This window comes from Salvelinus fontinalis, chromosome 17, assembly GCF_029448725.1.
Source record: "Salvelinus fontinalis isolate EN_2023a chromosome 17, ASM2944872v1, whole genome shotgun sequence".
In the NCBI taxonomy this organism is placed as follows: domain Eukaryota; kingdom Metazoa; phylum Chordata; class Actinopteri; order Salmoniformes; family Salmonidae; genus Salvelinus; species Salvelinus fontinalis.
Window position 1 is genome coordinate 30,684,293 of NC_074681.1, and position 144,179 is coordinate 30,828,471.

Genomic DNA, 144,179 nt, shown 5'->3' on the forward strand with positions numbered 1-144,179 from the left:
ATGCAGATGTTTCAGTCTAGCTCAGTGCTTTCTGTGGTGGTGGGGCATGTCAGCAGAAAATAGGAACATTGCGTCGTGATTGGCTTAGTGTTCTGTCACTCATGGGGACCTTACGCAATCGCCAAGCTTCAGTCCTTAGTAAGGGTAGACATTCAACATTTCTGCCCTTTGTGTCCTGCCATAGAGATATATTACAAGTGCCCTTCCAAGAAGGCTCAAGGTCATTGGCCACAGAAATGAGGTCAAATCACGTTATATGAACATTAGCTTTGACTGGACTGATCATGTCACATCTTACTTTCACAATCTAAGCTAGCAGTCATCATCATTAATCAAGTCTACTTGCAAATCCTTTTAATCCTTGTCATATGAAGAGAAATAATGAAGAGAAAATATAGATAAAACGTATCGGATTTCATCGGCAATTGGACATAAACATTACACAATGATTTGGAGATCACAAATTCAACAATGATTGGTTTGTTAGGAATCGGTGACAGTGGCTAACTGCAAACATTGCAACCAGGAGGTAGGGAATAAACAGCTCAAACTAGGAAGAGACGTTTTGAACGGTCATTCAACTCGGAATTGTATATCCGGCATCTTTCTCTTTGATGACAAAATCTGTCCTGTTCGAACACATCACAACAAGGTGAGTCTAAAAATGTCTTATGCTGCTTCATAAATTATGTAGGATGCCAGAGAGATAGGTAAACTGTATCTAAGAAAGTAATACTAAGTGTATGTTGTGTAGTATGCTGTTAGTAGCCCATGTGCTTCACACTAATAATTTATAGACCAAATTATTATATACACTGTCCAATATTCATTACAATATGGTATTATCATAATCAAGTGAAAATACACTTTGAAACACCAAGTGTGGATATACTGTACTCAAAGTGTATTTTCACTTGATTATGATAATACCATATTGTAATGAATATTGGACAGTGTATATTCTGCTAGTAAACATTCAGTTAATGGAGAGTTTATTCTTACCTACAAGTGCACACAAAAACAAGACTGAATAGAGCAGTATCATAGTCACTAGGTGTTAGACAGAGACTTCTCTATAAAATGATCTTCTCTTGGAACATTCACTCTCTGGGTGGATCAGTTCCACTCATTACATGTTATGTATAAAACTAAGCTCCTCCTCTTGACCCAATAGAATGGGTGCATGTTGACTACACTTGATGGCACTATTGTCAAATGAAACTTGGAACTACAGAGAAGAAATACTCTCTCAGGCGATGTTAGGTTTTTGTACAGTGTTTCTGAGTTTCCTGTCACTGTGGGCCTCAGAGCACAGTAGAACAGGGCAGAGTCTGTTACTTCAGCAGAGGAGATCTCCAGATACACACGGGTCTTCTCTTTGTTCAGTTTACCAGAGAAGCGAGAGTCAAGAGAATCAGCTCTATGTTCAGTCCCAGTGGAGTCCAGGATGAGCAGAAGGTATTGGGGAGCTGATCCTGGAGACTGTTTATACCATAGTAGACTGTAGGCTGAGGAGTAGTTGCAGGAAAGAAGAACATTACTATCCACTTCTGCATACACTTCATGTTGGTTTGGCTCGATAGTCTGCTCATAACTGCCCCCTGCAAATGGGAAGAGATGAACATTGAGTCATTTTTTTATATATTTTTTTATTTATTGTTGTAATTTTCAAACAGAAAACATGACACTATTTTTAAAGCCATAACTTACCTATTACTGAGAACATAATAATTGACCAGATGAACAACATGGCTGGGGTTGGAAGTCAAACTGACTAATATCACAACAGAAGCTGAATCTTCTAAACCAACTTCATCTGCAAGGTTTTCTGTTGATCATTTCTGCTAAGTTCACCTACAAGCTCCACCCCAAAGTGCAGTTGCTCTAAAGATGCTCAATGTCTCCTCTTTTCTCAACTTCTCTACCTCCTCTCATGTGTCCTCTCTTCAGCGATACTGCATCTCTGATTCCCTCTACTGGGTGGTGTAGAAGGTAGATTCCCTCCATTTTATTGTATGAATCCCATATGAAAGGATTTTGTACAGTGAATCTGGGGTTCCTGTCACTGTGGCTGTCATGGCGTAGTACTATAGTACAGAGCAGAGTCTGTCACTTCAGCAGAGGAGATGCCCAGATCCACACGGGTTCTCTCTTCATTCAGATTATTAACAGACAGTCAAGGGTTTTCAGGTTTAGCTCTAAATACAGAGGGGTCTTTGGTGACTGTAGTGAAGAGGACAAATTGCGGTGCTGGGATATTGACGATACCATTGAAGATAGTCTATTGAGCCAGAGTAGTTACAAGACAGTGTAACACTGCTTCCCTCCATGCCATGTTCTGTCTCTGAAGTTGGTTTTATGTCATTTTCATAACTGCCTACTGTAATAAAGTTACGTTTAGATAAACATTTTCATATCATGGGAATGTATTACATACTCTGTGTCATATTCAATACATGTGAAAAGATAATCAGTCATTTAATTTTTTTTGAGGAAGTGCTATTTTCAAATGACACTTGACAGTTACCTTGAATAAACTAAAAGTATGTAATGTAAGACTAATACTCACCAACAAGTGCAGAGAGGAGAAACACTGGGTAGAGAAACATGGTGATGGGTGTAACAGTGTGTTATCAGGAGGCAGAACTGAAGACATCCCACTGTTGCAGTTAGTTAGAGGAGAATCATCTCTCCACCTCTCATCTTAGCTCCTCCTATTCAGTAAATGGACCCACATTACATAAACATTATCATCTGTGATGAACAAATATGACTTAATTGATGGATTACCATGAACTTGATCTCTGATAATGTGTATGCAGATGCTTGCCTATTTAATGGTGTTTACTTGTAGGTGTTAGGCTCTAATTCTCAGAGTAAGACACTGAACGGACATCATGAAAGCTTGACCAAGTTTATTCTACCCTTTTGGTCAATACAGCAGAATTCAGACAAAACAATTTTATCACCACCACAAGTATATAGTATATACTTCAATTTAGGCACTCCTCCTCTCCAATCCTTACATATTTTATGGTTTGACTGGAAGACATAGTGGTAGGGTAATAAACCATTGTTTCTCCCTTAAGGGGATCAGACCCCATTGATGCCTAATCCAAACATCTCCACCCGTATCCCCTATAGCAATCCTGTGACTTCCTCCCGTCCACCCAACACATTCCAAAGCCATCTGGCTCCTACAGATAACCATTAACTTCTGATGTAAAAACTAGTCTCTTTCACTCCTCAGAAACTATACTGCTGAGTATAACAATGTTCCAAGTTTAATCCAGCATCTAACATAGGACTTTATTGCAGTCTGGATTTTGTGGTGTTTCTGGGTTTCCTGTCACTGTGGGCCTCAGAGAACGGTAGTACAGAGCAAAGTCTGTCACTTCAGCAGAGGAGATCTCCAGATACACACAGGTTCTCTCTTCATGCAGATTAACAGACAGTCTAAAGTCTTGTGGATCACCTCTCACCTTATTGTTAGTTGTTACGAGATAAAGGAATTAGAGACCTGATCCAGAGTACTGTCTGTACCACAGCAGACTATCTGCCTTCACTGTATAGTTACAGGAGATCTTAAATCTGCTACCCTCTAATAAATACTCCTCATGGCTGGTTGGAGTAATAACATCCTGTAAAGTATCACATGTGAAGGAGAAGAAAATAAGCATAAGACTAAACATGAAAACCTCTTATTTTCAATTTGAAACAGCCCAATATTTACGAATGAAATAATGCCAATCATTGTGGAAATTCCTTGACATAAAACCTTACTTACCAACAACTGCTGAAAAAAGCAAGATTGATGTGAGCAACATCATGGTGTGTGTGACAGAAAATGCAGCTACAGCACAGGGGTTAACTATAGATGTGTAGCTAGTGTTGGGTTCGTTCCTTGAAATGTCTGATATGCAGTGCACTGTGATATATGAAATGCAGTGTACTGTGATATATGATATGCAGTGTACTCTGATCTGCAGGATGTGATATGTGAAATGTAATGTATGGCTGCTGTCTGTTTGTCCTGCAACTACCTCCACTGTCAGGAGGAGCCACCTGCTCATCGAAATAGAGGTTAGTGTAGTGCTGAGGTGAGGTGACGCCCTCAATAGAAGATAGGGAGCTATGCTGTATATCTTGTTGATTGAAATTGTCACGATCGTCTTGATGAGGAAGAGTGTACCAAGGCGCAGCGTGATATAAATACATCCTCTTTAATAAAATGAAGACAAAACAAATACTTATACAAACGAACAAAACAACAAACATGACGCTATACAGACTAAGTGCTAACATGCAACATAGACATAGACAATTACCCACAAAATACCCAATGAATATGGCTGCCTAAATATAGATCTCAATCAGAGACAAATGAACAACCAATCTAGGCAGCCATAGACATACAAACACCTAACAAGACACTGCCCCATTAAACATACAAAACCCCTAGACAATACAAAAACACATATATTCCCCATGTCACACCCTGACCTAACTAAAATAAGAAAGAAAACAAAGATAACTAAGGCCAGGGCGTGACAGAAATGGTATTGATTGGGGTGAATAAGGACTGATAATGTGAACTTCTTTAAGTGTTAAGGTTTTGTAATCCTGAGTTGGAAAAGACAGATAACAATTAGATCTGAAACAGTTCACAATAAGGATTGTTATCCCCTGCTTCTGTACATTTGTTTTACAGTGTCTCTGGGTTTCCTGTCACTGTGGGCCTCAGAGCACAGTAGGACAGAGCAAAGTCTGTCACTTCAGCAGAGGAGATCTCCAGATCCACACTTTCAGCTACTTTGTCAACATGAACTGACAGTCGATGATACAATGGTTCCTCCTTTAAAAGTTGCAAGCTTGCACCGCGGGACTTAGAGGTACCAAGCGTCACAGCTTCAATGCTCCAGACCACCACAAGGGTGAGTTAGAGCAGTCATAATGAATTTGGGTCCCAACGTTTATATATGACCAGTCATATCGAGTGGTTCCAATAACAAATTTTGACCGAGCCACCCTTGTCTTGTGGCGTTCTTCAACAAAGATGGCGGACAAAATATTACGGTGGAACCAGATGTAATTGTTATAACGTCATAACGAGTCAAGCAAAAAAATTACAATTGAGAGGAATATGTTAGTTCATTTAGAGTATGTTAGTTCATTTATGCATATTTTTTTGTCATTAAGTTAATTTACGAAAATCGCTATTTAGCAAGTTATCGCTAGCTAGTGTTAGGAGAATACATTTTTTAATTTGTGTTGTTTAATGTTTTAGGGACTCCTGAGAAAACCAGGAGACCAGGCTGTCGTCTTGTGAAACAGTGGATGTAAAGAATCTAGCTTGCTGAAGCATTTACTGCAAATTGAATGTACAATTGTGTAAGCTTGCCTTGCAATGCAGCTGAAGTAACATAATTAGCTAACTATTTACTTGCTTATTGTGTAGTGGAGGATAAAAATAACTGTATGCCTATAGATGTGTAGCTAGTGTTGGGGTTCGTTCCTTGTTCCTTGTCAATCATTGGCTCATTGGTGAAATTAGTATTCAGACAATATCTTTAATTAAATCATTCAAAAACCTTTATTACTGCCTCCCGGGTGGCGCAGTGGTCTAGGGTACTGCATCACAGTGCTAGCTGCGCCACCAGAGTCTCTGGGTTCACGCCCAGGCTCTGTCGCAGCCGGCCGCGACCGGGAGGTCCGTGGGGCGACGCACAATTGGCCTAGCGTCGTCCGGGTTAGGGAGGGTTTGGCCAGTAGGGATATCCTTGTCTCATTGCGCTCCAGCGACTCCTGTGGCGGGCCAGGCGCAGTGCGCGCTAATCAAGGGGGCCAGGTGCACGGTTTTTCCTCTGACACATTGGTGCGGCTTGCTTCCGGGTTGGAGGCGCGCTGTGTTAAGAAGCAGTGCGGCTTGGTTGGGTTGTGCTTCGGAGGACGCATGACTTTCGACCTTCGTCTCTCCCGAGCCCGTACGGGAGTTATAGTGATGAGACAAGATAGTAATTACTAGAGATTGGACAAGATATTAATTACTAGCGATTGGATAGGGGAGAAACGGGGAGAAAAATAAAAAAATAAAACGATTTCAAAACAAAATAAAAAATAAAAACTTTATTAATGCAATTGCAGACAGAAGTTGACAACAGGAACGAATGTTTCCGAGTTAGTTCTGCAAAATATTAAAGGTCCCAAGTTATTTTATTAAACCCGAAGTCCAGCCCTTGTTATGTCACTGCCTACGTCATTGTCTTCTACTCATGAGACCATGCCTACTCAACACTAAAACCCTTGTTTATATAGCTATCTAAGCTTAGCAGTAAATGTCCAACTTGATTTATAGTGGAATGTCTGACTAATCTCTTATCTCTTACACTCCTCTGCAGAGTTCTGTCTCACAGTCACACATTTCTCAGACAGTTTCTTTATAAGAGGCAGAGACTAGAATAAAAACGTGGAACAATATTAAACCTTTGTAATGAATATATATATTGTTAATCTGTTGTCTAGGATTTATAACCCCTCCCCTTCTATTAATACATAAGCATAATCAATTATTATAATACATCAAACATTTGGTACTGCCCCTATCATGACCCCAAGGTGAACCCGACGTTTCCCCCTTTGAGACTAATTAGTCTCACAGCTTCAATCATAATATTCTCCTCTGAAATCAAATATATTAGGCAAATCTCCCAGATCCATTTGATCTCAGGGATGGCCTGCTAAAGGGAGAAACAACTTCTGAGGTTCCTGGAATGCTGGTGGGGTGAGTCTGTCTATACTCCCATTCCTCCTGAGTCCTGGGAAGAACCACATGAGTTGAATAAACAATGGGATTAAGAGAAACCAGAAATGTACCAGTCTCACCTTCAGCACGATTTGGATCAGCTTCCACCAACAACATCACTCCAGCATGTTCAAGAGCAGTTACAGTCATGTTCTTACAAATATAAACAGTAACCAAAATCACCAAACCTCCTACAAGTATAGGAGTAAACAATGAAAACATAGTCAACATAACTTTTCCCATCACATTTCCAAATTTACCATTAAACCAGTCACCAGTTTTGCCAAAAACAGATTTTTCAGATTTTGAGAGAGTTTTACAAAGATCAGCAATCTTATCAGTTATTGTAGCTCTCAGAGGAGTCAGGGAGGAGCATAACACAATATTTGGGATCATTAATACCAAGTACGTTACAGTACGTTCCTTCGCCAAAAGATCATCTAAAGCCAACTCATGGCGGCTGACGACTGCTTTCAGATTTTGGACATCTAATGAGAGTTGGCTAAATCCTCGGATGGTTAAATTCATATGGGCCTGTAAAGAGTAGGTTAAATTGTTTACCCACTTTCCGAGGACAGCCACGCCCCAGGAGGTTATGATTGACATACCAAAAATCCCACCCGGGTGTAGGACATGACCATAGGCTTCCTTATTGTCTGGGATGAATCATTTGGCAAGCTGCAGTTCCTCAGAGTTGGTTTTACTTGTCTCATTGAAAAGATTGGTGACCGGAATTCTTAACATGTACATTTCTGTTCTCCCCAAATAACAACATCCCCCCCATCCAGGAGATAAAGTGAGGTACCCCTTGTCACTGCTACCTACATCCATCCAAAAGGTGCTCCCATGCCTTAATCTATCCTGGAAATGTTTACACATGTCACCTGTTACTGTAAGTCTAACACACTAAAATCCCCTTTAGCATAGTTTCTCCTATCACTATACTCTTCTCTCAGTTGACCCATATATACACGACAAGCTCTGGTATCTCCCATTTATTCCTTTCCATTATTACAAAGACACAGGGCAGGGGTTAACTTTGGAAATAGGGAGGTCGGCTTGGGAATGATGCTCAAGCTTCCATTTCCTAACAATTCTATCCACGGGTGCCTGCTGGGATAATTACACCGCAGAGAGTGGGTAGTTCTTACCGTGAAGACTATCTCACCTCTCCTGAGGTGAGTTCTAGGCCATAGATGGATCTGCCTGCTTCCTTCTACCACATTAGGTAAGTTTTCTCCCTTCTTGTGACCACCCCAACATACATGTGCCCCATGATCCCCGGCTGACCTCTCAATTCTTTCCCCAAAGAACAGTCCTGTGGTCTCCCTTCTCATAGTAGGTTGTTTCTCATTACCTCTCTGCATGAAGTATAAAAACCCACAATCAAACTCTGTCCTTCTCATAGGCTCAACCTGACTCCCGAACAGCTCAGTGTTTGATGTAGGCTTTCTAAATACCCAAATCTGGGTTCCTGGCCTCTTAGTCTGATTTCCAATTTTTCTCACCATTTGTATCCATTTGTTGTTTTCCTCAGATCCCCCAGCGCATCCTGTGGCTGCGCCAACAAGGAGACACATGGAAAGGATGATGGGGAAAACAAACCACCAGAACCGGTGTATGATAGAACCTGAGTGTGAGTGTGAAATGATGTCTCCTTCTTTTGTTTTTTGGCTAGAGCCTTCTTTTTCATCTTTCTTTCCGGCCTTTTGGTCTGGGCCCTCTGCTTCTGTCCTTTGGCTCGGACCTTCTTCCTCCTTCAGATGTTCTCGGGGGCCTGCTCTCCCTCCCTGCAGTCGCTCATCCATGGCTTCCACTCTGGGAGATGCTTGCAGTGGGAGAGATGATGCCAGCCGGACCTCTCCGCTACCCGCAGTGCTGTTGGTGTTACCATGGTTTACCTGGAACAGACCCATCCATCGTGGCTAGCTCCATTTTCTTTTATGGACTCATAGTTTCACCCAGTCTCCTACGCAGATGGTAAGAGCATCTGGATCCTCACCTGGGATTGGTTCTGCTGCTTTCCTAGTGTGAGAGTGGAGAAAACTTACAACAGAAGTTAGTTCCTTCATGTACTTAAGATGGTCACACTGTGTCTCAGTTATGTCTATCTGTCGGTCAGTCATAGGTCTCACCCCTGGGGTGGTCGTCTTTTTAGCATTTGATAAGGTGTACACACAATACCTTTGTTACCTTCTTTGGGACAGGGGGGCAGTATTGAGTAGCTTGGATAAAAAGGTGACCAGAGTAAACTACCTGCTACTCTGTCCTAAAAGCTAGAATATGCATATAATTAGTAGATTTGGATAGAAAACACTCTGAAGTTTCTAAAACTGTTTGAATGATGTCTGTGAGTATAACAGAACTCACATGGCAGGCAAAAACCTGAGAAAAAATCCAACCAGGAAGTGGGAAATCTGAGGTTTGTAGTGTTTCAAGTCTTTGCCTATCCAAGATACAGTGGAAATGGGATCATGTTGCACTTCCTAAAGCTTCCACTAGATGTCATCAGTCTTTAGAACCTTGTTTGATGCTTCTACTATAAAGGAGGGGGGAATGAGATCGGATTGAGTCAGAGGTATGGTAGAGTGCCACGAGCTGGTCATGCGCATTCACATGAGAGATAGCTTGCGTTCCATCGCATTTCTGAAGACAAAGGAATTCTCCAGTTGGAACATTATTGAAGATTTATGATAAAAACATCCTAAGATTGATTCTATACTTAGTTTGACATGTTTCTACGAACTGTAATATGACTTTTCGCCTGGACCTGCCAGGGTGTCGTCAGTTTGGATTGTGTACTAAACGCGCGAACAAAAGGAGGTGTTTGGACATAAATGATGGACTTTATCGAACATGTATTGTGGAACTGGGATTCCTGGGAGTGCATTCTGATGAAGATCATCAAAGGTAAGTGAATATTTATAATGCTATTTCTGACTTTGTTGACTCCACAACATGGTGGATATATCTTTGGCTTGTTTGGGCTCTGAGCGCTGTACTCAGATTATTGCATGTTGTGCTTTTTCGGTAAAGCTTTTTTGAAATCTGACATAGCGGTTGCATTAAGGAGAAGTTTATCTAAAGTTCCATGCATAACACATGTATTTTCATCAACATTTATAATTGTCACGCCCTGACCGTAGATTTGCTTTGTATGTTTCTATTTTTTGTTTGGTCAGGGTGTGATGTGGGTGGGCATTCTATGTTTGTATGTCTATGTTTTCTATTTCTATTGTGTTTGGCCTGGTATGGTTCCCAATCAGAGGCAGCTGTCAATCGTTTTCTCTGATTGAGAACAGGTAGCCTGTTTTCCCACTTTCAGTTGTGGGTGGTCATTTTCTGTTTAGTGTTTTGTTGCACCTTGCAGAACTGTTTGTTTGTCGTTTTGTTGTTTTTGTTCAAGTGTTCATCTTTATTAAAAGTATTATGAATACGTACCACGCTGCACTTTGGTCCTCTTCTTCTCCCGACAACAATCGTTACAGAACCACCCACCAAAGAAGGACAAGGCAGCGTGGTAAGGAGGAGCAGTGATATCTGGAGAAATTGACATGGGAGGAGATATTGGACGGCAAGGGACCCTGGAGACAGGCTGGGGAATATCGCCACCCCAAAGAAGAACTGGAGGCAGCTAGAGCAATCGTGACAATAATGAGCATTTCCGTAAATTGATGTGGCTCTCTGCAAAATCACCGGATGTTTTGTAAGCAAAACATTACTGAACGTAACGCGCCAACGCGTGGCAAACTTTTGGATATTTTTGGATATAAATATGAACTTTATCGAAATATGAACTTTATCGAACTTTATCGAACAAAACATACATGTATTGTGTAACATGAAGTCCTATGAGTGGCATCTGATGAAGATCATCAAAGGTCAGTGATTCATTTTATCTCTATTTATGCTTTTTGTGACTCCTCTCTTTGGCTGGATAAATGTGTGTGTTTTTCTGTGGCTATGTAATGACCTAACATAATTGTGTGGTGTGCTTTCGTCGTAAAGCCTTTTTGAAATCTGACACGTTGGCTGGATTCACAACAAGTGTAGCGTTAAGTTGGTGTATTGCATGTGTGATTTCATGAAAGTGAAATTTTTATAGTAATTTATTTGAATTTGGCGCTCTGCATTTTCACTGGATGTTGGCCATGCGGGACACTAGTGTCCCACATATCCCAGAGAGTTTTTAAGGCTGCTGCGCATTTTCATGAGGACAAGAGGTAATCCCTCTACCCATGTCATTCCTGTGGAATGGCATAGTTTGGCAAGGGAGCCTTTCAGGGCATGATTAGCCCTCTCAGTAACTTCCATTACTCCGCGGTTGATAGATGGACACAAACTTCTGGTCAACACCCATCATTTTGGCCATTTGGGTAACCACATCTCCTATGAGATGGGTCCCATTGTTGCAGATAAACCTCAGGCACTCCGAACCTGAGTATAATTTCCCTAACTAGCAATTTTGCAACTGTTTGCGCAACGCAGTTGGTGGTGGAACTTCCCTGGTTGCAGTGGTTCCCTGGTTGCATGTATGTTATTTAACAAACATGTCGCGCAACGATAAATGAACTGTTTAGCATAATGATTCAAATATTTTCAAAACCATTGGGCTGAAATCTTCTCCTCCTAAATCTTCTCCTCCTAAATCTCCTCCTAAATCTTCACTCCATGAGCCAATCGGCAAATATTAAAGATCATGGTTGATGGTAAACAGGGCATGCAAGACAAAAGACATCGTCATAAGCCAGACCTAGGACAGAGAGCACACCCTCTCTCCCTCCACACCTGGTGATTGAGAATATCAACCTGCTGCTGTTTCTCAAGATAAGTAGTTTCAAATGACACAAACTACTAAAAATAGAATGCATGTGTGTGACAACGGGAAGCAACCAATGGTTAGTAGATGTTAATGCGAGTGTAGCGAAATGCTTGTGCTTCTAGTTCCGACCATGCAGTAATATCTAACAAGTAATCTAATCTAACAATTTCACAAAAATTGCCTTATACACACAAGTGTAAAGGAATGAATAAGAATATGTACATAAAAATATATGAATGAGCGATGGCCGAACGGCATAGGCAAGATGCAGTAGATGGTATAGAGTACAGTATATACATATGAGATGAGTAATGTAGGGAATGTAAACATTATATAAAGTGGCATTGTTTAAAGTGACTAGTAATATATTTATTACATCAATTTTTCCATTATTAAAGTGGCTACAGATGAGTCAGTATGTTGGCAGCAACCACTCAATGTTAGTGATAGCTGTTTAACAGTCTGATGGACTTGAGAAAGAAGCTGTTTTTCAGTCTCTCAGTCCTCACTTTGATGCACCTGTACTGACCTCGCCTTCTGGATGATAGCGGGGTGAACAGGCAATGGCTCATGTGGTTGTTGTCCTTGATGATCTTTTTGGCCTTCCTGTGACATCGGGTGGTGTAGGTGTCCTGGAGGGCAGGTAGTTTGCCCCCAGTGATGTGTTGTGCAGACTTCACTACCGTCTGGAGAGCCTTACGGTTGTGGGCATCGCAGTTGCCATACCAGGCGGTCATACAGCCCGACAGGATGCTCTCGATTGTGCATCTGTAAAGGTTTGTGAGTGTTTTTGGTGAAAAAACAAATTTCTTCAGCTGTCTGTGTGGGTGGACCATTTCAGTTTGTCCGTGATGTGTATGCCACCTTCTCCACTACTGTCCCGTCGATGTGGAAAGTGGGCTGCTCCCTCTGCTGTTTCCTGAAGTCCACAATCATCTCCTTTGTTTTGTTGACATTGAGTGTGAGGTAATTTTCCTGACCCCACACTCCGAGGGACCTCACCTGTAGGCCGTATCGTCGTTGTTGGTAATCAAGCCTACCACTGTAATGTCGTCTGCAAACTTGATGATTGAGTTGGAGGCGTGCATGGCCACACAGTCATGGGAGAACAGGGAGTACAGGAGAGGGCTGAGAACGCACCCTTGTGGGGCCCCAGTGTTGAGGATCAGCGGGGTGGAGATGTTGTTGCCTACCCTCACCACCTGGGGGTGGCCCGTCAGGAAGTCCAGGACACATTTTCACAGGGCGGGGTCGAGACCCAGGGTCTCGAGCTTAATGACGAGTTTGGAGGGTACTATGGTGTTATATACGGCTGTGATCCCGTTAACGGGATCGATATGACAACAGCCAGTGAAAGTGCAGGGCGCCAAATTCAAAACAACAGAAATCCCATAATTAAAATTCCACAAACATACAAGTATTTCACACCACTTACAGCGAAAGCACCACAAACGATTATGTTAGGTCAGAGCCAAGTCACAGAAAAACACAGCCATTTTTCCAGCCACAGAGAGGAGTCACAAAAAGCAGAAATATAGATAAAATGAATCACTAACCTTTGATGATCATCAGATGCCACTCATAGGACTTCATGTTACACAATACATGTATGTTTTGTTCGATAAAGTTCATATTTATATCCAAAAATCTCAGTTTACATTGGCGCGTTATGTTCAGTAATGTTTTGCCTCCAAAAGTTCCATAAAGCCCATCATTTTATGTCCAAATACCTCCTTTTTGTTTGCGCGTTCAGTACACAATCCAAACTCATGATGCGCGGGCAAGTCCATGCGAAAGTTCAGACAAAAAGTCATATTACATTTCGTAGAAACATGTCAAAGGAAGTATAGAATCAATCTTTAGGATGTTTTTAACATAAATCTTCAATAATGTTCCAACCTGAGAATTCCTTTGTCTTCAGAAATGCAATGGAACGCAAGCTAACTCTCTCACGTGAACGCGCCTGGTCAGCTCATGGCACTCTGCCAGACCCATGACTCAAAGAGCCCTCATTCCCCCCTCCTTCACAGTAGAAGCATCAAACACAGTTCTAAATACTCTTGACATCTAGTGGAAGCCTTAGGAAGTGCAATATGACCAATATCCCACTGTATATTCGATAGGCGATGAGTTGAAAACATACAAACCTTAGATTTCCCACTTCCTGGTTGGATTTTTTTCTCAGGTTTTTGCCCGCCATATGAGTTCTGTTATACTCACAGACATCATTCAAACAGTTTTAAAAAATTCAGAGTGTCTTTTATACAAATATACGAATAATATGCATATATTAGCAACTGGGCCTGAGTAGCAGGCAGTTTACTCTGGGCACCTTATTCATCCAACCTACTCAATACTGCCCCCAGCCATAAGAAGTTAAATGCTGAGCTGTAGTCGATGAACAGCATTCTTACATAGGTATTCCTCTTGTCCAGGGCAGGGCAGTGTGCAGTGTAATTGCGTCATTTGTGGACCTATTGGGGCGGTAAGTAAATTGGAGTGTGGGTGTCAGGTAGGGTGGAGGTGATATGGTCCTTTACTAGTCTCTCAAAGCACTTCATGATGACGGAAGTTGATTGAATATGTCCGTAAACAAACCAGCCAGCTGGTCTGCGCATACTGTGAGGATGCGGCTGGGGATGCCGTCTGGGCCGGCAGCCTTGCGAGGGTTAACATGTTTAAATGTTTTACTCACGTTGGCTGCAGTGAAGGAGAGCCCGCAGGTTTTGGTAGCGGGCCGTGTCAGTGGCACTGTGTTGTCCTCAAAGCGAGCAAAGAAGTTGTTTAGTTTGTCTGGGAACAAGACATCGTGGTCTGCGACGGGGCTGGTTTTCCTTTTGTAGTCCGTGATTGACTGTAGACCCTGCCACATACCTCTCGTGTGTGAGCCGTTGAACTGCGACTCTACTTTGTCTCTATACTGACGCTTAGCTTGTTTGATTGCCTTGCAGAGGGAATAGCTACACTGTTTGTATTCGGTCATGTTTCCGGTCACCTTGCCCTGATTAAAAGCAGTGGTTTGCGCTTTCAGTTTTGCGCAAATGCTGCCATCAATCCACAGTTTCTGGTTTGGGAATGTTTTAATAGACGCTGTGGGTACAACATTGCCGATGCACTTGCTAATAGACTCGCTCACCAAATCAGCGTATTCATCAATGTCATTGTCCAATGCTATGCAGAACATATCCCAGTCCACGTGATCAAAGCAATCTTGAAGCGTGGAATCCGATTGGTCAGACCAGCGTTGAACAGACCTGAGCATGGGCTCTTCCTGTTTTAGTTTATGTCTATAGACTGGGAGCAACAAAATAGAGTCATGGTCAGATTTTTCGAAAGGAGAGCGGGGAGGGCTTTATATGCTTTGCGGAAGTTAGAATAACAATGATCCAGGGTTTTGCCAGCCCGGGTCGCGCATTCGATATGCTGATAAAATTTAGGGAGCCTTGTTTTCAGATTAGCCTTGTAAAAATCCGCAGGTACAATAAATGCAGCCTCAGGATATGTGGTTTCCAGTTTACATAGAGTCAAATGTGTTAGGTTAGGGGTCTCAGACTCAGGTTCTCTGTGTTCATATTGTTAAGATCAGATTTTGTACAGTGTTTGAGGTTTCCTGTCACTATGTGCTTCAGAGCACGGTAGTACAGAGCAGAGTCTGTCACTTCAGCAGAGGAGATCTCCAGATCCACAAGGTTGTCCTCTTTTAATTTGTGAGGGTCCATTTTGTACTATCAGTGTTGGTTATGATCCCAGAGTAGTCCCGTATGAGGAACTGTGGAGAGGATCCAGGGTGCTGGAGGTACCGTAACATCCACTACATTTCTGTCTGGACAAATTATGTCTTCAACACTTGTACCTGTAAAAAATAAAACATGGATTACTGAGTCAATGTAGACAGCGTACAGTATATCCACACTTGGTGTTTCAAAGTGTTCTACCACTTCATATTGATAATACCATATTGTAATGAATACTGAACAGTGTACATTCTGTTAGTACACATTCAGTTAATGGAGAGTTTATTCTTACCTACAAGTGCACAAAAACAAGACTGAATAGAGCAGCATCATAGTCACTGGGTGTTAGACAGAGACTTCTCTGTAAAATGATCTTCTCTTGGAACATTCACTCTGAAACATTGCTTTCAACTCTAAAATGACTTGTTTACAGTATTTGAACATCCCCTCTGTGTGGTTGATGCGGTTTTTTTCCATTACTATGTACACAATACTGAATATTACTTTTTCTAAATTCATCTAAGTAACACTACTAGACCAACTCTAAAAATTAAACAATGGTCTGTTATCTAATCTGTGACATATTGTAATTGCATTTTAATGTCTCTTATGTCTACATTTACAACCTGGTCTCAGAGCATTTTGTATTATCCTGTAAGTAAAGCCGAGTCCATTTCGTATGATATGTTACATTTCAAATGCTTTTTACTCATTTGTGGATGTCAATTTGAAAACATACAAAATGTTATTCATTTGCAAATTGTACAATATGTTATGAATTTGCAAAATGAATGATATGTTACGAATTCCAATGTGTTGTGGCTGATGTTAGCTACAGGAGGTGACTAGGTGGCTAACACCAGCTAGCTGGATAATGTTGGCTAGATTAGGGGTTAGGGTTAGGAGTTAGGTTAAAGGATTAAGGTTAGGATTAGGGGAGTGGTTTTCTGAAAGGGTTAAGGATTTGGCTTAAGTAACTTTCTGTCTTAAGTAACCATAAAAAAACATTACATTTCATGCTAATTTGAGTGTCCCGGATTTAAATTTACTATGTTACTTCTAGTCTATGGGACTAAAATGACATTTAGAGCTGAATTGGAAGAGGTAACTTTATTGGCATAAAAAATTACTTACTCTACAATCATCATTATCATTGCAATGATTATCATCATCTGCTACCACTAGTCTTGGTAGTATCAGGAGGTAGTGAGAAAGTTACTGTGTCAATTTCAAAGTGGTGCTGTATACTGTACAAACAGGTGTATTGTCATTGTGTAGCTCAGTATGTTTTTGTAAAGGGGTTGTATATCCTGTTGTCACAGTGGGCTTCAGAGCACAGTAGTACACAGCAGAGTCAGACAGCTGCAACCTCTGGATCGTCAAGGGGACTGATTTGGAGTTGGCATCTAGATCGGCATGAAATCTCTCCTTGAAGTCAGCAGCATTGTCCCCAGTTCCAAATTTGTGCCGCATAAGCATATACTTGGGGAAGTCGTTTGCTCGCTGTTTGTACCAGAATAGATATGGACTTGAATCGTCTGTTTCATAATGACAGACAAGTGTTATTTGTCCTCCTTCAGTAGCCGTCACAACTCCTTTTGCCTGTAACACTCTGTCTCCTCTGCATTCTGGAGAGAAATTAAATAAGTTGAAAAGATAAAGGCTGTTTGATGATTAATACCCATTAAATCATTGGGAGCATATAAGGTGAGCAACTTTCTCCAGTTTTCATGACAACATAAAGGGATAATTAAAGCAATGGCAGTAAGCAAATCAAAAAACTGTATCATACCCCAACAAAATGCAGAAAGAACCAGAATATTCTTCAGCCAAGATTCCATGTCTACTGTGAGATATGTAGGTAAGGAGAGAGCAAACACACTTGTGTGTGTCAAAAGCTTTTGAAACCACTTCTTTAACTCTGTCTTAGGAAGTATTGAGGAGGAGCTTCCACTAGGCTCTCTAAGAGTCTTTTATCACACTGTCAAATAGTTTTTGTAATGAGGCTGTATATCCTGTTTTCACAGTGGGCCTCAGAGCACAGTAGTACACAGCAGAGTCAGACAGCTGCAACCTCTGGATCATCAAGGGGACTGACTTGGAGTCTGCATCGAGATGGGCATTAAATCTATCCTTGAACTCAGTGGCATTTTTACTTCCAAAAGAAAAACGTCCCAGCATGAACTTTGGGAAGCCATTTACTTCATGCGTGTACCAGAACAGGTTGAGATTTCTAGTATCATCTGCATCAAATTGACAGTCCAGTATGACCTGTTCTCCCTCAGTAGCGATCACATCTCCTGGTGGCTGAATGACCTGAGTCTTCTCCTCTGCATTCTGGAAAATAATGTAAGACACATTTGTATTAGGAGGAAAATAATCAAGCGGCATGATTGAGTGAATAAAAAAGTGTGAATCTAATACTGGTAGTATTGTACTGAAAAATTTGTTTGAAAAAAAGAAAGGGATTCGAGCAAAGGCCGTAAACAAATTAGAAAAATAGTATTATAATACCATAACAACATGCAGCAAGAATCAGTAAATTACTCAGCCAGGGTCCCATGTCTGCTACTATGAGATCAATGGGAGAAGAGTAAAACCACTCTGATGTAGCTAGGCCATGATGACACCATGAAATCCTTCTCCCCTCCTCTTTTTGCACATTGTCAAACATTGAGAATCCTGTGACAAGCACTTTACAGAGCAAGATGTGATATTCAGCATGGAAACAAACCTCCCCTGGAACTCAGTATTGCTCCCTTCTGAATAACGATCTCTTCTCAGGACATACTGAGGAGAGTTCCTAGTTAACTGGATGTACCAGAAGAGATCAGAAGATATACTACGAGTAGTGTGTTACCAGTCTTCCATCAAGGGCAGTAACATGTCCACTCTGCTGGTCAACCATGTCTTCACCTCTGGAATCTTAAAAAATATATTTTGTGGATTTATAATACATAATATGCAAAGGTTCATAGAATGAGAATGTGAAAGGAGAAACAAAATACCGTACCAAAATTACATGCAGCCAGGATAAGAAAAGTATTCCTAAGCCAATGTGCCATTATGATTCATGTGTAGAGGAAGAATAGACTGTTATAGACTTTATGGTCCATCCACTGTAGGAGTGCTGCAGTAGAGGAGAAGCTGATTGTATATTCAATTATTTAGTTAAACAGCAAGAGGGATTCCTTGTTAAATTTGATATATTTTGAAAAATGAAATATCTCATTTACATAATGTTGTCTTCTTATACAAGTCATTTGAAAGTTACATTTGAGGTCATCTGACAAATACAATAAAATTAAAATATAATATATTTGTTATATCCACTGAGGATTTGCAACAAAATCAGAAAGAAAGGCACAGTCTACAGTAGCATATGGATCAGTCCAATATAGACCTGGGCTATGCTGCCCAATGCCACAAATAGTTATCCTTACTATGCATTAATACCCTCTTCAGTCTAAGCCCTGTCTTATCTGAGGGAGGGGGGTTGTCCTAAGCTACATGGAATTATTTTAAGAAGGTCATAAGAAGCAACATTTAGCTATTTGATTTAGAATTTTAAGATCCCTTGAAGTATTAAAAACATATAAGACAAAAATATTTGAATGAAATGTTTTCTTTGGTCTTGCTGCAATTAGCCCACATAATGCATTGACTAACACTACATGGAACAAAATATACAGTAGTCTGTCAAAGAAATCAAAAGGAAGTTTGTTCTGAACTGTCTGTCCTATATCTGAGACATATAAGAAAGATCAAGATTTATGTTTTTTTTAATGTATTTTTTTGATACTAAAAAGTCTCCAAATATACTGTACTTCCATTTCTTTTTCAACTGGTACCGTGGGACCTTCAGATGAGTCTTGAGGCCCGTGGGCATCCTAGACCCAAACAACCGACATATACGTTTTCGTGAGTTTCACATTTGTTCGTGAGTCTCACCTTTCCACGAGGGGTTATATTAGTGTGTAGCCCAAACTGTTCTGACGCTACAGACAGAAGTTGGCAGATAGGCTGTACCGACTTCAGACGAGTCCCAAGACGCTTGTGTGGGCCATAGTGCAAAATGGACAACACCAGTGTGTTTTTCAGAGTCATCTCTTTCCATGGAGGGGTCATACTAGTTTGTAGGCCATTCGGACGCTACAGATGATTTTGTGAGAAGACCCATTAGTCTCATGGTCTGACAAACATTGTTCTAGCTCTGTAACCTTTCACTGCAGACACATCAAATATAGGGTTTTTTAAAACACTATTCAAGTCAACTGATGATTGGTTTTATGATTGAAACCAATGACTGACCCTGGATGCAACCATGATCATAATCCCTGTCTCTGCAGTGCATATTAACGTAAATGATGGGCAATGACATCACCATGCAGTGGTGTAAAGAATTTAAATATCTACTTAAGTCAATTTTTAGGGGTATCTGTACTCTATGATTTCTATTTTTGACAACATTTACTTCGCTACATTCCAAAAGAAATGAATGTACTTTTTAATCCATACTTTTTTCCTGACACCCAAAAGTACTCGTTACATTTTGAAGGCTAAACAGGACAGGAAAACGGTACAATTCACACACATCCCTGATCATCCCTACTGCCTCGGATCTGGCGGACTCACCCAACACAAATGCTTTGTTTGTACATTATGTCTGTGTGTTGGAGTGTGCCCCTGGCTATCTGTAAATTGAAAAAAATATTATAATTGTGCCGTCTGGTTTTCTTAATATGAGGAATCTGAAATTATTTAAACTTTTTTTTAAACTTTTGATACTTAAAGTATATATTAAAACCAAATACTTTTAGACTTTTACTCAAGTAGTTTTTTCACTTGAGTCTTTTCTATTAAGGTGTCTTTACTTTTACTCAAGAATGACAATTGGGTACTTTTTCCACCACTGCCACCATGTAGACTATGACGCCATTCAGTCTCTAGATTTGGTCCATAAAATATACACTACCGTTCAAAAGTTTGGGATCACTTAGAAATGTCCTTGTTTTTGAAAGAAAAGCATATTTTTTTGTCTATTAAAATAACATCAAATTGATCAGAAATACAGTGCAGACATTGTTAGTGTTGAAAATGACTATTGTAGCTGGAAATGGCTGATTTTTTATGACATATCTACATAGGCGTTGTTACGTTCCCCAGTTTCTGTGTTGTAGTTTGTGTATTTGAGTGTGTGTTTCAGGAGATGGCTTCCTGAATTCTCCCCAAGCAGCTGATTGGTCGACTCCATGGCTAATTGGAGCTGACCCCACCCCCTCGTCAAGATGCAGCTGTCTCCAATTACCCATTTCTTCTGAAGCTATATAAGCCAGTGTTCTGTTGCTCAGAAGAGAAAGTAGAGAGAGAATTCGATTGTGATAGAGAGAGAATTCAATTGCTGAGAGCGGTGTTGGTCGGTTTTCAGGGAGCTGAGGGTTATATAGTGTTGGTTGTTTCTCAAAGCGATTTGGTATGTACTATGTTAGTTGTTGCTGAGGGAGCTGATTGGTTATGTCTGTTGTGTTATAGGACGCACTGTTTTGATGATTGAAACTGTTTGTTATTCTGTTTCATTTGTTCCCAGGGGGTAAGGGGAAGGCACCTAGGGAGTGCTTAGGCAAGAGGCCCGCGGGCATACATATACCCGTAGTATATTCACTGTCTAAGCACACTAGGTAAGACTTGGGCGGACCACCCCCTGTATTTTGGTTAGGGCCCCAGGTGGTGTTAAATTAGGTAAGTAGTGGGTAGGTAGGAGAGGGGGCTTTCACATTTACTTTCTTTGCTTTGGTTCCGTCCAGCCCCTTTTCCCCATATTACCGTGTGACGGAATAAATTCCTTGTAAACGGTACCACTCTCTCTGCCTTTGTCATCCTTACTCGCACCTACAGTCCATACCTTTCACTTCACGGAGAGTTCAGTTGTAGCAGGGTGTTGCGTTCCCTCTTCATAGAGGCGTGCGTAACAGGCGTACAGAGGCCCATTGTCAGCAACAATCACTCCTGTGTTCCAATGGCACGTTGTGTTAGCTAATCCAAATTTATAATTTTAAAATGCTAATTTATCATTAGACAACTTTAAATCATGTTAGCACAGCTGAAAACTGTTCTGACTAAAGAAGCAATAAAACTGGCCTTCTGACTTTTTCTTTAGTATCTGGAGCATCAGCATTTGTGGGTTCGATTCGAGGTTCAACATGGCCAGAAAGGAATGCCTTCTTCTGAAACTCATCAGTCTATTCTTGTTCTGAGAAATGAAGGCTATTCCATGTGAGAAATTGCCAAGAAACTGAAGATCTCGTAAAACGCTGTGTACTACTCCCTTCACAGGATAGCGCAAACTGTCTCTAACCAGAATAGAAAGAGTGGGAGGCCCCGGTGCACAACTGAGCAAGAGGACAGGTACATTAGAGTGCATAGTTTGAGAAACAGACGCATTACAAGTCCTTACCTGGCAGCTTCATTAAATAGTACCCGCAAAACACCAATCTCAATGTTAACAGTGAAGAGGCGACTCCGGGATACTGGCCTTCTTGGCAGAGTTCCTCTGTCCAGTGTCTGTGTTCTTTTGCCCATCTTAATCTTTTCTTTTTATTGGCCAGTCTGAGACATGGTGTTTTCTTTGCAAGTCTGCCTGGAGTTAATCAAGTAGAAAACGGTCTGCCTCAATCCTGCTTCTTCTAATGTTTTACATTTGCGCCAACTGAAGCTAGGGTTAATTCTAGGGTTATGGTCAATTCAGTAGGTAGACAAGAATCCTGGTTTCATCTGACTGATTTCCTTATATGAACTGTAACTCAGTAAAAGCTTTGAAATAGTTGAATGTTGCATTTATATTTTTGTTCAGTGTATAAATGAATTGCAAATGGTGAATACAAGAAGCACAAACAGAATATGCAATTGTGACAAAGGGTAAAAACATAATGAATTCTGTTTGGTAGGGAAATTCTACAACACAGACACCTGTAGTGTTGACATGCTGCATGCATCATTTAAAGGAATAGGAGCAATTTGATGATTCTTTACCGACACCTATTGACTCTCACTAGAAACTTACCCTTGAAAACTTGCCCAAGCAATTTCTAGGTTTCACCTTGTTGGGCAGAATATTGAACACAAGATGGAACTATTGCGTCATTATTAGATATACATTTGCTTTTGAGTGTTCAGATATATAATTCTGTAGTTCTTCTGCATGGAAGTGAATAGAGTCTTCATAGGTGTAAGGAAACTTAGGAGTATGAAACTAGTGTATTTGATGCAGTGGTACTCCATTCATGTTATACTTCATTATGAAGAAAATTGTTTGAAATGAATGTCTGATCTTGACATGAAGTTGGGGTTATGGTTTTAGGACATATTCATTCTACTGCCTGTTAAAAACGTTCTCCCTGTAATCAGATGTTATAGGTTTTTGTACAGTGTCTCTGGGTTTCCTGTCACTGTGGGCCTCAGAGCACAGTAGTACACAGCAGAGTCAGACTGCTGTAACCTCTGGATCGTCAAGGGGAATGATTTTGATGCTGATTTAAATGTAGTTAAATTGAGATGGGCATCGAATCTCCTCTGGAATTCAATGGCATTATCTGATCCGAAAGTCGCCCGCCTCAGCATATACTTTGGGAAGTCATCAGCTCCCTGCTTGTACCAGAACAGGTATGAATTTGTATCTAGAGTATCAAATTGACAGTCCAGTGTGACCTGTTCTCCCTCAGTAACAATCACATCTCCTGGTGGCTGAATGACTGAGTCTTCTCCTCTGCATTCTGGAAAATAAAGTAATACACATTTGTATTAGGAGGAAAATAATGTAGCAACATGATTGAGGAAATAAAAAGTATGAACTGTGGTTGTATTGTAGTGAGAAATATATTTTTGATAAAAGAAAGGAATGAGAGCAAAGGCAGAAAACAAATCATTAAAATAATATTATAATACCATAACAAAATGCAGCAAGAATCAGTAAATGACTCAGCCAGTGTTCCATGCCTGTTACTGTGATATCAGTGGGAGAAGAGTAATACCACTCTGATGTAACTAGGCAAAGATGAGAGGATGAAATCCTTGTCTCCTCCTCTTTCTGTGTATCGTCAGCTTTTTAAATTGTCTTAACACTCTAACCTGAGTTGTTGTTCAGTGTCTGAATCTCTTGTTGCCACTGTGGGTATCAGAGCACAATAGTACACAGCAGTCAGACAGCTGCAACCTCTGTATCGTTAAGGGGACAGAGCTAGATGTGAAATTCTACCTGGAATCAAACTTTGAACGTATCACTATTGCTCACAGTAACATATCAACTGCTGGTCAACAGCCCATTCACCTTTGCAATCTGAAAAAGTAGTTATATCAGTTTACTAATATTTTTTTATAAAAATTAATAGGCCAAGATTCAGACAAAGAGAATAGGCACTATATGTCACGCCCTCCAGGTGTTGCCCATCTTCCCCACTTATCCTCTGGGTATTAACCTGTCTAGGATCAGCGTGGCGCTAGCGGCACCCCCCCCACCCCCCCCCCCCACTGAAAAACCAGTGCCGCGAAATTCAAAAAAAATATTCTTTTAAAATATTTAACTTTCACACATTAAAGTCCAATACAGCTAATGAAAGACACAGATCTTGTGAATCCAGTCAACATTTCCGATTTTTAAAATGTTTTACAGGGAAGACACAATATGTAAAGATGTACATCTATTACCTAAAAACACATTAGCATAATCCACCATCTTTTATTTGTCCACCAACACCAGTAGCCATCACCAATTCGGCTAAACTAAGATATTTATAGCCCCTAACCAACAAAAAAACTCATCAGATGACAGTCTGATAACATATTTATGGTATGGGATAGGTTTTGTTAGAAAAAAGTGCATATTTCAGGTAGATATCATAGTTTACAATTGCACCCACCGTCACAAATGGAATAGAAAAACTACTTAGAGCAACGTGTTTACCTACTTACTAATCATCAAACATTTCGTAAAAATACACAGCATACACGAATCGAAAGACACAGATCCTGTGAATACAGACAATATTTCAGATTTTCTAAGTGTCTTACAGCGAAAACACAATAAATCGTTATATTAGCTTAGCACATAGCAATTAGCAGCCCAGCATTGATTCTAGCCAAAGTGAGCGATAAAAGTCAACATCGCCAAAAGATATAAATTTTTTCACTAACCTTCTCAGAATTCTTCCGATGACACTCCTGTAACATCATATTACACATTCCATATAGAGTTTGATCGCAAATGTTTATATTTAGCCACCAAAATCATGGTTAGACAATGTGAAATGTAGACAAGCTGGTAAAGAAAATGTCCTTGCGCCACTTAGACAGTGATCTACTCTTATACATAAATACTCATAAACGTGACTAAAAAATATAGGGTGGACAGGGATTGATAGACAATTTAATTCTTAATACAATTGCGTTATTACCTTTTTTAATTTATCCTTACTTTTCAATACAGTTTGCGCCTAGCGAAGCTACGTCATAAAACATGGCGTTCTAAGCCACTAAAATGTTTCGACAGAAACACGATTTATCATAATAAAAATGTCCTACCTTGAGCTGTTCTTCCATCAGTATCTTGGGCAAAGGATCCTTTCTTGGGAGAAATCGTCTTTTGGTGGAAAGCTGTCCTCTTGCCATGTGGAAATGTCAACTGCGTTCGGGATGAACTGAAAAGCGTGCCCAACTTTTCACATCGTTGCAAAAATAAATGTCCCAAAATCGCACTAAACGGATATAAATTGCTATAAAACGCTTTAAATTAACTACCTTATGATGTTTTTAACTCCTATAACGAGTGAAAAGATGACCGGAGAAATATAACAGGCTAAACTAACGCTTGGAACAGGAGCGGGTCGGTGACCAGCACGCGCGTTACGCACCAAGGAAAGAATGACTAGCTTCAGGGTTTTTTCATTTGTAGGGCCTGTGAACGCGCAATCGACCCCATTGGAATCGTCATCACGTAAAGGCATCCAGGGGAAGACGTAAGAAGTGTCCGTATAGTCATAGCAACGACAGTGCCCTTTTAAATGACTTCAGAAGAGTGGCCAACATTTCTGAAATCTGAATCCATGTCAGGGAAATTGCTGTAGAATGGGCTCTGTTCCACTTAGAGACAAAATTTCAACTCCTATAGAAACTATAGACTGTTTTCTATCCAATAATAATAATAATATGCATATTGTACGATCAAGGATTTTGTGGGAAGCCGTTTAAAAAATTAGCCAAATTAGCATAAATAGTCTAAACAGCGCCCCCATCCCCAACAGGTTAACTTCTTTGTGATAGAGGGCAGCATTTTCACTTTTGGATGAATAGCGTGCCCATAGTGAACTGCCTCCTACTCTGTCCCAGATGCTAATATATGCATATTATTATTACTATTGGATATAAAACACAAGTTTCTAAAACTGTTTGAATGATGTTTGTGAGTATAACAGAACTCATATGGTAGGCAAAAACCTGAGAAAAAATCCAAACAGGAAGTGAGAATTCTGAGGCTGGTCGATGTTCAACTCATCACCTATTCAATTCCCTGTAAGATATGGATCTGTTTGCACTTCCCAAGCCTTCCACTAGATGTCAACAGTCTGTAGAACGTTGAATGAAGCCTCTACTGTGATGTTGAGCCGGATGGGAGGTGTTTCAGTCATTGGTCTGGCAGAATGCCAGTTCCTGGTCACGCGCATTCCAAATGATATCGCCTTGCTTTCCATTACTTCTAGAGACACAAAAGAATTCTCCGGTTTGAACGTTATTGGATAGGTTTGATAACAACATCCTGAAGATTGATTCTCTACTTAGTTTGACCAGTTTATTCGACCTGTAATATAACTTTTTGAAGTTTTCGTCTCGAGTTCGCCTGCATCTGCGCGAGCATTTTGACATGTGCAATAAACGTGCTAGCAAAAGTAGCTACTTAGACATAAGTAATGGACATCATCGAACAAAACAACGATTTATTGTGGAACTAGGATTCCTGGGAGTGCATTCTGATGACGATCATCAAAGGTAAGGGACTATTTTGTGATGTAATTTCGTATTTCTGTTGACTCCAACATGGCGGAGAAATGTTGTTATTTTTGAGCGCCGTCTCAGATTATTGCATGGTGTGCTTTTTACGTAAAGTTTTTTTTAAATCTGGCACAGCGGTTGCATTAAGAACAAGTGTATCTTTAATTCTATGTAAAACATGTATCTTTCATCAAAGTTTATGATGAGTATTTCTGTTATTTGACGTGGCTCTCTGTAATTACTCCGGATATTTTGGAGGCATTTCTGAACATGTCGCCAATGTAAACCGAGATTTGTGGATATAAATATGCACATTATCGAACAAAACATAAATGTATTGTGTAACATGATGTCCTATGAGTGTCATCTGATGAAGATCATCAAAGGTTAGTGATGAATTTTATCTCTATTTCTGCTTTTTGTGACTACTATCTTTTGCTGGGAAAATGGCTGTGTTTTTCTGTGGCTATGTACTGAGCTAACATAATCGTTTGGTGTGCTTTCGCCGTAAATCCTTTTTGAAATCGGACACTTTGGTTGGATTTACAACAAGTTTATCTTTAAAATGGAGTGAAATACTTGTATGTTTGAGGAATTTTAATTATGAGATTTCTGTTGTTTGAATTTGGCGCCCTGCACTTTCACTGGCTGTTGTCAAGTCAATCCCGTTAACGGGATCTCAGCCATAAGAAGTTTTAAAGCTACTCTAGAGTCCGTGAGCTATTTACTCTGAAAAATAAGAACCTAACACATGTATACAGGTAAAAATTTAACATTGAACCTATTTTGGTTAACTTTAGCTAGCTGTGACTTAAAAGTTGCTGTTAGGTAGCCAGGTGGAGTTTGATGGCTGGCTTGCTAACGTTACTCTATGGATTAGGATTTTAGTTCATTTTTTAGCTTGCTAATGTTAACATTACATGTTGAAACAAAATACCCTATTTTAAAGCTTGCTGTTAGCTAGCAAACGTTAGCGGAGGTTAGATGGCTGGCTTGCTAGCTAACATTAACTTACATGTATAACATTTGTATCTGGAATTTGTCTTTCAGCATCAGTAGAACACGCCTGACTCTCCTCCACCACTCTTACAAGGAGAATGGCCCAAAGCAAGCACATATTACACCCGAAGCATGACGACGTGCAGCGAGTGGTGAACTTCATCAACAACTACGCAGAGGACAATGCAATTGTATTACCAGGACGCCACCCAGGACACAAACACTTTGGTGGATAGCTGCTGCCATCCCATGTGACAAACGCAGCAGTGTGACGTCTCTACGAGGAATCTATGACAACACTTGGTATGTAAAGCATAAACACATTTTGATTATTTAATTGACCTCCAACATGATTGGCACTACTTTTATTGATCTCACATTTTTTTCTGTATTTTCCAGAGGTAAGTGTAGTCAGGCTGTCTTCCTTCAGGAGAAAAATGCTGCCCCACATCTCAAGCACCAAGCTCAGGACAGACCTGTGCTGGCAGAGCCAGAGGAACAACTATCAGGTCTTCAGATCTGTCAGTCTGCCAGAAGCTGTTAAGTCAGCCAAGCTGAAGAAGCAAGAGCAGCATCTCCTGATCGTTCAGAATGAGCGGCCTGTCTAAAAGAAGATGGTTGCTGACTGCAAGACCACCTGTCAAGACCTGCAGTTGTCTCTGGGGGCCCCTACTGAACCAGCAATCAAAGACATCAGGGTGCATTTCAGCTTTGATTAAACTCAACAAGTAAGCAAAATGTTGTCCTTTATACAGATTAACCCTTGTGTTGTCTTAAGGGTAAAAAATGACCCTCCACTATGTTTCAGAGCAGAGAAAAACCCTTAAATGATAGTTTTTCAACTTGAAATGTGATTACTTTTCCTAGAGTGACCCCAACATTACTAAAAGTGAAACATCGCCTTTGTTCATATTTCCATTGAAGCTGTACACCACCAGGATACAAAGATTGTTTTAGGGTAATTTTTGACCCGGCAGTTATAACATAATTTACACACGACAAAAACCACAAAGAACAGTTTGAAAGAACAGGCCTGAGCTCCCCCCTGCACTCCTCGCAACAAGGGGAGAGGCCTTCTCATCAAAGTTTGCCTTCACCCCCACCACCACTCCAGTTTCTTACCTCCCAAAGCGGAACAAGAATGTGGTCCTCCTGAGCATACTGCACAAAACATCTGAGATCAGTGATCGTGAGGACAGGAAGCCAGCCACCATCCTGGACTACAACCACAACAAAGGAGACGTGGACAACCTGTACAAGGTAATTGGAACTTACAGCTGCAGGAGGATGACTGCCCGCTGGCCCCAGGTCATCTTCCATAACATCATTGATGTGTCCTCATACAACGCCTTCGTGATATGGAACAAGATCAACCCTACATGGATGCCTGATAAGCGGAACATGAGGAGGGTGTTCCTGGAGCAGCTGGGAAAAGCACTTGTAACACCACACATTCAAAGAAGGGAGCGCCTCCCCCACACAGCAGCCTCTGCAGCGCTTGTGAAAGCTGTTCAGGGGGCTGAATCTTGTCCAGATCCACCTGAGGCTGCAGCTGGGGCAGGCAAAGGGAGAGATGTCAATTCTTCCCCACAAAGAAGGACTGTAAAACAAATACACATCTGAGAAAAACATCTGCAAAGTCCATGTACACAAACTTGCATACTGTCCTACATGTGCTAATTAGAGTTGATTGATTTATGTTCTTCACATTTTTGTTTTGTATCTATTATCTTATTTAATTCTTATTTATTTCCAATGTTTATACACTTTGTGGTTGTGGGCAATGATTTAAAAAATGGGAGAAGACTATATTTTTTGTTGAATTCCTATGTTGCCAAAAAAGTTCAAGAATGTTATTGTCTCCCCTCAATAGAATGGATTCAAAACTACTATCTGCACATTTCTGCTACTTTCTTAGTCTAGGAAAGTGCTATCTCTTGCTAAAAAAAAATATGTTTACACCTATGCAGTACCTTTAGCAATAATGATAATAATATTAAACCTCTACTTCAGTAAAGAAAACAATTATGATAGGTGTGTTGTAATACAAATGAGTGGTGTCCGCTGACTAAATGCAGTTTTTCTGCATTGTGAAGAGGGAAAACCAGATATTCACAAAGTTTATGATGAATGACAAGTTGTTTCTTCATGCAGAATAGATTTGGGTTTTGATATTCAATTAACCTGCTTTATTTTAGAGATTTAGTGAAGGCGGGTAATTTATAACCCTTAGGATTAGGGGAGTATATAGAATGTTAAGACTACACGGGCCTCCTGGGTGGCGCAGTGGTCTAGGGCACTGCATCGCAGTGCTAGCTGCGCCACCAGAGTCTCTGGGTTCACGCCCAGGCTCTGTCGCAGCCGGCCGCGACCGGGAGGTCCATGGGGCGACGCACAATTGGCATAGCGTCGTCCGGGTTAGGGAGGGTTTGGCCGGTAGGGATATCCTTGTCTCATCGCGCTCCAGCGACTCCTGTGGCGGGCCGGGCGCAGTGCGCGCTAACCAAGGGGGCCAGGTACACGGTGTTTCCTCCGACACATTGGTGCGGCTGGCTTCCGGGTTGGAGGCGCGCTGTGTTAAAGAAGCAGTGCGGCTTGGTTGGGTTGTGCTTCGGAAGACGCATGGCTTTCGACCTTCGTCTCTCCCGAGCCCGTACGGGAGTTGTAGCGATGAGACAAGATAGTAATTACTAGCGATTGGATACCACGAAAATTGGGGAGAAAATGGGATAAATTTTTAAATTATTATTTAAAAAAAGACTACACAAGGGTTAAGGACATAGATGGATAGATAGATATACACTCAGCAAAATATATATATATACACAGTTGAAGTCAGAAGTTTACATACACTTAGGTTGAAGTCATTAAAACTTGTTTTTCAACCACTCCACAAATGTCTTGTTAATAAACTATAGTTTTGGAAAGTCGGATAGGACATCTACTTTGTGCATGACACAAGTCATTTTTCCAACAATTGTTTATAGACAGATTATTTCACTTACAGTGAATTATATCACAATTCCAGTGGGTCAGAAGTTTACATACACTAAGTTGACTGTGCCTTTAAACAGCTTGGAAAATTCCAGAAAATTATGTCATGGCTTTAGAAGCTTCTGATAGGCTAATTGACCTAGTTTGAGTCAATTGGAGATGTACCTGTGGATGTATTTCAAGGCCTACCTTCAAACTCAGTGCCTCTTTGCTTGACATCATGGGAAAATCAAAAGACATCAGCCAAGACACAGAAAACTAATTTTAGACCTCCACAAGTCTGGTTCATCCTTGGGAGCAATTTCCAAACGCCTGAAGGTACCATGTTCATCTGTGCAAACAATAGTTAGCAAGTATAAACACCATGGGACCACGCAGCCGTCATACCGCTCAGGAAGGAGACGCGTTCTGTCTCCTAGAGATGAGCGTACTTTGGTGCAAAAAGTGCAAATCAATTCCAGAACAACAGCAAAGAACTTTGTGAAGATGCTTGAGGAAACAGGTACAAAAGTATCTATATCCACAGTAAAATGAGTCCTATATCGATATAACCTGAAAGGCCGCTCAGCAAGGAGGAGGCCACAGCTCCAAAACTGCCATAAAAAAAGCCAGACTACGGTTTGCAACTGCACATGGGGACAAAGAACGTACTTTTTGGAGAAATGTCCTCTGGTCTGCTGAAACAAAAATAGAACTGTTTGGCCATAATGACCATCGTTATGTTTGGAGGAAAAAGGGGGTGTATGTACACCTCCGATTTCAACTGTATATATATATATATATATATATATATACACTGCTCAAAAAAATAAAGGGAACACTTAAACAACACAATGTAACTCCAAGTCAATCACACTTCTGTGAAATCAAACTGTCCACTTAGGAAGCAACATTGATTGACAATAAATTTCACATGCTGTTGTGCAAATGGAATAGACAAAAGGTGGAAATTATAGGCAATTAGCAAGTCACCCCCAATAAAGGACTGGTTCTGCAGGTGGTGACCACAGACCACTTCTCAGTTCCTATGCTTTCTGGCTGATGTTTTGGTCACTTTTGAATGCTGGCGGTGCTTTCACTCTAGTGGTAGCATGAGACGGAGTCTACAACCCACACAAATGGCTCAGGTAATGCAGCTCATCCAGGATGGCACATCAATACGAGCTGTGGCAAGAAGGTTTGCTGTGTCTGTCAGCGTAGTGTCCAGAGCATGGAGGCGCTACCAGGAGACAGGCCAGTACATCAGGAGATGTGGAGGAGGCCGTAGGAGGACAACAACCCAGCAGCAGGACCGCTACCTCCGCCTTTGTGCAAGGAGGAGCACTGCCAGAGCCCATCTACTTTTTAACTCCTCACAAGTGTGGCTTGATTGTTCACTGAACATAAATCCTTTATTTGACAATTATGTTTGAGTGTTGGAGTGTGCCCCTGGCTATCCGTCAAAAATATAGATATAATAACAAATTGGCCCGTTTTGTTTAAGAATTTTTGAAATTATTTATACTTTTACTTTTGATTCTTTTGAAGTACATTTTAGCAATTCCATTTACTTTTGATACTTAAGAACATTTTAGAAATTCCATTTACTTTTGATGCTTAAGTATTTTTAAAACCAAATACTTTTAGACTTTTACTCAAGTAGTATTTTACTGGGTGACTTTTACTTCAGTCATTTTCTAATAAGGTATCTTTACATCAGGACACTTTCTGTTTACCTGGAATTTTTCAATATTGTAGGCTACTACCACTTTTAGTCTTAATCTTTACTGCACTACTCACTATATAGCACATGACCTAGCATGTGAATCATTAAAGAGATGGGTGTGTCTGGCTTAAGAGGGTGTGAATAATGCTGATTTTTTATAGACAAAGGAGAGCTCTCCAGTAGGCACAAAAACATTCAAAGGCCCTTTTTCTCAAAAGTGAAGTACAAGATACAAGTGTATCAACTTTCAAAGCAGAATGACTTTCCCATTGTTCCTCAAAAATGCTGTGTAAGATATACCATTTTGTAGCTCTGACTCTCTTAATTATAATAATGTTGATTCATAGACCGAATCCAGGTAGTGAGTCACAAATGTTTGAGAGGAATGGAAGATTTGATATAGGCCGATATTTGTTTTTTTTTGAGTCAAGGTTTGGCTGTTTCAGGATGGGCTTTATTACTGCCACTTTTAGTGAGTTTGGCACACATCCGGAGGATAGGGAGCCGTTTATTATGTTCAACATAGGAGGACCAAGCACAGGAAGCTCTTTCAGTAGTTTATTTGGAATAAAGTCCAGTAGACAGCTGGAAGGTTTAAAGGCTATGACTATTTTTGTGAAGGATTCGAGAGATACAGGATTAAACGACTTGAGTGTCTCCATTGATCCAAGGGCCTGGCAGTTATGTGCAGACTCAGGACAGCTGAGTTTAGGAGAAATAGCCATATTCAAGGAGGAGTCCATAATTATTTTTCTAATGATCATTATCTTTCATCGAAGAAGTTCATAAATTCATCACTGCTGAAGCTTGCTTCAAGGCTTGGGTATTTTCTGTATACCAGGGAGCTATTTTCTTGTTACACATTTTTTTTGTTTTCAACGGTGCGACGGCATATAGGGTATTACGCAAGGTTAAGTTTAGATCCCGGTTAGGTGGTTAACTGATTTTTGTACTCCGACATCCTTGGGTAGGTGGAGGGAGTCTGGAAGGGCATCAAGAAATCTTTGCGTTGTCCAAGAATTTAACGCATGGTTTTTGATCATCCTTGGTTGGGGTCTAAGCAAATTATTTGTTGCGATTGCAAACATAATAAAATGGTGGTCCGATTATGAGGGAAAACATTTAAATCCACAATATCTATTCCACGGGACAAAACTAGATCCAGGGTATGATTGCGGGAATGTGTAGGTCCTGAGACATGTTGGATAAAATGCGTTGAGTTGATGATGGCTCCGAAAGCCCATTGGAGTGGGTCTGTGGACTTCTCCATGTGAATAATGAAGTCACCAACATTTTTTCTGTTATCTGCCATGACTACAAGGTCCGATAGGAATTCAGTGAACTCAGTGAGGAACGCTGAATACGGCCCAGGAGGCCTGTAAACAATAGCTATAAAGAGTGCTTAGGTAGAATGCATTGGTTTCATGACTAGCACCACAAAAGATGAAAGAAATTACATTTAAATATGCTATAAAAAAATGTTAGAAACACCTCTGCCTTTGTGGGATACGCGGGGCTATGGTCACTAGTGTAACCAGGAGGAGAGGCCTCATTTAACTCAAAACATTCATCAAGCTTGGAAGTGAGGTATCTAACATTAAGTAGTCCTAGGTATTATCAAAGTCTCTTTAAAAAATGACAGGGATGGAGGAGGTCTTTATTCCAGTGAGATTGCTAAAGCAAACACTGCTATGTTTAGATTTTCCCAACCTAGATCGAGGCACAGCCACGGTCTGAATGGAGAAAACTAAGCTGACTGCACTGACTGTGCTAGCGACAGACTCCACTAAGCTGGCAGGCTGGCTAACAGCCTGTTGCCTGGCCTGCACCCAATCTAATTGTGGAGCTAGAGGAGTTAGAGCCCTGTCTGTGTTGATAAATAAGATGAGAGCACCCCTCCAGCTAGTATGGAGTCTGTCACTCCTCAGCAGGCCAGGTTTGGTCCTGTTTGTGGGTGAGTCCCAGAAAGATGGCCAATTATCTACAAAATGCATCTTTTGGGAGGGGCAGAGAACAGTTTTCAATCAGCGATTGAGTTGTGAGACAATATATCTATACTCTCTACACTTGCCAGTTTTAGCAATCTTCAGATGAGCCTTTATGTCGGTATCCCTGCCTCCTGGTAAACAGTGTATAATCGTTGGATGATTCTTTTTCAATCTAATCTTGCGGGTAATGGAGCCGCCAATGACTAGGGTTTTCAATTTGTCAGAGCTAATAGTTGGAGGCTTCAGCAGCTCAGACTGCATAACGGATGTAGGAGAGAACTGAGAAGGCACATCCTTTGACTCCGACTCGTTGCTTAATGGGGAAACCCGGTTGAAAGCTTCTGTCGCCTGATTGAGCGACACCATTTGAGCATGCTGACAGCATTTCTTTCCAGATGTCTTGAGAAAATTGTTGGAACTGTGTTGGGGGATAAATACTACTATATGCATTTACTTGTGGCCTTATGTTGTTTCATCCTTTCCTACACTTAAACTGCCCTTGCCTAATGATTGCGTCTGAAGCTGAGATTGCAACTCGGCTATCCTCATCATAAGATGATTGTTCTCCTGCATTTTATGAGTACAGCAACACGCAATTAGAGGGCATAAAGTTAATGTTACTACTTAGCTTTTTTGTCTGGTGGAGATCCTATTGAACCATGTCCAGATAAACCTTCCGGGGTGAAAAAGTTGAACGAAAGAAGTAGAGTGAGGACGATCAGAGTCTGTCACTTCAGCAGAGGAGATCTCCAGATCCACACGGTCGGTATGAACCTAAACTGACATGCGAGAAGGGACAGTTTTCTGGACATACCCTGATATGGTGATGAAACTCTGGTTTAGACCTAGGATACTGACTATACCACTGTAGATTGTTTACACAGCCAGTGTAGCTGCAGGATAGTGTGATGGTATCACCCTTCACACCACCTACCATAGACCTAGTGGAATTAATGTCATCTTCAAAACTACCATCTGTCAGAAAAGGAAAAACGTGGCTATTTTTGATAGCTTTTTTGTCAACTATCAAATATATTCTGGATTTGGAATTAAAATGGTCAAATTGAATACAGCACTCACAAACAAGAACTTTCAGGCAGAGTTGAATATTTCTCTCTATAGTAATCTTTCAGTCTTGCTGATTGGAGAAAATGTTGTAGCTCCACCTACTGCCAAAGACAGGGGGTGGTGAACAACCAACTTTTTTCTGTATGTGCAATGCAATCCTTGTTTAATGTACGTAATATACATTACAATAATGTATTTAGTTTGAACGAATCCAGACCATTCATTTTATACTGCATTATCAAGAAAAAGTGAATTAATGGCAGCAGCTAATGGGAATCCATAATAAATACAAATACAAATGTAGAAATTAAGCTTGTTTTAGGGTTTGAGTTATGGCTCGGGTTAGGATTGGTCTGGGATGTGGATCAGGGTTTGGCTACAATAGAGTTCTGGACATATTAATTAACGTGCCTGTTGATAACTTTTTCCCCTCATTCAGTTTTTGTACAGTATTTCTGGGTTTCCTGTCACTGTGGGCCTCACAGCACAGTAGTACAGAGCAGAGTCTGTCACTTCAGCAGAGGAGATCTCCAGATACATACGTTTGGCCTTTTTGTCATGATTTAGAGTGAACCCTGGTGTTTTCCCAGGCATATATTCCATAACCAGTAACTGAGGTGCTGATTTCAGATAATGACGATACCATTGAAGATAGTTGCCAGAGGAGTAGTTACAAGAGAGAGTAACTCTGTCCCCGTCCAAAGCCAGCACTGCATCAGTGTAGGTTGTTATTATCTGTGGAGAACTGAGACCTGTAAGACATAATATTATACATGATGTAATACTCTACACACACCTGGAAAAATGAATTGATTTCAAATGCAGATTAAAGAGAAAACATTTTCAAGGTAAAAAAACATGTATCCCCATGTCTTGCATCATCTTTATATTATTTGATTTGAAAAATAAATACACCTTAACATAAAAACACTCAGTTTAAATGAAAATGTAATTACTTACCTATCAAGTTAAAGAAGAGTAATAGTGAACAGAACAACATTGTAGCTGGCAGGATGTGTAGAATAAGCACCAGCTGCTGATGAAAATAACAGCATCAACTGGCTATAATCGTTGTGGTAGTATCATGTTTTATCTTGAAGATTCATAATCTAATCCTGAGTTTTATACTCTAGCTCCTCCTACTGACTATGTAGAATCAAACAATGTGTTATGTAGATTTGAAAGCAGTTTACAAATTATTTATGCAAGAAACTCCATTTGATGGTGCTGTGGTCAAACTAAAGATAGCAGATGTTTGTAAAACCACAAACTGACAGGTCTGTATTCTGCCAATTGCTGAGTCAGTGACTTATGTGTCTCTGAGGACATTACCACACAGCAATACAGAGCAGAGTCTTTCCTTTCAGCAAAGGAAATCGCCAGATCTTCCCAAGTTTTCCCTTTATTACTTTCTACAGTGAGGCGAGGGTGCAGAAAGTAAAATAATTGTGTGGATAAATGCCATACTGTATCTGAGGTTAGATGCTAGGGATAATTTCCAACACAGTTTTTAAAAGGAGAATATATTATCATGAGTAAACCCCACCCCTGCCCTAAAATATGCATAAGAAGAGTTTATCGTGAGCTGTCAGGTTTTTGTACAGTGTTTCTGGGTTTCCTGTCACTGTGGGCTCTATGGCACAGTAGTACAGAGCAGAGTCTGTCACTTCAGCAGAGGAGATCTCCAGATCCACACGTTTAGCCTTTTTGTCATGATTTAGAGTGAACCCTGGTGTTTTTGCAATCATATGTTCCATAACCAGTAACTGTGGTGCTGATTGTGGATATTGTCGATACCATTGAAGAGTGACACCAGAAGAGTAATTACAAGAGAGAGTAACTCTGTCCCTTTCTGAAGCCACTTCTACATCAGTGTAGGGTGTTAATACCTGTTCAGAACTGACACCTGTAAAACATTAAACACATATAACATTTAATACTTTAAAACCACATTGAAGATTGAATAAATTCTGAATGCAGTGTATGCATTTGGAATTTATTCAATCTTCAAAGATAAAAATGTTGTGCATTATCTTCACATTCCTTGATTTGAAAATAAATACACCTAAACATAATAACACTCAGTTTGAATGAAAATGTAATTACTTACCTATCAAGTTAAAGAAGAGTAATAGTGAACAGAACAACATTGTAGATGGCAGGATGTGTAGAAGAAGCACCAGCTGCTGATGAAAAGCACAGCATCAACTGGCTATAATCTAAATGGTAGTATCATGTTTTATCTTCGTAATCTGTAATCTAATCCTGAGTTTTATAGTTTTAGCTCCTCCTACTGAAGATGTTGAAACAAATACACTGCTCAAAAAAATAAAGGGAACACTTAAACAACACAATGTAACTCCAAGTCAATCACACTTCTGTGAAATCAAACTGTCCACTTAGGAAGCAACACTGATTGACAATAAATTTCACATGCTGTTGTGCAAATGGAATAGACAAAAGGTGGAAATTATAGGTAATTAGCAAGACACCCCCCAAAACAGGAGTGATTCTGCAGGTGGTGACCACAGACCACTTCTCAGTTCCTATGCTTCCTGGCTGATGTTTTGGTCACTTTTGAATGCTGGCGGTGCTCTCACTCTAGTGGTAGCATGAGACGGAGTCTACAACCCACACAAGTGGCTCAGGTAGTGCAGTTCATCCAGGATAGCACATCAATGCGAACTGTGGCAAAAAGGTTTGCTGTGTCTGTCAGCGTAGTGTCCAGAGCATGCAGGCGCTACCAGGAGACAGGCCAGTACATTAGGAGACGTGGAGGAGGCCGTAGGAGGGCAACAACCCAGCAGCAGGACCGCTACCTTCGCCTTTGTGCAAGGAGGTGCACTGCCAGCGCCCTGCAAAATGACCTCCAGCAGGCCACAAATGTGCATGTGTCAGCATATGGTCTCACAAGGGGTCTGAGGATCTCCTCTCGGTACCTAATGGCAGTCAGGCTACCTCTGGCGAGCACATGGAGGGCTGTGGGGCCCCACAAAGAAATGCCACCCCACACCATGACTGACCCATCGCCAAACCGGTCATGCTGGAGGATGTTGCAGGCAGCAGAACGTTCTCCACGGCGTCTCCAGACTCTGTCACGTCTGTCACATGTGCTCAGTGTGAACCTGCTTTCATCTGTGAAGAGCACAGGGCGCCAGTGGCGAATTTGCCAATCTTGGTGTTCTCTGGCAAATGCCAAACGTCCTGCACGGTGTTGGGCTGTAAGCACAACCCCCAACTGTGGACGTCGGGCCCTCATTCCACCCTCATTGAGTCTGTTTCTGACCGTTTGAGCAGACACATGCACATTTGTGGCCTGCTGGAGGTCATTTTGCAGGGCGCTGGCAGTGCACCTCCTTGCACAAAGGCGGAGGTAGCGGTCCTGCTGCTGGGTTGTTGCCCTCCTACGGCTTCCTCAACATCTCCTGATGTACTGGCCTGTCTCCTGGTAGCGCCTGCATGCTCTGGACACTACGCTGACAGACACAGCAAACCTTTTTACCACAGTTCGCATTGATGTGCCATCCTGGATGAACTGCACTACCTGAGCCACTTGTGTGGGTTGTAGACTCCGTCTCATGCTACCACTAGAGTGAGAGCACCGCCAGCATTCAAAAGTGACCAAAACATCAGCCAGGAAGCATAGGAACTGAGAAGTGGTCTGTGGTCACCACCTGCAGAATCACTCCTGTTTTGGGGGGTGTCTTGCTAATTGCCTATAATTTCCACCTTTTGTCTATTCCATTTGCACAACAGCATGTGAAATTTATTGTCAATCAGTGTTGCTTCCTAAGTGGACAGTTTTATTTCACAGAAGTGTGATTGACTTGGAGTTACATTGTGTTATTTAAGTGTTCCCTTTATTTTTTTGAGCAGTGTATATTGTATAGGTACATTTACTGGCATCTCTACTTGATGGCGCTGTGTTTGAACAAAAATAAATCAGATGCATGTAAATCTATAACTAACTGACAGGTGACAGGTCTGTGTTCTGCTGAGTGCTGAGTCAGTGAGTTAAGTGTCACTGTGGACATCACAGCACAGCAATACAGAGCAGAGTATCTCACTTCAGCAGAGGAGATCTCCAGATCCGCACACACCTTCTCTTTGTTCAGTTTAACAGGGAGGAGAAGGTAGGGAGGTTTAGCTCTCACTACAGTCCTAGAGGCATGGAGGATGAAGAGGTAGATTTGGGAATCCTGGATACTGTTTATACCACAGTACACTGTATGCTGAGGAGTAGTTGCAGGAAAGCTGAACATTACTACCCTCCTCTTCATACACTTCATGTTGGTTTGGCTGGATGGTCTGCTGAAAACTGTCACCTACAAATGTGAAGAGGTGATGGATAAATTACAAGATAGATGTATTATAGGGGGTGCTATTTGCAATTTGTAATAATTTCGTTCCCAAATTAAACTGCCTCGTACTCAATTCTTGCTCGTACAATATGCATATTATTATTACTATTGGATAGAAAACACTCTCTAGTTTCTAAAACCGTTTGAATTATTTCTCTGAGTGAAACAGAACTCATTCTGCAGCACATTTCCTGTCAGGAAGTGAGATTTCTGAAATCGAGGTCCCTGTTCTAAGGTCAGTTTATAAGTCACCATGTAAGCTATGGAGCTACATGCACTGCATACGCCTTCCTCTAGATGTCAGTAAGCGGTGAGAATTTGAATGGAGTGGATTGCACCATCTGGGGGACTATAAAAGCTCATGGAACGGAAGTACCGTTCTTTTCAACGGGGCGCCTGGCGCAAGAGGGACATCACAATGGTCCTGCAAAAGCTTTTGTTTTAGCAGTTCTATATCTCTGGTCATGTTTTTATTCGTTATAGGTGTTAACCTGTCTAGGATCAGCGTGGCGCTAGCGGCACCCCCCCCCCCCCCCCACTGAAAAACCAGTGCCGCGAAATTCAAAAAAAATATTTTTTTAAAATATTTAACTTTCACACATTAAAGTCCAATACAGCTAATGAAAGACACAGATCTTGTGAATCCAGTCAACATTTCCGATTTTTAAAATGTTTTACAGGGAAGACACAATATGTAAAGATGTACATCTATTACCTAAAAACACATTAGCATAATCCACCATCTTTTATTTGTCCACCAACACCAGTAGCCATCACCAATTCGGCTAAACTAAGATATTTATAGCCCCTAACCAACAAAAAAACTCATTAGATGACAGTCTGATAACATATTTATGGTATGGGATAGGTTTTGTTAGAAAAAAGTGCATATTTCAGGTAGATGGCATAGTTTACAATTGCACCCACCATCACAAATGGACTAGAATAATTACAATGAGCAACGTGTTTACCTAACTACTAATCATCAAACATTTCGTAAAAATACACAGCATACACGAATCGAAAGACACAGATCCTGTGAATACAGACAATATTTCAGATTTTCTAAGTGTCTTACAGCGAAAACACAATAAATCGTTATATTAGCTTAGCACATAGCAATTAGCAGCCCAGCATTGATTCTAGCCAAAGTGAGCGATAAAAGTCAACATCGCCAAAAGATATTAATTTTTTCACTAACCTTCTCAGAATTCTTCCGATGACACTCCTGTAACATCACATTACAACATGCATATACAGTTTGATCGAAAATGTTTATATTTAGCCACCAAAATCATGGTTAGACAATGTGAAATGTAGACAAGCTGGTAAAGAAAAAGTCCTTGCGCCACTTAGACAGTGATCTACTCTTATACATAAATACTCATAAACGTGACTAAAAAATATAGGGTGGACAGGGATTGATAGACAATTTAATTCTTAATACAATTGCGTTATTACATTTTTTAATTTATCCTCACTTTTCAATACAGTTTGCGCCAAGCGAAGCTACGTCAAAAAACATGGCGTCCTAAGCCACTAAAATGTTTCGACAGAAACACGATTTATCATAATAAAAATGTCCTACCTTGAGCTGTTCTTCCATCAGTATCTTGGGCAAAGGATCCTTTCTTGGGAGAAATCGTCTTTTGGTGGAAAGCTGTCCTCTTGCCATGTGGAAATGTCAACTGCGTTCGGGATGAACTGAAAAGCGTGCCCAACTTTTCACATCGTTGCAAAAATAAATGTCCCAAAATCGCACTAAACGGATATAAATTGCTATAAAACGCTTTAAATTAACTACCTTATGATGTTTTTAACTCCTATAACGAGTGAAAAGATGACCGGAGAAATATAACAGGCTAAACTAACGCTTGGAACAGGTGCGCGCCGGTGTCCTCTAGGCTCATGACGCAGCTCCCAAAGAATGACTAGCTTCAGGGTTTTTTCATTTGTAGGGCCTGTGAACGCGCAATCGACCCCGTTGGAATCGTCATCACGTAAAGGCATCCAGGGGAAGACGTAAGAAGTGTCCGTATAGTCATAGCAACGACAGTGCCCTTTTAAATGACTTCAGAAGAGTGGCCAACATTTCTGAAATCTGAATCCATGTCAGGGAAATTGCTGTAGAATGGGCTCTGTTCCACTTAGAGACAAAATTTCAACTCCTATAGAAACTATAGACTGTTTTCTATCCAATAATAATAATAATATGCATATTGTACGATCAAGGATTTTGTGGGAAGCCGTTTAAAAAATTAGCCAAATTAGCATAAATAGTCTAAACAGCGCCCCCATCCCCAACAGGTTAAAGACATCATAAGGTAGTTAATTTAAACCGACTTATAGCAGTTTAGATCAGTTTATTGCGATTTTCTGGGATTTCTTTGTGACGCGCTATCGCTAGTTGGACACCTCTCCAGTGGATGGCTAGCATTAGCTGCTATTTCTACAGGAGAAGAGGACATCTTTCAACCAAAAGACGATTGTCCTTTCTCCAGAACACCTTGCCCAAGATTCTGATGGAAGCTCAGCTAATAGTAAGCAGTCTTTATGCTGTTAATTCGTATTTATGTCGACAAATGTCAAATAATAATTCCGCCATGAATTTCAGTGCGGTCTCGCTTTAGCGCACGCTGTATTGCGCAGTAACGTTAATTTAAAAAATCTAACACAGCGGTTGCATTAAGAACTAATGTATCTTTCATTTGCTGTCCAACCTGTATTTTCTTAGTCAAGTTTATGATTACGTATTGATTAGAATAGGTGCCTCTCCAAGATGGTGCCGGACAGATTGCTTGAAGTTTTGGCCACTAATCACATTGTATAACCACGATTTGTGCCGCTAAATATGCACATTTTCGAACAAACCCTATATGCATTGTGTAATATGATGTTACAGGACTGTCATCTGATGAAGAATATCAAGGTTAGTCAAAAATTATATATCTTTTGCCTGTTTGTTACGATCGCTAACCTTTGCTGCTGGTAAATGGTGTTGTGTTTCTGGCTATTGTGGTAAGCTAATATAATGCTATATTGTGTTTTCGCTGTAAAACACTTAGAAAATCTGAAATATTGGCTGGATTCACAAGATCTGTGTCTTTTATTTGCTGTATGCTGTGTATTTTTAAGAAATGTTTTATGATGAGTAATTAGGTAATACACAATGGTCTCTGTAGTTATTCTAGTTGCTTTGGTGAGAGTTGTGATGGTGGCTGCAATGGTAAACTATGATTTATACCTGAAATATGCACATTTTTCTAACAAAACATATGCTGTACAATAAATATGTTATCAGACTGTCATCTGATGAAGTTGTTTCTTGGTTAGTGACTATTTATATCTTTATTTGATCAAAATTGTGATAGCTACTGATGCAGTAAGAAAATGGTGGAGTAAGAAAATTGTTGTCTTTTGCTAACGTGGTTAGCTAATAGATTTACATATTGTGTCTTCCCTGTAAAACATTTTAAAAATCAGAGATGATGGCTTGAATCACAAGATCTGTATCTTTCATTTGGTGTCTTGGACTTGTGATTTCATGAACATTTTATTTTATGATATCCCTGTAACTTTAGGCTAGGCTATGCTAGTCAGCTTTTGTGATGGGTGGGATCCCGGATCCGGGTTTGTGAGGCGTTAGAGGTTAAAGACATCATAAGGTAGTTAATTTAAACCGACTTATAGCAGTTTATATCAGTTTATTGCGATTTTCTGGGATTTCTTTGTGACGCGCTATCGCTAGTTGGACACCTCTCCAGTGGATGGCTAGCATTAGCTGCTATTTCTACAGGAGAAGAGGACATCTTTAGGTTAGTGAAAAAATTAATAGCGTTTGGTGGTTTATAATGTTATTGCTATTTTTGGCTTGAATCAATGCTACTGTGTGACTGACTATTGTAGTAAGCTAAGATAACGCTATATTGTATGACGTGTCACTTCTGAGAATATTATGGACATGTACACTGAGACGGTCACTGAGTTTATCAAGAAGTGTATAGGAGATGTTGTACCCACTGTAACTATTATAACCTACCCTAACCAGAAATCGTGGATAGATGGCAGCATTCGCGCAAAACTGAAAGCACGAACCACTGCATTTAACCATTGCAAGGTGACTGGGAATATGGCAGAATACAAACAGTGTAGTCGTTCCCTCTGCAAGGCAATCAAACAGGCAAACATCAATATCGAGACAAAGTGGAGTCACAATTCAACGGCTCAGACACGAGACGTATGTGGCAGGGTCTACAGACCATCATGGACTACAAAAGGAAAACCAGTCACATCGCGGACACAAACGTCTAGTTGCCAGACAAGCTAAACACGTTCTTTGCGCGCTTTGAGGATAACACAGTGCCACTGACTCGGCCAGCTACCAAGGACTGTGTGCTCTCCTTGTCGATGGCCGAATTGAGAAAGACATTTAAACGTGTTAACCCTCGCAAGGCTGCCGGCCCAGATGGCATCCCTAGCCGCTTCATCAGAGCATGCGCAGACCAGCTGGCTGGTGTGTTTACGGACATATTCAATCAATTCTTATCCCAGTCTGCTTCAAGAGGGCCACCATTGTTCCTGTTCCCAAGAAAGCGAAGGTAACTGAGCTAAATGACTATCGCCCCGTAGCACTCACTTCCGACATCATAAAGTGCTTTGAGAGACTAGTCAAGGATTATATCACCTCCACCTTACCTATCATCATAGACCCACTTCCATTTGCTTACCAGTCCAATAGGTCCACAGATGGTGCAATCACCATCACACTGCACACTGCCCTATCCCATCTGGACAAGAGGAATACCTATGTAAGAATGCTGTTCATTGACTAGCTCAGCATTCAACACCATAGTACCCTCCAAGCTCGTCATTAAGCTTGAGGCCCTGGGTCTCAACCCTGCCCTGTGCAATTGGGAATTGGGTCCCGGACTTCCCCCAGGTGGTGAAGTTAGGAAACAACATCTCCACTTTGCTGATCCTCAATACTGGTGCCCCACAAGGGTGTGTGCTCAGCCCCCTACTGTCCTCCCTGTTCACCCATGACTGTGTGGCCATTCACGCCTCCAACTCAATCATCAAGTTTGCAGATGACACAACAGTATTTGTATTGATTACCAGCAATGACGAGACAGCCTACGGGGAGGAGGTAAGGGCTCTCGGAGTGTGGTGTCAGGAAAAAAACCTCTCACTCAACGTCAACAAAACAAAGGAAATTATCGTGGACTTCAGGAAACAGCAGAGGGAGCACCCCCCTATCCACATCGATGGGACAGCAGTGGAGAAGGTGGAAAGTTTTAAGTTCCTCGGCATACATATCACTGACAAACTGAAATGGTCCACCCACACAGACATCATGGGGAAGAAGGTGCAACAGCGCCTATTCAACCTCAGAAGGCTGAAGAAATGTGGCTTGTCACATAAAACCCTCACAAACCTTTACAGGTGCACAATTGAGAGCATCCTGTCGGGCTGCATCACCGCCTGGTACGGCAATTGCACAGCTCACAATCGCAGGGCTCTCCAGAGGATGGTGTGGTCTGCACAACGCATCACCGGGGTCAAAACTACCGGCCCTCCAGTACACCTACAGCACAGAATGTCACAGGAAGGCCAACAACAACCATCCAAGCCACTGCCGGTTCACCCCACTATCATCCAGAAGGTGAGGTCAGTACAGTTGTATCAAAGCTGGGACAGAGAGACTGAAAAACAGCTTCTATCTCAAGGCCATCAGACTGTAAAACAGCCATCACTAGCACAGAGATGCTGCTGCTTACAGACCGACTTGAAATCATAGGCCACTTTAATAAATGGAACACTAGTCACTTTAATAATGCCACTTTAATAATGTTTACATATATTGCATTACTCATCTCATATGTATATACTGTTATTTACTATATATTGAATAGTAGTAGCCTATGCCACTCCGACATAGAGCACAGTAGTACAGAGCAGAGTCTGTCACTTCAGCAGACGAGTTCTCCAGATCCACACTGGTCTTCTCTTTGTTCAGTTTACCAGAGAAGTGAGAGTCAAGAGAATCCGCTCTCTGTCCAGTCCCAGTGGAGTGCAGGATGAAGAGGAAGAATTGGGCTGATCCCGCATACTGTTTATACCACAGTACACTGTATGCAGAGGAGTAGTTGCAGGAAAGTTGAACATTGAAACCCTCCTCTCCATACACTTCATATTGGTTTGGCTCGATAGTCTGCTGAAAACTGTCACCTACAAATGTGAAGAGATGAACATTGAGTAATGTTTTCATTGAAATAAAAATGTATTGTTGTAATTTTCAAAACAGAAAACATGACACTACTTTGAAAGCCATAACTTACCCATTACTGAGAACATAATAAGTGACCAGATGAACAACATGGCAGGGGTTGGAAGTCAAACTGACTAATATCACAACAGAAGCTGAATCCTCTAAATCAGCTTCATCTGCAAAGTTTTCAGTTGATCATTTCTGCTTAGTTTACCTAAAAGTGTATCTACAAGTTGCTTTAAAAATGTTCAATCTCTCCTCTTCTCTCCTCTCCTCTAATCTCCTCTCCTCTCCCCTAATTTGCCCTCTCTTCAGTGATACTGCATCTCTCATTCCCTCCACTGGGTGGTGTAGGAGGCAGATTCCCTCCATTATTGCTTGAAATCAAATCAAATCAAATTGTATTTGTCACATGTGCCGAATACAACAGGTGTAGGCCTTACTGTGAAAAGCTTACTTTCAAGACCTTAGCCAACAATGCAGTTCAAGAAATAGAGTTAACCTTTCAGTGATACCCATCCCGGATCCGGGAGCATCCTCTTCAAAAAAGCTGACTAGCATAGCCTAGCCTAACGGAACAGGGATATCATATAATATACTTTTCATGAAATCACAAGTCCAATACAGCAAATGAAAGATAAACATCTTGTGAATCCAGCCATCATTTCCGATTTTTAAAATGTTTTACAGCGAAAACACAATATGTATTTATATTAGCTAACCACAATAGCCAAAGACTCAACCGCATATTTTCACCATGTTTCTACCGCATAGGTAGCTATCACAAAACCGACAAAATAGAGATAAAATGAATCACTAACCTTGAACAAATTCATCAGATGACAGTCTTATAACATCATGTTATACAATACAATTATGTTTTGTTCGAAAATGTGCATATTTAGAGCTACAAATCCTGATTATACATTGTGAATACGTAGCATCGATTCACCAGAATCTCCAGAGATATTTTGGACACTCACCTAATCTGACCAATCTGACCAAAGAACTCATCATAAACTTTACATAAAAATACTTGTTGTATGGCAAATGAAAGATACACTGGTTCTTAATGCATCCGCCGTGTTAGATTTAGGCAGGCCCTGAAACAGAGCCCCATTTTCAGAATTTTCACTTCCTATCTGGAAGTTTGCTGCCAAGTGAGTTCTGTTTTACTCACAGATATAATTCAAACAGTTTTAGAAACTTGAGAGTGTTTTCTATCCAATAGTAATAATAATATGCATATTGTACGAGCAAGAATTGAGTACGAGGCCGTTTGAAATGGGCACCTTTTATCCAGGCTACTCAATACTGCCCCTGCAGCCCAAAGAGGTTAATGTGAGCCATTACCTGCCTTTCAAAGCACTTCATGGCTACAGATGTGAGTGATATGGGTTTGTAGTCATTTAGGCAGGTTACCTTAGTGTTCTTGGATACAGGGACTATGGTAGTCTGCTTGAAGCATGTTGGTATTACTCAATCAGGGACAAATTGAAAATGTCAGTGAAGACACCTGCCAGTTCGTCAGTACGTGCCTGGAGCACACGTCCTGGCAATCCGTCTTGCCCAGCGTGCTTGTGTATGTTGACCTGTTTAACTTCTACAGGATCGGTGGGTCCCCCACAGGACAGTTGAGCTAACGTAGGCTAATGCTATTAGCATGAGGTTGTAAGTAACAAGAACATTTCAAAGGACATTGACATATCTGATATGGGCAGAAAGCTGCTGCCATCTAGTGGCCAAAATCTAAATTCAGCCTGGGCTGGAATAATACATTATGGCCTTTCACTTGCATTTCAAAGATGATTGTACAAAAAATGTATTATCTTTTACCAGATCTAATGTGTTTTTTCTCCAACATTAATTTCACATTTCCACAAACTTTAAAGTGTTTCCTTTCAAATGGTATCAAGAATATGCATATCCTTGCTTCAGGTCTTGAGCAACAGGCAGTTAGATTTGGATATGTCATTTTAGGTGAAAATTGGGAAAAAAGGATCAGATCCTTAAGATTAACTCTGCCTTAGGAAGCATTGAGGACAAGCTTACACCAGGCTCTCTAAGAGTCTTATATAACACTATCAAATTGTTTTTGTAAGGGGGTTGTCCTGTATATTCTGTTGTCACAGTGGGCTTCAGAGCACAGTAGTACACAGCAGAGTCAGACAGATGTACCCTCTGGATCATCAAGGGGACTGATTTGGTGATGGAATTGAGATCGGCATCAAATCTCCACTTGAATCTATCATCAATACCCCCTGGTCCAATTACATCCTTCTGCAATACATATTCAGGGTAATCATTTGTGGATTTAATGTACCAGAAGATGGAGCTGATTAACTGGTGTTATATTTATAGCTGAGAGACACATCTTCTCCTTCATAAGCAGTCACATCTCTCTTCAACTGAGTAACTCTGTCTGCTGCTCTGCATTCTGGAAACAAAGAAGAATGCCTTGGGACTTTAAGGTTCTATATGACATTTTTGTGTAAAATATGTTAGCCACATCACATCTAATTGATCTTTGGATGGTTCTTCATGGTCTGTGTAGTCAGATTTTTGAAAAAGTTAATTTTAAGTTTAAAAAAATGTAAACTAGGATGTTCTATCTGCATAAACCCATTTCAACTTGGTGCTATAAGGTTCTATCTGCAATCCAAACACAAGCCTGAGCAAATAAAGACAGACCAATCAGAACACGTCTTTGCCATCTCTCTCTAAGTATGGTCTAAGCTGATCTGGTCAGCAATAATGGCATGCAAGCAAAATAACAACACTGTCAGAAGTCTTGAAGTAAATTATGTTGTCACGTGGTTGTTCAGTGATGATAGTAATTTGCCTGATGATCATAATACATTTCTTAATGTATTTGATGAGGTGTTACTACTCTATCTTGGTCACATAGTATTATCATATTATTTATGTATTCAAATAGCTACAGTTTTTTTAACTGAACTAATTCAGAAGTGTCAGATAGAACCAAGATTGACATTTCAGAGGAGTAAGGTTATGTCTGTAATTGCAACACCCTAAACAAACTGACAAATGTCTCAGGATTTTGATACTCTGCACTTTAGGTACCTTTAAGGTGATAATGTTAATGGATTATGAAAGAAGAATAAATTCTAAACAGTTCTGAGATCTCGAATGTGAAAACTTTGATGCTGAATTACTTTGCCTTGCGCAGAAAGAATCTTAAAGTCCCATGGTCACAAAATGTCAGGATTCCAGTAACATCAGGGTATTGAGAAAAAGATAATGAGAGCCGTATCCTACCAAAGATAAATGCAGCAAGAAGAGCCTATGTCCCATAATTATCATAGGACACAAAGAGCAAGACACACTGACGTTACAATATAGAAATGGGTGTGCTCGCTTGATTCCTGTCTTAGTGGCAGCAGGCCTAGACCATGCAGAACAGAACAGAGGGCATGAGCAAATACTGTAAACAAGTCATTTTAGAGTAGAACGCAACACTTACTTGGTAATGTGGCCTCCTTGTGGTTGATGCTGGCTTTTCCATTACTCTGTACACAATACTGAATATTGCTTTTTCTCAATTCATCCAAGTAACACTACAAGGCCAACTCTAAAAATAAAACAATGGTCTATTTTCTAATCCATGACATATTGTAATGGAATTTTAATGTCTCTTACATCTACCTTTTTTTCCCCCCCACAGATCTTTTGCCTGACCTTCGGCTAGCAAGGTGCCTGAGAGCTGTGACTGCGCCAAGGGTAACATAATGTGTGTTGTCTCTTTGTGTGCAGGGCAAATAAAAAGGATTTCAACTAGCAGACCGTCAGTTGTGGCAGCGTCCTAAGTAAAAGTACACAACGCAGAACGAACCACGCTACAAAAGATCTTTCTAAAGTAGAAAGCAACACTTTCTTGGTAATGTAGCCAACTTGTGGTTGATGCTGGCTTTTCCATTACTCTGTACACAATACAGGAAATAATGTAGCTTTTTCTAAATTAATCTAAGTAACACTACTAGGCCAACTCTAAAAATTAAACAATGGTCTATTTTCTAATCTATGACATTTTGTAATGGCATTTTACTGTCTCTTATGTCTACATTTACAACCTGGTCTCAGAGCATTTCGTATTATCCTGTAAGTAAAGCCAAGCCACTCCATTTCGTATGATATGTTACATTTCAAATGCTATGTACTCATTTGTGGATGACAATTTGAAAACATACAATATGTCATTAATTTGCAAAATGTACAATATGTTATGAATTTGCAAAATGTATGACATGTTACGAATTCCAATGTGTTGTGGCTGATGTTAGCTACAGTAGTTGACTAGGTGGCTAACACTAACGTTAGCTAGCTGGCTAATGTTAGCTAGATTAAGGGATAGGGTTAGGAGTTAGGTTAAAGGGTTAAAGGGTCACTATGATTATCATCATCTGCTACCACTAGTCTTGGTAGTATCAGGGAGGTAGTGAGAAAGTTACTGTGTCAATTTCAAAGTGGTGCTGTATACTGTACAGACAGGTGTATTGTCAGTGTGTAGCTCAGTATGTTTTTGTAAAGGGGTTGTATATCCTGTTGTCACAGTGGGCTTCAGAGCACAGTAGTACACAGCAGAGTCAGACAGCTGCAACCTCTGGATCGTCAAGGGGACTGATTTGGAGTTGGCATCTAGATCGGCATGAAATCTCTCCTTGAAGTCAGCAGCATTGTCCCCAGTTCCAAATTTGAACCGCTTAAGCATATACTTGGGGAAGTCGTTTGCTCCCTGTTTGTACCAGAATAGATATGGACTTGAATCGTCTGTTTCATAATGACAGGGAAGTGTTATTTGTCCTTCTTCGGTAGCCGTCTCAACTCCTTTTGGCTGTAACACTCTGTCTCCTCTGCATTCTGGAGAGAAATTATATGCGTTGAAAAATAAAGGCTGTTTGATGATTTATACCCATTAAATCATTGGGAGCATATAAAGTGAGCAACTTTCTCTATTTTTCATGACAACATAAAGGGATAATTAAAGAAATGGCAGTAAGGAAATCAAAAAATAGTTATCATACCCCAACAAAATGCAGAAAGAATCAGAATATTCTTCAGCCAAGATTCCATGTCTTGAGATATGTAGGTAAGGAGAGAGCAAACACACTTGTATGTCTCAAAAGCATTTGAAACCACTTCTTTAACTCTGCCTTAGGAAGCATTGAGGAGGAGCTTCCACCAGGCTCTCTAAGAGTCTTCTATCACAAAAACAAATCATTTTTGTAATGAGGCTGTATATCCTGTTGTCACAGTGGGCTTCAGAGCACAGTAGTACACAGCAGAGTCAGACAGCTGCAACCTCTGGATCATCAATGGGACTGACTTGGAGTCTGCATCAAGATGGGCATCAAATCTATCCTTGAACTCAGTGGCATTTTTACTTCCAAAAGGAAAACGGCCCAACATAAACTCTGGGAAGCCATGTAATTCATGCTTGTACCAGAACAGGTAGAGATCCTTCATATTAACTGCATCAAATCGACAGTCCAGTGTGACCTGTTCTCCCTCAGTAGCGATCACATCTCCTGGTGGCTGAATGACTGAGTCATCTCCTCTGCATTCTGGAAAATAATGTAATACACATTTGTATTAGGAGGGAAATAATCAAGCAATATGATTGAGGAAATAAAAAAATATGAAATTAATAGTAGAAGTATTGTACAAGGAGAGTCCCTAGTTAACTGGATGGACCAGAAGAGATCAGAAGACACATTTGTATTAGGAGGAAAATAATCACGCAACGTGATTGAGGAAATAAAAGTATAAACTTAACACTGGTTGTATTGTAGTGAGAAATATATGTTTGATAAAAGAAAGGAATGAGAGCAAAGGCAGAAAACAAATCATTAAAAAGTATTATAATACCATAACAAAATGCAGCAAGAATCAGTAAATGACTCAGCCAGGGTCCCATGTCTGCTACTGTGATATCAGTGGGAGAAGAGTAATACCACTCTGATGTAACTAGGCAAAGATGAGAGGATGAAATCCTTGTCTCCTCCTCTTTCTGTGTATCGTCAGCTTTTGAAATTGTCTGAACACTCTAACCTGAGTGTTTGTACAGTGTCTGAATCTCTTGTTGTCACATTGAGCTTCAGAGCACAGTAGTACACAGCAGAGTCAGACAGGTGCAACCTCTGTATCGTTAAGGGGACAGAGCTAGATGTGAAATTCAACCTGGAATCAAACTCTTTGAACGTATCACTATTGCTCGCAGTAACATGTCCACTGCTGGTCAACAGCCTCTTTACCTTTGCAATCTGAAAAAGTAGTTCTATTAGTTTATTTATAATTTTTTATAAAAATGAATAGGCCAAGATTCAGACAAAGAGAATAGGCACTATATGTCACGCCCTGATCTGTTTCACCTGTCCTTGTGCTTGTCTCCACCCCCTCCAGCTGTCGCCCATCTTCCCCACTTATCCTCTGGGTATTTAAACCTGTGTTTTCTGTCAGTCTGTGCCATTTCATCTTGTTTGTCAAGCTTACCAGCGTTGTCCTGTCAGCTCCTGTCATTTCCCAGCCTCTGTTTTTCTCCTGGTTTTTGACCCTTGCCTTTCCTGACCTTGTACCCGGCCACCTCTGCCTGTCCCTGAGCCTGCCTGCCTGCCGTCCTGTACCTTGCTCCTACTCTGGATTATCGACCCCTGCCTGCCTTGACCTGTCATTTGCCTGCCCCTGTTGTTACAATAAACATTGTTACTTCACACAGTCTGCACTTAGGTCTCACCTTGATCCCTGATACTATACCGTACCAAAATAGCATGCAGCCAGGATAAGTAAAGTATTCCTAAGCCAATGTACCATTATGAATAATGAATATAGTAAGAATATACTGACCACCTTTACTCCACACACAAAGCTCTCCCTCGCCCTCCATTTGGCAAATCTGACCATAATTCTATCCTCCTGATTCCTACTTAAAAGCAAAAATTAAAGCAGGAAGCACCAGTAACTCAGTCAATAAAAAAAGTGGTCAGATGAAGCAGATGCTAAACTGCAGGACTGTTTTGCTAGCACAGACTGGAATATGTTCCGGGATTCTTCCGATGGCATTGAGGAGTACACCACATCAGTCACTGGCTTCATCAATAAGTGCATCAATGACGTCGTCCGCACAGTGACCGTACGTACATACCCCAAGCAGAAGCCGTGGATTACAGGCAACACCCGCACTGAGCTAAAGCGTAGAGCTGCCACTTTCAAGGGGCAGGACTCTAACCTGGAAGTTTATAAGAAATCCCGCTATGCCCTCTGACGAACCATCAAACAGGCAAAGCATCAATACAGGACTAAGATTGAATCTTACTACACCGGCTCCGACGCTCGTCAGATGTGGCAGGGCTTGCAAACTATTACAGGCTACAAAGGGAAGCACAGCCGCGAGCTGCCCAGTGACACAAGCCTACCAGACAAGCTAAATTACTTCTATGCTCGCTTCGAGGCAAGTTACACTGAAACATGCATGAGAGCATCAGCTGTTCCGGATGACTGTGTGATCACGCTCTCCGTAGCCGATGTAAGTAAGACCTTTGAACAGGTCAACATTCACAAGGCGGCAGGGCCAGACAGATTACCAGGACGTGTACTCTGAGCATGCGCTGACCAACTGGCAAGTGTCTTCACTGACATTTTCAACCTGTCCCTGACTTAGTCTGTAATACCAACATGTTTCAAGCAGACCACCATAGTCCCTGTGCCCAAGAACACTAAGAGAATCTGCCTATGCAGAAGACACATTTCAGTTGAATACATTCAGTTGGACAACTGACTAGGTATCCCCCTTTCTCTTTCCCTTTCCTTTAAATGACTACCGACCCATAGCACTCACATCCGTAGCCATGAAGTGCATTGAAAGGCTGGTCATGTCTCACATCAACACCATTATCACAGAAACCCTAGACCCACTCCAATTTGCATACCGCCCCAAAAGATCCACAGATGATGCAATCTCTATTGCACTCAACACTGCCCTTTTCCACCTGGACGGAAGGAACACCTATGTGAGAATGCATTTCATTTAATACAGCTCAGCGTTCAACACTATAGTGCCATCAAAGCTCATCACTAAGCTAAGCTGTTAGCTGGGACTAAACACCTCCCTCTGCAACTGGATCCTGGACTTCCTGACGGGCCATCTCCAGGTAGCAAGGGTAGGTAACAACACACCCGCCACGCTGATCCTCAACATGGGGGCCCCTCAGGGGTGTATGCTCAGTCCACTCCTGTACTCCCTGTTCACTCATGACCGCGTGGCCAGGCACGACTCCTACACCATCATCAAGTTTGCCGATGACACAACAGTGGTAGGCCTGATCACCCACAACAATGAGACAGCCGATAGGGAGGAGGTCAGGGACCTGGCCATGTGGTGTCAGGACAACAACCTCTCCCTCAACATGATCAAGACAACGGAGATGATTGTGGACAACAGGAAAAGGAGGACCGAGCACGCCCCCATTTTCATTGATGGCCTCCAACCGCAAGGCACTACAAAGTGTAATACGTACGGCCCAGTACATAGCTGGGGCCAAGCATGCTGCCATCCAGGACCTCTATACCACGTGGTGTCAGAGGAAGGCCCTAAAAATTGTCAAAGACTCCAGACACCTTAGTCATGGACTGTTCTCTCTGCTACCGCACGGCAAGCAGTACTGGAGCGCTAAGTCTAGGTCCAAAAGGATCTTTAACCTTTCTCGCCCCGGGGTTCCGCTAGCGGAACACCCACAACATTCCGCTGCCTTCGCAGAGCGCGAAATTCAAAATATTTTTTTCCGAAATATTTAACTTCCACACATTAACAAGTCCAATACAGCAAATAAAAGATAAACATCTTGTGAATCCAGCCAACATGTCCGATTTTTTAAAATGTTTTACAGCGAAAACACAATATATATTTATGTTAGCTCACCACAATAGCCAAACACACAACGCTATTTATCCACCACATAGAACCAACAAAATATAAAAAACCAACAAAATATAGATATAATTAGTCACTAACAAAGAAACATCTTCATCAGATGACAGTCTTATAACATGTTACACAATACATTTATGTTTTGTTCGAAAAATGTGCATATTTCAGGTATAAATCATAGTTTTACATTGCAGCTACAATCACAAATAGCACCGAAGCAGCCAGAATAATTACAGAGAGCAACGTGAAATAATGAAATACTCATCATAAAACATTTATAAAAAATGCATGGTGTATAGCAAATGAAAGATAAACATCTTGTGAATCCAGCCAATATTTCCGATTTTTTAAGTGTTTTACAGCGAAAACACAATATAGAAATATATTAGCTTACCACAATAGCCAAACACACAACCACATTTATTCACCGCAAAGATAGCTTTAGCAAAAACCAGCAATAAATATAAAATAAATCACTAACCTTGACCAACTTCATCAGATGACAGTCCTATAACATCAGGGATCAATACACTTATGTTTTGTTCGAAAATGTGCATATTTAGAGCTGAAAACCGTGGTTATACATTGTGAAAATGTAGCAACTTTTTCCCAGAATGTCCGGATATATTTCTGACACTCACCTAATCTGACCAAATAACTCATCATAAACTTTACATAAAAATACTTGTTGTATGGCAAATGAAAGATACACTGGTTCTTAAAACCTGTCTGGCTCTGGCGTTCCGCCAGCGGAACTCCTCCCACATTCCACTGAAAAGGCAGAGCGAGAAATTCTAAATATTTTTTTTAGAAATATTTAACTTTCACACATTAACAAGTCCAATACAGCAAATGAAAGATACACATCTTGTGAATCCAGCCAACATGTCCGATTTTTAAAATGTTTTACAGCGAAAACAGCACGTATATTTATGTTAGCTCACCACCAAATACAAAAAAGGACAGACATTTTTCACAGCACAGGTAGCATGCACAAAGCCAACCTAACTAACCAAGAACCAACCAAAATAACCAACAAACAACTTCATCAGATGACAGTCTTATAACATGTTATTCAATAAATCTATGTTTTGTTAGGAAAATGTGCATATTTCAGGTATAAATCATAGTTTACATTGCCGCTACAATCAGAAATTGCACCGAAAGCAGACAGAATAATTACAGACACCAACGTCAAATACCTAAATACTCATCATAAAACATTTCTGAAAAATACATAGTGTACAGCAAATGAAAGACAGGCATCTTGTGATTCCAGCCAATATTTCCGATTTATTAAGTGTTTTACAGCGAAAACACAATATAGCGTTATATTAGCTTACCACAATAGCCAGAAACACAAGCCCTTCCCCAGCAGCAAAAGTTAGCGATCGTAACAAACCAGCAAAAGATATATAATTTTTGACTAACCTTGATAAGCTTCATCAGATGACAGTCCTATAACATCAGGTTATACATACACTTATGTTTTGTTCGAAAATGTGCATATTTAGAGCTAAAATCAGTGGTTATACATTGAGCTAACGTAGCATCTTTTTCCCACAACGTCCGGATATTTTTCTGACACTTTTTCTGACACACATATTCTGACCAAATAGCTATTACATAAACATAACTAAAAAATACATGTTGTATAGGAAATGATAGATACACTAGTTCTTAATGCAATCGCCGTGTTAGAATTCTAAAAATAACTTCATTACGACATCCAGCTTAGGTATAGCGAGAGAGTACCCAAAAGCTGGGCGCAAACGACTAGCACAACATGTTCGACAGATATATGAAATAGCATCATAAAATGGGTCCTACTTTTGCTGATCTTTCATCAGAATGTTGTACAAGGGGTCCTTTGTCGGGAACAATCGTTGTTTGGATTTAGAATGGCTTTTTTCCCTCTCGATTTAGCAAGCACACTTGCCAAGTGGCGCGAATCTCTCCATGTCAACAAACGGAAGAGAACGGAACACGGCAAAACTGCCGAAAAAATTTCAATAATCTGATTAAACTATATTGAAAAAACATACTTTACGATGATATTGTCACATGTATCAATTAAAATCAAAGCCGGAGATATTAGTCGTCCATAACGACAGCTTATCAGAAGGCAAATCCAAGTCCCTTGACGCGCTCTCCAGAAAACAGGAAACCGGTGACACGTCATACAAAGAGCTATTATACGAGCCCAGATCAAGTTACACACTCCATTTCTTTTCTCCCTCCTTGTCGACATCTAGTGGAAGACGTATGAAGTGCATCTAAACGAATAAATATCAAGGACTTTAATAGGCAGCCCCTTAGAAGAGAGCATCGATTTCAGATCTTCCACTTCCTGTCAGGAAGTTTGCTGCAAAAGGAGTTCTGTTTTACTCACAGATATAATTCAAATGGTTTTAGAAACTAGAGAGTGTTTTCTATCCAATAGTAATAATAATATGCATATTGTACGAGCAAGAATTGAGAACGAGGCCGTTTGAAATGGGCACCTTTTATCCGGCTACTCAATACTGCCCCTGCAGCCCAAACAGGTTAAACTGCCAGCTACTCAGCCATAAAAGCTATAATATGCATATAATTAGCAGATTTTGATAGAAAACACTATGAAGTTTCTAGAAAAGTTTGAATGATGTCTGTGAGTATAACAGAACTCACATGGCAGACAAAAATCTGAGAAAAATCCAACCAGGAAGTGGGAAATCTGAGGTTTGTAGTTTTTCAACTCTTTGCCTATCGAATACACAGTGTCTATGGGGTCATATTATACTTCCTACGGCTTCCACTAGATGTCAACAGTCTTTGGAACCTTGTTTGAGGCTTCTACTGTAAAGTGGGGGCGAATGAGAGGGGATTGAGTCAGGGGTCTGCCAGAGAGGCGTGAGCTGACCACGCGCGTTCACGTGATAGTTAGCTTGCGTTCCATTGCATTGCATTTCTGAAGACAAAGCAATTCTCCGGTTGGAACATTATTGAAGATTTATGTTAAAAATATCCTAAAGATTTTGATTACTGAGCTAAACGCGCAAACAAAAAGGAGGTATTTGGACATAAATGATGGACATTATCGAACAAAACAAACATTTATTGTGGAACTGGGATTCCTGGGAGTGCATTCTGATGAAGATCATCAAAGGTAAGTGAATATTTATAATGCTATTTCTGACTTCTGTTGAATACACAACATGGCGGATATCTGTTTGGGTTGTTTTGGTCTCTGATTGCTGTACTCAGATTATTGCAAGGTGTGCTTTTTCCGTAAAGTTTTTTTGAAATCTGACACAACGGTTGCATTAACCTGTTTGGCGTGCAAGCCCGACGTCGGTACACTTATGACAACAGCAAGCTCAAAGTGCAGGGCGCGAAATTCAAAAGATATTTTTTTTAAATATTTAACTTTCACATATTAACAAGTCCAATACAGCATATGAAAGGTACACATCTTGTGAATCAAGCCAACATGTCCGATTTTTAAAATGTTTTACAGGGAAGACAGAATATGTAAATCTATTAGCTAGCCACGTTAGCAAAAGACACCACTTTTCTTACTCCATCAGTTTTTTACTCCATCAGTAGCTATCACAAATTCGACCAAATAAAGATATAAATAGCCACTAACCAAGAAACAACTTCATCAGATGACAGTCTGATAACATATTTATTGTATAGCATATGTTTTGTTAGAAATATGTGCATATTTCAGGTATAAATCATAGTTTACATTGCAGCTACAGTCAGAAATTGCACCGAAAGAAGACAGAAAAATTACAGACACCAACGGCAAATAACTAAATACTCATCATAAAACATTTCTGAAAAATACATAGTGTACAGCAATTGAAAGACAGGCATCTTGTGATTCCAGACAATATTTCCGATTTATCAAGTGTTTTACAGCGAAAACACAATATAGCGTTATATTAGCGTTGCCACAATAGCCAGAAACACTTGGGCGCCGACGACCAGTTCACATGCACGACAGATATTAGAAATAGCATCATAAAATGTTTCTTACTTTTGGTGATCTTCCGTCAGAATGTTGGACAAGGTGTCCTTTGTCCAGAACAGTCGTTGTTTGGATCTGGAACGACAAATTTCCCTCTTGATTTAACATGGGCACTTGCCAAGTGGCACGGATCTCTCCAAAGTCAACAAAGTTAGAGAACGGAACACGGCAAAACTCCCGAAAAAAATTCAATAATCTGATTAACCTGTCTAGGATCAGCGTGGCGCTAGCGGCACCCCCCCCCCCCCCCCCCACTGAAAAACCAGTGCCGCGAAATTCAAAAAAAATATTTTTTTAAAATATTTAACTTTCACACATTAAAGTCCAATACAGCTAATGAAAGACACAGATCTTATGAATCCAGTCAACATTTCCGATTTTTAAAATGTTTTACAGGGAAGACACAATATGTAAAGATGTACATCTATTACCTAAAAACACATTAGCATATTCCACCATCTTTTATTTGTCCACCAACACCAGTAGCCATCACCAATTCGGCTAAACTAAGATATTTATAGCCCCTAACCAACAAAAAAACTCATTAGATGACAGTCTGATAACATATTTATGGTATGGGATAGGTTTTGTTAGAAAAAAGTGCATATTTCAGGTAGATGGCATAGTTTACAATTGCACCCACCATCACAAATGGACTAGAATAATTACAATGAGCAACGTGTTTACCTAACTACTAATCATCAAACATTTCGTAAAAATACACAGCATACACGAATCGAAAGACACAGATCCTGTGAATACAGACAATATTTCAGATTTTCTAAGTGTCTTACAGCGAAAACACAATAAATCGTTATATTAGCTTAGCACATAGCAATTAGCAGCCCAGCATTGATTCTAGCCAAAGTGAGCGATAAAAGTCAACATCGCCAAAAGATATTAATTTTTTCACTAACCTTCTCAGAATTCTTCCGATGACACTCCTGTAACATCACATTACAACATGCATATACAGTTTGATCGAAAATGTTTATATTTAGCCACCAAAATCATGGTTAGACAATGTGAAATGTAGACAAGCTGGTAAAGAAAACGTCCTTGCGCCACTTAGACAGTGATCTACTCTTATACATAAATACTCATAAACGTGACTAAAAAATATAGGGTGGACAGGGATTGATAGACAATTTAATTCTTAATACAATTGCGTTATTACATTTTTTAATTTATCCTTACTTTTCAATACAGTTTGCGCCAAGCGAAGCTACGTCAAAAAACATGGCGTCCTAAGCCACTAAAATGTTTCGACAGAAACACGATTTATCTTAATAAAAATGTCCTACCTTGAGCTGTTCTTCCATCAGTATCTTGGGCAAAGGATCCTTTCTTGGGAGAAATCGTCTTTTGGTGGAAAGCTGTCCTCTTGCCATGTGGAAATGTCAACTACGTTCGGGATGAACTGAAAAGCGTGCCCAACTTTTCACATCGTTGCAAAAATAAATGTCCCAAAATCGCACTAAACGGATATAAATTGCTATAAAACGCTTTAAATTAACTACTTTGTGATGTTTGTAACTCCTATAACGAGTGAAAAGATGACCGGAGAAATATAACAGGCTAAACTAACGCTTGGAACAGGAGAGGGTCGGTGTCTTCCACGCGCGTTACGCAGCAAGAAAAGACTTGCTAGCTAAAGGTTTTTTTCATTTGTAGGGCCTGTGAACGAGCAATCGAGCCCGTTGGAATCGTCATCACGTAAAGGCATCCAGGGGAAGACGTAAGAAGTGTCCGTATAGTCATAGCAACGACAGAGCCCTTTTAAATGACTTCAGAAAAGTGGCCAACGTTTCTCAAATCTGACTCCATGTCAGGGAAATTGCTGTAGAATGGGCTCTGTTCCACTTAGAGACAAAATTTCAACTCCTATAGAAACTATAGACTGTTTTCTATCCAATAATAATAATAATATGCATATTGTACGATCAAGGATTTTGTGGGAAGCCGTTTAAAAAATTAGCCACATTAGCATAAATAGTCTAAACAGCGCCCCCATCCCCAACAGGTTTTAAACTATATTGAAAAAACATACTTTACGATGATATGGTCACATGTATCAAATAAAATCTAAACCGGAGATGTTAGTCGTCCATAACGACAGCTAAACAGAAGGCAAATCCATGTCCCCTTTCGCGCGCTCCAGAAACAGGAAATGGACGGTCACGTCATACAAAGAGCTTTAATTCCACCTCAGACCAAGATAAACACGAAATTTCTTCTCTCACCGCCTCTTGACAACCAGGGCTAGGTGTATGAAGTGTACGTAGACTCTTACGTATCATGTATACCCATGTATAGGCAGGAAGTTGAAAAGAGCATCGATTTCTGACATTCCACTTCCTGGTCAGGAAATGTGCTGCAGAATGAGTTCTGTTTCACTCAGAGAAATAATTCAAACGGTTTTAGAAACTAGAGAGTGTTTTCTATCCAATAGTAATAATAATATGCATATTGTACGAGCAAGAATTGAGTACGAGGCAGTTTGAAATGGGCACGATTTAACTGGCTACTCAATACTGCCCCTTGCAGCCATAAGAAGTTAAGGAGAAGTGGACCTAAATTTCCATGTATAACAGTTGTATCTTTTAGCAATGTTTATTGTGAGTATTTCTGTAAATTGATGTGGCTCTCTGCAAAATCGCCTGATGTTTTGGAACTACTGAACATAACGAGCCAATGTAAACTCAGAATTTTGGATATAAATATTAACTTTACCAAACAAAACATACATGTATTGTGTAAAATGAAGTCCTATGAGTGTCATCTGATGAAGATCATCAAAGGTTAGTGATTCATTTTATCTCTATTTCTGCTTTTTGTGACTCCTCTCTTTGGCTGGAAAATGACTGTGTTTTTCTGTGACTTGGCTCTGACCTAACATAATCGTTTGGTGTGCTTTCATCGTAAAGCCTTTTTGAAATCGGACACTGTGGCTGGATTTACAACAGGTGTATCTTTAAAATGGTGTAAAATACTTGTATGTTTGAGGAATTATAAATATGGGATTTCTGTTGTTTTGAATTTGGCGCCCTGCATTTTCACTGGCTGTTGTCATATCGATCCCGTTAACGGTGTTTTAACAAAAAGATAACAATGAGTCTTTCCCACGATGACGACAGGTGTCTGTAGTACAGCCAGCCAGCACTTGCGGAATCCACGGAATAAAAGGGAACACAAACTTGCAGTCCCAGCCATAAAGGCTAACCGCGTCGTGGAATCCTTAGCAACAAAACTTTAGTTCGGATTAAAATCGATTTAATGGAAATGTTTTTCCCCTAACACTTACCTTAACCCTATAACAAACTCCTAAACTTAACCCTAACCCTAACCCCTAACTCTAACCTAGCTAGCCACCTAACTAGAGTTTCCAACATATTATACGTTTTGCGAATTTGTTACATATAGTACATTTCGCAAATTTGTAACATATCATACGTTTGGCAAATTGGTAACATATAATACAAATTGTATTTCTTAACATATCATACAATATTGGGTATCTCGGATTTACATACAGAATAATATACATTTCTCTGAGACCAGGTTGTTATACAGTAGAAACTAAGGAGCCTGGTTAGAATAATGCCGGTACCAGTAAAAATCAACATAATTTCTGCTTATATCAAATTAGCAGCTCAGAATATAGGTATTCCCTCTGTACTGATAACTTTGTGCTTTCGAGGAGTAATGTGATCCCCAGCAATATGTCCTGTAAAGAGAATATAGAAACAACAGCAATTAAAATAAGTTAAAAAAGTTATTAACATCAACAAAACATCCTCACTTACAAAATGTTGTAAGGTTCACCTGTACAAAATGTAGAGAACATCCAGATCAAAAGAGGTAACATCCTAATTCATCGACTATATGCTGGACCAACTAACTCACATAAATATGACTCCTGTAATCATATGTACAGTTTGAAAAGGATCATTCCTGTAGATCCTCCCAGACAAGATGGCGCTGACAGATAAGGCTGCCGTGCATCTAGCGCTTAGGAAACGATTTTATATGTTATTTCTTACATTATTATCCAAGAATAGTTTTTGTGGCATTACATACAGCCGGGAAATTTATTTGGATATCTGAGTATCGCTAACGACCAGGAATACGACTTTTCCGAATCGGATTATTTGTTCATACCCCCCAGGGCTATTGAACTGATTCCAGAGGCTGATCAAAAACAACGCCGGTGGAGAAGAGGTACTTGGAGTGGAGTTCTAGTGAGACTCAGGAGGCGCGCACACCACCCACCGCTTCCGAGTATATTACTCGCTAATGTTCAGTCTCTGGATAATAAAGTTGACGAGCTCAGGGCAGGGTTTTCCTTCCAGAGATTCATCAGGGATTGTAACATACTCTGTTTCACTGAAACATGGCTCTCTCGGGATATACTGTCTGAGTCAGTACAGCCAGTTGGGTTCTCAGTTCATCGCGCAGACAGGAATAAATAAGGATGGGTGTGTATGTTTCATGATTAACTACTCATAGTGTGATTGTGATAACATACAGGAACTCAAGTACTTTTGTTCACCCAACATAGAATACCTCACAATCAAATGCTGACCATATTACCTCTGAAGAGAATTCTCTACGGCCGTGTATATTCCCCTTCAAGCCGATACCATGACGGCCCTCAAAGAACTACAATGGACTTTATGCAAACTAGAAACCACATATCCTGAGGCCTCATTTATTGTAGTTGAGGATTTTAACAAAGGAAATTTGCGAAAAATGAAACCAAAATCCTATCAAGAGTGCGTAGTGCGCACGGCCCAGTACATCATTGGGGCCAAACTTACTGCCATCCAGGACCTCTATACCAGGCGGTGTTAGAGGGAGGCCCTAAAAATTGTCAAAGACTCCAGCCACCCTAGTCATATACAGGTAGATGATTAGAGATATCAACACAATTTTCTCTGACACCTTTATACAGTAGGTACTGAGGTGCCTGGTATTGTTGGTACCAGTAAAGGTAGATGTTACTGCTGCTTGTTTCATATGTACAGCTCAGAGACACTGGTGATCCCTCAGAGAAGCTTTTGACATTGTCTGAACAACACTCTACCCTGAGTTTTTGTACAGTTACTGAATCTCCTGTTGTCACAGTGGGCCTCAGAGCACAGTAGTACACAGCAGAGTCAGACAGCTGCAACCTCTGGATCGTCAAGGGGACAGAGCTAGATGTGAAATTCAACCTGGAATCAAACCTCTTCTTGAACTCATCACTATTGCTCCCTTCTGAATAACGATCTCTTCTCAGGACATACTGAAGAGAATCCCTAGTTAACTGGATGTACCAGAAGAGATCAGGAGATGGACTACTAGTAGTGTAGTTACAGCTGAGTGTTACCAGTCCTCCTTCAAGGGCAGAAACATGTCCACTCTGCTGGTCAACAGCCTCTTCACCTTTGCAATCTGAAAAATAAATATTTTTTGATTTTATAATACATAATAAGCTACGTTTCAGAGAATGAGAATGTAGAAAGGAGAAGCACTATACCATACAAAAATAGCATGCAGCCAGGATAAGTAAAGTAATCCTAAGCCAATGTGCCATTATGATTCATGTATAGAGGAAGAATAGACTGTTATAGACTTTATGTTCCATCCACTGTAGCTGAGAAGTCTCATAATTGTGGGGCTCTGCAGTATGGGAGGAGCTTATTGTATATTCAATTGTTTTGTTGAACTGCTTGAGGGATTCCTTTTTAAATGTGATATATTTGGTACCATGAAATGTCTCCTTTAAAGAATGTTATCTTCTTCTCCAAGTCCTTTAAAAATTATAATTTGGTAGTTGTTGTTGGCCTTGGAGAAATATATGTTATATTCAGGCCAAATTGAACTAATCTGACAAATTAAATTAAATCATATCCAGTAAGTGTTTGCAACAAAATCAGAAAGAAAGGCACAGACCACAGTAGCCTATGAACCAGTTCAATATAAACCTGGGTTATGCTGCCCAATGCCACAAACAGTTATCTTTACTACAGTAAGCATTTAAAACAGTAGTCAAGTCAACTGACGATTGGTTTTATGATTGATACCAATGATTGACACAGGATACAGTCATGATCATCATCCCTGTCATCACAGTGAACATTAACATTAATGGTGGTCAATGGCATCACCATGTATCCTATTACACATGGGTTGTTGTCTCTCCATTTGGTCTATAAAATAAACCTCTCATTCCTGCCTGGAGTTAATCAAGTAGAAAACTGCCTGCAGCATAATCCTCCTTCTCCTAATGTGTTTCATTATTTGTGCCAACTGAAGCTAGGGTTAGGGTTCATTCTAGGACCATGGTCAATTCAGTAATGGACATGAAGCTAGGGTTAGAATTGAGCTAGAGCCGACCTTAACGTTGACCAACCCTTGGCACTGTTTTTATACTATTATAGTTATTAAATGCACTCTTACAGTTAATTACATTTCTAGTGTTGATTTTATTAAAGTGTCTGTGTTGTTGTATGTGTCTGATGCACTGATTCAGCCTTTAAAGTAAATGCCTCAAGGAAACATATTCAATTGTTTATTAGCCCTATATTATATATTGTTCTACACAATTTAGTAATAAATACAGTTGACTCTGCCTGCATGCACTTTGGAAAACCACAGTGTGTTCATATAGAATAAATGCAAATTGTTAATACAAGAAGCACAAACAGAATATTCAATTGTGACAAGAAAGGGTTAAAACATAATGAATGTGTATTCTGTTTGGTTGGGAAATTATACAGCACAGACAACTGTAAAGTGTTGGCATGCTGCATGCATCATTTAAAGGAATAGGAGCAATTTGATGAGACTCCACTGACACCTATTGACTCTCACTTGTAACTTACCCTTGAAAATACAAGCAATGTCAAGGTTTCACCTTGTTGGGCAGAATGTTGAACACTAGATGGAACTATTGTATCATTATTATACGTAGAAAAACCTTGTCACTGGACTTCATAACTGTGGAGGGCAGTCTATAGGAGGAGCACAGACAAAGAAGATCTGTCATATAACTGATTGGGAAACTGTAAAGTCCATGGAGAATAAGAGCACCTCCTCCCAGCTGCCCACTGCACTGAGGATAGGAAACACTGTCACCACCAATAAATCTAGGATAATAGATCATTTCAATAAGCATTTTTCTACGGCTGGCATTGCTTTCCACCTGGCTACCCCTACCCTGGCCAACAGCTCAGCACCCCCTGCAGCAACTTGCCCAAGCCCCCCCCCCCCCCCCCCAGCTGATGTTCTGAAAGAGCTGCAAAATCTGGATCCCTACAAATCAGCTGGGCTAGACAATCTGGACTCTATCTTTCTAAAATTATCAGCCGAAATTTTTGCAACCCCTATTGCCAGCCTGTTCAACCTCTCTTTCGTATCGCCTGAGATCCCCAAAGATTGGAAAACTGCCGCAATCATCCCCTTCTTCAAAGGGGGAGACACTCTAGGCCCAAACTGTTATAGACCTATATCCATCCTGCCCTGCCTTTCTAAAATCTTCGAAAGCCAAGTTAACTAACAGATCACCGACCATTTCGAATCCCACCATTCTGTATACATCTGGCCCTTCTTTGGACACTGTGTTAACAAACCTCCAAACAAGCTTCAGTGCCATACACCACTCCTTCCGTGGCCTCCAACTGCTTTTAAATGCTAGTAAAACTAAATGCATGCTCTTCAACCAATTGCTGCCCGCACCCGCCGGCCCTACTAGCATCACTACTCTGGACGGTTCTGACTTAGAATATTAAGCATCTTACATTAAGCATCTCCAATCCAAAATTAAATCTAGAATCAGCTTTCTAATTCGCAACAAAGCCTCCTTCACTCATGCTGCCAAACATACCCTCGTAAAACTGACAATCCTACCGATCCTTGACTTCGACGATGTCATTTACAAAATAGCCTCCAACACTCTACTTGGCAAACTGGATGTAGTCTATCACAGTGCCATCCGTTTGTCACCAAAGTCCCATATACTACCCACCACTGTGACCTGTATGCTCTCGTTGGCTGGCCCTCACTACATATTTGTTTCCAAACCCACTGGCTCCAGGTCATCTATAAGTATTTGCTAGGTGAAGCCCCGCCTTATCTCAGCTCACTGGTCACCATAGCAACACCCACCCATAGCACGCACTCCAGCAGGTATATTTCACTGGTCATCCCCAAAGCCAACACTTCCTTTGGCCGCCTTTTCTTCCAGTTCTCTGCTGCCAGTGACTGGAACAAATTGCAAAAATCCCTGAAGCTGGAGTCTTATATCTCCCTCTCTAACTTTAAGCATCAGCTGTTAGAGCTTCTTACCGATCACTGTACCTGTACACAGCCAATCTGTAAATAGCACACCCAACTACCTCATCCCCATATTGTTATTTATCCTCTTGTTATTTTGCACCCCAGTATCTCTACTTGCACATCATCCTCTAAACATCTGCACATTGTCATCTGCCTCTATGGCCTATTTATTGGCTTACCTCCCTATTCTTCTACATTTGCACACACTGTACATAGATTTTTCTATTGTGTTATTCACTGTACGTTTTTTTATGTGTAACTCTGTGTTGTTGTTTTTCTTTTGCTTTGCTTTATCTTGGCCAGGTCGCAGTTGTAAATGAGAACTTGTTCTCAACTGGCCTACCTGGTTAAATAAAGTAATAATAAAATAAAATAAAAAAAGAGACAGAGAACATCTCTGTGGTTGTGGCTGAAGAGTGAGAAGCAGTGGACGATCCACCTGGCTCACTTGGGCCTGATCAACCCGTCCTTCAGGAGGTGTAATGGGAGGCACATGCAGGATAAGAAGGTTCCTCATTTGAAGACCAGCCAGGAGCTGCAGAAATGGCTGTTTGTGAGTAAATATAAAGAAAACCCTTTATACTCTACTTTCACTTTGCTGACCACATTTAAATGTTGAGGAAGTTCTGAGAATAAAGACCCTAAATCCTCACCTGAATAATGAATTAGTATACTATTGTGAAGCATAGGGTGGATGTAACTCTCACCCCCGCCGAGATACAACGGGTTCAGGGATGGAGAGAGTAGGAGGCCAAGAAGACGGAGTCGACGGGACCGGATGGGAAGAGGAATAGGAGGGAGAGAGCTGAGAGACGTCGCAGCCAGCAGAGGAAGGCGGAGGTAAGAGTTACATCCATCCCATGTTACACGATAATACGTGCAAACTTTAATTCCTTTTCATATATATTGAGCGAGACCAAAACGGTGGAAGAGCCTTTTTATGTTTGCCTGGCCTAAAACAGACAGTTACGTTGCTTTAGCTACTGTATGTTTATGCTCTTCTTAAGAGTGCAGTACATGTATTTACCACCAGAGGACCAAACCACTGAGCAGGTCCATGTTGAGAGCAATGATGTCATATAATGTATGCATACTATATGTATATGATGTGGTTAAGAGTCCTGACTGTAGCAGAATAGGAATATGCATCAAATTAACAGAATCTGTCAATGCTCAAATCTAATTAAGGACAGGTGAAACAATTGACTCATAAGCTTTATTTACAGGAGACATTACATCATTCATTAGTGCTTTGATGTCTAAAAACAAAGTAAGGGTTACACACAAGTTTAATAAAGATACTGGATAAATTCCTGCTGATGTGGTCCCTGCTGAGGTTTTGTACAGTGTGTGTAGGTTTCCTGTCACTGTGGGCCTCACAGCACAGTAGTACAGAGCAGAGTCTGTCACTACACCAGAGGAGATCTCCAGATCCAAATGGTTTTTCTCTTCATTCAGTTTGACAGATATTCAAGTGTTCAAAAGATCTGCTTTCTTTATAAACTCTGTACCTGAGATGTACAGGAGGAACTCTGGCCTTTGTGCTGTGTGTTGGTGATACCAATAGAATTCATCTCCAGCAGTAGCTGTTCTGGAGTAGTTGTAAGACAGGGTAACAGGGGTTCCCTCTAAACAGTACTCTTCTTTCTTGAGTAGAGTGAGGTCCTCACAACTGACACCTCATAGATAATGGTTTTAAAACACATACATTAAATTGCTCATCAAGTCAACACGGGTCTTCTCTTCTTTCAGTCTACCAGTGTGTCGTGGAGTCGTAATGGATGTATTCTGTACATACATGCTGCTTTGTTGGATCAAAAGTAGACATTCTGGTCTGGATCCGGGATATTGACGGTACCATTGTAGATTGATAATGTTGCCCTTGTAGTTGCAGGAGAGAGTGATGTCTGTTCCTTGGAGAGCATTGACTTCAGGCTTCGCTGGAGTTATTGTTTCCTGCTCCATACAATCACCTGCAACAACATAAGTATTGTCATTAAGTTCATGTAAATCTGAATTAAATTGAACGGTCAATGGAAAATATCTGGATTAGATATCCCTATCACGTAAAGACATGTAAAGAGTAAGAATATAAACTTTTAGGTATTACAAGCGAAGCCTGAAGTCAATGCTGATTGTCTCCTCCTCAGTTTATTTTAGACGTAATTTCTATCTGGAAATGTCTAGGGAATGCTATTGTTTCATTTTCTATTTTTTAGATCCCCAATACTATACCATGCTATACCATATGTACTATCTGGAAATAAAACGTATAATATAATGTTATAATATTTGATTACTCTTGATAAGGATTAAGTTCATTTGTGTGTCAGACTGGCTTCTTTTTGTGTGACGAAGTTGTGTTTCCTGTCACTGTGGGCTCCAGGGCACACATTATCAATCAATCAATCACATATATTTATAGAGACCTTTTTACAACAACAGTTGTCACAAAGTGCTTATACAGAAACCGAGCCTAAAACCCCAGAGAGCGAGCAATGCAGATGTAGAGGCACAGTTGTTAGGAAAAACTCTATAGAAATGCAGGAAATTAGGAAAAAATCCAGAAGAACCAGACTCTGAACTCTTTTTTCTTTAACTTCTTACGGCAGAAATCCCGTTAACGGGATTGTTTGACAACAGCCAGTGAAAGTGCAGGGCGCCAAATTCAAACAACAGAAATCTCATAATTAAAATTCTTCAAACATACAAGTATTATACACCATTTTAAAGATAAACTTGTTGTTAATCCCACCCCAGTGTCCGATTTCAAAAAGGCTTTACGACGACAGCATACCATGCGATTATGTTAGGTCAGTGCCTAATCACAGAAAAACACAGTCATTTTCCAGCCAAAGAGAGGAGTCACAAAAAGCAGAAATAGAGATAAAATTAATCACTAACCTTTGATGATCTTCATCAGATGGCACTCATAGGACTTCATGTTACACAATACATGTATGTTTTGTTGATAAAGTTCATATTTATATCCAAAAACCTAATTTTACATTGACGCGTTATGTTCAGTAATGTTTTGCCTCCATCAATTTACAGAAATTGCCACATCAATTTACAGAAATACTCATCATAAACTTTGATAAAAAATACAAGCGTTATGCTTAGAATTAAAGATATACTTCAAAAAAGTTATATTACAGTTCGTAGAAACATGTCAAATGATGTATTGAATCAATCTTTAGGATGTTTTTATCATAAATCTTCAATAATGTTTCAACCGAACAATTCCTTTGTCTTTAGAGATTAAAAGGAACAGAGCTCGTGCTCACGGCCGTGCACGTGACTAAACTAATGTCTTTCTGCCAGATCCCTAGTTCAAACAGCTCTTATTTGCTCCCCCTTCACAGTAGAAGCCTGAAACAAAGTTCTAAAGACTGGTGACATCTAGTGAAAGCCATAGGAAGTGCAATCGGACCAAATTGTACACTGTATATTGGATATCACTTGAAAAACTACAAACCTTAGATTTCCCACTTCCTGTGTTACGTCCATTGTTAGAATGAGACCAAGGTGCAGCGTGGTAGGCCAACATCTTATTTTATTTTAAAATGAACACCAAAACCCAGCAAAATACAAAACGAACGTAACGTTCTGCAGGCTAATACAGCAACTAACAAAATCAAGATCCCACAAACTAAGGTGGGAAAAAAGGCTGCCTAAGTATGATCCCCAATGAGAGACAACGATAGACAGCTGCCTCTGATTGGGAACCATACCAGGCCAAACAAAGAAATAGGAAAATTAGATTGCCCACCCAAATCACACCCTGATCTAACCGAATAGAGAAATAAAAAGGCTCTCTAAGGTCAGGGCGTGACAGTACCCCCCCAATGGTGCGGACTCCGGCCGCAAAACCTGACTCTATGAGGGAGGGTCCAGGTGGGCATCTAGCCTCGGTGGCGGCTCCGGTTCGGAGCGTAGACCCCGCTCCGCTCGCTGATCGTTCCGCCTCCGTGGAACCGGACCGTGGATCGTCGCCGGAGGCTCCGGACCATAGATCGTCGCCGGGGGAACCAGACCGTAGATCGTCGCCGGGGACTCCGGACTGTGGTTCGTCGCCTGAGACTCCGGACCGTGGATCGTCGCCGGGGACGACCGTGGATCGTCGCCGGAAGCTCCGGACCGTGGATCGTCGCCGGAAGCTCCGGACCGTGGATCGTCGCCGGAGGCTCCGGACTGGGAACTGTCGCTGGATGTTCCGGACTGGGAACCCTCGCTGGAGGCTCTGAACCGCAGACTGTCGCTGGAGGCTCTGGATTGCCGACCGTCGCTGGAGGCTCCGGACTGCCAACTGTCTCAGGAGGTTCCGGACTGGGGGCGCTCGCTGGAGGTTCCGAACTGTGGGCCGTCTCGCCGGAAGCTCTGGACTGGGAACTGGCGCCGGAAGCTCTGGACTGGGAACTGGCGCCGGAAGCTCTGGACAGGGAACTATCGCCGGAAGCTCTGGACTGGGAACTGTCGCCGGAAGCTCTGGACTGGGGACTGTCGCCGGAAGCTCTGGACTGGGTACTGTCGCCAGAAGCTCTGGACTGTGGAGGCGCACTGGAGGCCTGATGCGTGGTACAGGTGGCACCGGGCTGACACGCACCTGATGGTCCGGTCATTTCCATCTTTCAGACGAGCGTGACAATCGCATCAAGTTTATGATCAGTGATTAGTTCATTGACTATGACTGCCTTGGAAGGAAGGATCTAACATTAAGAAGTCCTAGGTAAAACCACAGTCTCTTAAAAAATGACAGAGATGGAGGAGGTCTTTATTCCAGTGAGATTGCTAAGGCGAACACCGCTATGTTTATATTTTCCTGACATAGATTGAGGCACAGCCACGGTCTGAATGTGGAAACTGTGCTACGGTCTGACTGTGCTTGCAACAAGACTCCACTATGCTGGCAGGCTGGCTGGCTAGCAGCCTGCTGCCTGGCCTACACCCAATCTCATTGTGGAACTAGAGGAGTTAGCCCTGTCTATGTTGATAAATAAGATGAGAGCACCCCTCCAGCTAGCATGGAATCTGTCTCTCCTCAGCAGGCCAGGCTTGGTCCTGTTTGTGGGTGAGTCCCAGAAAGAGGGCCAATTATCTTCAAATTCCATCTTTTGGGAGGGGCAGAAAACAGTTTTCAAGCAGCAATTGAGACTCTGCTGTGGAGCTCATCACTCCCCCTAACTGGGACAATTACTTGATGCTGACTCATTTTTCTGGCTAATTCACACACTGAAACTTTGTTGTGCTTGGTGACCTCTAACTGTGTCATCCTAACATCGTTGGTGCCGATGTGGATAACAATATCCCTATACAGTCTGCACTCGCCAGTTTTAGCCCCAGCCAGCACCATCTTCAGATGAGCCTTTATGTCGGTAGCCCTGCCTCCTGGTAAACTGTGTATGATCGCTGGATGATTCTTTTTCAATCTAATCTTGCGGGTAATGGAGACGTCAATTTTTCTGAGCTAATAGTGGGAGGCTTCGGCGGCTCAGACCCCGTAACAGGTGGAGGAGGGACCTGAGAAGGCACGGCCTTTGACACCGACTCGTTGCTTAACTTCTCTAGGATAGGGGGCAGCATTTTCACTTTTGGATAAATAGCGTGCCCAATTTCAACTTCCTGCTACTCATCCCCAGAATATAAGATATGCATATCATTAGTAGATTTGGATAGAAAACACTCTGACGTTTCTAAAACTGTTTGAATCATGTCTGTGAGTATCACAGAACTTATGTAGCAGGCAAAACCCCGAGGACTAACCATTCAGATTTTTTTTTTTTTAGGTCACCGTCTGTTCAATGATCTTTCATTGGGATACTAGATTTCTAATCAACCTGTTTGCAGTACCTACCGCTTCCACTGGATGTCACCAGTCTTTGGAAATAGGTTGAGGTCATTCCTTTGTGCAATGAAGAAGAACGGCCATCTGGAATCAGTGTAACGTTATGTGTACTGTTTGAGAGTTGAGCAAGACTAGAAAAGTAGCGTTAGTTTGTTGTCCTCCTGTATTGAAAACAGATAGACCCGTCTTCAATTTGATCGATTATTAACGTTTACAAATACCTTAAGTTGTATTACAAAAGTAGTTTGAAATGTTTTGGCAAAGTTTAGAGGTAATTTTTGAGATATTTTGTAGTGACGTTGCGCAAATTGGAAGCTGTTTTTTTCTGGATCAAACACGCCAGATAAATGGACATTTTGGACATATATGGACGGAATTAATCGAACAAAAGGACCATTTGTGGTGTTTATGGGACATATTGGAGTGCCAACAAAAGAAAAGGTAAGGCATGATTTATATTTTATTTCTGCGTTTTGTGTTGCGCCTGAAGTGTTGAAATATGCTACACTCTCTTTGTTTACTGTTGTGCTATCATCAGATAATAGCATCTTATGCTTTCGCCGAAAAGCCTTTTTGAAATCTGACATGTTGGCTGGATTCACAACGAGTGTAGCTTTAATTTGATATCTTATATGTGTGATTTAATGAAAGTTTGATTTTATATAATTTTTTTGAATTTGGCGCTTTACATTTTCCCTGGCTATTGGCCAAGTGGGCGTCCTGCCTATCCCAGAGAGGTTTTAATGGGGAATGAGTGACACCGTTTGAGCATGCCGACAGCATTTCTTTCCAGAAGCCTTGAGAAAATTGTTGGGACTGTGTTGGGGGATTAATACCGCTATCTGTACTTACTGGTGGCACAGATGCTGTTTCATACTTTCCTACACTTAAACTGCTCTTGCCTAATGATTGCGTCTGAAGTTAGGATTGCGACTCGGCTATCTTCACCATAAGACGATTGTTCTCCCTCATTTTATGAGCACAGCGACTGTTTTTAGAGGGCATAAAGTTAATGTTACTACTTAGCTTTTTTGTCTGGTGGAGGTCCTATAGAACCATGTCCAGATAAACCTTCCGGAGTGAAAAAGTTGAATGAAAGAAGTAGAGCGAGGACGAGCAGAGTCTGTCACTTCAGCAGAGGAGATTGTTTGTTCCAATGGTAAATGACGAGACAGAGACATTCATGCGAGTAACCAGCCTTGTTCTGTACATCATGACACTTCCGGGTATCTCAAGCACCCCGGTATAAATACATGAGTTGCAGTAATAAACATTTACCAACAGATGGCATCACTGTGCCATCTTAAACCCATAACATCTTCCCTTTAATAAAATAGGACAGGAGGTGTCAATTCATTAACAAAACAAACCTAGTAATAGTTTCCAACATGAACAGTTTAGTTTTTTTTTTTTTTTTTTTTTTTCTCAGATAACAACTTAACACATTTTGATAGTCTCTTTACTTTTTTTTTTTCTTTTAATCTCTTTCTGTCAACCCTGATGGGAAACCTACAGATTAAGTCTTTTTGGTGGCTGAGACAAACGCCCGTAGCGTGAAAAGACAGGGGGCTTGTCTGCGAGGACTGCGGGTTCCCGCACAGGCGTGTCACCTGACAGTCTAAGAGGAGTATTGATGGGCGAGGGAGCAGCCGACCTGTGATCACCTGGCTCTTCGCCCAGTGCCTCAGGCCCCATGTGACTTGACCTGTGATCACCTGGCTCTTCGCCCAGTGCCTCAGGCACCATTGCTGGAGTTCCGTCTTTTGTCATGCGACCCCTTTGACCATCAGGGTTCTGAGTAGGTGCTGGCTCAGCAATCCGAAGGTCAACCCTGTTGCGACGGTACAATGATCCATTCACTTCGACCAAGTAGGAGCGTGGTGCCACTTTCTGTACACAGGATCCGAGTCTCCAGAGGCCCGTCCGGTCCCCTGGTAGTGGCTTCATTCGCACCGTTTCACCCACCCTGAGCTCAGGTAAGTCTTTTGCTGATTTGTCGTAGATGAACTTGGAGACCTGTCTTCTGTGACGTAGCTTCACCAGCACGTCAGTCACCACACAGGGCTCCAGGAGAGTGTTGGCTACTGGCAGAGCTGCTTTTAAGCGCCGTGCCATGAGGCGCTGGGCCGGGCTGCTATCCATGCCTTCTGTCGGGGTATTGCGCCACTGCAGGATTGCTTTCCAGGCATCTTTGCCCTCTCGCAGAGCCTTTTTGCAGAGGTTCTTTGCGATTTTTACTGCGGACTCCGCCTTCCCATTAGCTTTTGGGTATCGTGGTGATGAAGTGACGTGCTCAAATTCCCATCCTGCAGCAAATTTTCGGAACTCAACACCGGAGAATTGGGGTCCATTGTCTGAAATTACCCTATCTGGCTGGCCATAGCGGGCAAACTGAGCCTTGCAGCGTTTGATCGTTGTCTCTGCTGAGAGGTCGGGGAGGAGGTCAATCTCCCAAAAGTCTGAATAATGATCAACTACCAGCAGAAAGTCTTTGCCACTGTGCTGGAAGAGATCTAAACTTACTATCTGCCAGGGGCGCATCGGTAGCTCGTGGGACATCATCGTCTCTCTCTGTTGTTCAATGGCATATTCATTGCAGATTGTGCATTTACTGACATAGTCTTTGATTTCACTCTGCATTCCTGGCCAATACAGTGTGTCACGTGCTTGTCTGTAACAGGCCTCACCTCCTATGTGACTTGAGTGCACACGCGCCAACATCTCATGGCGCAGAGACCGGGGAATAACGACTCTCTGACACATGAATATTACTCCGTTTTGAACACTGAGCTCCTCTTTGACTTGCCAATATTCTCTGACGGCTAAAGCAGTTTCTTCCTTGCAGTCGGGCCAGCCCATCATAATCACAGACCTCAATTCCTGGAGTTGTCCGTCCCTGTCTGTGTGCTGTCTGATTTGTATAAGGCGCTGGTCCGTAACATTGAGGTAGTCAGCCTGGTTGATGTGTTCAACATCCACTTGCTCTCTTTGTAAGCTGCACACTGCGTGTTGTTCATGCATGGAGCGTGTGTGAATGCCTGATGCAGTAGCCCTGCTGAGCGTGTCACTCACATACATCTCTGGCCCTGGCTTATACACCACCGTGAGGTTGTAGTTTTGTAGGGCCAGTAGCATGCTCTGCAGTCGTTTTGGGGCATTCAGAAGAGGCTTGCTGAATATAGCAATAAGGGGCTTGTGATCTGTCTCTGCGGTAATATTGTCACGCCCGTACAGGTAGTGGTGGAAGCGTTGGCATGCAAACACAATGCTGAGGCACTCCTTCTCTATCTGGGCATAGTTCTGCTCTGTTAGGGTGAGTGCCCTAGAGGCGAATGCCACAGGCTGGCTCTCCTGCATGAGGCAACAGCCAAGTCCATACTGGCTTGAGTCACTCTGAATCGTGACAGGTTTTGACACATTGTAGTAACGCAGTACAGGTGTCTGGGTGACCAGTTTTTTTATTTCCCTCACCGCTGCGTCATGTTTTGGGAGCCAATGCCAGATGGCGTCCTTGTCCATGAGCCTCCTTAGTGGCTCACACACTTCAGAGAGCCGCGGTAGGAATTTGGCCAGGTAAGTGACGAATCCGACGAAGCGCTGCACTCCCTTCACGTCAGATGGGTGGGGCATTTCCAAGACAGCCTTCACTTTTTCAGGATCCGCCTTCAATCCGATGGAGGACAAAATGTGCCCATGAAAGCGGACCTCTGGCACTTTAAACTGAAGCTTTTTTATGCTTAGTCTTAGCTTGACCTGTCTGCATCTGACCATCAGGGCCAGCAGCTTGGCGTCATGGTCACATTCTGCCTCCTCATCACTGTCCCCACAGCCCACTACGAGGATGTCATCTGCTATGGGTTCCACGCCACTGAGTCCCATCAACAGCTCGTGCTGCTTCCGCTGATACACCTCTGGAGCCACGGAGACACCAAACGGAAGCTTCAACCACCTCTTCCTGCCCCAGGGTGTCCAAAAGGTGGTCATGTAGCTGCTGGGCTCGTCGAGCTTGCACTGCAGGAAGGCATCTCTAGCGTCCACGAGCGTGAAGATTCTGGCCTTTGGGAGCTTGTAAAGAACATCCTCCAACGTGGGCATAATGTAATGTGAACGTCGCAGAGCCCGGTTGAGGTGTTTAGGATCAATGCATATCCGTAGCTTGTCTGGTTTCTTGATGATAACCATATTACTTATCCAGTCTGTAGGCTCAGTGACGGATATCATGTGGCCATCTGCTTCGTATTTGTCAAGCTGAGCCTTCGTAGCTGCTTTCATGGCCACTGGTACATTACGGGGTGCACACTGGACAGGCTGGATTGCTGCGTCCAACTCAAAGTGGACTTCCCCGGGAACTGACTCGACCGGGGCGTTGAAGACATCATGGTACTTGCTTAGGAGTGTCTCCTTGCTCAGGGGCCCAGCCTTGACTTTATCTATAATGTTAAGATCAGCTGGGATGGTAAAGTTAATAAGCCCAAGGCGCTCGCATGTAGAACCTGACAGTAATGGCTGTTGACTAGCCTCAACTATTTCAAACTCAAGGGTGTGTTTCTGGCCACGTAAAACACACTCTGTCACAAACAGGCCTAAAGAGGTCATGAACTGGCCTGAATACAGTTTCAGCTTGGTGCTACTCTGTGTGTGATTGTCTCTGGGCGCGAGCCTCCTTTTATCTTTAAGGCTCATAACGTTGCATGTGGCCCCTGAATCTATCTGGCATTGCTGTGGTTTATTATTAAGTAGCAGAGTGACGAACCACTTTTTCCCTTTTGCCTTCACTGCCCCTATGCACTCGCTAGCATATACATCCTCCGTGCTGTTGTTCCCTTCATCTGGGTTTGTTTCAATAGAGTGCACCTTACCCTCCTTTCTCTTGCTTTTCATGCAGACCCTTGCAAAGTGATTAGCTGTACCACAGGATTTGCATATTTTTCCATAGGCTGGGCAGTGTTCTTTTCCTCGTCCATGAGAAATGCCACAATATCGGCATGTATTGGGGTTGTCTACTGCAGAGTTGGCTGTAGTATTAGCATTAGCTGTGGCAAAGGGGAATTTCTTTACTGGCTGCCTGAATGTAGCATTGACATTGTCCATATGTTGCCTTTCTAGCTCCATGGACCTTATCCGTATATCAGTAAGCTCTGCTGCACGGCATGTCTCCACTGCCAAGACCAGCGTCAGGTCACGTTCTCTCAGCAAACGTCTGCGGGTGCCCTCATCAGTTATGCCAAGCACAATCTTATCTCTGATCAGTTCATCTCTTAAAGCACCATAGTCACATGTAGCTGCCTTTTCCCTTAACCTAGTGACAAAGCTGTCAATGGACTCCCCGTTCTCCTGTTTGCAACAACCAAAAACATAACGCTCGTAGATGACGTTCTTTGCTGGCTTAAAGTAATGTTCAAGAGCATCAAGAATAGTTATAGCGTTACCTTGCTGAGCTGCTGTTAGGTTCAGGTTGTGTTTGTATACGTGTCGGCATTCAGTTCCCATTATAGTCCTCAAAGTGGCAGCCACTACCTCTTCGTCCTTTTCCAGAAGTCCCGTTGCTAGCGCATAGTCTTCCCATTCACCTCTAAACGTATCCCAGTTCGTGCTCCAATCCCCGCTGAGCTTCATAACGGCGGGAGGGGGAATGTTCGCTGCCATGTCTAACCGGTGCTAACAACACTGAAGCTAACTAGCAAACTCACTCTAGCTAAAGCCAATTCCGGCGAAATTTTACTCAAATAAACAATTGTTTGGTAAACCAGAACAGGTTACTCTAATTTGCGGAAAGCATGGTTAGTGATCCCTCTTCTGACACCATGTTTGTTCCAATGGTAAATGACGAGACAGAGACATTCATGCGAGTAACCAGCCTTGTTCTGTACATCATGACACTTCCGGGTATCTCAAGCACCCCGGTATAAATACATGAGTTGCAGTAATAAACATTTACCAACAGATGGCATCACTGTGCCATCTTAAACCCATAACAGAGATCTCCAGATCCACACGGTCAGTATGAACCTAAGCTGACATGCGAGAAAGGACAGTTTTCTGGACATACCCTGACATGGTGATGAAACTCTGGTTTAGACCTAGGATACTGACTATACCACTGTAGATTGTTTACACAGCCAGTGTAGCTGCAGGATAGTGTGATGGTATCACCCTCCACACCACCTACCATAGACCTAGTGGAATTAATGTCATATTCAAAACTACCATCTGTCAGAAAAGGAAAAACATGGCTATTTTTGATAGCTTTTTTGACAACTATAAAATGCATTCTAGTGTTTCAATTAAAATGGTCAAATTGAATACAGAACTCACAAACAAGGACTTTACAGGCAGAGTTGAATATCTCTCTCTACTGCAATCTTTCAGTCTTGCTGATTGGAGAAAATATTGTAACTCCACCTACTGCCAAAGACAGGGGGTGGGGAACAACCAACTTTGTTTCTGTGTGTGCCATGAAATCCTTGTTTAATGTACGTAGTAGCATTGCATTTATTTTGAACGATTCCAGGCCATTCATCTTATACATGCATTGTCAAGAAAAAGTTAGCAATTAATAATGAATGTAGAAACGAAGCTAGAGTTAGGGTTAGAGTTATGGCTAGGGTTAGGATTGATCTGGGATGGGATGGGGATATTAAGAAAGGGTTAGGTTTAGGGTCAGGGTCAGGCTAAAATAGTGTTCTGGACACATTAATTCATGTGCCTGTTGATAACTTTTCCCCCGCATTCAGATGTTCTAGGTTTTTGTACAGTATTTCTGGGTTTCCTGTCACTGTGGGCTTCAGAACACAGTAGTACAGAGCAGAGACTGTCACTTCAGCAAAGGAGATCTCCAGATCCACATGTTCCATATGATTCGCTGTAGTCAAACAAAAGATAGCAGGTGTTTGAAAAACCACAAACTGACAGGTCTGTATTCTGCTGAGTACCGGATGTTAGTTCCTGAAGCGGTCTGGTCCTCGGTCCTGGAGTGGGCCCATTCCTCCAGGCTTGCCTGCCACCCGGGCTCCCGGCAGACCCTGGCCTTTGTGCGACAACGCTTTTGGTGACCTACCTTCGACCCAGATGTTTGTCTGCCGCTGTCGTCGTACCTGGAAGAGAGCCCGGTCGGCCCCTCTCAAGACCACCTTTAGGTATCGACGACAAGGGGATCGCCACCGGACCCCGGCTCCCCGGTATTGTCTCGGGCAGAAGGTATGGCTGTCCATCCAGGATCTGCTTTTCTGGGTGGAATCCCTCAAACTCTCCCCCCGGTTTATCCTTTCCCCATCTCCAAGGTCATTAGCCCCTCTGCTGTTCGTCTTCTGTTGGCCCGTACCCTCCGTATACATCCCACTTTTTATGTTTCCAGAATTAAACCCATGTCTCACAGCCCTTTGTCTCCTGTTTCCATGCCCACCACTCTCACCCATCTCATCGATGGCCAACCGGCGTACACGGTTAGGCATCTACTGAAGGTTCGACCTCGGGGCAGGGGGTTCCAGTACCTGGTTGACTGGGAGGGTTATGGCCCGGAAGAGACGTGTTGGGTCCCCGCTAGGGACATCCTGGACGCAGGCCTCATCGCGGATTTCCAATGCCGGCAACCCGCTCAACCAGGTATGCGCCCAGGTAGGACGCAAGGTGGCATCCCTAGAGGGGGGACCTTCTTCACCACACTGTCTGCGTGGGTGGAACATTTCAGTTTGTCAGTGATGTGTACGCCGAGGAACTTAAAACTTTCCACCTTCTCCACTGCTGTCCTGTCGATGTGGATAGTGGGGTGCTCGCTCTGCTGGTTCCTGAAGTCCTCCTTTGTTTTGTTGACGTTGAGTGAGAGGTTGTTTTGCTGACACCACACTCCGAGTGCCCTCACCTCCCCTGTAGGGTGTCTCAACATTGTTGGTAATCAAGCCTACCACTGTTGTGTCATCTGCAGACTTGATGATTGAGTTGGAGGCGTGCATGGCCACGCAGTCATTGGTGAACAGGGAGTACAGGAAGGGACTGTACACGCACCCTTGTGGGGCCCCATTATTGAGGATCAGCGAAGTAAAGATGTTGTTTCCTACATTCACCACCTGGGGGCGGCCCGTCAGGAAGTCCAGGACCCAATTGCACACGGCGGGATTGACACCCAGGGCCTCTAGCTTAATGATGAGCTTGGAGGGTACTATGGTGTTGAATGCTGAATGCTATAGTCAATGAACAACATTCTTACATAGGTATTCCTATTGCCCAGGGCAGAGTGCAGTGTTATAGCGATGGCATCGTCTGTGGATTTATTGGGGCGGTAAGCAAATTGAAGTCGGTCTAGGGTGACAGGTAAGGTGGAGGTGATATGATCCTTGACTAGCATCTCAAAGCACTTCATGATGACAGAAGTGAGTGCAATGGGGTGATAGTAATTTAGTTCAGTTACCTTTGCCTTCTTGGGTACAGGAACAATGGTGGCCATCTTGAAGAATGTGGGGACAGCAGACTGGGATAGGGAGAGATTGAATATGTCCGTAAACACACCACCCAGCTGATCTGCGCATGCTCTGAGGACGCGGCTAGGGATGCCGTCTGGGCTGGCAGCCTTGCGAGAATTAAAACGTTTAATGTCTTACTCAGGTCGGCAACGGAGAAGGAGAGCCCACAGTCCTTGATAGCAGGCCGCGTTGGTGGCACAGTATTATCCTCAAAGCGGGCAAAGAAGGTGTTTAGTTTGTCTGGAAGCAAGGCGTCAATGTCCGAGACGTGGCTGGTTTTATTTTTGTAGTCTGTAATTGTCTGTCGATACCATAGAAGAGTTTTAACTTAGATGGTGTAGTTGCGGCATTATTCATAATCTGATCCTGAGTTGTATACTCTAGCTCCTCCTACTGACTATGTTGAAACAAATGTATTTTATATGTACGTTTAATAGCAGTTAAAAAATTATTTATGCACTGAATACTCCACTTGATGGTGCTGTGGTCAAGCAAAATACATCAGATGCATGTAAATCTATAACTGACAGGTGACAGGTCAGTTCTGCTGAGTGCTGAGTCAATGAGTTAAGTATCACTGTGGACATCACAGCACAGTAGTACAGAGCAGAGTCTCTCACTTCAGCAGAGGAGATCTCAAAATTCGCACACACCTTCTCTTTGTTTAGTTTAACAGTGAGGTGAGAGGATGGAGGTTTAGCTCTCACTACAGTCCTAGAGGCATGGAGGATGAAGAGGAGGAATTGGGGAGCTGATCCTGGATACTGTTTATACCACAGTACACTGTATGCTGAGGAGTAGTTTCAGGAAAGCTGAACATTACCACCCTCCTCTCCATACACTTGGTTTGGCTGCATGGTCTGAAGAAAACTGTCACCTGCTAACGTGAGGAGGTGATGGATAAATCACAAGGTAGATGTATTTGAAATTAGGAAAGATCTTGGTATTTACTCTAAAATCCCCCCAAAATACAGATAAACTATACATTAGCCTAAAAAATGTAATCAAGAGAATGACAGTAATACAGTCATTTACTAACCTGTCAGAGCAGAAAGTAAAATAACTGTGTAGAGAACCATCATATTGTAGCTGAGGTTATATACTGGAGTGAAGTCCAACAGTTTTTTAAAGGATAATTTATTTTCATGAACCTACAGTAGGACGCCCCACCCCTACGCTACAATATGCATTAGAGGAGTTTATCATGAGCTGTCAGATTTTTGTGGTGTTTCTGGGTTTCCTGTCACTGTGGGCCTCAGAGCACAGTATTACAGAGCAGAGTCTGTCACTTCAGCAGAGGAGATCTCCAGATCCACACTGGTTCTCTCTTTATTCAAATGAACAGACAGTCGAGGGTCATCAGGTTCAGCTCTAAATACATAGGGCTTTGAGGTGACTGTAGTGTAGAGGAGGATTTGGGGTGCTGATCTGAGATATTGACGATATCATAGAAGATAGTCTACTGAGTCAGAGTAGTTGCAAGACAGTGTAAAACTGCTTCCCTCCATGCCATGTTCTGTCTCTGAAGTTGGTTTTATGTCATTTTCATAACTGCCACCTGTAATAAAGTTAAGATTAAATTAACATTTTCAGTTGGTGTGAAATTATTACATACTCTGTGTCATATTCAATACAAGTGAAAAGATAATCAGTCATTTACATTTCTTCTAGGAAGTTCTATTTAACAAATGACACTTGACAGTTCCCTTGAATAAACTAAAAGTATGTCATGTAAGACTAATACTCACCAACAAGTGCAGAGAGGAGAAACACTGGGTAGAGTAACATGGTGATGGGTGTAACAGTGTGTTATCAGGAGGCAGAACTGAAGACATCCCACTGTTACAGTCAGTTAGAGGAGAATCATCTCTCTACCTCTCATCTTAGCTCCTAGTCAGTAATTGGACCCACATTACAGCAACATTATAATCTGTGATGAACAAATATGACTTAATTGATAGATAACCATGAACATGATCTCTGATTATTTGTATTCAGATTCTTGCCTATTACATGGTGTTACTAGTAGGAATTTATTACAGTCAGGTTTTTGTAGTGTTTCTGGGTTTCCTGTCACTGGGGGCTTCAGGGCACAGTAGTACAGAGCAGAGTCTGTCACTTCAACAGAGGAGATCTCCAGATACACACGTTCGGCCACTTTGTCAACATTAACTGTCAAAGCTTGTGTGTCGTTTTTCCAAGTTTGTAAGGAAGTAATTACACATTATCCTTACTGTTAAATTAATTTGACTTACCCACAAATGTTAAAAAAAAAACTCCTCCCGAGTGGATCGCAGTGCTTGAGGTGTGACTACGGACCCGGGGTCGATGCTAGGCCGTCACAACCGGCCGTGATCAGGAGTCCCGTAGGGCGGCGCACAATTGGCTCAGCGTCATCCGGGTTAGGGGAGGGTTTGTCCGGGGGTGCTTTACATGGCTTATCGCGCTCTAGTGACTCCTTTTGGAGGGCCGGGCGCCTGCAGGCTGATTTCGGGCATCAGTTGAACAGTGTTTCCTCAGACACATTGGTGCAGCTGGCTTCTGGGTTAAGCAGGCGGGTGTTAAGAAGCACAGTTTGGTGGGTTATGTTTCGGAGGACGCATGACTCGACCGTCGCCTCCCGAGCCAGTTGGGGAGCTGCAGCGATGAGACAAGATTGAAATTGTGTTGCAAAAGGGGGTAAAATACAATATATATATATATAACAAGCTTAGGAAAGACCTTCATGCCATTTTGAGTCTCATTTTTATTCTCATACTAGCTCCTCCTCTAAACACAACACAACTTATTTTTCAGAGGGTCATCTGAGGTGAATGAATAACAGGAATAAAAATGCATTTTCAAATGATTTGGTTTCCATATTGATAATATTCTCTGATGTGTATAGAATTTCCCCTATTATGCTAAATGTGTTTTTACTTACTCTAAATACAGTTGTTAGTTAGCTAGTTAGTTAGTTACCACAATAGGAGGTTGTATATCCTGTTGTCACAGTGGACCTCAGAGCACATTAGTACACAGCAGAGTCAGACAGCTGCAACCTCTGGATCGCCAAGGGGACTGATTTTGATTCTGATTTAAATGTAATTAAATTGAGATGGGCATCGAATCTCCCCAGGAATTCAATGGCATTATCTGATCCAAAAGTCGCCTGCCTCAGCATATACTTTGGGAAGTCATTAGCTACCTGCTTGTACCAGAACAGGTACGGATTTGTATCCACAGTATCAAATTGACAGTCCAGTGTGACCTGTTCTCCCTCAGTAACAATCACTTGGCTGAATGACTGAGTCTTCTCCTCTGCATTCTGGAAAATAATGTAATACACATTTGTATTAGGAGGAAAATAATCAAGCAATATGATTGAGGAAATAAAAAATTATGAAATTAATAGCAGAAGTATTGTACAAAGAGAGTCCCTAGTTAACTGGATGTACCAGAAGAGATCAGGAGATGGACTACTGGTAGTGTAGTTACAGCTGAGTGTTACCAGTCCTCCTTCAAGGGCAGTAACATGTCCACTCTGCAGACTCTTCACCTTTACAATCTGAAAAATTAATATTTTGGGGTTTTATAATACATAATAGGCTAAGGTTCAGAGAATGACAATGTAGAAATGACAAGCACTATACTGTACCAAAATAGCATGCAGCCAGGATAAGTAAAGTATTCCTAAGCCAATGTTCCATTATGATTCATGTATAGAGGAAGAATAGACTGTTATAGACTTTATGGTCCATCTACTGTAGCTGAGAAATCTCAGAATTGTGGGGCTCTGCAGTAGGGGAGGAGCTTATTGTATATTCGATTGTTTAGTTGAACTGCTTGAGGGATTCCTTGTTAAATGCTGCCTTTCTCCGGTTGATTTAGTTTGATATAATATATCATTATAAGATCACATTCTAAAAAAATATATATGCGTCATGCTTCCAAATATTACTTGGAAGCATGATTAGAAGCATGAAATATCTATTTTTTTATGTTATTTTCTCCATGTCATTTGAAAGTTCACATGTTCTGTTGTTTTGGGCCTTGGAGGGAAAAAAATATGTTAGGGCAAAATTGAGCTCATCTGACAAATATAATGAAATCATATATCCAATCATTTGAGGATTTGCAACAAAATCAGGAAGAAGGCCACAGATCACAGTAGCCTGCTATGGACCAGTCCACTATAGACCTGTGCTATGCTGCCCAATACCATAATGAGTTAACTTTAAGATGCATTTAAAACAGTAGACAAGTCAACTGATGATCGGTTTAATGATTGAAACCAAAGATTGACAGGGGATGCAATCATTATCTTCATCCCTGTCATTTCACCGCACATTAACATGAATGATGGTCAATGGCATCACCATGTATCCTATTACACATGGGTTGTTGTCTCTCCATTTGGTCCATAAAATAAACCTCTCATTCCTGCCTGGAGTTAATCAAGTAGAAAACTGCCTGCAGCATAATCCTGCTTCTCCTAATGTGTTTTATTATCTCCTGAAGGTGAACCTCCGAGGGCGCACTGTACTGTATCATATTAAACCGTCACTGGACAAGTGTAACATCAAAAAAGTGTCGCGCAGAATCCAGGGCAATCACAAGTGGTCGAGAGAGTGGGGGGTGGGACCACTGACTTAACAGGACTGCGCACACCAGAACTCTGTAGGAGAGAAGTTCTTCACAAAGGTCCAGCGTTTGGGCGCAAAAGGGTGGATTCTTTCAGATCGGGCTCTAGCATAGGACTGTCTCCCTCTCCCAGAGATCGACAATCATCCATGAGTTTTGATCAGGAGCACTCACAACCGGGGACAATGGCCGGAGTTCAGGCGGGAACACTTGGCTTCCCATCTGAATCGTTGTGCGTAAAGTACGGGGAATTTTTAAAACACACCGCTGCCGCCGCAGCAGCCGCTGAGAGCAGTGGCGGGGAGCAGAGTCAGGATGATGACAGTGATGGCATTGGCAGGAGTGACATGGTGCTTTTTCCTGAGGAAAGGCTCATGGCATCAATGGCCAAATGTGACGCAGGTAAGAAACACAAAGAGCAGAAAGTGCTGCGGCTGAACATTAACGCCCGTGAGAGGAGGAGGATGCATGACCTGAACGACGCGCTCGATGAACTGAGGTCGGTGATCCCCTACGCGCACAGCCCGTCCGTACGGAAGTTATCCAAAATAGCCACTTTGCTGCTCGCCAAAAACTACATCCTCATGCAAGCGCAAGCACTTGAAGAGATGAGAAGACTTGTCACTTATCTTAACCATGGACCCGGCGTTACCGCGGCGAATACATCTGGTGGACCCCGATTAGGGCTCTATGACCAGCAGACAGGATACCCGTTCTCTGCTGGGACTCCAGACCCTTTCCATAGCAATGCAAATCTCTTTAATAAACACTTCAACCATAAACCTTGAACAGTTGTGGCCGACGACACTAACAGGGGACTTCAAGCTTCGTGCACACAACTGAATTGATGGGACCAGCGTGACTGACTGAGAAGTAACCACATTACCAAAATATGGATTCTTACTGTATATGATGTTATATATTTCATGGTGATTATGTATCGAAATAGCTGTTGTTTTTGCAACACCAAACGAAATGACAGCTCCATAACATGGTCAAAATGGTGAGGCTAATTTGTCTTTAACAAATTATAATGCAAGTCCAGTCTATTTATTTGACCATTATGTAGGCCTTTACTAATTTTCTTCAGTTTGAATAGATGATGTTCGATGAATAAATTGTATTGGTGATATAGAGATGTTATGGTCTATATTTCTGCATTATATTCTAAATCGTGTATGTACAACCACACTTACTTAACATCTGAAAGTCACAATTTATTTCCATCAATTTATTTCCATCAATTTAAGATTGTTATTAATTGTCTTGTTTAAATTTCCCCAAAATACTATGTAAAAACTGAGCCATATAGCCTAAAACATAAATGGGGTCTTTTCAGTAGCAAGGAAAACAACATGCTCAAACAAGGATCGGTAAGTCAAAGCCACAGTGAGGTTGTCAAACAAAACAATTAGTCTTTGATCATAGTTGATAACCTTGTAGACTCCAATGACCCCATTAAAAGAATATAGGTCACTTTTAGGTAAAAATTTATGAATACAATTACAGCCATGTGCAGGACTGGTTTGTTAGGTTTTAATTTATTTGATTTCATTAATAGTAAATAGTAAGTATCCTGTTAGTGTCTTGAAATAGGAAAGACATTTGAATGTATAACTTTAAATGGTCAGTTATTGTTATTGAAACATTATACGAATAAATATGTCATCAGAAATGTTTAGGGACCCCACCATCTAATACATAAAGCTATGATCACATTGTGCTTTACCCTGTAAAATAGTTAAACTATTGTATTCAACTACTGTACTGTAGGATACAGCTTATGTAATAATATAAGCAAGGCATAATAATAAACATTTGTATTTTATTTTATTACAAGATATAGTAATTGTTTTTAACAGCAAAAACGACTAACTATATCTCATTATTGGCTCATTATGTCCTATGGAATAAAACAAAAGGTTCCTAGCTGGCAGATTCACTAGCCTTACCCACAGATGGAGCTTGCCTATATAACAAATTGACAAATTAGCAAGTCAATAACTTCTCGTGTGAATAACCATAGAGTTAACATCAGTCTATGAGAAAATAGTCAAATACATGGGTGCGTCTCAAATGGCACCCTATTCCCAATATAGAGCAGTACTTATGACCCTATGGGCCCTGGTCTAAAATAGTGCACTAGGTGGGGAATAAATAGGGTACCGTTTGGGATGCATCCTATGAGAAAATAGTAAAAGTCCATATGAGCTGCATGGGGCTTAGCCCTTATTCTTCCTTTATACAGAGGTCCCCTTCTTCCTCTCTGGCCTGACGTGGTCTGTAGTAGATCTGGACGTCTGTGGCAGGGAGCAGGATACCCAGGCCAGCACGGCTAGAGTCCAGGGAACACGGCTCCTGCCCCTCCACAACCTCCATATCAAAATGAAGCAGCAGCAGAGATAGGAACTGCTTTATCTCATTCACAGCAAAGTACCTTCCTGGGCACTTAGTGGAGCCCGAGCCAAATGGCATCCGGTAGTACTTCAGCTTCTGGCCGTCCTTATAGAAGTCGGTCTTTTCTTTTCCGTCTTCAACGTATCGGTCAAACTTGTACATCTGTTGGACGGGTAATAAATAATATGTTTCTAGTTCATTATTTTCGGGATTATTATTATTTGCCTGATCCCAGATCTTTTTATGCTCTTGAAAACTCCATTGATGTCATTGTCAAGCCAAACCAAGTTCATGTTTGGCATGACAAGGAGTGACAAGGAGTTGGCATGATAGCACAGACTGGCACTCAGGCTATTATTATTTTCGACCTCCTATATTTTAAAGCTCCTTCACCCCAAAGGGGTGATATAACAAAGGGTCATATTTTATGTTTATTGCATATTCCAGGAAAGATTCCATTTTGTTCAGTCACAGATCATGGCAAGATTATCACCCATCACACCCTGATTACATTAGCATGCATGTTGTGACCTTCTGAAGGCCAGTGTGTGGATTCAATCACTCACAGTCCATGCATGCTTCTCATTAATCTAACCTGGGGACAAACACACACACACATGCACACACACACACACACACACACATGCACACACACACACAAATAGCAGGTGGTGTGGGTGGTGGAGGGAGGCACTACAGTAGAACATACACAACTCCCAGACCAGACACAGTGAAGAAAGCCTACAGCTTTTCTAGAACGCCCACAGAATTCTGAGGTCTTCTTTACCTCTGGATTCTCGTAGATCTCGGGGTCCATGTGCATGCTCTGGGGATACAGGGAGATGATATCTCCTTTCCTCACTCCGATGGAGCGCTCTCCCTCCAGCCGCAAGCTGAAGTCCTCCTGGGCCACACGGATGTTCATGGAGGCTGAAGACAGCCGCAGACTCTCATTTATGGAGCTCTCTGAAAACAGAACAGTTCAGTTAGTCACCATGGGTTTATGTTTTATAGCTACCAACATTGCCATGGGTTTTATTCTGGCCAATCTGTTCTTTTTTTTTTTTTTTACCTTGAGTGGCCACAATAGTACTGACTCACTACATACATGTACTCACACAGAAGAGAAAGCTTGGAGACTTGAAGGCTATTAGTTAGCAATATGAACTGTTCTAGCAAAATAGCTAAAGCACAAGCTGAGTAACCAAGTCATACATAGCTTTGTTTCCACATGTATCCATCAAGGAATCCTGACTATCAGTGTTTCATTAAAACCATTACAATCTTAACCGAGACAAGACACTATAGGTCAAAAAAGAGAGAAGATTCCAAAATGTAACTAAGGACTCATCCAACCCCCTATCACTTATAAGAACAAACAGATGTGAAACGGATATTTGACTGTCTTCCCCCGAGGAGATGAAATTGTCAGTAGTGTGTGTGTGTGTGTGAGAGAGAGAGCGAGCGAGCCACAGCCAGCCTAGACTAGTGGCATTTGTCCCTGAGCATGCAGTTGTCAGAAGAGATAAGGCTACAGTCAGCATGGTGGGTGCAGCAGTGTGATCTAATGTGACAGGTACAGAGTCTGGAGGGATCCTTTTGAACTGGCTTCATTACTACAATCACAGACACTGGTTTGTTGGGGGTGGGACAGGACGATTTGCCCTAAATTGTACACAGAGCCACACATAGAACACCTGCCACTATACAGTAGCAGTATGATAAGAAGACCTATGGGTATATATGTATGCATAGTCAGCTATACAGAGGATTGGAAGGCCCTCTACCATAGACAACTGAAATCTGTCTGTACTAGTTGGGGCTGAGCCAAAAAGACCACTTATTCAAATCAAGGAGGAATACAATTATACATTCTATCAGTCATAAAATGCTGAGGACAAATTGGACACTACGCAGACAGACCTAACAACGATACACCACAATTATAACCTACCCAGATAAAGTAGGCAAGAATGATAAGCCAGATATAGCAGAATACAATGAAACCTTACCAAGATACAGTAGGCTGTCCAGCTGTTCTCGGGTGAAGGTGATGTCTCGGTTGTGGTCTGCTTCTAGTCCTGAGACTTTCAGGACACAATGGATCTCCTCACGCACTACTGCAAGGGCCTCTGGGTGTGTCAACAGGTAATACATGGCCCAGAAGGTAGCTGGAACTGTGTTTCCCACCGATGCCCATAGAATGGCAAAATGATGAGCTGTGGCAGGTACAGAGAAGAGAGTCTATTAGTTAGGTTTGGGAGGTTCTGGTTGAAGTCAAAGTAGCACGTTATGTTGTAGGTGTATAGAGATGCCGCTACATGGTAATACCATATTGTTCCTACAGTTATTACTGTGTAGGTATAAGTGTATATGGTAAAGTTAACGGTAATGTCGGGTATACACTACACAATTTCGCCACGATCTTTCCGTCCCAGACATTTTCATGATCGGGGTGAAATCCTATGAACTTGGGCTAGGATCAGTACGTCAGCAATAATTTCCTTTATTTTAGGCAGACCTGCCTAATTCATACTTGAACATCTTTTTTGTGTTTAATAGGCTTAACTACACATTCTGTTAACATATGACCCCAAAGTGATCTGTCTTGCAATTTGCGGTCTACAACATTTCAGATTTACATATGATAATTTTTCACTAAGAAGTTTGGATGTAGTGAACTACTTTTTCAAAGTAATTTCAGTTAAGTAAAATATATGTTTCTTAAGGGTAGCTTAACCAGTGTTGTGTATTCATGGATGACAAGGGATGCCAGGCTTCACCAAAACATTTACCAAAAAAACAAACAAACAAACATACAAAATCATGTATCATTCATCGCTCTGTGTTTCATAAATTTACTTCAATTCCCAAGAGGCTGAATGTATCTCACTGGAATTAACATCAAAACAGCACCCCTCTGTCTCAGTATGCGTAGCTCATCTATCTGATGCTTTCTGGTCAAAAAGAGTATGACATTGTTGCCGCCCGTAGCATTGAATGCAAGGGAAGCCAACAAGCATTTGGCCTCCTTTGATAAAAAAAGAAAACAATTATAGCCAATCAGCGTTGAGGTAAACTGAGTGAGCTCAACTGTGAATGGTCCTGATGTACCAAAGAAAAGTGTAAAGGGAAACCAGTTTGGATTTCTCTTCACACCAATCACATCACATCAAAAGAAAAATGTCATTGTCCCTTCCCTAAATTAGCCATGGATATAGATAGGAATTTGGACTTGTGGTTTTACTTAATTCTCCGTACTGGCCAATGATTATAACGGCGATTCTGAATCAACAGTAAATTCATACATTGTGCCCCTGGTCTGAGAGGATGGAAGTTCAACATGTAGCTAGATATAGTAGCTTAATGTTAACAAGCTGGCCTGGCGCCTCATTGCCTATGAAAGGAGGTTAGGCTAGCGAACAAGCATTTTAGCCAGGCAGCCTAGTACAACAAAAACTAAGAGCGTATACTGTACGAGTCATAGACCGTTTAAACAACATGAAAGACGAGGATGGTATTGGCGTTTTTCTACCAGTAGGGTAAGTCAACATGTTTTTTCTACTTGAAAGGGAAAGGGGGATAACTGAACACACACACACACACACACACACACACACAGAGAGAAATCAGTGCCATGGGACAGCCACATCCGAAATTAGTGCCACGGACAGCCATATGATATTAAGCTTACGTCGATTGGACTAAAACATTTTTTTTTTACCAACTTTTAGTAGTCACTGTATTAGACTAATTATACGTGAATAGATGATGTTGAAATGTTGTAGTCGAAATGCTTCTGGAATAGTGAAGACAGCGCCTGTTTCTTTGAAACTTGCGGGAACTCTCCCTGGTTCTAAATCAATAGTTGTCTAGTAGTCTGAAAATGTCAGAAACATTAACTTGCTGGACCATGCTCTAGGTCATGTAACTGTTTGTTACATGCAATATGTTTTGTGGACTTCACCGGATAGATGTTGCTCTCCGGTTTTGTGATGAAACAAAGTTGTGGTTAAATTTGTTCTGCCATTATGTCTTCTTATTGTCTCGGCCTTAGGCCTATATATCACGGTGGCAAGGCATATTACCGAGATGGATTAACATATTCAAATGAAGGAAGTAAGGTAAAGTACATCACAGAAACATATAAATAAGCCTAGGTACTACAGTATATCGGCTGTGTATACCTGCTTTATCTACGTCTCCCATGCAGTCATACTGTTCAAACAGTGCTGCTCTTTCCTTTATGAACCCAGACGTGTTGGACCATGTAGACATCCTCTGAGGGTGGAAGTAGTTGATGAGTTTATCCCGGATGGTCTTGGTTCCTCCCAGCAAAGAGATGGGGATCCTGGCGATGAGGAGGGGGAACATGTTGTCGAACTTGACAAAGTCCTGTCGGAGCGTCACCATTCCGCTGTGTCTGTTGGTGTGGGCAGGCTTGCCATACATGGTCAGGAATGTAGCCTCAAACATGACCGAATTGCAGAACTGGTACATACTTTCAGTCCTCCACTCGCTCTCCCCATCCAGGTAGTCTTTATGGAACACAAGCATGAGATTTCCCATCATGCTCTCTGACAGGTTATCGAGGTTGTCGCCCTGCAGAAGGCGGAAGGACCTCTGGATGTGCTCGTCCATTCCGGGGAACTTGCCGCTCCTGACAGGGGGGTAACCGAACGTCACGGGGGCCACTTGGTCAGAAAACTCATGGAAGTCCAGCTGTTTGCCATGTTTGATGACATACGGATACAGCAACGGGTTCATTATAAACGTCATGTATTTACCTGTGGAAATACGAGGACAGGATTGTATTTCAATAGACAACAAACACGTGTACTGTGTAAAACTTTACTGTTTTAAAAGAGCATTATGCCATAAGTAATAAGCGCAATAGAAAAGATAGATTTTGTCAACCATTTCAGTAACATAAATTTGCTTCTTTTTAGAACTACAATATTTTAAAATCTATAATAAATCATTAGTATCTCTCACCAGCAATCAGCACAGTAAATACATCTCCATGTTGCTCCTTATGTTCTGCAAGAAATCCATGTGCATTCTTTCGAAACTCCAAAGCCTTCCCAAGGAATGGAATCCAACCATTTACAAGTGGAGGCTCCCCATTTCTCCTATAAAAGATATAAACAACATGTCATATCATCAACAAATATATGCATGCAAAATCTTTCAGGCGAAATAAGAGATAAAGCATTGATCTATTGGTTTCAGATACAATATAAATGAGATCTTATGGACAAAGGAACTGGTAACAGAAACAAGGCGTAGGCATGTGATTGAGCGTCTCCCAAACCTTCAAGCTGGACTCGTATCAGCCATCCCCAACATCTATTCTCTTTTAACACATATACAGTGTAACAGACAAATACAGCAGATGCTGGGTGGCAAGGTTTAAAGGAAGAATTTAAAGACCGAGAATTGAGCACAAAGACACGACACAATCAATGAAATGTATTTATAAAGCCCTTTTTACACCAGCCGATGTCAAAGTGCTGTACAGAAACCCAGCCTAAAACAACAAACAGCAAGCAATACAGATGTAGAAGCACGGTGGCTAGGAAAAACTCCCTAGAAAGGCAGGAACCTAGGAAGAAACCTAGAGAGGAACCAGGCTCTGAGGGGTGGCCAGTCCTCTTCTGGCTGTGCCAAGTTGAGATTATAACACAGAGCATCATCTCAGACAAAATTTGATGACAGAGCATGAATCACTCCCTTACAAATTGTATCCAACTCAAACAGCTATAAATAGCTGTAGGGTTGCGAAATTATTACAAATTCTGTGGTTTTCCAGAAATCCTGGTTGGATGATGCCAGATTTCCTGCTTATTCCCCCCTGATTCCAGGAAACCTCCAACTGAGATTTCGGGAAAACCAGTGATTTTTTTTTAAAGTTCCCGCAATTTTGCAACCCTAACCCTTAAGTGAATACAGATGGAAGACAATTACAAAGAAGGCAACATGGGAGTCCTGCATAGCAATATAATCGCTTAGTGATTACAGGAAGAGTAGGCTGGTTATTTTCCCAGGGAAATGTAACACTGTACATCTAACACTGCTCTGTTCTCTCACTGTCTATCCTACAGATCAAATTAAATATTACCTTCTAATCCATGTATGTGAGTGTGTGTGTCTGTGTGTGTGTGTGTGTGAGCATGCACGGGTGTGCAGTAAAAATCATCCATGCATTATCATTGGCTTAAAGAAAGGCAGGGGCAGTTTTGACCCTGTCAACAGGACAGCCACACACACACACACACACAGGTCCTTCAGAACACATCAAAATCAAAGTTTAATTGGTCACATACACAGTTAGCAGGTGTTATAGCGGTGCAGGGCATTGTTTATGTTACTAGCTCCTAACAATGCAGTCAAATGTCAAATGTACAAAAAAACACAGAAAAAATGGCAAGAAATCAAGAACGGCGGGCAAATCCAATGAACAACCCCAATAGCACTCTAGCAGTATCAAAATGCAATCTATACATATGTACACCGGGGGAATTTACACAAGATGAACTAAGAATGACATGTACAGCAGTACATATATTAGTTTGAGCTATGTCAAGAATCCAGTATATAAATAAATATGAAGTGTGAATAAACAGTGTAACTAAAATACAATGTAAACTAGTAGATATATTAGAATAAGCTATGTCAGGGATAGAGTATTTAAATACTGTGTAGCAGGATTACAAGATTGTTATATTTATCAAATCAAATTGTATTAGTCACATGTGCCGAATACAACAGCAGTAGACCTTACAGTGAAATGCTTACTTACAAGCCCCTAACCAACAATGCAGTTTAAAAAATATGAATAAGAAATAAAAGTAACAAGTAGTTAAAGAGCAACAAAATAACAATAACGAGACTATATACAAGGGGTACCGGTACAGAGTCAATGTGCGGGGGCACTGGCTAGTCAATGTAATCGAGGTAATATGTACATCTAGGTAGAGTTATTAAAGTGACTATGCATAGATAATAACAGAGAGTAGCAGCGGCATAAAACAAGGGGGGGGGGGTGCAAAATAGTCTGGGTAGACATTTGATTAGATGTTCAGGAGTCTTGTGGCTTGGGGGTAGAAGCTGTTTAGAAGCCTCTTGGACCTAGACTTAGTGCTCCAGTACTGCTTGCCGTGCAGTAGAAGAGAGAAAGTCTATGACTAGGGTGGCTGGAGTCTTTGACCATTTTTAGGGCCTTCCTCTGACACCGCCTGGTATAGAGGTCCTGGATGACAGGAAGCTTGGCCCCAGTGATGTACTGGGCCGTACGCACTACCCTTTGTAGTGCCTTGCGGTCAGAGACCGAGCAGTTGCCGTAACAGGCAGTGATGCAACCAGTCAGGATGCTCTCGATGGTGCAGCTGTAGAACCTTTTGAGGATCTGAGGACCCATGCCAAATCTTTTCAGTCTCCTGAGGGGAAATAGGTTTTACCGTGCCCTCTTGCATGGACCATGGTAGATTGTTGGTGATGTGGACACCAAGGAACTTGAAGCTTTCAACCTGCTCCACTACAGCCCTGTCGATGAGAATGGGGGTGTGCTCGGTCCTCCTTTTCCTGTAGTCCACAATCGTGAGGGGCCCTGTGTTGAGGATCAGCGTGGCGGATGTCTTGTTAACTACCCTTACCACCTGGGGGCAGCCCATCAGGATCAGTCCAGGATCCAGTTGCAGAGGGAGGTGTTTAGTCCCAGGGTCCTTAGCTTATTGATTAGCTTTGAGGGCACTATGGTGTTGAATGCTGTCAATTAATAGTATTCTCACATAGGTGGTCCTTTTGTTCAGGTGGGAAAGGGCACCAAATGGTTGTTTTATGAAATAGAATAAGGTTCTTAGGACTCTCTCGCTCCCTTTCTGAGTTAACTGAGAGGAGTCTTTTGAAGCTTGATCTGGCAACTGTTAAAGAGATGGTTTCCCCTCTAGCTTCCTGCAGTTAGCCTGGGCGTAGAGTCAAGGAAAATGGGTTTTGCTAGAGATAGCATGACCTGACAATGACTTGATTGATAAAAACCTAAAAGCTGGCATTCCATAGACAAACTAAGCCAGTTTGTGGGTAAAACACCATCCTGCATAGATAACCAACGTGGCTTATGGGAGTTGAAACCAGTCTGACTAAGCATGTTTAGGTCCTATATAACATCTGCTTTTTCCTTATCAGTTAAGCACTCGGCAACGCACTTCAGAGTGTGGGGTCGACGGTTTCATTATTGCAATAATAAATCGATATTAAAAAAAAATGATTGTTTGAAGAAATGACCAAGTCTCTCTCAGTACTGAATTTCCACAACAATACACAGTGTGAAATGGGAAGTGACCAGTGGTTCAATGCCTTTACAACATGGGACAGCAGAGTGGGCTGTGAGTGTGTGTTGGTGTGTATGTGCATTACATTACATGACAGACACACACTGGACACCCCTTAAATTATATTAACTCCACTCAAACGCTAAGCAAAGAACCTCCTCTCTCCTTTTTTGTGGATAATCTTGCAGTAGTGGACAGAAAACTGTAATACAAACTGAGCAGATTCAGAAAGCTATTATCAAATATTTGTTCAATGATTTTTGAAGCTTAAGAATATGGTTACCAATCAGGGTTAATTTGACCAGTTCGAGGTTGAGCTAGCGAGACATTTGCTTATACAGTCTAAAGCCACCGGGTGTGTACACAAGACTATTAGCATACAGTAGCTGAGTTAGGGGCACAATGTTACCCGTCATCTTCTCCCATATTTGCCCTATAGACACACAATGTCAGTGGGTCATTATACTGGTAAAATAGAGGCAGCATTGTATGGTGCAGTATACTACAAAGTATTGTGTCATTGAAAACGAATACATAGGCTAACTGTTACCATAGATTTCAACATCATTCATGCCCTGTACTTGTTTTTGGAAACACAAAACGTCTTATGCAGGAAAATACTGTATCTATAGCTGACGTGGTGCAGCACAGAGCACAGTGTCCTGTGTCACAAAATAATGCATGAGTATCAACAAAACAATACTAATCTGTACAATGTCAGTGCTAAACTAACTCATGTGTGTGCTTATCCATCCAAGGGATAATATTCCATTTCTCCTGCTAGTGTGTGGAGAGAGCTGGTCATGAGAGACTATCTGCTATTTGTGAGGCCTCAAACTGACAAGTCTCAGCCCAGGCTTGCTTGTTGTTGTGCTTGTGCCCCCACCTAGTCCACACTGCCGCCTGCCTGCCTGCCAGCCACTTGTCAGAAGCAATCAGGGAGGCTGATAGTGTCTGCCAGCAGTGAGCACATTTGGAGAGGACAGCATCAGAATAAGGGCCCCATGCGTCAGTAACAATATAACAACAGATGCCCACACAGCAGCAATGAGTGTTTATCAATTAGACCTGTCATTTGTTATACTTCACATTAAACACAATAAGATGATACTGTATGTAGAATATGGAATCCCATTTACCTTTACTGTTGAGGCCCTATTTGCTAGGAAGTTGCAACCCATTACTAAGTAATGTTGCAATCAGCTTGCAGGGGCAACAAAATGCAATCCATAACATGTTCCTCTTACACAAGATCATCAACAGCAAGGTACTTCGCTTTTGCATAGATAAGAAGAGCGTGGTGGGGTGGGGAACACCGGGGATGATGACTATACTCAGCATACCTGGGTTCAAATACTATTTTAAATCATTTTAAATACTTTAGCTGCGCTTGATTGAGCTTGTCTGGCACAATTTAACCAATAGAATAGTTCCAAAACTGTAACCCCCACCATCTGGCACTACAGGCAGTCTAGACTTTAGAGCAAAAGCTCAAAGAGTTCAAAAGATTTCAAATAGTATTTGAACCCACCAGGTCTGAACCTCAGTGACTGCCTCTCTGGGAGTTCACCAGCCATTGCAAACAATGCTGAAGGAAATTCCTTTAGAGACTGTGTTTGTGGCTGACCTACTTCTCACAGAGAACACAGTAGGTTTGCAGCCCAAAATGGCACCCTATTCCGTTTATAGTGCAATACTTTTGACACGGCTATTGCAAGGCTCTGGTAAAAAAAAATAGTGCACTATAGGGGCTGGGTTGCCATTTGGGACGAACACAGGGTTTGCAGTCCCATGAACTCGCAGTAACAGCAGCAAATGGAACTTAACAAGACATTCATTAACTGCATCCTACTATCTTATCAAGGGGAAGTAATAAAGGTATTTAAGATTATGAAAACTATGTTCATAGAGCAAACAACACTGAAGAAAAGGTAAAGGACTGTTTGTTTGGATATAGCTACACTCAGTTGCATACATAGGCTACACTGTCATAGTATTTTTAACAATGTAAATCTTCGGTCTAATTGGGAAAACATCTCTCACCTATCTGGCCGTTGGCCAATGCAGATTTTATAATTCCTAAAATAACGCATTTCATTTCAGCAAATTTGTACACGTCACATTTATGGTCGCTACATTGTCACAACATTTCACATGAAGTTGCACGTTATAAATTGTTGGCTATAGTTACACTAGTTATTAGTTATATAAAAAAAAGTTGTAACAATGTAGCTAAAACTCAAATGAAGCACCAACAAGACGCTCACTCAAGAAACAACCATCTAGGATAAACTGTACGAAAGACAGTCGTATCTATTTAATTGAGGCAATCTTCTTCATGTTCTTACACAACAGTTTGGTAACCTTTGTGCAAATAATCTCCTGCATGAACGCTATACAAATAATTGTTGTGGTTTTAAGGACCTTGAACAACTATCAGCTCAAAGTGTTTAGGCGAAAGTTATATTCCTAAACAGTAACGCGAACAACACAAACTTCAAATAAACTCGGAATTCATCCACCACTTGCCTTGTTCTGCTGAACCGCACGCTGAATAAGTAGAGCGCCAAAAAGCCAAACAACAAAGGTAAAACAAACTCTAACATTTCCTTGGGAGATGATAAGACGTTCCACAATAGGGAAAACTTCGGAAAGTTGTAAATCAATAGTTGTAATCGATAGTCGAAGTTAACTGCTCTCCTTCATATTGCCACAGTTCGGGTTTGGTCACGTGGGCGCGCTGTTTATGACATGACCACTATCTAATGCTAACCTGTGTTATGCCGGACGATGTAGCTTTTATTACAGGAAGTACAATCGTTCAAAGAGTTGAGTAATGAAGCAATGCTGTTGAGCAAACAGTATGAGAAAATAAATCAAACGTGGCATTCAAAGCGCAGTTCAAGACATGTTCCAGATGGATAGTTTTTTGTAGTCTCTAAATGGTAGCATTCATTCCATGCACACACACCCTTCTATCTTGTTGCTGCATATGCTCAAACAATGTCTAAATAATTGTTGCTTAGGGCCCCTAGCCTACCTGCCTTGCCTACTAATGTAAACAAATACAAAAATGAGACATAATAGACATGTCACCATCAATGCACAGTTACTGGAGGCTTGCTATCTGATGAAAATGTCCCTTCCGTTTGACTCAAATGAATCTTAACTTTATATAGGCTTTACTCTCGATTAACCCAGAACTAAAATATTGCCTAGTTTGGTCAGATCTGTCCACAAGAGATTATACAGGCTTCAACCCTTCAACAACTACCATTGATTCACCACATACTGTGCAGTATCTCATCATTGATGTCTAAGAATGTTGTGTTGTGCTGCATGTAAAATTGTAATATCCATTTCTCTATGAAGAAAGAATTACAGAGAATACAGTAGTGATGCCAACATCATACAGTTCAATGTATGATGAAGCTCCAACTGACTAAAGGCCATGGTAAACTGTAAGGGCATATACTGTTAATTTTAACAAAGTCCACACCTTCCTGAAATGCTTCTCTGTAACACCATGTCAAGACAAATCCTTGAAAACCTGAGAAAGAATGCTTTCAGTGCCGGAAATGTACACATATCAAAAGAGCCTGTTCTCCATTGTCTCAAACAAACACCTAGATACAGATTATTAGGATTATTAGGCCTACTAATATGGCCTACTAACTACTGCAACTAATCAGGGCAGGAAGTATGTCATCAGCACACCTCATATGATTAATATAATTCAGATTAAGGTTGCAAATATTTTGCAATAAAGAAATTCACTGGTTTCCAAGAAATCATGGTTGAAAGATTCAGGATTTCCAGTTTATTCCGTCCTAATTCTGGAAATCCAGGGAATTTATTGAAAAACAAATTGCAACCCTAATCCAGATACCCAGTCTGCCCTACAGGCTCTCTATTAGCATTATAATGAAGAGCATCGATTTCAGACCATGTGCATTTATATAGTCTTATTAGAGTTAATATTGCTTGTGTCCCAAATGGCAACCTATTCCCTTTGTAGTTCACTACTTTTGACTAGGGCTCTGCACTTTGTGTCCCTCTTATCATGCTGTTTCTAGTTTCCAGGAAAGTGTCCTCTGTGCTGAGGGTAGTGAGGAGCAGTGTTGATGGTTTATTTCTTATAAGAATACATTTCTCCTCATTACAATCTGCAGTGATATCCTCTCTCTAAATATAAATTCTCCAATAATAGTCCTGTACAAACGTAAAAAATTGTGCAGATTCAATTGATATCTCTCTCTGTTTGCCATTTGTACAGTAGATTAAGTTAATACAAGAATAGCAGGGAACATGTCCTGGCAAACAACATGACAAATCAGAACACATTCAAACACTGTTCATGTTGTTAGTGAGTAGTAATCTCTCGTCTCGTGAACAAATTCTCGTTGCCAGTGAAATGGCAAGAATCCGTCAAGAAAAACACTTTTCACACAACTTCAATACTGCTATGACAAAGTTACTTTATCATGGCAGGTTAGGAGAATTAGGTTAAGGTTAGGAAAAGAGTTAACATGCTGACCACACTGCTCGTGTCGTGCCAACGAGCTTTGTGTTGCCAAGCGCTAAAATAGAAGTCAGTTCTATTTGTGACACTGAATGTGGTGCAAGTCCTGCCTCTCCCATCTCCTCATTGGTTTATAGAAGCAGATACCCACGTGCCATCTCCTCATTGGTTATACCCACGTGGGTGATTGAAAGATGAACTGAGTTCGGTCAGTTGTCATGATAACTATGAAAGTTAGATGCCAATCACCATATAAAGTCCAAAGAAGAAAAAGCCTGGAAGGAGGAGAGATGACTAGAAACGATTCAGTTGACCGTTTTATGTGTGGATTAATTGTCAAGTAGAGGACCTTGCGTTTCTGGTAAAATAACAACTCAACGTTTATATCCCAAGACAAATTAGCTAGCAACTGCAAGCAAGCTAGCTAAATTGCCACAAATGTTTCATGCTTTTTGACCTGTCCCCAAATTAATATAATTTGTTCAGAGTTTGTTTTGATATTTCAACCTGCATGTCGAGTTTGGTGTTGGAGGACAAAATCTATTTGCGCACGATGGCGCACGCGTGCGGCCGGTTTGGGTACGGTGTTATTAGGGTTAGCGAAAATGCCCCCCAAATCTGCTACGAAAATCACTTCCGGACGTAGCTGTATCGAAGTGGCGTGAAAAGAGTATGTCCCAGTCTGTCAAGGCTCACATAGAATTTGAAGTCTTTTTAGAGAGTATTAAACACAATGTTCTCCCTCCTAAAATGAGTCAGGTGTTAAGGCAATTCATTAATATACAGGCAATTTTGTTTTCATCTTTATAGCTATAATTTACAGTATAAATCTGCAACATATTTGGATAACCGAATGAGTTTCTGTCACTTTTTCATTTGTTCATTTGTTTCAACAAATAATTCACTGTTCATTTCCAGCCTACATTATTATTTTTTTGTCTATTTAAGGTAACCTAATAATTGACATGTTTCTCTTAGGGGATGTTGGTGTTTTCAGTTCACATTTTTGTACAGTGTGTCTGGGTTTCATTTAATTATGGGCTCCAGGGCACAGTAGTAAAGAGCAGAATCTGCCACTTCAGCAGAGGAGATCTCCAGATCTACACAGGTTCTCTCATTGTTCAGTTTAACAGACAGTCGAGGGTCTTCAGGTTTAGCTTTCACTACAGAGGGGTTTGAGGACACTCCAGTGAGGAAGAGGAAGATGGGAGATGATCCAGGGTACTGTTGATACCATTGGAGAGTACTAGCAGAGGAGTAATTACAGGAAAGATTTATGACATCACCCTCCAACCTAACATCTTATCTGTTGTTGGAATAATGTCATTCCCATAACTGACACCTGTAAAACATTCATGAAAACAGGAATTGTTATCAGGAAATTATTATAAAATTCAAATCATTATTCAGTCAAGTGCATTAAAAATGGACAGAAGATCCTTCACAGGAATATGACTCCAGTCATAAGTAACTACTGTTAGATTCTGGGTGAAACTTGGAACATTGGTATATTCATAAGGATAGTGTCCAACCGTGAACGAGACTAGTTTTTACATCAGAAGTTAATGGTTATCTGTAGGAGTCAGATGGCTTTGGAATGTGTAGGGGAGACGGGTGGAGATCTTAGAACCTATCAATGTCACTGAGGGAGAGAGGGAGAATGTATAACGTTTACATTATGTCAGGATATGTTATTGTTAGCCATCAGGGTTCCTCTGGGAGGAGAAGAGACACAGTCTGGTATCAATAACCATGACTGCCTTGAGTTGGGGAGGAGTGAGCACTTTGGGGTAGAGGTCAGGTTAGATGAAGTGAGGAAGAACAGATATCACTAAGGTTCTGTCTAGCAACAGTGATGCATTGGCTGTTCAGTTGTGGAGAAGGAGACTCAGCCTTGGAGAAAGGGTTAAATATCAGTTCATGTATGAAATGTTGTTTGTCTGAATGCAGCTGTATCGACCCTTTGGGAAGAATTAAACTTGGTTAAGCTTCTCTAGTGTCCGTGAGCTATTTACTCAGAAAATTAGAACCTAACACTAAATTCACAGTGATTGGATATGATGAATAGCATCAAATTCACCCACTAGTGCATATATCCAAATGTATCCTCGTAACATGCTGGTAAGTGTTATTTAGCACAGTGAAAAGAGTGAATACACGTATAGTTATGACAGAATGACTCCCCTGGTTTATCACTGTCAGCTATAAAAGGCAATGCCTTTCCTCTGCCTCAGTTATATAACACCTCCCATTGACTTAAAAAAACGGCACGCAACACAAAGTACTGTACACACGCACGCACGTGCACAAACAGTGTATATCCTGTTGTAACAATGGGCTTCAGAGCACAGCAGTACACAGCAGAGTCAGACAGCTGCAACCTCTGAATCGTCAAGGGGACTGATTGTGTATTGGCATTTAGACTTGCATTGAATCTCTCCTTGAACCCTGCAGTATTGTCTTCAGATCCAAAAGAATGACAGCTCAGCATAAGTTTAGAGAAGTCATTTGCTTCTTGTTTGTGCCAAAATAGATATCAAATCAAATGTATTTACTTATATCAAATAACATTTCTTTATATAGCCCTTCTTACGTCAGCTGATATATCAAAGTGCTGTACAGAAACCCAGCCTAAAACCCCAAACAGCAAGCAATGCAGGTGTAGAAGCATGGTGGCTAGGTAAAACTCCCTAGAAAGGCCATAACCTAGGAAGAAACCTAGAGAGGAACCAGGCTGTCACGGTTCATGAATCCACTGCCTCCTTTTCTCTCTCTCTCTCTCTCTCTCTCCCGTGTTTGTGTGGGCGTGGTTCCCAATCTCGGCTTGATTGTCTGCGCCAGCTGGAATCACTTAGCTTCCCTTTATATGTTCTGTAACCAGTGTTTCTTGTTGTCAGATCGTTGTTTTCTTCCCTGAGGTTGTGTCGTGTGTTCGTGCTCATTCTCTCGTCGCCCCTGTGTGGATTATCTTCTGTGCTCCTTCCTACCCATCCGGACACACTCCCCTGGATTTCTCTGCACGCTATCAAGGAAGATACACCTTAGTCCCTGGGTCGGATTCCGTCTGAGTACAGTCTGTCTGTCCTGTTGCTGTTGTAAACTGTATTCATTAAACCATCGTTGCTTGCATCTTGCATCCGCCTCTGTATTGTCACACAGGCTATGGGGAGTGGCCAGTCCTCTTCTGGCTGTGCCGGGTGGAGTTTATAACAGAACATGGCCAAGATGTTCAAATGTTCATAAATGACCAGCATGGTCGAATAATAGTAATCACAGTGAACAGGTCAGGGTTGCATAGCCGCAGGCAGAACAGTTGAAACTGGAGCAGCAGCACGGCCAGATGGACTGGGGACAACAACGAGTCATCAGGTTAGGTAGTCCTGAGGCATGGTCCTAGGGCTCAGGTCCTCCTCCGAGAGAAAGAAAGAAATAGAGAAAGAGAGAATTAGAGAAATCATACTTAAATTCACACAGGACTCCGAATAAGACAGGAGAAATACTCCAGATATAACAGACTGACCCTAGCACCCGACACATAAACTACTGCAGCATAAATACTGGAGGCTGAGACAGGAAGGGTCAGGAGACACTGTGTCCCCATTCGATGATACCCCCGGACAGAGCCAAACAGGCAGCATATAACCCCACCCACTTTGCCAAAGCACAGCCCCCACACCACTAGAGTGAAAACTTCAACCACCAACTTACCATTCTGAGACAAGGCTAGTATAGCCCAAAAAGATCTCCGCCACGGCACAACCCAGGGAGGGGGGGCGCCAACCCAGACAAGAAGACCACGTCAATGACTCAACCCTCTCAAGTGACGCAACCCTCCTAGGGATGGCATGGAAGAGAACCAGTAAGCCAGTGAATCAGCCTTTGTAATAGGGTTAGAGGCAGAGAATCCCAGTGGAGAGAGGGGAACCGGCCAGGCAGAGACAGCAAGGGCGGTTCGTTGCGCCAATGCCTTTCCATTCACCTTCACACTCCTGGGCCAGACTACACTTTATCATAGGACCTACTGAAGAGATGAGTCTTCAATAAAGACTTAATTAAAGGTTGAGACCGAGTCTGCGTCTGCGTCTCTCACATGCGTAGGCAGACCATTCCATAAAAATGGAGCTCTATAGGAGAAAGCCCTGCCTCCAGCTGTTTGCTTAGAAATTCTAAGGATAATTAGGAGGCCTGCGTCTTGTGACCATAGTGTACGTGTAGGTATGTATGGCAGGACCAAATCGTAAAGATAGGTAGGAGCAAGCCCATGTAATGCTTTGTAGGTTAGCAGTAAAACCTTGAAATCAGCCCTTGCCTTAACAGAAAGCCAGTGTAGGGAGGCTAGCACAGGAGTAATTTGATCAAATATGTTGGTTCTAGTCAGGATTCTAGCAGCCGTATTTAGCACTAACTGAAGTTAATTTAGTGCTTTATCCAGGTAGCCGGAAAGTAGAGCATTGCAGTAGTCTAACCTAGAAGTAAAAAAAGCATGGATTAATATTTCTGCATCATTTCTGGACAGAAAACTTCTGAATTTTGCAATGTTACGTAAATGGAAAAAAGCTGTCCTTGAAACAGTCTTGATATGTTTGTCAAAAGAGAGATCAGGGTCCAGAGTAACGCCGAGGACCTTCACAGTTTTATTTTGAGACGACTGTACAACCATCAAGATTAATTGTCAGATTCAACAGAAGATCTCTTTGTTTCTTGGGACCTAGAACAAGCATCTCTGTTATGTTTGAGTTTAAAAGTAGAACGTTTGCAGCCATCCACTTCCTTACATCTGAAACACAGGCTTCCAGCGAGGACAATTTTGGGGCTTCACCATGTTTCATTGAAATGTACAGCTGTGTGTCATCCGCATAGCAGTGAAAGTTAACATTATGTTTTCGAATGACATCCCCAAGAGGTAAAATATATAGTGAAAACAATAGTGGTCCTAAAACGGAACCTTGAGGAACACCGAAATTTACAGTTGATTTGTCAGAGGACAAACCATTCAGTGACACTAACTGATATCTTTCCGACAGATAAGATCTAAACCAGGCCAGAACTTGTCCATCTAGACCAATTTGGGTTTCCAATCTCTCCAAAAGAATGTGGTGATCGATGGTATCAAAAGCAGCACTATAGTCTAGGAGCACGAGGACAGATGCAGAGCCTCGGTCTGACGCCATTAAAAGGTAATTTAACACCTTCACAAGTGCAGGCTTAGTGCTATGATGTGGGGTCTAAAACCAGACTGAAGCATGTCGTATACATTGTTTGTCTTCAGGAAGGCAGTGATTTGCTGGTCAACAGCTTTTTCAAACACTTTTGAGAGGAATGGGAGATTAAATATATAGGCCGATAGTTAAAAAAAAAAATTTGGGTCAAGGTTTGACTTTTTCAAGAGAGGCTTATTTACTGCCACTTTTAGTGAGTTTGGTACACATCCGGTGGATAGAGCCGTTTATTATGTTCAACATAGGAGGGCCAAGCACAGGAAGCAGCTCTTTCAGAAGTTTAGTTGGAATAGGGTCCAGTAAGCTCCTTGAAGGTTAAGAGGCCATGATTATTTTCATCATTGTGTCAAGAGATATAGTACTAAAACACTTGAGTCTCTCCCTTGATCCTAAGTCCTGGCAGAGTTGTGCAGACTCGACAACTGAGCTTTGGAGGACAACGCAGATTTAAAGAGGAGTCTGTAATTTGCTTTCTAATGATCATGATCTTTTCCTCAAAGAAATTTATAAATTTATTACTGCTGAAGTGAAAGCCATCCTCTCTTGGGAATGCTGCTTTTTAGTTAGCTTTGCGACAGTATCAAAAATACATTTAGGATTGTTCTTATTTTCCTCAATTAAGTTGGAGAAATAGGATGATCGAGCAGCAGTGAGGGCTCTTCGATACTGCACGGTACTGTCTTTCCAAGCTAGTCGGAAGACTTACAGTTTGGTGTGGCTCCATTTTCGTTCCAATTTTCTGGAAGCTAGCTTCAGAGCTCAGGTATTTTCTGTACACCAGGAAGCTGGTTTCTTATGACAAATGTTTTTAGTTTATAGGGGTGCAACTGCATCTAGGGTATTTCGCAAGGTTAAATTGAGTTCCTCGGTTAGGTGTTTAACTGATTTTTGTCCTCTGACGTCCTTGGGTAGGCATAGGGAGTCTAGAAGGGCATCAAGGAATTTTTGCGTTGTCCTAGAATTTATAGCACGACTTTTGATGCTCCTTGGTTGGGGTCTGAGCAGATTATTTGTTGCGATTGCAAACGTAATAAAATGGTGGTCCGATAGTCCAGGATTATGAGGATAAACATTAACCTGTCTAGCCCCGGGGTTCCGCTAGCGGAACTCCTTCCACATTCCACTGAAAAGGCAGAGCGCGAAATTCATAAGATATTTTTGAGAAATATTTAACTTTCACACATTAACAAGTCCAATACAGCAAATGAAAGATAAACATCTTGTGAATCCAGTCAACATGCACGATTTTTAAAATGTTTTACAGCGAAAACACCACGTATATTTATGTTAGCTCACCACCAAATACAAAAAAGCACAGACATTTCTTTCACAGCACAGGTAGCTTGCACAAAACCAACCAAACTAACCAAGAAACAACCAAACTAACCAAGAAACAACTTCATCAGATGACAGTCTTATAACATGTTATACAATAAATCTATGTTTTGTTCGAAAAATGTGCATATTTGAGGTATAAATCATATTTTTACATTGCAGCTACCATCACAGCTACCATCATAAATAGCACCGAAGCAGCCAGAGTAATTATAGAGACCAACGTGAAATACCTAAATACTCACCATAAAACATTTATGAAAAATACATGGTGTACAGCAAATGAAAGACAAACATCTTGTGAATCCAGCCAATATTTCAGATTTTTTAAGTGTTTTACAGCGAAAACACAATATAGCATTATATTAGCTTACTACAATAGCCAACCACACAACAGCATTGATTCAAGGCAACAGTAGCGATAGCGACAAAACCAGCAAAAGATATTAATAACACTGATACCTAAGCCTAAAAAAGAAGTGCTGCTTATCGATAACTGGCATCTAATTTTTCTTCTTAATAATGACTATAAGATAATTTAATTATTATAAGATAATAATTAAAGAAGTCCTGGATGCAATCATTGATGAAACACAGTCTGGCTTTATGAGGAACAAACATATTTCTAACAATATCAGACTAGTATTAGACATACTTGACTACCTAATAACCGAGGATAGCTTAATATTATTTTTAGATTTTTATAAAGCATTTGACACGGTAGAGCATCAGTTCCTCTTCCACTCCCTCGAGAGACTTGGCTTTGGGGATTTCTTCTGTAAGGCTATTAAGACGCTCTATACAAATGGTAACAGCTCTATCAAATTGAAATATGGCACCTCACCTAGATTTGAGTTAAAGAGAGGAATTAGGCAAGGTTGTCCTATCTCTCCGTACCTGTTTTTATTAATCACCCAACTTCTTACAAATTCTTTAAATAATAGATCAATTCTTTAAATAAATAATAGTACAAGGTATTTCCATAGCTGGTAAAGAAATTATTATAAGTCAGCTGGCTGACGATACTACACTTTTTCTGAAAGATGCTAACCAAATTCCCATATCGATAAATGTGATACAATCCTTTTCCAAAGCATCTGGTCTATATCTTAACATTAATAAATGTGAACTCATGGCTGTCAAAGATTGTGTGACACCTTCATATTATGGTATTCCAGTAAAAGAAGAACTTGCATATTTAGGCATAACCTAAATAACGTGAGTTCACGTTATTTGTATCTTCTTTATTAAATCATGTTGAACAATAGCCGCGCTGCATTTTGGTCCTCTCCTTGACCCCAGGAAGAAAGCCGTAACATAACCATTACAAAGGATCAGAAATCTAGAGGCTTACTAAATGTTAACCCTCTTATTTACAAAATCCCAGAAGAAGCTAAATCAATGGCTACATACAGAGGGACTTATCTTTAAAAGGAAGAGTCCTAATAACCAAGGCTGAAGGTATCTCTAGACTAACATGTGGCGCTCTATCTTTATACACTGCTCAAAAAAATAAAGGGAACACTTAAACAACACAATGTAACTCCAAGTCAATCACACTTCTGTGAAATCAAACTGTCCACTTAGGAAGCAACACTGATTGACAATAAATTTCACATGCTGTTGTGCAAATGGAATAGACAAAAGGTGGAAATTATAGGCAATTAGCAAGACACCCGCAATAAAGGAGTGATTCTGCAGGTGGTGACCACAGACCACTTCTCAGTTCCTATGCTTCCTGGCTGATGTTTTGGTCACTTTTGAATGCTGGCGGTGCTCTCACTCTAGTGAGACGGAGTCTACAACCCACACAAGTGGCTCAGGTAGTGCAGCTCATGCAGGATGGCACATCAATGCGAGCTGTGGCAAGAAGGTTTGCTGTGTCTGTCAGCGTAGTGTCCAGAGCATGGAGGCGCTACCAGGAGACAGGCCAGTACATCAGGAGACGTGGAGGAAGCCGTAGGAGGGCAACAACCCAGCAGCAGGACCGCTACCTCCGCCTTTGTGCAAGGAGGGGCACTGCCAGAGCCCTGCAAAATGACCTCCAGCAGGCCACAAATGTGCATGTGTCAGCATATGGTCTCACAAGGGCTCTGAGGATCTCATCTCGGTACCTAATGGCAGTCAGGCTACCTCTGGCGAGCACATTGGGGGCTGTGCGGCCCCACAAAGAAATGCCACCCCACACCATGACTGACCCACCGCCAAACCGGTCATGCTGGAGGATGTTGCAGGCAGCAGAACGTTCTCCACGGCGTCTCCAGACTCTGTCACGTCTGTCACATGTGCTCATGTGCTCAGTGTGAACCTGTTTCATCTGTGAAGACCACAGGGCGCCAGTGGCGAATTTGCCAATCTTGGTGTTCTCTGGCAAATGCCAAACGTCCTGCACGGTGTTGGGCTGTAAGCACAACCCCCACCTCATACCACCCTCATGGAATCTGTTTCTGACCGTTTGAGCAGGCACATGCACATTTGTGGCCTGCTGGAGGTCATTTTGCAGGGCTCTGGCAGTGCCCCTCCTTTTACTCAGTTATATACTCAGGAATTCTTATCACTTTACAAGGTCCCTGTAACACCGAAAGACTTTGCAATTATTTTAGAGGCAATTCCCTCAGGTGTTGCTTTATTATTCAGGAACATGTCAAGACCTGACCCTCAGAGCCTACCTTCCGTTGACCCTGCTGACTCATCAGGGAAAGATTTGTTTCTCTTTTGGTCCATTCAACAACAGAGCGATACAAACCTTGTTTCAGCAGGATGTTGTATCTATGTCATGCCTTATTGGATTGGATTTATTGATAATATCTGTTGGAAAAAAGTTTCGATGTTGCCACACACATACTTACTTGTTAACAAAATTAAGGAAGTTTCCTTTAAAATTATTCATAAATATTATCCTGCCAACCACTATATAAAGAAGTTTAAGGAAAACATCAACTCTAATTGCTCCTTTTGTAATGACCACCCAGAAACAGTGTTGCATCTTTTTTGGCATTGTATTCATGTAAGAAAACTGTGGCAAGACATTAGTAGATTTATAATTGAACACATTTATGAAGATCTTACACTATTGTGGAGAGATGTACTGCTTGGATTCTTTACCTACGATAGAAATAAGCGGAAACATTTTTATGTCATTATTTTCATAATTTTTTGGCCAAATTTCAAATTCACAAATGTAAATTTACAAACACCACATTTTCTTACCTTACAAAGGGAAATTGAACTGTATTTTAAGACAATTAAATACTCTACTAACAAAAAAGCTGTTAGAATAATAAGTGTATGTATGTCCCTTAAGGTCCTTGTGTAATGTGATATTGTACCCCCTAGACCAATTGTCTTTTGTATATTATTTATATATACTTGTGTTCCCACATGTACTTACTATATTGATTTGTTGTTAATAAAAATATATATATAATATAAAAGGCTCACAGAATTATGTGTTTACGTGCAGCAGTAGTTCCTAGTTTGGGGTTTACTTAATTGAGTATTTGGACGAATAAGGATTGGGAGAAGGCGGTGCTTAATCTGGTGCTATGATTTTCAAGACCATGTGCGGATGATGAACCGTTTCCACTAGATTCCACAGCCACAATGTCAAAATTAGCTATATCGTAAAAATGTATGAATGCAAAAATGTCCTTTTTGTCCATGATTAACATGGTGAAATTAGCGGAAGGGAGGGGTTTCCATTTGCCACGGAGGAGACTTTGCTTCATTCCTTTGCAAAGGAAATGACAAACTTTCTCCAGATAATTTTACTTTTGGGTCACCGAGATTAGTGAGAGGGTAGTAATATGAAAGTAAAAATGGTTGTCTCCAAAGATGATCATATCTTTCAGAACATGTCACATCTTTTGGTTAGAACATTCTGTCCTGATACCTCTATATGTTGTTCACTAAAGTCACTAGAAGTGGGCGTGGCTTCATAGTCTTGTTCACCAGCCAAGTCCACACTGTCATAGTGTCTAGAACCACATGAGGCTTCTGGCTCCTAAATATCTTATCCAAAAAGTATAACAACATTCAGAGGGGATACCATTGTTTATTTAGTATTACTTTGGGTACCAGTGTTTGTATGTGTAAACCAACCCATAAATGGATGTGATCTCATATACAGAATATCTGAAATCAAACAGTATAATTTGCTCCTCACATCTTCAGGCATTATTGAAAGCTACATGAAGCTCACAGTTTTGACGCCAGACTTCAGATTATTCTGATTACAAAATTTCACTCAGTCAGAGATCTGTGTATAATGACAAGATGCTCATGTCCCCGCCATAACAATGGGAGTCGTTTTCCCAAAGACGGGAAGGCAGGCGACAAACTTAGGTCTGCATATTAAGCCAATAGAAATGCATTGGGCTTATTCTTGAGAGATTTTGGCGAGAGTGAGCCCTCTCACTTTGCCTCTTCCTCTCTAACACAGTGCTATGTTTTGATCACTATGGAATGTGGAAGCCCCTTCCCTCCACCCAAAAAATTATCTGACTACGAGTTATAAGTCATAATTATGAGATATGTAAATCACAATTATTACATAGTAAGTCTGGATCATGCACATTGAAAAGTCCTGCAGGTCCTTTTACATTTTATCATGGTTGGATGACTTACAATAGTGAAGTATTCAATTATCTCAGGGGATAGTACCAGAGACTGTAAGGGGGCTGTTGCCTGATTAGAAGTTTTCATAAGTTATTTTTAAGATATATTATTTTCTATATTATTTTCTATTAGTTTAGGGTTCATCTAATTCCAACCTGACAGTGTTCCTTTTCAACAAATCTATTTTGTTTTCCAACCCTCAGGAGACTATGAGAAGGGAGTGAGCCACCTGACCAACGCAATTTCTGTGTGTGGTTAACTCCGGCAGCTCCTCTAGGTGCTCCGCAGACCTATCCTGTTTTTTAGATCCTGCTGGAACGGTCCACTGTCAGCCAGATGAGTCTGCTCTCCCATGGAAAGGAAGGGCTGTTGTGGACACCTGATAGATTGTAAATTACAGTTTTGTATTACTGTTTTATGTATTTACTGTACAAGCATAAATTGTGTAGATTCAATTTACATCTCTCTCTGTTTGATATTTGTACAGTAGATTATCATTCTATCCTCTTAGTATGAATATATTGTTTTTATATATTTAGAGTTTGAAAGTAGTGTTAGGTTCAAGCTCTTTGTGCATGAGAAGAGTACAATTTAAAAACATTTTTTTTTACTGGCAGTCATTAGCAGCCGTAAGAATGTATGTTCCTTTTTCCTTCTTCCTTTTTGTCGGAATAAAACAGGATATAATGAGCACTAGATGAAATATAGTGGTAAATATGCCTATAGGACAAATATGTCTCTCTGTAATGGACAAAAATAACTGGTCTAGCGATATTTATAGGTATTTTTCTTTTCATTTCTTAAATGAGCATGAATTTATAATATTGTGCTGTTATTATTTCCTTTAATATTATATATTATTGTTGTTAATAAAAAAAAATCTGACTGTTTTCCATGTTATTTGGTTGGTTCTCTCTTAAAAAGCACCCCCATAGATATGCAATAGACCTATGGGGCTTTGAATGTGTGGTGGCAGTACTTAATTATGTTATCATGGGACTGCCCATATTTCCCTCTGGCCTGCGCCAACTGGCAGCCAAGGGTTTGCCTTAGGAAGCAAGTGTGCATCATGAGTCAGGGAGATGGTTTGATGGGCTTAGTGACAACAGACCTAGATATGGGGGGGGGGGGGGGGTAGTGGGTGGAATATTAGGACAATTGGAGGTTTACACAGTTGCAGCTACAGTATGTTTAACAGTGAAAATATTATGGTACAGCTATGTGGACAATTAATCATCATGGTGCTTTTTGATGGTAGGTTGGGTATCAACTTGGGTATCATTATGGTAAGTGGTGAAATAAGAATAGCCAGTTACAATTGTAATGGCTTAGCGGATCATAAAAAAATATAAATTTTTACCTAGCTAAAAGAGAAGGAATAAATATCTATTGTTTACAGGAAACTCACTATATATAAATAGATGAAGTTGGGTAGAAAAAGGACTGAGAGTGAGAAATATATTTCTGTCATGGGCAAGGAAACTCAAAAGGGGTGATTATATTAATTAGCGACTATTTTAATCCAATTGTGGAAACTGTGCAAACAGATCCTCAAGGAAGATGGATCCTTTTAAATATGCTATTGGACCAAAAACAGATCTGGCTAATTAATCTGTATATGGGCCAAATAATGACGATCCACACTTCTTTGAAAATATATATAATAATCTATTGAGCTCACAAGCAACAAATTAATCTATTATTATTGTGGGAGATTATAATATGATTTTAAGTACCTCATTCTTACTGGCATCAAAAGTTTATGAGTATTAATAGGAGACCGAATGCGATCAGACCACCATCTAATTGGCCTCCATGTAACTCTTACAGAATTTCCACATGGATGGGGATATTGGAAATTTAATCAAAGCCTACTAGATGTCGATTTGTTCTTAACTAAGACAAAATAATTAATAATTGACTTTCTTCTGTATAACATAGGTACAGCAAATCCCCGTATTGTATGTGACACTTTTAAATGTGCCTTTAGAGGCCATGCAATGAAATACTCATCTTTAAAACAAAAGCAATTTAGGTCAAAGGAGATTAGACTAATAAAGGAAATAGAGGAAATAACAGTGCAGGTAGATGGTCATGGAAACTGTACTATAGAGGCACAGAATAGGTTAGAGGAAAAACAAAAAGGATTGCAGGAACTTATACAAGAACGATCAAGTGTAATGTCTTTTTTTTTTTAAATAGAGCGAATTGGATGGAAAATAGTGAAAAAATGCACTAAATTCTTCTTAAATAAACAGAAATGCTACCAGAAATGTACAGAAACTAGTTACAAATGACAGTCATCCATGGTTCACCAAATTATATTTTGAAAGAGGAAGCAAAATATTTCAAACATATGTATTATTTTCAGTCTCCTCCATCTCCACTGAACGATGTTAACTGTAAGGATTTATTTCCTAATAATAATAATGTAAAATGAACACATTTACAGAAAGACCTGTGTGAAGGCCAACTTACAGAGGAGGAACTTTTTGAGGCAATTAAATATTTTCAGTCTGGAAAAACATACAGACATACTTGGTATTCATAGTAAAATATATATATAAATTAACTTACTACAATCAATTTCAATAGAAAGTTTGCAAAAATAGATAAGATTATGCAACCATGGAGAGGTAAGTACTTGCCTATTTATGCAAAAATCACATTGATTATCTCTTTGGTCCAATCACAGTTTAATTACTAATGTCACTGCCTACTCCAGACGACTCATTTTTTTAAATCATATGAGCAAAACATATTTCACTTTATTTAGAATGCTATGCCTGACAAACTCAAACATGCCTATTTATATCATGAATGTGAGTTTGGGGGGCTAAAATGATTACATATTAAAGTATTAAACCTCTCACTAAAAGCGTCACTCATACATAAGTTATACTGAAACCCAAAATGGTTCTCCAGTAGATTATTAAGAAAGGTTCATCCTTTGTTCAAAAAATGCCTTTTTGTCTTTATACAGATAACAACTGCTCATTTTCGACTAATTGAAAATGAAATTTTATTTAAAGTATCGACCTTACTTAAACAAACCATAAAAAGCTGGTCACAATTTCAGTTTTATCTTCCAGAAGAAATAGAACAAATATTACAACAAATAGTATGGTTAAACTCAAATATACTGATTAATTAAAAAAACACTCTTTATGGATATTTTTTTTAATTATAGTCATTAATGATATTATGAATCGAAACGTTGGGAGTTGTCTGCTCAATTCAAACTTACAACCAACTGACTGCAGCATTACCACAAAAATGGAGGAGGCAAGTGGAAGAGGGAGAAGGTAGGGAATTTGTTTGTCTGCCATATATTAAACACCAAAACAGGCTGAAAAAGATTGGCATAAATATAAAAATATATCCAGTTTCATTTGAGAACAAAGATGTTGACAGCTGCTCCATACAGGTAGCAAAATACATGTGAAGAGATTTTTGATGTACCGATTCCATGGCACATGGTTAATGACCTGATACAAAAAAAAAACCACTTGATTCAACACTTAGAGTTTTTCAATTTTAAATTATTATACCAAATTCTTGCCGCCAACAGAATGCTATATATATGGGGCATACAACAATCTCAGCTTTGTAGATTGTGCTGTGAAGAAACAGAATCACTAGATAATTTATTCTGGTACTGACCCTATGTAGCTTGTTTCTGGTCACAGGTTCAGGAATGGTTAAAAAAAAATAAAAAAATCAAATGAACCTTACCAATAGCAGTGTTGGGTGATTTGGAAAGCCATAGTCAATCAATCAATAATATAATAATACTCATAGGAAAGGTTTTCATCTTTAGCTCACAATCTGTGGATTTTATGCGATTTAGAAAGGTTAAAAATGTAAAACATCACAGCACAATTGAAAATATGGAAACCAGATGAGGGTGGTCTATGGTGATAGGTGGGATGGGCTGAGAGTGTCTGAGGGGTGGGATTAAAGATCTTATGTTTGGTAATGTATTATTGTTATGTGATTGCTGTATATAAAAGTAACATATATGTCAAAGTATGTATATGTAGCTGAAAAGCTGTAAAAACAAAAAAAGATATGTGTCCTTCGAAGAGGGATGTTAGGGCAGTGCGGGGAGCAGGAACGTGACTATGGCACTTGGGTCCAAGAAAAAAGCTGTCGGTCCAAACTGCAAATGTCTGAACTGCAGAGCTCTGGTTGGAGCTAGCTACAATCTTGCGTCTGTCCTAATATAGTTCGCCCTGCATTCATGGTTGTCGGCTAGCGTTGTTTTTGTAGTTTTTGCCCCAAGCACTACTCCATGTGCTTCCCCATGCTTGATGTGATGGTGACTTCGGTAAGGTATTTATTATGATTATGAAATGTAAGTAAAGTAACTTAATCAAATCAAATCAAATTTATTTATATAGCCCTTCTTACATCAGCTGATATCTCAAAGTGCTGTACAGAAACCCAGCCTAAAACCCCAAACAGCAAGCAATGCAGGTGTAGAAGCACGGTGGCTAGGAAAAACTCCCTAGAAAGGCCAAAACCTAGGAAGAAACCTAGAGAGGAACCAGGCTATGAAGGGTGGCCAGTCCTCTTCTGGCTGTGCCGGGTGGAGATTATAACAGAACATGGCCAAGATGTTCAAATGTTCATGAATGGCCAGCGTGGTCAAATAATAATAATCACAGTAGTTGTCGAGGGTGCAGCAAGTCACCACCTCAGGAGTAAATGTCAGTTGGCTTTTCATAGCCGATCATTAAGAGTATCTCTACCGCTCCTGCTCTCTAGAGAGTTGAAAACAGCAGGTCTGGGACAGGTAGCACGTCCGGTGAACAGGTCAGGGTTCCATAGCCGGAGGCAGAACAGTTGAAACTGGAGCAGCAGCACGGCCAGGTGGACTGGTGACAGCAAGGAGTCATCAGGCCAGGTAGTCCTGAGGCATGGTTCTAGGGCTCAGGTCCTCTGAGAGAGAGAGAGAGAGAAAGAGAGAATTAGAGAGAGCATACTTAAATTCACACAGGACACCAGATAAGACAGGAGAAGTACTCCAGATATAACAAACTGACCCTAGCCCCCCGACACATAAACTACTGCAGCATAAATACTGGAGGCTGAGACAGGAGGGGTCGGGAGACACTGTGGCCCCATCCGATGATACCCCCGGACAGGGCCAAACAGGAAGGATATAACCCCACCCACTTTTCCAAAGCACAGCCCCCTCACCACAAGAGGGATATCTTCAACCACCAACTTACCATCCTGAGACAAGGCCGAGTATAGCCCACAAAGATCTCCGCCACTGCACAACCCAAGGGGGGGGGCCAACCCAGACAGGAAGATCACGTCAGTGACTAAACCCACTCAAGTGACGCACCCCTCCCAGGGCCGGCATGAAAGAGCACCAGTAAGCCAGTGAATCAGCCCCTGTAATAGGGTTAGAGGCAGAGAATCCCAGTGGAGAGAGGGGAACCGGCCAGGCAGAGACAGCAAGGGCGGTTCGTTGCTCCAGAGCCTTTCCGTTCACCTTCACACTCCTGGGCCAGACTACACTCAATCATATGACCCACTGAAGAGATTAGTCTTCAGTAAAGACTTAAAAGTTGAGACCGAGTCTGCGTCTCTCACATGGGTAGGCAGACCATTCCATAAAAATGGAGCTCTATAGGAGAAAGCCCTTTCTCCAGCTGTTTGCTTAGAAATTCTAGGGACAATTAGGAGGCCTGTGTCTTGTGACCATAGTGTACGTGTAGGTATGTACGGCAGGACCAACTCGGAAAGATAGGTAGGAGGAGCCCATGTAATGCTTTGTAGGTTAGCAGTAAAACCTTGAAATCAGCCCTTGCCTTAACAGGAAGCCAGTGTAGGGAGGCTACCACTGGAGTAATATGATCCAATTTTGGGGTTCTAGTCAGGATTCTAGCAGCCGTATTTAGCACTAACTGAAGTTTATTTAGTGCTTTATCCGGGTAGCCGGAAAGGAGAGCATTGCAGTAGTCTAACCTAGAAGTAACAAAAGCATGGATACATTTTTCTGCATCATTTTTGGACAGAAAGTTTCTGATTTTTGCAATGTTACGTAGATGGAAAAAAGCTGTCCTTGAAACAGTCTTGATATGTTCGTCAAAAGAGAGATCAGGGTCCAGAGTAACGCCGAGGTCCTTCACAGTTTTGTTTGAGACGACTTTACAACCATCAAGATTAATTGTCAGATTCAATAGAAGAGTTGAAAAAAACGACTTAATGCTTTGTAGTCTAAGCTATTTAAAGTATTGATTGAGTGGAGCGCAAGCCACCATCTGGGTAGTCTTGGAAAACCAGACCAAGGCAACAGCAGTGATTAGGTTTGGGATTAATGACGGACTCTTTTGGTAACTTCAAAAAATTGTTCCGGGGAGGGTCCTCCTCAGACAGACAACTCTCCTAACAAATCACATGTTTGGGTGGGCGTGGCTTAAAATGCAATCAGGAATTGAGGGGATTTGATTATCTGGCCAGGGTTACCCCGATGGGGAGAGTTTGCACCGGGTGAAAAGTGATTGCATTTACTTTGGAATTGGCTCTTGGACGTAATCCAGGTGGCCCATTCAAAGCCCACTGCAAAGTTGGCTCAAAATACAAGTGACTTAGCCTAGGCTAAATTAAGCATGTGGAGTATTGAGTAGGATTCTGTGTTTTCACATGCAAAAGTGATTGCTTTAGATAAAAACGCTTTAGCTGCCTTCCCAATGAGTATTAGTTTGAACATTTGAACATATATGTTATTTAATATACAGCACCAGTCAAAAGTTTGGACATACCTACTCATTCAAGGGTTTTTCTTTAATTTTACTACATTGTAGAATAATATTGAAGACATCAAAACTATGAAATGACATATATGAAATCATGTAGTAACCAAAAAAGGGTTATTTATTTTATATTTGAGATTCTTCAAAGTAGCCACCCTTTTCCTTGATGACAGCTTGGCACACTCTAAATATATACAATATATTTGTATTTTTTTAACACTTTTTTGGTTACTACATGATTCCATGTGTTATTTCATAGTTTTGATGTCTTCACTATTATTCTACAATGTAGAAAAGGGTACAAATTAAGAAAAAACGTTGAATGAGTAGGTGTATCCAAACTTTTGACCGGTACTATATGTATGTTTCTGGATGATGCACCATGCTCCCTTGTTGACAACATGACAGAGCAGCGCAGATTATTGTTTGATCTGAGAAGGGCACTCCTCCCTCACCATGTTTGCCTGTTAACGTCACGGGCCATAGACCCGGGCACCGCAGCTCAGGTTAATAGTACTCCCTCATTGTGCTCGGAGAGTGTTTCTAAACTCCGGTCCTCCAGTACCCCCAACCATACTAATGTACGTTGTAGCCCTGGACAAACACACCTCATTCAACTCATCAAGGGCTTGATGATTAGTTTACAAGTGGAATCAGTTTGGGCTACAATGCAAAAGTGTACTGTTGGGGGTAATCGAGGATTGGAGTTGGGAAACGCTTTGCTAGGACAATTGGATAAGGCAGTGACGTAGGAAGGTCGGATGTCCCAAACTGACGTTCTTTACGTTCAGACATGTAAACCGAAATATTGGTACATTGTGGGAGGCAACCTGTCCGTCTAGAGCAGCCTTTCCCAAAGTCGGTTCTGGGCACCCCAGAAGGTGCTTGTTTTAGTTTTTGCCCTAGCACTACACAGCTGATTCAATTAATTCAAGCTTAATGATGAGTTGATCATCTGAATCAGCTGTGTAGTGCTTGGGCAAAAAACTAAATGTGCACTCATTGGAGTCCCCGGGATTAAGTTTGGTTCGCTGTTCTAGAGACTACCATCCGGGTATGTATTATTGATTGATAACTGTTGGTACTGGCTCACAAACAAACACAAAGTGACAGTGATTTTAATCTTGTATCCTAAAGAGAAACTTACACTGAGTATACAAAACATTAAGGACACCTGCTCTTTCCATGACATAGACTGACCAGGTGTTCTCATGGTATATATTTTATGAAACATACAAATTATAACCTGTTTCTTGACCACAGATGCTTTTTCTAGGACAATAATTACTGTAACCTTTAGGACAATTTCTCCATCAACATAACTTGTCAACATAACTTGTGATGGTTTAAATGTTCAGATTGGGCATGACAAATCAATGCCCTATTTACATTATACTTCACACAAACATTTCAAATGCATTGAATGTAGGATTTTCACCATTGTGTAGTAAGATGTATCTTAAAAAGTATTGACTCAAGCAAATCTGATGTGACAGTACTGGATGGGTAGAGCAAGCAGGTGAGCTTCCTCCATCTTTAAGGGAAACACTGAGGGTGGAATTTCAGAGTCTCCGACTAGGTCGAGGTGAAGACAAGGATAGTTCACTCAGGCCGTTTACCATTGTCTACTTAAGAGGGTGGATCTCCCATAGACATCCAATGTGATATCAGCTGGGTCTGGCCTACTTAGTTCATTGACATCCACTGAAACAGACAAAATGAGGGAGTGGTATGTCTCGCTTCATCTTCCGTCTCTGGTGAAGCTCTTGATTCACCTGGCTAGACCAAGAGGTTATGCGATTGGGTCCAGCTGAGGCCACTGTGCCACTGTGATGCAATGTAAGGCACAGTTTTACAATGAAGGAGATGGGAGACCACGTTGCACCCAGTTGCTACTTAAAGGGATACTTTGGGATTTTGGCAGTGGGGCCCTTTATAAACTTCCCCAGAGTCAGATGAACTCATGGATACCACTTTTATGTCTTTGCCTGCAGTTTGAAGGAAGTTGCTAGCTAGCGCAATTGCTAACTAACGTTATCGCAATGACTGGAAGCTAACGTTAGTTAGCATTGGCTAGCGAAACTACCTCTAACTTTCTTCATACGTAACACTGAGACATAAAAATGCATCCACAACTTCATCTGACTCTGGGGAAGTAGTTAACGTAGTTTAAAGTATCCCTTTAAAGCATAGTCTACCTTGGTCAGTCGAGCATTGCATTGCGATTAACTTGGCTTCTACTTTGGCTGGCAGACCTCTTCCTGGCCTCAGCAATGGTTGCCCCAAGAGGTGAAGGAGAGCAGAGGGATCTGATAGGTGCTCACCCATCCTACAATAGAAGTGTTGAATACAGAATAAAGCATCTTTCATGGTGATTGGATGTCAAATAAATCCTTGCCAATAGTTGAGAAGAGCTTATGTTGCTAGGCTAGTCCCAAATATGTATGTCCAATCACCTACATCTACTAATCATAGACCAGTGGGTCAATCTGAAGTTATAGAAAGGATGAGGGGAGAGATAATTTGCCATCAGAGTAGGAGTGCTGATCTAGGATCAGGTCCACTCTGTCTATATAATAGTATTGTAGTATTCATTATGATCTTACCTTTTGCAAATTCTTAGTCTGGATTGTTCTCTTGGGTCAAAGTGGACCCTGTATATTAATAAAATATTATTAGTACTGTAAATCCATATGTACATGTACTAGCTAGCATTGTAGTAGTACCTAATATAGAATACTTGTATTAACTGTTATAGATTCATTTCATGACCATGAGCTCCTACATGCGCTCCAGTATTAAAGTTGCCATCCAGTGGCCACCACTATTCCTCCAGCCACATCTGGAACTCCAAGAAAGACAGGCTGGCAGACAGACACATACAAAGGGCCAGCTCTAGCTTTTTGGGGACCCAAAGCGAGATTTGGTTGGAGGAGGAGGGGTCCCCCCCCCCTCCCACCAAGTGGGGGAAATTGGCCGGTCGCCAGCTGGACGGTGTTTCCTCCGACACATTGGTGCGGCTGACTTCTGGGTTAAGCGAGCAGTGTGTCAAGAAGCAGTGCGGCTTGGCAGGGTTGTGTTTCGGAGGACGCGTGGCTCTCGACCTTCGCCTCTTCCGAGTCCATAGGGGAGTTGCAGCGATGGGACAAGACTGTGACTACCAATTGGATACCAAGAAAAAGGGGTAAACAGACAAAAAAAGAAATTGTATAACCATGCTCGTTAATTGTTTCAATGGACCTTCCAAAGGTGAAATTACAAGTCCTATTGGTTGTGAAGGTAAGGTAGCTAATCTCGATCCCACTCTCGACCCCACTCCATAGGGGTCTAGAATTTTATGAAGTAAACGCCCGACTGTATTTTGGGTCACCAAAAATCCTGCTTGGATGCATTTAAGATGCATTAGTTTGTATCCATGAAGCTTGCCATGTCAGCCCAATTGATCAATAAGGAATAACACTATGTCAAGGAGGTCTGATTCGTAGAGCCTTGAAGAACACAGAATTCTCTGCAATGTACGTAAACTAATGACAACACCATTTATATTGCTCAATGACACTAATATCTCCCAATGCCTTATTAAACCGAGGAGAAAATTTAATTTGATCAACTCAAGCAGACTGGCCATAATATCAACCTGTGCATGAGAGGAAGTAGAGCAGTCTTTGCTAACGTTTAATCGTAATAAAGGATATTTCTCATCATAACGGATTATTTAGTAATAATAATAACTTTCTCGTTATGAACGTGATCTTTCTCATAATAACGAGGTAATGGATTATTTTGTTATACCAAGTTGTTGAATTGATTTGTAATAATGTGATCTTATCTTGTAATAAAATAATAATCTGAGGGGCAATACACCACCGTACTCATAACTCGTTTTCAGATTTTTATTTGGGGGGGGTTGGCAGGAAGGGTTTCCGTAGATCACACATCTCACCCACGATTCCTTCTACAAGAAGAAAAAAAGTCATCTTTTGAAGGGGGCCAAGGACCCATGATGCCAGTCAGAGTTTAATGAAGGTGAATTTGGTCTCCTTGGTGAGGCCGCGAGCAGTAGCGTTGCCATCTGTCACCATAATTGCATGGCAGCCGGCATCTCTGGAGAGTCATGATGGTACAGATTGGGCTCTGGCCTCCAGTCGGACCACATGCACGGAGCCAGATGGTGGTGGGCACACACACGCACACACACTCGCTTATTTTGAGTCTTTAGAGTGTACAACCATACCCCGTAGGAGCCTCACTCCTCCGTACACCCAAGCTGTTCCTCCTCCTACATACACAGACAGACAGGCCTCCTAGCTGGCATGGGTTCTGCCATGAAAGATGATTCACACATCTCTATAATCAACGTTGTTGTTTGCTTTGCATTTCTCCCAAGGCCTGGATGTACTGAATATTTAATCTGTTGTTTATTTAATGTGAGTTTCAAATAATTGTAAATGATTGTGACTTGTTTACTACTACCTACAGATGTACACTGAGTGTACAAAACATTATGAACACCTACTCTTTCCATGACATAGACTGACCAGGTGAATCCAGGTGAAAGCTATGATCCCTTATTGATCCCTTGTTAAATTCACTTCAATCAGTGTAGATGAAGGGGAGGAGACGGGTTAAAGATTAACTTTTAAGCCTTGAGACATTTGATACATGGATTGTGCATGTGTGCCATTCGGAGGGTGAATGGGCAAGACAAAAGATTTAAGTGCCTTTGAACGGGGTATGGTAGTAGGTTTGTGTCAAGAACTGCAACACTGCTGGGTTTTTCACACTCAACAGTTTCCCTTGTGTATCAAGAATGGCCCACCACCCAAAGGACATACAGCCAACTTGACACAACTGTGGGAAGCATTGGAGTCAACATGGGCCAGCATCCCTGTGGAGGGAGGGTGTTCTTAACGTTTTGAAGGAAGGTGTTCTTGATGTTAGGAAGGTGTTCTTAATGTTTTGTACACTCAGTGTATACCTTCACAATAGGAGAACGCTCCGCTCATCATGTCCTACACTGTTGGAATGTGTTCGGGAGTGAAAAGACCAAGATATTCATATTTAACGTCCGCCTTTTTTATTACAGTCCTAGCCTTTTTGTGCGATTAGCATTTTTGGTTCTTAATTAATTTGAGATTTTATGAGTTAAGTCAGTCAACTACCTTAATGTTGCTGTACCCCAGGAAGAGTAGCTGCTGCCTGTCAATGTAAATAAGAATTGGTTCTTAACTGACTTGCCTAGTTAAATAAAAGTAAATAATACATACACATAATAGGGATCCTTAATAAATACAAATACAAACCATATTGGACAGTTTAGAGTTTAAGGGAGTTAATATGTGAGAGTTGTGTTTGTTTTGATTCATCTTGTTGTATTGATATTGTTGTTTTACATTTTGTTGTATTACATGTTATTGTGTAAGTTCATGTTGTAAGTTAGACCCTGGTCTCAATGGTGACCCACCCTGTATAAATAAAAGTTATTTTCTGGAATGTGAATCATGTTGACAATGGCCAAGGAAAGATACAAAAATCCTGGAAAAGTGTCAAAAATCCCTTTACACCTCTATTAGTCAGTCACGGGCTGTTAGAAAACAGCTGGTCATCACTGACAATAACCTGCTTTCGAATGACTCCCACCCAAAACTACATCTTGGCTTGGCTCAGGTCCAATGACACTTATGGCCAAATTGATGAGGTTGAGAGGTATAAAGATTCTGGCCTCTAGTAAAATGGCCATGGGGGGTGGCTAGCTCTTGGAACAAAATGTAAATTTATTCAAGTGATGCAATGTAATGCACAATTTTACAGTACCATCTGCAAATATTTGCATTCCATTGCATTCTGGGGGAAATGAAGCTTCAGCTTCACTAAGGCTATTCTAAGTAAGCCAATAACAATCTTTTAACTATGAACTACCTGGATGATGGCATGGTACTATAGTCCATTAACACACACTTACTGTAGTCACCTCAGCAGAGTCCACACTCTCTCTACAGCCTATTGACTGTCTTTGGTTCAGACACAGTAATGACTAAATAAACACACTCTGCAAGACCTGAATGGTAATTGTGTGTGTGTGTGTGTGTGTGTGTGTTCCATGCATGTTGCAGTGTGTTGCCGCCACACATGGCGAGCCCAGCTGGTTGTGGGAGGAGTGCCATATGGGTTGGGACTTCATTGGTCTGTTCTCTCTGCTTCTTCTACATAGGCTCCCCTCAAGATGAAACCAGGCATGAATGACCTTCAATGTGTCATGATCCTCAGTTTACAACATTAGCGTCCAACAGACAAGCTACAAAAAAAGACATGTATGTAAATTTGGATTAATTTGACCAACATAATAGAGGCCGGTGTTCAGTATTTGGACATTTTGTCTCTCTTGACGTTTAGATACAGGATCACATGTTGATCTTATCACTCAGATCTAAATGGTTGATGTAAAGAATCAACTTCAGGGGGAAAGATGTAATACTCTGAAAAACAGTTTATCACAACAAATCTGGAGCGCAGGACATTAAATATACAGCAAAGCTAATGAGCCATTCATTTTCCAAATAGCGATAATTACCTAATTACCTCAACTAATGATAATGACTTTAATGATTCAACATTTTGGTTAATTGATCTTGATTGATTGCATACCACCAAACAGGGAAAGGGGATAAACAAAGTAATTTTAGGAAGTGCAGGTCAGGGCTATGATGGCATTCATAGCATTGTTAAAACATAAATATTTCACATTTTAGGCTACTCCACCCCCTCTCATATTTGCATGGTGATATATTATTTAAATACTCTGAGCTATGTGCTCCCCATACTCTAGCCCCTCTTGAAGGACACACTTGCTGTGACAGCAACAAATCATCTACAACCTCTATTGAGATTTCAGTATGACCATTATCATTTGCTTGTTCCACCCACAGCAAGTTCAGACAGGCTCTGACAGTTAATACCAATAATGGTGTTAGAGGTTCTCATTCAAAATAATGTTGCATGCACGGTAAATACTATTCTATTTAGCATAGCTATATCAACGTCCTGTGGCCTCTCTCATGCCACCTCCCTCTTGTCCCTAAAACCCCCCTGTCGTAGTTTCTGTGTTGCTAGGTAACAGCTTTCAGTAGGTCTTGGCACAAGGTCTCTTATGCCCCTCTGACGACAAAAGTCTTCTCCTCTAGTAACTACGAATAGAGGGTACTAAGAGGAAGCCTAATACATAACAGCATTCATGCACACAACATATTGTATTGTATGGGAATAGCTGTTGTCAGGGGGTAAATTACCACCTTTTTTAACATATCATGGCTCTGCATGTTTCTTTCTGCTATTTTTACTGTAATATCACAAGATTAACTGAAGTATTATATTCTACTGTAATTGATTGATAATTTTGTAGGACTTTTAAAACAAAACCTATTAACATTACAAAATAAGAGAATATATATAGGCACAGTCTATTTAATCAAGCATTTCTCAGTTCATCACCTCAAGCGGCTTGGTGGCAAACTGCAGCGGTGATGCAACACTGACACCTTATGTCTACTTCATTGTATTTCAGACGAAGAGGTAAGGTCCTGAATACAAGGGTAAAAAGCAGAGGCTTCCTTTTTTGATTGTTCTTACAGTATGCATGGACTGCTGCTGAATAGTTTGCCCATTGTTGCAATGGGCAAACTGGGGACGGCTGAGGATTATGGGGACGACAGCAGGCAGATTCCCAAAGGGAATCCCATTGATGATGTCACATGGGGATTTGCTTCCTCTGCATTTTCATTGGGATTGTCAGTCAGTTACAGTCTGCCAAGACGACGATGGCATTTTCTGTCTGTCTTGCAACTGTTTCACATCTACTTCAATTAACTACCAACCCAACAAAATCTAAACTTGTTGTGTGGACATAGCTGTCTGAAAGTGCAAGTTGAAACACGTTTGTCTTCCAGTTGAGCAGGTTGCAGTTGAGCAGCTTCCATGAGCGCTGGGTTTGCAGCAAGTCAGTAGCGAGAGCTGTAGTCTAAACCTATAAATGAGGCCCTTGGCTAAGATAGACAATAGCATAATCCTCAGTTCTGTTCTCCTCTCCAAGGCCCCACTAGTTTCAGATGTGGGAGGTTGGACATTTGCCAAGCCTATTGGGTCCAAAGTAATAGCAAGAAGAACATGCATTATGGGAAGGAGCTCTAAGACAAGGCCCTTTTGTCCCAGGGGACCAACATTCTGTTTCTCCCCACTTTTATGGGAATGCAATCACAAGTGAATTATACTGTACAGTACATTAGAGGGAAGCCAAGTCAGTTGGTTGGACTCTCTTTCGATACTAATAAGGGCATTAGTTATCTACTATACAGAACATTGAAACTAAATGAAAGTGATAGACACCTCTCAGAGAAGGACACCAGTTGTCAGTAAAAGGGACATTTCATTCATTGAAACCAAACATGGTCAACATCTTTCATCGTTTATTATGTTGAATAAACTGTCATGTCCTCCATTTGAGGCAGTACCCTATCCCATCAGTGTCAATAAAATGAACAATTTCATATTTCATAGAATAACATTGGCTTTTAATATTATTTTATGTAACTCTTAGGAATCATAACTCACATCAAAAACACAATGGCCCACAACACTACAGACAAACTGACAGGCAGCAAATATACCTGTGATGCACATACATACTGTACATAACATTCCTGTGCGATAGGTGTTCATTCTGTATTGGTGGAAAGAAACACAACTCAAGCATAAATAGGTTGTAATGTTAAAAGAGCAATTCACTTTTCAACCTCATTCATTATCTCCAGCACCAAACCAGTGTCTACATATCTGAAAACAGTGTTTCTATTATCTGTGGTTAAAAAGATAAGGTCCTTTAAAATGCTTCTTTGTGTCATCACAGTCTAGGATAAAAAGTAACAAAAAAAAGTGATTTTCAAAATCTGCAATGAGTTTCTAGCCAGAGGGAGGGTATTTTATTGCCGGTAGACACTGGTATTGTGCTGGAGATAATGAAAATGAGGTTGAAAAGTAGTGGAATTGCCCCTTAATAGTCAGGAGGGAAAGGAAATATTTAATGTTTGGGGGTTAATTTAAAATACATGAGTGATTTGTATGTGGATTATGTGATAGAAATGTCACCTGAGTCAAATAAAGATGACAAACAAAAGGCTGACTTAAATCATGATAGTTGACCTAATAATGGTTTCTGAACAAAAAGCATGTCAATGACAAGACAAAGATATTTACATATTTCTTTGTGAATGACTTCATTGGCAACCAATGCACAGTATTGATGAGTGTGAACTATACAGTATTTGCAAATAAGATGCATGCTGCCCTGGCATGATAAACACAATCTAGTCAGGTGTGATTGTACGAGATGGGAGTCTTTACAGGATGAAAAACAAATACATGAGTGGACAACAGGACATTGCTTGATAATTCTATACAAGGATTTTTCCCCCTCCAGACAGATATTGACTTTCAAGACACACTTTCAAAAGATAACCTCTTTTGAAAGTTCTCCCACAGAGGTTGTTACCTGTAAAATAGGTGGTACAAACTGAATACTTCTTATGCTGAGATTTACTTTGAACAGTAAAAAACTCAGCACAAACATTTCCCATTCATACACTAACATGCACTGATAGCATAGCTATTTCAGAGGCTGGGCAATTGATCCACTATATTGACTGAACCAGCCAAAATATTCAGAATTCTATACTTACAGATAACCCGAAACTAAGGCAGCACCCACTTGAGCTCCCTTTAACCACAGGTTAAGGACACGGCTGGCCAATCCATCTCCAATGAAATCTAACAATGTTTGTTTCCATCAACATATATTCAGAGATTATTAATGTTCGGTTTAGCCTAATCTTGGTTAAACCAGAACTCAAATCTCACGTAATTTGGTCAGATGCTTAACCGTTTATGTAGTCTGTCCACGAGAGATTTACGTTTAGCCTTGTATTATTTTTAACTGTGTTAAATCATGCAAGACATTGGGGAAATGGCAGAGGCTGTCCCTGAAAGAGGAACAATGCTCTTCCTTAGGAAAGATATTCTAATATTGTCCTTCGAATGAGTAATACTTAACATAAAACAAGCTAATGACAGCACGTTGTTAGAGAATACCACAGTGGTCAGACTGTTTTCTCTCCAGAAACAGCATGGAGATGTTAGTCTCAACCAGCCACCCAGTCCTGTAAACATTTCTCATAACTCACGACAGATTCCATTAATGATTTCAGTAGGTATTGGAATTGAAGAGTACCTAGATTGGAGTTTATCCAATGTCTACATCAGTAACCTTTGGAATATATCAAAGGAGAGCCTTACAGGCAGAATACATTTCAGAACTAAAGCTGACAGTCAGTCACAAGGGTCTCCATGTAAACAGAATGAAATGAAAGGCACGATAACTGAACACATGTTGATTACTGCATATTCTGGAACACCCATTGCCAAAAAAGAGGAGGATGGGTCAGTTCTTGGTCTAAAAATTCAGATAAAAAGGTAGGGAGAAAAAGACCCTTAATGCAAACACGCTTTCAGATGCTTAAAAAAAAGTGCTCTAACTACAGGAAATTAATTTTGTGGTAAAGTTTCGACCCTTTCTGATGGATCATGTCCTAATGCTGCCACAATAATGCTCCTCACAACAAGACAATTTGGTTTTCAAAACATTTACATGTGCAGAAAGAATAGTCTAGCTCTCAATCAGAACCCTAAAGATAAGAAATAAGAATCAATTCCGGAAGCCAGTCCTGTCCCTTAATGGCTTGGTGATTCTGTATGGTGCAAGGTGCGTGTGAGATTGTGGGTGCATGTGTGTACTGTACGCATTGGAATAGTTTGTTGTTACACATTGCCTTTGGCAGTCCAGCTCTTTGGCAGCTGGGAGCCTGATTCTGTATCTGTAGTATCTGAAGAGGTGTGGGTGGTCTGGGAGTGTCACCAGTAGAACGAGCGGGACAGGAAGTTAGCTGCAGTGCCTAGCCAGCCTGCTCCATCCTGCCCTGTGCCCACGAGGGTCACAGCCTTGTCTGGCTCCTGGGACGGGCTCTCCTCCTCTGGAAGGTAGTCTGGAAGAGCCACATTCTGCTCTACCGCTACCGAACCATCCTCCGGGAATGGGATGATTACCTGAACAGCAAAAGGAAGTGTTAAAATCAATGTGCAGCATAAGGTAGATGACATTCCTGCATACAAGGTCAAGGAGCATTGTATTTGAATTTAGATTCGAATTAGATACCCAACTCCGTTCTGTCAGCTTTATCCTTGAGATAAGATAATTCCTTGATAATATTTGTAGACCAAAATAGACCTTCTCGGGGAAATCAATTGCAACAGAAAGTATATAAAACATTGATTCAACCAAGGCTGTTGTTAAGACAACAGACACAAAACACTGGGAGTTCATTCATAAACACAAACCTCTTCTCCATCCTCTCCCCTGACCACCTGTTGAGCTTTCATTACTTCAGTTGAGGCGATGGCAGAACCCAAAATCTACAGAGGAGGCAGAGGTTTAAATGAATACCAACAACACATCAGCCATTATTCCCTCCTCCATCCCCTCTCCAGAATGTTCTATCAGGACAGCAGGTTGTCTGCCACCTTAATCTCTCGTGGACTAATCTAACGAGGCATTATTATTATTATTTTTGGTTCTGGGTTGCCGAGATTAGACAGAGTCGCCTCTGGCCTCCATTGCCTCCCTAGAACATGCTGTTGGCTACTGGACAGACAGGATGCGACTCACCTCTGCCTTCAGGTCTGAGCGGATTCTGACGATGCACCTCTTAACGCCCATCTGGAATGTAAAGCTGATGACGCCTCGGATCTTCAACAAGGACTCTTCACAAAGGCTCCTCCGGCTCTGGAGGAGATTAATGGGAATAACTGTATAAACTCACTTTACCTCTTAGAGGTAAAGTAACTCTTGGAGCTAACATGACAGTGTCCTTATTGATACACTTATTGGTCAGTATGGGGGCACTCACAGAGTCATCCAAGCCATGTATGTGGAGGACCACTGTTTTGGCCCGCTTGTTGGTGGAGCCCAGGAAGAACTGGGCCTTACGTCTGCAAGAGGGGCCCTCCTCAGGCTTGTCTGCATCCTCACTGTTAGAAGCCTGGAGGAGTTCATAGATTTCTGAGGCCAGCAGCTTAGTCTCTCCTGGGGTGGTTGTCCTAAGGGGGGGAAAAAGATAGATTTTAGATGACTAAAATCTTTAGTTTCACAGTATTAATGTACATGCTCTGAATTGTGAGACCCAAGTAAAATTACAAATACAGTTTTGCAGCACTTACAAAAATACCTTCTAGCTGTGGCTCAGAATGTTTGTTTCTCTACTTATTATTTATTTAACCTTTATTTAACTAGGCAATTCAGTTAAGAACAAATTCTTATTTATAATGACGGCCTACCAAAAAGCAAAAGGCCTCCTGCGGGGTCGGGATTAAAAATATATATAGGACAAAACACATCACGACAAGAGTGACACCACAACACTACATAAAGAGAGACCTATGATGACAACATAGCGTGGCAGCAACACATGACAACACAGCATGGTAGCAACCCAACTGGGTCTAAGAAGATGAGCTATGTAGTGTTTGACATGAGTTTAGGACTAGTTGGATTTTTGCAACCTTGGGTCTCACAGGGAAAAAGAACAGTTGCAAAGAACACCAAATATTTTCTATTTGACAAAGATATCAACAGACAAGATGAGTGAGACTACACAATCATAATCTGGGCTTTCGCAGGGGTGAAATACTCACTTTTGCATGACATTCTGAAGACTTAACATCATCCCCAGCTCCCCCTTCATTTTCTCCCTGTTTTGACGACATTCTGCGAGGTAGCGCACAGCCTGAAGGGGACACAAGAAACACAAGAGAACACATTCACCCACAGCAAAACGACATTCCCACTTACAAGGTTAAGGAGCATGGTATTTGAATTAAGATTACAATTAGACACCCAACAACCATTTATTTATTGTTGGGTGTAAGTAGCTAGTACATAGACTTCAAAGCAGCCCAGTCACTTCAGTAACCAGGTGCATTGACTTTTAGAATGCAATGCATCCACTACAGGGGGGCTTACCAGGAGTGCTGAGTAGACAACCTGGGGATTGGGATGGTCCAGAAAAAGGATGAGTCCGGGTAAGCAACCTTGGTCTTGAACAATAGCTCTTCTGTTCATAGGATCTGCAGCAAGATCCCTCAACTGTTTCACCACAGCCAAAGCGTCTGGCTCCCTACTCATGATGCCTCTTACAGACCCATACAAGTCTGAATCGACAGAGAGAGAGAAGATATGGAGGGGCTGACATTCAGAAACAAGTCATCAGCTTTTGCTATTAAATGTCTTAGCTAGCTCAATAGTAATAATTTCAATATTATTCTGTAAACACAGTATGTAGCTAACGTTAGATAGTTAAATTACATCCCGCAGGGCAACATGCTGTGCTCCAATATAACATGTGTTTAGTAGATATAGATAACTAGGTTTTTACTTAGTTACCTATCTAGCTAGCTGACGTGTTTGTCAGTAAGAGAAAATGTGAGTTCGTTTTTATGCTAGAGCCAAGGTGGATGATAGTTAACTAGCTAACGTAGTAAATAAGCAAACTCTATACTGGTGGGATTGGATGAATGTGTTCGCTCTAGTTAATGTTTTTAACTGAATACTTTTTATGTTAGCTGTAAAGCTTGAAATATAGATACACAATTATGTTTGGCGGGCAAATACAAAAGTATTTAGCAAAACAATGGCTCAACTCATGACACATTTGACACAACCTCGCTAGTTAGCGTATGCTAGTTAACTGACATAAGCTAGCAACACAGCCGTTTACCTTCAAATAAATGCCTCTTCAGACCTGCACAATGTGCACACAGCGTCTAAGAAAGACAGCATGAACAAAATCCAACGGGTAAAATGACACAAATGTAGCCAGACGCTTTTATTTTCTGTTATTATTACATTACAAAATGTGGTATTCAGTTACCAACAAACTGGACAGGACTGTTCCAAGCCGCCACTCTGCAATATAAACGTCTCCGATTGGACGTTGTGGGCGACATGCCCACTTCACAAGCCATTCAGCTGCATTGTTCTTGCGTGATGTCAGATGATGCCCCGGCATACTGATTTAAGATCAGTTTTACGGTTTATATTGTAACACGGATCCTCAATGCACCTAGATCTGAATTAATGTCAGACCGCTACAAAGTAATATTTTTAAACAAAACACAGATCAAAGAGAAAGCTTAGTTATCTGTGATGTAATCATTAGTCCAAATAGTTGCAAAACGTTCTCAACTATAACGAGTTTCTTTTTGGACAAATTCGGCAGGTCCCATAGATATCCTGTTAAATTACTAACATTTAATTCTGTCTTGGTCCCTCCCCGTTTCGTTCCGTTTGATTTAGTTTAAGAAACGTTTTGTAACATAATTGGCCTAATGAATACGCCCCAGCATCTTTAATAAAACATTAAATAAATATTTTCTCGAATTTGCAAAACACCACAGAGAATAGAACATTATTTGTAGAACTGTAAAGAATGACTGAGACTGCTTAAAAGAGAGGAAAAGAAAGCAAGCACGTGTGACAAGTTGTTTTAATGAAAATGTAACTGCAACTGGCAAGTATCAAAATATCAATTTGGCAAAGCTTTTCACAAAATAGTTTGCCACGCAAGTTTCTAGCCAAAAACGACTTACATTAAAATGGTAAACAGTTATATCAAACAGTCTTTCAGTTACCAGAAAATACAATTGTTTTGCCATAATGAAAAGCATTCAATGTACTGAACGTCCAACCAGAGACACGATCGTGCCTTGTGTATAGAATCAAAAAACAATACCAAAAATAAATTAAATATGGAATGTTTTATGTTGACTGAGTCACTGACCAATCTACTAATGCCTAGTAATTTCCTTCCACATCAGAGGCAAACAGTCGGACAATGCATTGAGAATACATGATCCACCTTATTAAAAAACAACTGGTTTGGTCACTTAGTTTTGTGCATAGCTTAAAGGCATTGCCAGTCTTAAATGTTGCCTGTTTGCATTCTAGAAAGGGCTTCAACTCTCTAAAATAACATTGTATGTCATGGCGCAGCTCTACCAGAGGCAGACCTCCCAATTTCTCTTAATAAGTAGTCATGCTGTTTATACCTTCAACACACTTAACTCTGGTCATCCGTTACTAATATGGAAGAGTGGTTATTCAAGTGTTGAAAGAATGTTAAGGTCATAGAAATAGAATCTATATTCTATTTCTATGGTTAAGGCCACACGTATGCCCCCTTTCCCCCCTAACAAAACATCAGACTATGGTTAAATCCCCAACACCATACAGGTAAAGAAATTGATTTCATACCACATCCAATATACTTTTTTTCACACAATTAGTCTCTGAGCTGACTGAGTCTTGGGTCATAAGACATGTTATAGTTCACAGTGCAAGTAGCAACAAACGGACCAAAACAGTCGTTTCAGGGCATTTGGTGTGTTGATCTGCAATCAGATGTTTGTTCAGTATGTACAGGACAACTATTTCATGTGAGTGGTTATTCACATACAGTATGTACTATTTTTTTTTACAGAACCAATGTTTAATTTGTAAAATACAACACAAAGTAGATGCTTGTAAAGAGGCAGCAGTGAAGTGGGCTCTTCACATTATTTATTGTACGAGGAAGTATTACTAAGTCTGAAATAGAGAAACCCACAGAAGCTTGTCTCAATCACTCAACATGAACCTCTCTCTGAATACAAGGTTTCCTCACTTTAAAAACATTAAAACAAATTGTTTGCAGATGGCACTTTAATCAGAAGGGTCTTTTTAAAATAAGTCCCTTCAGGTCTCTATTCAAAGGGTGGCATGTCAAATTAGTGATGTCAGAGCAGAACTACAGTAAAAATAAATAAAATATGAAATAAAAAACGAAATACAGCAGAAGCAACATGAGGTATCTATGTATTGCTCTATGTTGTTAAAGTAAAGGGTCAAAATGCAATAAATTAAGTTAAATTATGTGAAAAACAAAAACAGTGGTTAACCTAGATGGGGAGCATGTGGCTGAGGTGCTGTGGTGCAGGGAGTGATGGGTAATGTAGTTTTTGTCCGGTGAGGAGATTCTCTTCGCTTCCTGACACTTCACTCTCTTGGCGAGTCATGACCGTTTACTTCCCTGAGGTAATTCTTTGGAGTTTGAGTCCTTGACAGCAGAAGTCCTCTGTTCCTCTGAGGCCCTACTAGTGCTAGCCTCCTGCTTGTCCCTACCCTCCTTCCAGCCTTGCTTGTTCAGGCTCAGGTGGCCCATCATGGTCTGGGACAGCCGTGTGTCAGAGAAGCGTGACCATTCCACAAACAGAGGCTCCACCACGTACGTCATAAAGCCTGCAGGGGAAGGAGACATCTCTCATTCAGAGCAAGTTCTGACTAATAAATCACACAATGCTGCTAAAGTCAGGATAAGAAAACCCCAACCACAAGCAAATGTACAAATATTAAGTAGGACACATTTTAAATCATTACAAGTACAGTAAATAGCCTTGTCCGAGCCAGAATGGCCCAGAGGGCAGGAGGATCTATTGTTTCTGTAGCGTGAGGCAGCTTGACGTACACACCCTAGACAGGACACCAAATCATAATAAAATCTAAATTAATCATATGCTTATAGCGGACTTAGATTAAGAGGGGTAACTTTACCAATCTGTATATTGGCAACTGAGTTGGATTGCCTGTCACAGAGTGGGGTTACTTCAAGATGATGTTTCCTCTCAATGTCACCTGATGAAAAGAAGGATTGGTTAATACTCATTATATAAACCATACTGTCACACATGGGTGCAATCTTAATAAACACCTGGATTAATATTAAAGGGGATTAGCCCAGTACAGGGTTTCATGATATAGTACCTTGGTGGAAGAACTCCTCTGTCACTTTCTCGCTCCACAGTTTGCTGAGTTTCCACGGTCGGCAGGGGTTGCAGATGTCCGCACACTTCAGAGCTATCTTTACAGGGTCAATGGGGGAAACAGAGCGGAGACTCAGGAAAAGGACAACATATCGCTCAGTCTGTCTCGCTCTCTCCCTTTCCTCCATCAGCCTCAACCGCATGGACAATTCACTTTTAGCAACACTTCATTGCCTCTGAGATGATCTCTTAATGCCACAACAGTGGAAAAGGGCGATGGATAATACAGTTATTAATGCTCTTTTTGTTATTTGGTACACATTGCTCACCTGAAGGATAAAGTGCCGATGTCCTCCATTAGTGAGGCAGAGATCTCTCTTGTCCAAGTGTGTCCTGAACTCTGACAGATAGTTATTCTGCCTGCTGATGTCCGTGGCCAGAATCAGAGATCCAAGCCGCTCCTCCATGTTAAATCTAAATGACAACAGCATCCAATCAATATTCATTAGCACATACTAATGAAGCAGAGTCATTTTCATAAACATAAAGGTAAAGCATTTTTTTTACTGCAATTTTCCAATGGCAATGGGTGATTACACTGAAGTCTGAAGATACATTTAAATTAGCTAAATCGGGGGACTCCATAGTTAGTATTTCATAAACTAAATGTCTTAGTGGATGTAGATGTAGTTAAATATAGACTATATCTGACAGCCAACAAGGGTTATGCCTAATGAATGGATGAAATTATACTTTGGAAAGAACCCTAGCTCTTCACTAACATAGCTCACTAGATAAAATAAATGTAATAAAGTTAAAGAAAACATTATGAAAAACTCCAAGGGCTTAAACCTATTCATATTTTTCTACCAAGTTGTGGCAAATGAACTGCTGCAAGAAGTACCGAACACAACAATAAGTCTATGCTAGCAGTAATCACATGGATCTGATAAAACAAAAATCAACCAAATTACATAAAGATCCTAATCCAATGAAAATGATTTCATGGCATGCAACAAAACAATTCAGAGTCACAGAAGATGTCCTGTCATTCTCTGTCTCCAATAACAAAACAAAAACATCTCTCCTACAGGTGCAATATATACAGTGCTTTCGGAAAGTATTCAGACCCATTGACTTTTTACACATTTTATTACGTTACAGCCTTATTCTAAAATGTATTAAATGAAATAAAAATCCTCAGAAATCTACACACAATACCACATAATGACAAAGCGAAAACAGATTTTTAGAAATGTTTCCAAATGTATTAAATATAAAAACAGAAATACCTTTTACATAAGTATTCAGACCCTTTGCTATGACACTCAAAATTGAGCTCAGATGTATCATGTTTCCATTGATCATCCTTGAGATGTTTCTACAACTTGATTGGAGTCCACCTGTGGTAAATTCATTCGATTAGAAATAATTTGGAAAGGCACACAGCTGTCTAGATACGGTCCCACAGTTGACAGTGCATGTCAGAGGAAAAACCAAGCCATGAGGTCGAAAGAATTGTCCGTATACCTCAGATACAGGACTGTGGGTCCCCAAGAACGAAGTGGCCTCCATCATTCTTAAATGGAAGAAGTTCGGAAACACCAGGACTCTTACTAGAGCTGGCCGCACAGCCAAACTGAGCAATCGGGGGAGAAGGGCCTTGGCCAGGGAGGTGACCAAGAACCTGATGGTCACTCTGACAGAGCTCTAGAGTTCCTCTGTGGAGATGGGAGAATCTTCTAGAAGGACAACCATCTCTGCAGCACTCCACCAATCAGGCCTTTATGGTAGAGTGACCAGATTGAAGCCACTCCTCAGTAAAAAGCACATGACAGCCCGCTTGGAGTTTGCCAAAAGGCACCTAAAGACTCTCAGACCATGATAAACAATATTCTCTGGTCTGATGAAACCAAGATTGAACTCTTTGGCTTGAATTACCAAGCGTCACGTCTGGAGGAAACCTGGCACCATCCCTATGGTGAAGCATGGTGGTGTCAGCATCATGCTGTGGGGATGTTTTTCAGCAGCAGGGACTGGGAGACTAGTCAGGATCGAGGGAAAGATGAACGGAGCAAAGTACAGAGAGATCATTGATGAAAACCTGCTCCAGAGAGCTCAGGACCTCAGATTGGAGCAAAGGTCCACCTTCCAACAGGACAACAACCCTAAGCACACAGCCAAGACATTGCAGGAGTGGCCTCGGGACAAGTCTCGGAATGTCCTCGAGTTGCCCAGCCAGAGCCCGGACTTGAACACGACCGAACATCTCTGGAGAGACCTGAAAATTGCTGTGCAGCAACGTTCCCCATTTAACCTGACAAACATTGAGAGGATCTCCAGAGAAGAATGGGACAAATTCCCAAATAAATCAAATGCAATTTTATTGGTCACGTACACATACAGTACCAGTCAAAAGTTTGGACACACCTACTCATTCAATGATTTTTCTTTATTTTTACTGTTTTCTACATTGTAGAATAATAGTGAAGACATCAAAACTATGAAATAACACAAAAAAGTATTCAACAAATCAAAATATATTTTATATTTTAAACTCTTCAAAGTAGCCTCCCTTTGCCTGGATGACAGGTCCATTGCTCGTGTTTCTTGGCACAAGCAAGTCTTTTTATTGGTGTCCTTTAGTAGTGGTTTCTTTGCAGAAATTCGACCATGAAGGCCTGATTCAAGCGGCCTCCTCTGAACAGCTGATGTTGAGATGTGTCTGTTACTTGAATTAATGAGATAGGGTGCATGCCAGGCAGCAGGCTGTTAGCCAGCCTGTCAGCTTAGTGGAGTCTGCCACTAGCACAGTCAGTGTAGTCAGCTCAGCTATCCCCATTGAGACTGTGGCTGTGCCTCTATTTAGGTGGGGCAAAACTAAACATGGCAGTGTTCGCCTCAGCAATCTCACTGGAATAAAGACCCCCTCCATTCCTGTCATTATTGAAAGAGATTGTGATATCTCACATCTCAAAATAGGGCTACTTAATGTTAGATCCTTCACTTCCAAGGCAGTTATAGTCAATGACAATAGTCAATCTTGATGTGATTGGCCTGACTGAAACATGGCTTAAGCCTGGTGAGTTTACTGTGTTAAATGAGGCCTCTCCTCCTGGTTATAGTAGTGACCATATCCCCCGCGCATCCCGCAAAGGCGGAGATGTTGCTAACATTTACGATAGCAAATTTCAATTTACAAAAAAAAAACGACTGCATTTTCGTCTTTTGAACTTCTAGTCATGAAATCTATGCAGTCTACTCAATCACTTTTTATAGCTACTGTTTACAGGCCTCCTGGGTCGTATACAGCATTCCTCACTGAGTTCCCTGAATTCCTATCGGATCTTGTAGTCATGGCAGATAATATTCACATTTATGTTGACTTTAATATTCACATGGAAAAGTCCACAGACCCATCAACGACTCAGTGGGTTTTGTCCAACATGTCTCCGACCTACTCACCTGCCACAGCCATACCTAGTTTTGTCCCGTTGAATAAATATTGTGGATCTTAATGTTTTTCCTCATAATCCTGGACTATCGGACCACCATTCTATTACGTTTGCAATCGCAACAAATAATCTGCTCAGACCCCAACCAATCAAAGGCCGTGCTATAAATTCTCGGACAACCCAAAAGATTCCTAGATGCCCTTCCAGACTCCCTCCACCTACCCAAGGACGTTTAACCTTGCATAATACCCTAGATGCAGTCTCATCCCTAAAAACATTTGTCATAAGAAACTAGCTCCATGGTATAAGGAAAATACCCGAGCCCTGAAGCAAGGTTCCAGAAAATTGGAACGGAAATGGAGCGACACCAAACTGGAAGTCTTCCGACTAGCTTGGAAGGACAGTACCGTCCAGTGTCGAAGAGCCCTCACTGCTGCTCGATCATCCTATTTTTCAAACTTAATTGAGAAAAATAAGAACAATCCTAAATGTATTTTTGATACTGTCGCAAAGCTAACTAAAAAGCAGCATTCCCCAAGAGAGGATGGCTTTCACTTCAGCAGTGATAAATTAATTTACTAATTTGAAGAAAAGATCATGATCATTAGAAGGCAAATTACGGACTCCTCTTTAAATCTACGTATTTCTCCAAAGCTCAGTTGTTCTGAGTCTGCACAACACTGCCAGGACCCAGGATCAAGGGAGACACTCAAGTTTTTTAATACTACATCTCTTGACACATTGATGAAAATACAGTTGAAGTCAGAAGTTTACATATACCTTAGCCAAATACATTTAAAAACTCAGTTTTTCACAATTCCTGATATTTAATCCTAGTAAAAAAGTCCCTGTTTTAGGATCATCACTTCATTTTAAGAATGTGAAATTTCAAAATAATAGTTTAGATAATTATTTATTTCAGCTTTTATTTATTTCATCACATTCCCAGTGGGTCAGAAGTTTACATACACTCAATTAGTATTTGGTAGCATTGCCTTTAAATTGTTTAACTTGGGTCAAACGTTTTGGGTAGCCTTCCACAAGCTTCCTACAATAAGTTGGGTGAATTTTGGCCCATTCCTCCTGACAGAGCTGGTGTAACTGAGTCAGGTTTGTAGGCCTCCTTGCTCACACAAGCTTTTTCAGTTCTGCCCACTCAATCCTTTCTATAGGCTTGAGGTCAGGGCTTTGTGATGGCCACTCCAATACCTTGACTTTGTTGTCCTTAAGCCATTTTGCCACAACTTTGGAAGTATGCTTGGGGTCATTGTCCATTTGGAAGACCCATTTGCGACCAAGCATTAACTTCCTGACTGATATCTTGAGATGTTGCTTCAATATAATAATTTTGCATCCTCATGATGCCATCTATTTTTTGAAGTGCACCAGACCCTCCTGCAGCAAAGCACCCCCACAACATGATGCTGCCACCCCTGTGCTTCACGGTTGGGATGGTGTTCTTCAGCTTGCAAGCCTCAAGAATTTATTAATGACTCCAACCTAAGTGTATGTAAACTTCCAACTTCAACTGTATTTACACCCAGTGTGTCGTCGTAATCTCTGTTGGAATCGTCAGTCCTTCTGTTGGAGAGTTCATCCGAGCGTCTCTCTCTCTGCTTCCCTGAAGTCTTCAGTACCATTCAGAAATGTTCTCATAGAATAGATGTTTCGGCGGTTGACGGTCTTTGCATCCCAGGTTGACATAATTTCTGCAGAATAGCTGCAGAATAGTAATTAGTATCTAAGACTTGCTCTTATTCTGTCGGGAATGATAGTCTCAGAGTTTAACCATTTCCACCCGTGTAGCCAATGCTCCACGTGGTATGGTTAGGAATTCAACAACCATTGTAACCTTAGCGGACACTGAGGTTTTTGTGGTCTCTACTCAAACCTTTGCCCCCTCAGCTGACCGAGGTACGCGTGGTCTGAACTCAACCTGTGTCCATCGAGGTACGCGTGGTCTAAAGAGGATTGACTTGAACTGCAAATTCTGAGGCTGGTAACACTAATGAACTTATTCTCTGCAGCAAAGGTAACTCTGGGTCGTCCTTTCCTATGGCAGTCCTCATGAGAGCCAATTTCATCATAGCGCTTGATGGTTTTGTGACTGCACTTGAAGAAACTTTCAAAGTTCTTGAAATGTTCCGTATTGACTAAACGCCATGTCTTAACTTCTTATGGCTTGGGGGCGCTATTTTCACATCCAGATAAAGTGTGCCCAAAGTAAACTGCCTACTACTGGGGGAAAAATGTTGAGGTCAATCTGTTTTCCATTGGTTTTCTAAGTCAAGGCCGTTTTAATAGAAATATGCTTGCAGTTCCTATAGCTTCCACTAGATGTCAACAGTCTTTAGAAATTGGTTGATGTTTTTCTTTAGAGAAATGAAGAAGTAGCCCTGTTATTTTCCTGTGTCACTCCAGGTGCACTCTAATGATTTGGTGCGCACGACCTGGAACATGCTTTCATTGTTTTTGTCTGGTATTGAACACAGTTTATCCCATCTTAAATTTGATCGATTATTTACGTTAAAAAGTACCTAAAGATGTATTACGAAAGTTGTTTGAAATGTTTGGACAAAGATTACAGGTAACTTATGAGAGATTTTGTAGTCATGTAGCGTGAGTTGGAACCAGTGTTTTTCTGGATCAAACGCGCCAAATAAATGGACATTTTGGATATATAACGACGGAATTAATCAAAGAAAAGGACCATTTGTGATGTTTATGGGACATATTGGAGTGCCAACAGATGAAGCTCGTCAAAGGTAAGGCATGAATTATATCTTTATTTCTGAGTTTTGTGTCGCGCCTGGCGGGTTGAATTATGATTGTCTGTCTTTGTTTGATGGGGTGCTGTCCTCAGAAAATAGCACGGTTTACTTTCCAGGGCCCCGAACTTTAAGATTGGCTTGGAGGGTACTATGGGTCTAGAGTGTCAGGTAAGGTAGAGGTGATATGATCCTTAACTAGCCTCTCTACCCACTTCATGATGACAAAAGTGAGTGTTACAGGGCAATAGTCATTTAGTTCAGTTACCTTTGCTTTCTTGGGTACAGGAACAATGGTTGACATCTTGAAGCAAGTGGGGACAGCAGACTGGGATAGGGAGAGATTGAATATATCTGTAAACACTCCAACCAGCTGGTCTGCGCATGCTCTGAGGACGCAGCTAAGGATGGGCCAACAGCCTTGTGAGGGTTAACGCTTAAATGTCTTACTCACATCGGCAATGGAGAACGAGAGCCCACAGTCCTGAGTGGGCTGCGTCGGTGGCACTGTGTTATCCTCAGGGTGAAAAAGAGCATGACATCTATGTCCGTGACGTGGCTGGTTTCCCCTTTGTAATCCGTGATTGTCTGTAGACCCTACTACATACGTCTCGTGTCTGAGCCGTTGAATTGCGACTCTACTTTGTATTGACGTTTTGCCTGATTGATTGCCTTACAGAGGGAATAACTACACTGTTTGTATTCAATCATATTCCCAGTCACCTTGCCATGGTTAAATGCGGTGGTTCACACTTTCAGTTTTGCGCGAATGCTGCCATCTATCCATGGTTTCTGGTTCGGGTAGGTTTTCATAGTCACATTGGGAACAACATCCCCATACACTTCCTGATGAACTCAGTCACCTTGTCCATGTATAAGTCAATGTTATTCTCAGAGGCTACCCAGAACATATCTTGCGTGAACAAAATGCATTCCGATTGGTCAGACCAGTGTTAAATAGACCCTAGCACGAGTACTTCCTGTTACTTCCTGTTTCCTGTGTCTGCCTATAGAGCAAAATGGAGTCGTGATCTGATTTTCCGAAGGGAGGGCGGGGGAGGGCCTTGTAGGCATCTCGAAAGGGGGAGTAGCAGTGGTCGAGTATTTTTTCAGAGCAGGTACTACAGTCAATGTGTTGATAAAACTTCGGTAGGGCTTTCCTCAAATTTGCTTTGTTAAAATCCCCAGCTACAATAAATGCGGCCTCAGGATATGTGGTTTCCAGTTTGCATAAAGTCCAGTGTAGTTCCTTGAGGGCCATCGTGGTATCGGCTTGAGGGAAAATATACACGGCTGTGACTATAACCAAAGAGAATTCTCTTGGGAGGTAATACGGTCGGCATTTGATTGTGAGGTACTCTAGGTCAGGTGAACAAAAGGACTTGAGTTTCTGTATGTTATCACAATCACACCATGAGTAGTTAATCATGATACATACACCATCGCCTTTCTTCTTCCCAGAGAGTTCTTTATTCCTGTCTGCGCGATGTACTGAGAACCCAGCTGGCTATATGGACGGGGACAGTATGTCCTGAGAGAGCCATGATTCCATTAAACAGAGTATGTTACAGTCCCTGATGTCTCCCTGGAAGGAGATCCTCGCCCTGAGCTCATCTACTTTATTGTTCAGAGACTGAACATTAGCAAGTAATATAGTCGGAAGAGGTGGATGGTGTGCACGCCTCCTGAGTCTGACTACAAGTCCACTCCAAATACCTCTTCTCCGCTGGCGGTGTCTTGGAGCAGCGTCTGGGATAAGTTCAATTGCCCTGGGGGCTACGAACAAAGGATCAAATTCGGAAAAGTCGTATTCCTGGTCATAATGCTGGT

General features: G+C 41.2%; 5 protein-coding genes, 1 long non-coding RNA gene and 1 pseudogene across 13 annotated transcripts in view; 2 read left to right on the forward strand and 5 right to left on the reverse strand.

The window, feature by feature from the left end:
• Window positions 1-404: 404 nt before the first annotated feature.
• On the reverse strand, window positions 405-2,609 carry LOC129813499 (uncharacterized; annotated as a pseudogene).
• A 14,711-nt stretch (window positions 2,610-17,320) lies between these two features.
• LOC129813500 (uncharacterized) lies at window positions 17,321-69,972 on the reverse strand. The gene is made up of 3 exons (XM_055865797.1): window positions 68,768-69,972; window positions 68,296-68,530; window positions 17,321-17,695 (listed from the first exon to the last, which is right to left on the reverse strand). The coding sequence occupies exons 1-3, from the start codon at window positions 69,022-69,024 to the stop codon at window positions 17,321-17,323; spliced, it is 867 nt and encodes a 288-aa protein (XP_055721772.1). The 5' UTR covers window positions 69,025-69,972.
• Window positions 69,973-79,972: 10,000 nt separating this feature from the next.
• Window positions 79,973-87,115, forward strand: LOC129813501 (class E basic helix-loop-helix protein 22-like). The gene is made up of 3 exons (XM_055865799.1): window positions 79,973-80,082; window positions 80,259-80,506; window positions 85,921-87,115. The coding sequence occupies exons 1-3, from the start codon at window positions 79,973-79,975 to the stop codon at window positions 86,769-86,771; spliced, it is 1,209 nt and encodes a 402-aa protein (XP_055721774.1). The 3' UTR covers window positions 86,772-87,115.
• Window positions 87,116-87,791: 676 nt separating this feature from the next.
• Window positions 87,792-99,532, reverse strand: LOC129814138 (cytochrome P450 7B1). Of its 2 annotated transcripts, none has more exons than XM_055866960.1 (6): window positions 99,240-99,532; window positions 93,376-93,512; window positions 92,568-93,167; window positions 90,393-90,599; window positions 89,168-89,346; window positions 87,792-88,542 (listed from the first exon to the last, which is right to left on the reverse strand). In XM_055866960.1, exons 1-6 carry the CDS (start codon window positions 99,314-99,316, stop codon window positions 88,213-88,215), a joined length of 1,530 nt encoding a protein of 509 aa, XP_055722935.1. In that variant the 5' UTR covers window positions 99,317-99,532; the 3' UTR covers window positions 87,792-88,212. The 2 variants fall into 2 exon arrangements, with proteins under 2 accessions (XP_055722935.1, XP_055722936.1); XM_055866961.1 differs by lacking the exon at window positions 99,240-99,532 and adding an exon at window positions 97,850-97,973.
• On the forward strand, window positions 98,471-113,293 carry LOC129814140 (uncharacterized). Its single transcript, XR_008753235.1, has 2 exons — window positions 98,471-98,588; window positions 112,607-113,293. It is a non-coding gene; the product is annotated as an uncharacterized LOC129814140 (long non-coding RNA).
• Window positions 113,294-127,615: 14,322 nt separating this feature from the next.
• Window positions 127,616-133,137, reverse strand: LOC129814142 (armadillo repeat-containing protein 1-like). The gene is made up of 7 exons (XM_055866970.1): window positions 133,048-133,137; window positions 132,294-132,481; window positions 131,966-132,057; window positions 131,182-131,371; window positions 130,941-131,057; window positions 130,613-130,687; window positions 127,616-130,321 (listed from the first exon to the last, which is right to left on the reverse strand). Exons 2-7 carry the CDS (start codon window positions 132,453-132,455, stop codon window positions 130,130-130,132), a joined length of 828 nt encoding a protein of 275 aa, XP_055722945.1. The 5' UTR covers window positions 132,456-132,481; window positions 133,048-133,137; the 3' UTR covers window positions 127,616-130,129.
• A 664-nt stretch (window positions 133,138-133,801) lies between these two features.
• The window catches only part of LOC129814141 (high affinity cAMP-specific 3',5'-cyclic phosphodiesterase 7A-like), a 48,535-nt gene continuing 38,157 nt past the window's right edge, over window positions 133,802-144,179 (reverse strand). For all 7 annotated transcript variants that reach the window (XM_055866962.1, XM_055866966.1, XM_055866964.1 and 4 more), the window contains exons 10-13: window positions 136,456-136,600; window positions 136,128-136,224; window positions 135,918-135,998; window positions 133,802-135,605 (exon numbers count right to left, since the gene is read on the reverse strand). In XM_055866962.1, the coding sequence (XP_055722937.1) occupies window positions 135,379-135,605; window positions 135,918-135,998; window positions 136,128-136,224; window positions 136,456-136,600 (550 nt within the window). In that variant the 3' untranslated portion in view covers window positions 133,802-135,378. The remainder of the gene's footprint in view (window positions 135,606-135,917; window positions 135,999-136,127; window positions 136,225-136,455; window positions 136,601-144,179) is intronic.

What these genes read in the sequence shown, in the direction of transcription:
- LOC129813500 (XM_055865797.1), bottom strand. Translation starts at nt 69,024, where the DNA reads ATGGAGCAGGAAACAATAACTCCAGCGAAGCCTGAAGTCAATGCTCTC. An exon ending in GACTTGATGAGCAATTTAAT is followed by an intron (nt 68,531 to 68,767) that starts GTATGTGTTTTA and finishes TTTGAACACTTG; the next exon opens with AATATCTGTCAAACTGAATG. An exon ending in TCAAAGCACTAATGAATGAT is followed by an intron (nt 17,696 to 68,295) that starts GTAATGTCTCCT and finishes ATTATTTTCCAG; the next exon opens with AATGCAGAGGAGAAGACTCA.
- LOC129813501 (XM_055865799.1), top strand. Translation starts at nt 79,973, where the DNA reads ATGTTTGTCTGCCGCTGTCGTCGTACCTGGAAGAGAGCCCGGTCGGCC. An exon ending in CACCGGACCCCGGCTCCCCG is followed by an intron (nt 80,083 to 80,258) that starts GTATTGTCTCGG and finishes TTATGTTTCCAG; the next exon opens with AATTAAACCCATGTCTCACA. An exon ending in CCGGCAACCCGCTCAACCAG is followed by an intron (nt 80,507 to 85,920) that starts GTATGCGCCCAG and finishes GACAAGTGTAAC; the next exon opens with ATCAAAAAAGTGTCGCGCAG.
- LOC129814138 (XM_055866960.1), bottom strand. Translation starts at nt 99,316, where the DNA reads ATGTTAGAGTTTGTTTTACCTTTGTTGTTTGGCTTTTTGGCGCTCTAC. An exon ending in GTGCGGTTCAGCAGAACAAG is followed by an intron (nt 93,513 to 99,239) that starts GCAAGTGGTGGA and finishes TATCTTTTATAG; the next exon opens with GAGAAATGGGGAGCCTCCAC. An exon ending in AGATCTACGAGAATCCAGAG is followed by an intron (nt 88,543 to 89,167) that starts GTAAAGAAGACC and finishes CCCGTCCAACAG; the next exon opens with ATGTACAAGTTTGACCGATA.
- LOC129814142 (XM_055866970.1), bottom strand. Translation starts at nt 132,455, where the DNA reads ATGAGTAGGGAGCCAGACGCTTTGGCTGTGGTGAAACAGTTGAGGGAT. An exon ending in TACATGGCTTGGATGACTCT is followed by an intron (nt 131,058 to 131,181) that starts GTGAGTGCCCCC and finishes AATCTCCTCCAG; the next exon opens with AGCCGGAGGAGCCTTTGTGA. An exon ending in GGGGAGAGGATGGAGAAGAG is followed by an intron (nt 130,322 to 130,612) that starts GTTTGTGTTTAT and finishes TTTGCTGTTCAG; the next exon opens with GTAATCATCCCATTCCCGGA.